The sequence below is a fragment of the Bufo bufo genome, chromosome 9 (assembly GCF_905171765.1).
Source record: "Bufo bufo chromosome 9, aBufBuf1.1, whole genome shotgun sequence".
Classification (NCBI taxonomy): domain Eukaryota; kingdom Metazoa; phylum Chordata; class Amphibia; order Anura; family Bufonidae; genus Bufo; species Bufo bufo.
The window spans coordinates 154587663-154731841 of record NC_053397.1 but is presented as its reverse complement, the minus strand read 5'-3'; the positions used below and the strand labels follow the sequence as shown (position 1 = coordinate 154731841).

Genomic DNA, 144179 nt, shown 5'->3' with positions numbered 1-144179 from the left:
TCAGGGAATGATGGGAGTTGTAGTTTTGCAACAGCTGGAGGGCCACAGGTTGAGCATGCCTGATGTAAACAAAGGGTCAGAAAAGAACCAGGGAAATGAGGAAATAGATTTTTTATTTTATTTTTGCCTGAAACTTGCCTGAAACTTGCTTAGCTTAGTTATATATTGCTGCCCATCAGATTTTCAGTGCTATATATTTTTTCTTTCATAACTCGGACAACCCCTTAAAAAAAAAAAAACGATAAGGGGAGCGAGGGAGCTGCTTACCTTGGCCTTGTAGCTATCTATACACAGAAACTCCCTACATCCTGCCAGCTGGTTCATTACTTTTTCCACATATGCACAAGATGGAGGACATGTTTATACAAAATGTATTCTCATCCCTCACAGGGTTTGTGATCTGTCTGCACCGCCAAAAAATTGAATATGTTGTATTTTTTGCAGAGGCACGGAGAGAAACCCTACAGAAGCGCTCTATGGTGCTTCCATTGGGTTCCGGGTCTCCATTCCGCACTGCTCCTTCCGGATTGCAGACCCATTCAAGTGATATCCATGATACTTTGTGCACACTGCTGGTGCCAGTATATTGCGGACCTGCTGTCTGAGGGCCACAATACGGGAATGGCTGTGTGCATGAGGCCTTAAAAGGAGTAAAACTGAGATATGTCAGAAAAGTGTCTGCAGTATCTCAAAGTTAGTATTCGTCAGCAGCGCATCCCGAACTCAGAAGAAACATAACTCTCTCTTGTATGTCAAATTATGATAAGGGGAGCGAGGGAGCTGCTTACCTTGGCCTTGTAGCTATCTATACACAGAAACTCCCTACATCCTGCCAGCTGGTTCATAACTTTTTTCACATATGCACAAGATGGAGGACATGTTTATACAAAATGGATTCTTGTTCCTCACAATTCCCCCATTTTGAGATATCTTGGAACTGACATCTTAACTCAGAGGTACTTCAGGTGGGATAGGTCCAACTGCCAGCCGGAGGCCAGATTCCCTCTCATGTATTAGTCAAATCTGTTTTTATTGTTATATAAAAGTTCAGCATACACATAATCAATGTAGGTCAAATACAGTCATCATAAATCAAATGACAGATTACAAATATTCACATTACCATATTCTAGATCATTTTAAGCTTCCAGGTTATCAACCCCACAATACAGGTAGGTGAACCAATGTAATCATGCAGACCATACTTGCTATTCACTAGGTGAAAACCTAAGTGCTTGTAGAACACGAAAATAAGGAAATAAAAGACAACGTAAAAAACACATAATAACAATAATAAACCTGTCCTCTGTGACTTTCCCGATTTCACTGTTGTTCGTCACCTATCTGGTTAAAGAAGGTATACAATGTACTAAGCTAACATAGTATATCTTGTCAAGCACATATTTGCTGATCCCTCAGGATATCCATCCTTTTAATTGCGTCTCTAATATGTTCCAGCTCACTCCCTCTCATGTATTAATGCAGTTCCCAAGACCTCTCAATAATCTTGGTAGTTTCTCCTTTTGGTACAGAATCTGTGCACATAAACATAAGCTTAATCACAGCATATACTACTATTATAATCAACACTACTTGCATTATTGTTTGTCTCCCCAGGGAGACTCCAACCACCCTGCTATAGGGAGAGGGACTGCGGTGGAGTTATTCTTTTAATCATCAGGCCCTGGTCTTCTTTGTGAGACAAACTGCCAACAAGACATATGAATAAGTTCTTTACAAGTCAAAGGGATTGCCAGATAAGGCATAGCTCTTGAACTCACAGGACTGTGAGTACAGATCCAACAGTCTTTAATTTTACTGTCAGTGCCATTGAGTCCTCTAAACAGCACCTGGTGGTGTTAGATAAGTACATTGTCCCAATTAACCTTTAGTTCTTGTTACTGTGCCGTTGTTCCCAGAATTAGGGCGGCCATCAGCAGGAGGATCTTCATCCTTGGGCATCAGAAATTTTTTGCAGTGAGAAAAGTACACTGCTCAAAAAAATAAAGGGAACACAAAAATAACACATCCTAGATCTGAATTAATTAAATATTCTTCTGAAATACTTTGTTCTTTACATAGTTGAATGTGCTGACAACAAAATCACACAACAATTAAAAAATGGAAATCAAATTTTTCAACCCATGGAGGTCTGGATTTGGAGTCACCCTCAAAATTAAAGTGGAAAAACACACTACAGGCTGATCCAACTTTGATGTAATGTCCTTAAAACAAGTCAAAATGAGGCTCAGTAGTGTGTGTGGCCTCCACGTGCCTGTATGACCTCCCTACAACGCCTGTGCATGCTCCTGATGAGGTGGCGGACGGTCTCCTGAGGGATCTCTTCCCAGACCTGGACTAAAGCATCTGCCAACTCCTGGACAGTCTGTGGTGCAACGTGACGTTGGTGGATAGAGCGAGACATGATGTCCCAGATGTGCTCAATTGGATTCAGGTCTGGGGAACGGGCGGGCCAGTCCATAGCATCAATGCCTTCGTCTTGCAGGAACTGCTGACACACTCCAGCCACATGAGGTCTAGCATTGTCCTGCATTAGGAGGAACCCAGGGCCAACCGCACCAGCATATGGTCTCACAAGGGGTCTAAGGATCTCATCTCAGTACCTAATGGCAGTCAGGCTACCTCTGGCGAGCACATGGAGGGCTGTGCGGCCCTCCAAAGAAATGCCACCCCACATCATTACTGACCCAATGCCAAACCGGTCATGCTGGAGGATGTTGCAGGCAGAAGAATGTTCTCCACGGCGTCTCAAGACTGTCACGTCTGTCACATGTGCTCAGTGTGAACCTGCTTTCATCTGTGAAGAGCACAGGGCGCCAGTGGCGAATTTGCCAATCTTGGTGTTCTCTGGAAAATGCCAAACGTCCTGCACGGTGTTGGGCTGTAAGCACAGCCCCCACCTGTGGATGTCCGGCCCTCATATCACCCTCATGGAGTCTGTTTCTGACCGTTTGAGCAGACACATGCACATTTGTGGCCTGCTGGAGGTCATTTTGCAGGGCTCTAGCAGTGCTCCTCCTGTTGCTCCTTGCACAAAGGCGGAGGTAGCGGTCCTGCTGCTGGGTTGTTGCCCTCCTACGGCCTCCTCCACGTCTCCTGATGTACTGGCCTGTCTCCTGGTAGCGCCTCCATGCTCTGGACACTACGCTGACAGACACAGCAAACCTTCTTGCCACAGCTCGCATTGATGTGCCATCCTGGATAAGCTGCACTACCTGAGCCACTTGTGTGGGTTGTAGACTCCATCTCATGCTACCACTAGAGTGAAAGCACCGCCAGCATTCAAAAGTGACCAAAACATCAGCCAGGAAGCATAGGAACTGAGAAGTGATCTGTGGTCACCACCTGCAGAACCACTCCTTTATTGGGGGTGTCTTGCTAATTGCCTATAATTTCCACCTGTTGTCTATCCCATTTGCACAACAGCATGTGAAATTGACTGTCACTGAGTGTTGCTTTCTTAGTGGACAGTTTGATTTCACAGAAGTGTGATTGACTTAGAGTTACATTGTGTTGTTTAAGTGTTACCTTTATTTTTTTGAGCAGTGTATATCCAGTTAGGCTTTCCTTCAACCTTTACTGCTGTATGAGTAGTCAACAGGACTTGGAAAGGACCGTCAAATCTGGGATCTAGACCTTTCCCAACATGTATTTTTATCACCACCCAGTCTCCTGGTTGCAGACTGTGTGTTCCTTCTACTGAATCTGGAAGGGAAGCAAACACTTGTTTATGGGTGTGCTCAAGCCTCTATGTGAGGGCCCGCATGTAGCATGTTAGGCTATCATAGTTCATTTGCAACTGCTGTGGAAAATACAATCGTAATCTGGGGGCACTTCAAAACAAAATCTCAAATGGGGATAATCCTGTCTTTCTGTTTGGAGTGGTCCTGACTGAGTATAAGGCAAACACTCTGGCCAAGTCCGCTGAGTTTCCTGCATGGCTTTCTGGATTTTTAATTTGAGCGTGCCATTTAAGCGCTTGACGCAGCCACAGCTTTGGGGATGGTATGTGGTATGGAAAGCCTGCATCACTTCCCTCATTACTTCTCCTGTGTAGTGGGAACCCCTGTCTGATTCAATAACTTCAGGGAGGGACACCATACTTGCACACCAGTTCACTGATCAGCTTCTTTGCTGTGTTCTTTGCATTTGCCTTTGCTACTGGGAAGGCTTCCGGCCACCCTGAAAAGAGATCAACACACACAAGAACAAATTCATATACTCCTACTAGGGATCGACTGATTATCAGTGTTACCGATATTATCGGCCAATATTCATGATTTTCCAAGTTATCGGTATCAGCATCTAACCTTGCCGATAATGCGTCCATCGCACTATCACAGGACATGTGTGTGCTGCTGTCAGCGCGCTCATGTTCCCTCAGCAGCACAGGGGAGAAGGAGTCAGAGCGCTGCCAATAAGGAGAGACGGGAGGAGGAGGGGTGGGCGCACTGTGTCACCAATGATAATTAACGTCTAATACAAATACAGGAAGCTGCGATCAGCGGCAGTTAACCCCTCAGGTGCCAACTGCTGATTGCAGCTCCCTGTCAGAGGCAGGGTGTCGGCTATGTGATTCTGCGCGGACACACCCACCTCCTGTATTAAATGTTAATCATTGGTGGCGCAGTGTGCCCTCCCCAGTATATAAAACATTGGTGGCACAGTGCGCCCAACCCCCGACCCCCCAGTGTTAAAAACATTGGTGGCGCAGTGCGCCCTCCCACCCAACTCGAGTATTAAAATCAATGGTGGCGCAGTGTGCTCCCAACCCCCCCTCCTTTTCATTGTTGGCAGTGGCAGCTTCTGATCGGAGCCCCAGCAGTGTAATTCTGGGGCTCCGATCGGTTACCATGGCAGCCAAGACGCTACTGAAGCCCTGGCTGCCATGGTAATTTCCCTGCTGCTGTGTTTACTATGCACAGGGCAGCAGGGAGAGTGTGAAGTCCTATTCACCTTAATAGAGCTCTATTAGGGTGAATAGGACAAGGGATTAAAATATCCCAGGTTCTAGCCCCTAAGGGGGGAAATAGTTATTAAATAAAAAGGAAAAAAAAAAAAAAAGGAAAAACCCCCTCACCAAAATATTAAGTATAAATCACCCCCTTTCCCAATTTTACATATAAAATATATAAACAATAAATAAATAAACATATCACATATTGCCACGTCCAAAAAGTCCAAACTATTAAAATATTTTTTTTTAAATCTCCTATGTGGTGAACGCCATAACAGACATTTTTAATTTTTTATTTTTAATGAAAATGCACAGAATATCGGTATAAGTTATCGGCTATCGACCTGAAAGTTCACAGGTTATCGGTATCGGCTCTAAAAAATCAATATCGGTCGATCTCTAACTCCTACCTTAGGCAGTTGTATATAGTCTATCATCTGCAGTCTCTGGAATGGGTAAAGTTGCCTGGGGGTGTGCTTGCTTGGAGTCTTCTCCACTTGACCGGGATTGTTCAATGCACAGACCATACATCCTTGTACAAACCGAGAGACTACTGTAGAAAATCCTGGAGCAATCTACCCTGCATTAACCACACTTACCATGGCACCTTTTGATAGGTGAGTGGGCCCATGGACCTCCTGAGCCATATCTGAGTATAGAGGGCGTGGTAGACAAATTTTGTCCTTGTTTCTCCAAATTCCATGTTCATCAGGTGTGGCCTCTTGTTTTGCCCAAAGTTCTTTTTCCTCAAGAGGGGCTTGTTCGAGCACTCTTTGAAATATACTTACAGAAATGTCCTCGGGTCTCAAGGCTCTCACCGGAGTGGCTTCAGTATTTAGTGGCTGGAGTGCAGCTTGTTTGGCTGACTTGTCTGCTCGATCATTGCCTTTTGCTTCCACCGTGGTACATCTTGCATGAACCTTTACCTTAATAATAGCAACCTCCTCTGGTAATAACAGAGCGTTTATAAGTTCAAGTACAGAGTCTTTATTTTTAATTGGCTGGCCTGCTGATGTTAGAAAGTCTCTAGCCCGCCATATGGGTCCATAGTCATGTACAATGTTTTTATTCATAGAGACAATACCAAAAGCATACCTTTAGTCAGTGTAGATGTTCACCTTCTTCACCTTGGCCAATTTACATGTCTCAGTGAGTGCCTTTAGCTCCGCCTCTTGTGCTGACATCTGAGGTGGGAGTGGTTCAACTATCCCTACCTCATGCTTTGTGACCACTGCATATCCAGTGTGGAACTGGCCGTCCTCTCCCATGAACCTGTTTCCATCTACAAAATACTCAAAATCAGGGTTATCAAGGGGGGTTTTCATTTACATGATTAAGTCCTGATGTTTCTTGTTGCATTAATTGTACACAGTCATGGGGGTCATGTTCCATAATGTCATTTAGGAGGCTGCCTGTACCTTCTTTTTTTTTTTGTAAATTCTCTTTTTATTAGGTGTATTTTATTTTAACACCGTACAAGAAGGGGACACCCTGGGATGCAGCCCAAGAGAGGTACCCCATAAAACATAAAAGGCACGTAAGTATTAACGTAGGGAACAATATGAAGTAAACAAGTAGGAAATAACAGTGAGGCGCCAATGACGACCAAGTTGCTAAGTGGTCGATTCCAGCATAGGCCGGGATACATCGTAGAGTTCGATCCAACTAGGCGCGGTCCAGTAAACAAGAACCAACAAACGGTTAGTGGGGTGGGGGAGGAAGGACCAGGGTAGATAGGGTGGGGAAGTGAGGGAGAGAGGGGGAAAGAAACAGGTCCAAGAAAGAAAGCAGTCTAGAAAGAGCGGAAAAGAGAAAGGAAGGCCGAGTTAGTTGACAGAAAACCATCAGCGTCATGCGGCAAAAGTGAGTTTATACTCCTGGGTATCTTGAAATGCCATCCAGCTTTTCCACGTTTTAAGGAACTTATTCTCAGTGTTTTTTAGTGAAGCAGTTAGATCCTCCATCCTCATAATCTCCTGAATTTTACCCAACCACAGAGACATCAAAGGTATTGTCGTTTGTCTCCAAAGGCATGGGATACAAGCCTGGGCTGCGTTAACCAGATGTCGTATCACAGATTTCTTTTAAGTCGCAATGGACAGGTCGCACTGGTGGAGCAGGAAAAACACTGGTGACTTCGGGAGGTCAACCGTGGTGAACTTAGTTGTGACCTGCCATACTCTATCCCAAAATTGCGTCAGTGCCTGGCATTCCCAAAAGACGTGTAATAAAGTTCCTCTAGCTTCGCCACAGCGAGATACCGTAGGGAATATGGCATTCAGTCTGGTGGGTACTCGGTACCATCTGGAAAGTATTTTAAAACCTGCTTCCTGTATAAGTCTTATGTGCACACATGTAGATCCTGTCCTTCTGCTCAGTCGTGAACGTCACTCCCAGGTCCTGTTCTCATTGTGTCATGTATTTCGGGGGAGGGAGACCTGAAGGTGAGTTCAGTAAACTGTACATGCTGGAGAGAGTGTGTCGGAGAATACCCCTCTGGTCACAGAGTTTCTCAAAGTCAGTTTTGTCTCTAGTATATAAGGTCGCCTGGGGGAGCGTAGAGAAGAAGTGACGTTGTTGGGACTGCCAGTCAGTCAAGACTGGCGTGTCAGTAGTCGAGTGTGGAATAGTCCAGGAGTCTGTCACAATAAAATGGTGTGCCCGGAAAGTGTTGTTAGATAATAAAGTCCTAAAGTTGCCCTGGTCGAGCCCTGGTGCAAATTGAGGGTTTCCTAAGATCGGATACATCGGTGAGGGGGAGGGAGAAATGTCCGCGTTATCCACAGTGGAGGTAAAGGAACGAAGGGTGGGACCAATGGTTGGATGGAGTCGTGCTTGCAGAGGGACATTGATACCCAACCATGGAGTCGCTGGCAACGGAGTGGGGATGAAGGATTGTTTCATTTGGACCCACTGTTTATGCGATTGGTGCCGACACCAGTCAACAATGCGCATTAGAAGCCCTATGATAGGCAACAAAATTAGGTAGTCCTAGACCTCCACTGTGTTAAGGGCGGAACAGGAGGGAATGGGCAATCCTAGGGGTTTTCCCAGCCCATATGAAATGTGTGAGCATTTTTAACAGGGTGTGAAAGAAAAGCCTGGGGATGTGTATAGGGACCGCTTAAAAGAAATAGAGTATCCTGGGTAGAATGTTCATTTTAAAGATCGAGATTCTCCCGAACCAGGAGAACGTACCTGCGTGCCATTTGTCTAGATCAGTGCGTATTTGACGGAGTAGGGGGGGTAGTTTTCTGGGTAAAGATCAGCTAGTGTGGGAGTTAGGCGAACGCCCAGATATTTCAGAGATGTCCGTGCCCATCTAAAGGGGAAACCGACCGATAGGTCGCCAACTGTGGTAGCGGGGAGTGTTACATTGAGAGCTTCACACTTCTGGAGGTTGATTTTATAATTCGGCAAGTGAGCATAGGTTTTCAGTACTTATAATAAGTTCGGAATCGAAATTCTGGGGTTTGAGAGAAAGAAGAGCAGGTCGTCCGTGTAGGCGGCAACTTTGTGGTGGGATCCCCTGATGCGTACGCCCAAAATATCAGAATTCGCTCTAATATGTCCCAGTAATGGTTCCAGGCATAGAATGAATATCAGAGGGGAAAGGGGACACCCCTGCCTGGTTCCATTGGTAATGGGAAAGCTGGTAGAGAACTGGCCGTTCACCTTAACCTAGGCAGAGGGACTGGAGTATAAGTTGTGTATTCGTGCCATCATGGTCTCTCCTAGGCCTATATATTTCAAGGTTTCGAACATAAAACGCCAGTTCACCCTGTCAAATGCTTGCCTGTACCTTCTATGCACCCTTCCCCCATTTCTGAATCTGTGATTAGTAACAAAGTAGCAGGATTCAGAGTAGTACATCTTTTGAAAGAAATGTTAGCAGGCATGAGGAGTGCACATTGGAGTTTGAGTTGCCTGGCCATAGAAATATGCTTAGGTTGAACCTGTGTTAATATGTCATGGGGTCTTTGTACAATCACCTGGGTAGTCTAACACAATTTCAGAGGCTTTTTCTATCATTGCCTGCACTGCCGTTACCGCCCTGACACAGGAGGGGGCACCTCTGGCGACAGTATCTAATCTGGCCGCTGTTTTTGAGTCCGCACAGCCGTGCTATGACCCTGCATTTCTGAAAAGAACAGGTTAAATTCCTTGTCATATTTTGGAATACCCAAGGCTGGGTCCGAGGTTATGCACAGCTTCAATGTATGGAAATTATTCACTGCCTCTTCTGTGAGGTGAAATGGGTCAGATGACAGACAATCATACAGAGGCTGCATTTACATGGAGGCATGGCTAATCCAAGGGCAACACTATGACACCAGCCCCAAAAACACCCTTAGGCTTTGTGCTCCTTTGGGCACTTGTATCCTTTCAACAGCCTCCTTTCTTTCTGGGGTTAGGTGGTGAGCTCCATGGGAGAGACAGTGTCCTAGAAATACAACCTTGTTTTTACAAAACTGCAGCTTCTGTTTTGAGGCTTTACACCCGTTCTGATGTAGGAAAATTAAAAGAGATATAGTTGCCACACAGCATTGTCTTCAGCACACAGAAGAAAATCATCCACGTATTGTAACAGGACCACTGAGCCGAGCGGTGCCCAGTCTGTAAGGACAGATTGCAGAGCCTGTGTATACATGGTCAGGGAGTTCTGAGCTCCCTGAGGCAGGACAGTCCAAGTATACAGGTTACCCTTAAATGTACAGATACCGACAGGATGCAATGGGACACTAAAGAAAGCATTTGCCACATCTATCACTGTGAAACACGTAGCAGTGGATGGAACTTGTGACAGTAAGGTGTGTGGTTTTGGCACTATAGAAGTTTGTAAAACTGTCACCTTATTAACTTCTCTAAAATTATGAACCATCCTGTAACTGACAGGCTGTCCCTTAACTGGCTTCTTCTTTATTGGGAACAGCAGGGTATTAGCGGTAGATACTGTTTTTCTCAATAAACCGGCCTGGAGAAAAGCATCAATTTGACTGGCCACTGCTATCTCCTGGGCATGACTGAGGGGGTACTGCTTCACTTCAGGGGGCTGACATCCTGGCTTAAGATGCACAGTGACCGGAGACACAGGGAGTCTTCCGATGTCTGTTTTTGATGTTGCCCAAAAATCTTTCGGTACCACCTGAAGAACAGCCTGGTCTACAAGGGTTAATTCTGATGGTTCAGTTTCAGGTAGGGCCAGTGCCGCTATTAAGGGACATAATACTTCCTCCTGGACCCCAAAATCTACACGGGTAGTGCCATCAGGGTAAAAGTATGTATGTGGGCTCCCGGAGCTTGCAAAACATCAGTTCCTAAAAAAGATTCTGGCAGGTTCTCTTTAACTAACAATTGGGTAACAACTGTACTGTCTTTTATCTTTCGTTTAACTGGCTCAGATTCACAGACAAAAACTGTTTCTCCACAGCCGGTACATAACAAGGGGTTAACTGATGAGGCTGCAAGAAACTCTGGTCTACTACTGTTTTGGCTGAATCCCCCCTCCCATGCATCAACCACTTCTTCACATCCATGACCCTTTATCCAACCACAATGTGTTCTCCTGAATCGTTCCCAGACTAGCTTCCTCGGAGCTTCCTCCCTACTAGTACTCCTAGGATTAAGATTCCCATACTTCACTTCATTCATGCCTTCTCCAACACTCTGTCCACATTCTTTAGACCCTCCTTACCTCCTCTTTCCTTCACCAATGTTTTGGCTGTCTTATAACCTTGGGGTATACTAAAATTATTCCCCATTGCTTTTCAACTGTACCAGAACAACTATAGACAGTAACAAAATTCAGAAGTCTGTTTCCCCTCAGTTTCCACAGAGCTTCCCCACTATATTCACCTAGTGTACTCTGTTACTGAGATTTCCCTTTCTATAATGTTCTGCATATTTCCAAACACAGTAAAGAACAAAACAAATGTATACCATGACTCCTAAAGCCAGACCAAAAGCATCCCAATCAAAGTTACTCATGATCAGAAACTAAACCCAACAATCATAGGTATTTTCAACTTTCAAGGTTCTTTATCAATATGGACTCGACTGTAAAAGGACTTTATACGTACGTTCCTTCAACAATCTCTCGAACCAGACAACCGGTCTGGGAGGCACAGATATGATGTAAGTTAAAGTCTCTTACCTTGCAGTGCTGTCTTTTATATTTGTCTGTCCTGGTCTGGATTATCCAAGTTGTCAGGAGATCAATGAAGTGTCCTTTAGTCGAGCCCCTCGTTGAGGCGCCAAGTTTTGTTGGGGCAAAACCCCCACCTCTATTACTGTTGGGGTTCTAATTTAAGTTTTCTTTATGAGCGCTCGGAGAGCTGACAAAGGCACACTACAGATAAGCATAAATAAATCTGGCACACCACCAACGGGATGTAAAGTAAAACTAATGATTTGATTGGTTATTCATAAAAGGCAAGGCTATAGTTAGTATTTGTTAGCAGCGCATCCTGAACTCAGAAGGAACATAACTCTCTCTTGTATTTCAAATTATGATAAGGGGAGCGAGGGAGCTGCTTACCTTGGCCTTGTAGCTATCTATACACAAAAACTCCCTACATCCTGCCAGCTGGTTCATTACTTTTTCCACATATGCACAAGATGGAGGACATGTTTATACAAAATGGATTCTCATCCCTCACAGGGTTCGTGATCTGTCTGCGCCGCAAAAAAATAGAATATGTTGTATCTTTGCGGTGCGGAGGCACGGAGGGAAACCCTACAGAAGCACTCCATTGTGCTTCGACTGGGTTCCGTGTCTCCGTTCCGCATTGCTCCTTCCAGATTGCAGACCCATTCAAGTGATATCCATGATACTTTGTGCACACTGCTGGTGCCAGTATATTGCGGACCTGCTGTCTGCAGGCCGCAATACGGGAACGGCTGTGTGCATGAGGCCTTAAAAGGAGGAAAACTGAGATATGTCAGAACTTATGTAACAGTACCTGTTCATCCTGTTTTTTCTGTTTATTCCTTTAGCTTGATCTCTTCCTGTGAAATAATAAGCCACATAAGATCTAAGGAGCATTGTGATAAGATATTGTTCCAAGATGTCAACAACTCTGCAGCATAGATAGTAGTACCGAGTTTTTTCAAGCAGAGGCCCCTCTGTATCATTTTACAATCGATATAGGTGCACAAAGTTTTAAAGTCCCACCAGGTTCTAAGTTCATGAGTCAGGGTTCTTTGCAATCATTAAAATAGATTTTTGCATTCACCTATCTGTAGATTGGGTGGAGGTGGATCCAAAAATCTGTGCTAGTTTATGTGCGCGCTTACCATCTTCAGACACCAATTCAGACTGTGTGCCCTCCGGCCCATAGTCAGCACTGTTTGGATTGATATTAAAAAAAATATAGAAATCCTAAGCCATAATTCAAATCAAGCCAGCACACTGTGGTATGGGAGTAGCAAGGCCAATAGAAACACATGGAAATAGATAGCTCACCGAGGAGTGTATCACAGGCACAGCTCCTATGTTAGTTTGCAGCAAACAATCCAGTGCTTGGCCACAGCGGGAAAAAAACAGGAACAAAGAAGAAATCCAGACCTTGCTGCTAAAAATGATGACCTGTATGTATCTGTGGCAAACCTAGCCACTTACAGAATGTCTTTCTTGTCTGTACCTCTTCCCCTCCCCCTTTTCCTGTCCCATTGTTTCCCCAGCAGGGTGTTGTCTCAGGGACACTGGGAGACCAGTTTAAACTAGCTGCAGTGTCCCCCCTCAACCTCCCATCAGCCCTTGCTATTGTCTGACCCCACTTCTCCTTGTACCATAGTAATCTATGTATTGTATGTAAATTAGGCTGTTGGAGGTTTGAAACCAGGTGCGCATGACTAGTAAAGTCAGTTGACTCCCAAACTGTGTGTCGTCCAGTCACTGGGGAAATTGTCTCTTGGATATTGACCTGCTTCTTCAGCTACAAGGGGATTTAAGTGAAGATATTGAGAGTATACCGTGAAGCTTCGCAACAATATTGTGGCAAACATCGCCACTTATAGAATGTCTTTCTTGTCTGTACCTCTTTCCTTCCCCCCTTTTCCTGTCCCATTGTTTCCCCAGCAGGGTGTTGTCTCAGGGACACTGGGAGACCAGTTTAAACTAGCTGCAGTGTCCCCCCTCAACCTCCCATCAGCCCTTGCTATTGTCTGACCCCACTTCTCCTTGTACCATAGTAATCTATGTATTGTATGTAGATGAGGCTGTTGGAGGTTTGAAACCAGGTGCGCATGCCTAGTAAAGTCAGTTGACTCCCAAACTGTGTGTCGTCCAGTCACTGGGGAAATTGTCTCTTGGATATTGACCTGCTTCTTCAGCTACAAGGGGATTTAAGTGAAGATATTGAGAGTATACCGTGAAGCTTCGCAACAATATTGTGGCAAACATCGCCACTTATAGAATGTCTTTCTTGTCTGTACCTCTTTCCTTCCCCCCTTTTCCTGTCCCATTGTTTCCCCAGCAGGGTGTTGTCTCAGGGACACTGGGAGACCAGTTTAAACTAGCTGCAGTGTCCCCCCTCAACCTCCCATCAGCCCTTGCTATTGTCTGACCCCACTTCTCCTTGTACCATAGTAATCTATGTATTGTATGTAAATTAGGCTGTTGGAGGTTTGAAACCAGGTGCGCATGCCTAGTAAAGTCAGTTGACTCCCAAACTGTGTGTCGTCCAGTCACTGGGGAAATTGTCTCTTGGATATTGACCTGCTTCTTCAGCTACAAGGGGATTTAAGTGAAGATATTGAGAGTATACCGTGAAGCTTCGCAACAATATTGTGGCAAACATCGCCACTTATAGAATGTCTTTCTTGTCTGTACCTCTTTCCTTCCCCCCTTTTCCTGTCCCATTGTTTCCCCAGCAGGGTGTTGTCTCAGGGACACTGGGAGACCAGTTTAAACTAGCTGCAGTGTCCCCCCTCAACCTCCCATCAGCCCTTGCTATTGTCTGACCCCACTTCTCCTTGTACCATAGTAATCTATGTATTGTATGTAGATGAGGCTGTTGGAGGTTTGAAACCAGGTGCGCATGCCTAGTAAAGTCAGTTGACTCCCAAACTGTGTGTTGTCCAGTCACTGGGGAAATTGTCTCTTGGATATTGACCTGCTTCTTCAGCTACAAGGGAATTTAAGTGAAGATATTGAGGGTATACCGTGAAGCTCCGCAACAATTGGTGGCAGCGGTGGGATACAAGCCTTGCAGCACAGCAAAGCAGCAGTTCGTTGAAACAGCCATTCGGATATCTCGGAGTTCGACAATATGTGCAGTCATTCGAACGAACGGTGAATGGAGACGAATTATGCAACATTGAAACGAACTACGTTAAAGGCATTATTGGAAGCAAGGGGAAGAAAAGCCAGCAACAAAACCAAAGCTACTCTTGTGGCCGAACTCATGGAGGGGGACAGAGCGACCACTGCGACAACTCCACAGGAGACAGAGCCAACGGAATTTACAAGAGAGCTCAATAGCAGGTTAGCTTTTTACCCAAACACCCCCTCCGTGGAGACACTAGAAAGACTGATAGCAGATGTACACGAGTACATTGTAGTGAAGCAAAACGCTATTGTCACGACTGTGACTGATCCAGACAGGTCTGGGAGGAGAAGGTCGCAGCGACTTGCTACTCGCGATAGCTTGTGAGTTTGCTCCGTGGTTCAGGGTATGTCATCTGGGTTTTGCCTTGTGAACCTTTTTGTCCTGACTGGGAGTTTGTAGGCATCCTTCTCAGGTGAGTCCTGTCTGCCACTCCCAGATACTATATTAGTTTCAGTTTCACTTGCAGTCATTGCCAGATATAGTCCTTACTTCCAGTGCTATTCTGACCTTTGAAGGAGATCGTTTGACGGTGTTGCTGTGGAGCTCTTGTCCGGCAAGGACTGTCGTGTTTGGGATCGCCTTCTCTGCTCGTGACTGGATAAGTCAATCTCTGCTGTTGATTTGTTGTTTGTTGCTGTCTTCCCCTGTTGTTCTCCTAGACGTGAGTGATGGTGACTAGTGCTCCCATCGGCCTTTCCCCAGTCTAGTCTTGTTAGGGTGACTGAGGGTTTAGGCATCCTGCTCGCCGCACGGGTTCACACCCCGTCTAGGGTATCAGGGCAGACAGGTGCCAGCTTAGGGTTAGTCAGGGGTGGCTATTCTATTTCCCATCCGTAGATAAGGGTCCCCCTTCCCCTCCGTCTGGTGCGACACGACTGCTGCTGGGATAGCGGTCATGACAGTATATCTGGCCCTTTAAAAAAAAAAAAAAAAAAAAAAGTGACATTTCTTTTTTTTTTTTTTTGCTTGCTGTTTTGCATTGTATTTTTTATGTTCCACTATGGATCCGGTTACGGTTTTGGCGAAACAATTACAGGGGTTATCCCTTGAAGTGGCAGGATTAAAAGCAACAGTGCTGCAACAGTAGCAGCAATCCTTGGTTTCTACCGTTGCTACGGGAAACCAAGGTACTCCTGAGCCAAAAGTGGCTTTACCTGATAGGTTCTCAGGAGGGAGAGACCAATTTGTAACCTTCAGAGAAACTTGCAAATTGTTCTTCAGGTTACGCCCTAGATCCTCCGGCGGTGAGGAACAACGGGTGGGCATTGTAATTTCTCTCCTGCAAGGAGATCCGCAGGCTTGGGCTTTCTCCCTACCATCAGACTCTACGGCCTTACGATCAGTAGAGGAGTTTTTTGAAGCCCTGGGTCTCGTATATGATGACCCGGACAGGGTCTCACTGTCTAAGCTACGTAGACTTCGGCAAGAGAACCGGTCTGCTGAACTATATTGTTCCGAATTCCGTAGGTGGGCTACTGATACGTTATGGAACGACTCGGCCCTTAGGAGTCAGTTCTGCCAGGGGTTGTCTGAAAAATTAAAAGACGCGCTGGCGGTATACGAGGTCCCTGGGTCTTTTGAGGCTGCTATGTCTCTGTCCATAAGAATTGACAGACGACTCAGGGAGAGACTATTAAATTTTACGGAGGCCTCTATAGGGCAGGGATCGGTTTGTTATGATCCAGTCGAACCAATGCAAATAGGGGGCGCCACTAGACGGGTGAATCCTCCTAAGTTCCGCCGTAGGTCAGAGGTTTGTTTTCGTTGTGGGGGGAGGGGTCATTTTGTAAAGGTTTGTCCCTCAGAACCCAAGAGACCACAAACAAAGGAGCCGCCGGAAAACTAGAGTCCCCAGATTGTGCGGAGGATAACAGTCTGGGCGTATTCGTTTCCTCCATACGCATGTCTCAGTTTTTGTTGTCCGCTACCGTTGAGGTGGGCAATAAGACTGAGATCTGTTCAGTCTTTTTGGACAGTGGGGCGGGGGTCAACTTGGTGGATTCACAGTTTGCTCAGGCTCTGGGTTTTACTCCGGAACCGGTACGCAGAACTATTCCTGTTTTTGCCATCGACTTCTCCCCTCTTACTCAGAGAGAGTTAACTCAGATCATCTATAATATCCATCTGCAGGTAGGGGAACCTCCATAAAGAGCATATCTCTTGTTATGTCCTGGACGGTCTTCCGGCTCCTATGATATTGGGGCTTCCCTGGCTGGTGACTCACAATCCAGTGGTGGATTGGCAGGCCGGGGAGATTGTGGAGTGGAGTGAACATTGTAAGGACAACTGTTTGAGTAGTAGGTGCTCTACACTCTCTGTAACATCTTTACCTGCCTTTCTGTCAGATTTTATGGATGTGTTCTCTGAGAAGGCTTGTCAGGGGTTACCACCTCATCGTCCAAATGATTGCCCGATTAATCTATTACCTGGGGCAAAATTACCTAAAACCTGGTTATACAATCTTTCCGGCCCGGAGAGGAAGGCTATGCAAGATTATATTTCGGAGAGTTTGGCTAAAGGACACATCAGACCCTCTTCTTCACCCGTGGCTGCAGGGTTCTTTTTCGTTAAAAAGAAAGTTGGGGGCCTGCGTCCTTGCCTGGATTTCCGGGAATTAAACCGGATAACTATCCGAGATCCCTATCCTCTTCCTCTCATTCCCGACATCTTTAATCAGGTTGCTGGTGCTAAATGGTTCTCCAAAATGGATCTCAGAGGAGCCTATAACCTGGTTCGCATCAAAGAGGGGGATGAGTGGAAAACGGCTTTTAATACTCCGGAAGGGCATTATGAAAATCTGGTCATGCCATTTGGTCTTACTAATGCGCCTGCGGTGTTCCAACATTTTGTCAGACTGAACGTACCAATCAAAACCTAGAGACATATTTGAGATGCTTTGTTTCCGAAAATCAGGAGGAATGGTCATCTTATTTACCGTTAGCCGAGTTTGCCATTAATAATCGTCGTCAAGAATCTACCGATAAGTCACCATTTTTTGGTGCGTATGGTTTCCATCCTCAGTTTTGTACGTTTAGTGAGGGGGGCCGTCTGGGATTCCCGAGGAGGAACGATTTGCGTCTTCACTTTCTTCAGTGTGGCAGAGTGTGCAAGAAAGTTTGAAGAGAATTGGTGGTAGATACAAACGTGTGGCTGATAGGAAGCGCTCTAAAGGTCCGGACCTTGGGGTGAATGACTTGGTGTGGTTGTCTACCAGAAATATCAAGTTGAAGGTTCCCTCGTGGAAATTGGGTCCGAGATTTATTGGTCCTTATAGGGTAATTAAGATTATTAACCCGGTGGCTTTTCGTCTGGAGCTACCTCAGACTCTAAGGATCCATAATGTCTTCCACAGGTCTCTGCTTAAGAGATATGTAGAACCTCCTGAACCATTGCCACTACCGCCTCCACCGGTGGTTGTTGATGGCAGTCTTGAGTTTCAGGTAGAAAAGATTGTTGATTCACGATATGTTCGCCGCTCTCTTCAGTACCTGGTGCACTGGAAAGGTTATGGTTCCGAAGAGAGAATGTGGGTTCCAGCATCAGAGATAAAAGCGGACAGACTCATTCGGGCTTTTCATAGCTCCCATCCGGAGAGGCCTGGTCTTGAGGGTCCGGGTGCCCCTCGTAGAAAGGGGGGTACTGTCACGACTGTGACTGATCCAGACAGGTCTGGAAGGAGAAGGTCGCAGCGACTTGCTACTCGCGATAGCTTGTGAGTTTGCTCCGTGGTTCAGGGTATGTCATCCGGGTTTTGCCTTGTGAACCTTTTTGTCCTGACTGGGAGTTTGTAGGCATCCTTCTCAGGTGAGTCCTGTCTGCCACTCCCAGATACTATATTAGTTTCAGTTTCACTTGCAGTCATTGCCAGATATAGTCCTTACTTCCAGTGCTATTCTGACCTTTGAAGGAGATCGTTTGACGGTGTTGCTGTGGAGCTCTTGTCCGGCGTGGACTGTCGTGTTTGGGATCGCCTTCTCTGCTCGTGACTGGATAAGTCAATCTCTGCTGTTGATTTGTTGTTTTTTGCTGTCTTCCCCTGTTGTTCTCCTAGACGTGAGTGATGGTGACTAGTGCTCCCATCGGCCTTTCCCCAGTCTAGTCTTGTTAGGGTGACTGAGGGCTTAGGCATACTGCTCGCCCGCACGGGTTCACACCCCGTCTAGGGTATCAGGGCAGACAGGTGCCAGCTTAGGGTTAGTCAGGGGTGGCCATTCTATTTCCCATCCGTAGACAAGGGTCCCCCTTCCCCTCCGTCTGGTGCGACACGACTGCTGCTGGGATAGCGGTCGTGACAGCTATTCATCGAGTTGGGGAAGGAGCCCCAGCGCCCACCAGCACTACCCAGGGAAAAGCTAAGATTCCCTACCAAGCTTAGAAAGTGATATTGACGAAAGTGATAGAAGGAGAAAGTGATATTGACGAATACCTACAGGATTTCGAAAGGTTGTGCCAGCTACACGACATCAGCCCAGCCGACCAAGTACCCCTGCTGGCAGGTAGATTGTCAGGCCGCGCCGCAGAGGCATACCGAACCGTCCCAGACGAAGACATCAGGAATTATCACAAAGTCAAACAAGCCATCCTAGCACGGTATGCCATTACCGCTGAGGCATACCGACTCAAATTCCGGGACATCAAGAAACAAACAAAAGACTCACACACTGAATGGGCACACCGACTACAACGAGCCGCCAAGGTGTGGATGGAAACGACACGGGTCACTACTATGGAAGAGATGTTCCAGTTAATAGTAATGGAGCAGTTTTTTAATGGACTAACCACAGAACTGCAAAATTGGGTACGAGATCGCAAACCCCGTACCCTACCAGAGGCAGACAAGCTAGCTGAAGAGTTCCAAGACACCAGGCGAGACCAACGCACACCACACCGGACCACGTATGGATCTACCACCCCTCTGCCAGCAGTGACTACCTTGGCTCACCCACGACCAGCCGTGAGCCACAACCAGTACCCTCCTAGGTACAATACCCGACCACCGATCCGCTGCCACACCTGCAACCAACAGGGGCACATCCAGAGAGACTTCCCACGTAACCGACCTCACCAGAAATGGAACCACCAGGGTCCTCCTCCCCCAAATCGGGCTGCAGTACACTGCTGCCAAAGAGAATCTATGCTCCCAACATCCACAGTCACCTCAATAGAAGAGCCTCTGGGGATCCTACACGAGGTAATCCCCATACAAGCCGCCTCAGACAACCGCCAGGGGCACCGCCAGGTGGTACACATGGAGGGGAAGAGTATACAAGGATTACGTGACTCTGGGGCCACGTTAACCCTTGTCCGAAATCATTTGGTGCCTAAGCACACCCTCACCGGAGACTGTGTAGCTGTACGGGTGGCAGGGGGAGCAATTTACAAAGTTCCCACTGCCAAGGTGCATTTGAATTGGGGGGCAGGGCATGGAAACGTGGAGGTGGGAATTATGCAGGATTTGCCCGCTGATGTTATTTTGGGCAACGACTTGGGGGAGCTCACCTCTGCTTTTGTCCCTCAACCAACTATCCAAGAGGCCTATCCGGTTGTTACCCGGAAGCAAGCACGCACCACGGCTCCATCCGATCACACTGAGGCTCAGGTAAACAATATGCCACACACCCAGTGGCGTAACTATCAGGGAAGCAGGGGAAGCAGCTGCTTCGGGGCCCGAGCTCAGAAGGGGCCCGGGAGCAGTCACTGTACTTCGTCACCCTGGGCCCCTGTCAGAGCAGCTGACTTCTCCTGCACTTGCACCTCTGACCTGACATCAGGGACATCGCTCCGCCTCTCCCCCTCCTCAGTTCTTATGATGGACACTGACCAGCAACAGCCCGATGTGGGCGGAGCTATAATAGCCCCGCCCCCTTTTCTACCCGCGATTCCTGCAGCTTGAACCTTCCATGCCCGGCAAGCTGAACATTAGTTGCATTGCCACAACTGCACCAGTGATGTGAGTGGCAGGGGAACTGGGGTTATATTCAGCTTTCCCAGACTGTGCACATGTGACCTGCAGTACAGTGGGAAAGCTGGGTGAATTATATCATAAAATGATTGTCATCCAGCTTCCCTGCTATCCTGCATGGCACAAGTGCAGAGGCATTAGAGTATGAGGGAGAGGCACAGCAGGAAAGCTGGGTGTCTATATATGTGTATTGTATATGTGTGCGTCCATGTATGTGGAGAGTGTGTGTATGAGTGCGTCCATGTATGTGGAGAGTGCGTGCATGACTGCGTCCATGTATGTGGAGAGTCTGTGTATGACTGCGTCCATGTACGTGCAGAGTGTGTGTATGACTGCGTTCATGTATGTGGAGAGTGCGTGCATGACTGCGTCCATGTATGTGGAGAGTGCGTGTATGACTGCGTCCATGTACGTGGAGAGTGCGTGCATGACTGCGTCCATGTATGTGGAGAGTGCGTGCATGACTGCGTCCATGTATGTGGAGAGTGCGTGCATGACTGCGTCCATGTATGTGGAGAGTGCGTGCATGACTGCGTCCATGTATGTGGAGAGTGCGTGCATGACTGCGTCCATGTATGTGGAGAGTGCGTGCATGACTGCGTCCATGTACGTGGAGAGTGCGTGTATGACTGCGTCCATGTATGTGGAGAGTGCGTGCATGACTGCGTCCATGTATGTGGAGAGTGCGTGCATGACTGCGTCCATGTCCGTGGAGAGTGTGTGTATGACTGCGTCCATGTATGTGGAGAGTGCGTGCATGACTGCGTCCATGTATGTGGAGAGTGTGTGCATGACTGCGTCCATGTATGTGGAGAGTGCGTGTATGACTGCGTCCATGTACGTGGAGAGTGCGTGTATGACTGCGTACATGGCTGCAGTATGAAAGGTACAGAGGCTAAAATACTTGTGGATATGTAGAGGTAAATCAGACGGGTCTATTACAATTGCAGCGCAGGTTTTAAAGGGGTTGAGTTGAATACAAACTCTGTCAGCAACTGTAAATGTTAAAATTCAAAGTCGTGCTAAAAATGACAGTAAATACAGTAAATAAAAAGTCACAAAATAGCCATATAAGAGGGGTTTGCACAGGAGGAGGCGGTTTGTGAAGAAGCGTGTAAGTGTGTGTGGGGGGCCCCGTACAAAAATTTGCTGTGGGGCCCAGTCAGTTCTAGTTACGCCTCTGCACACACCCCTCCTATTCTCCCCTGGGATGCCCCCCTGGAATTTGGCAGTGAGGTGGCCCTAGATCCCTCCCTGCAGGTATATAAAGATAGGATAAACAAGGACCAAGGAGGGTTGGAGGGAGAGAGATATGCTTGGGACAAAGGTCTCATATACCGCTATGCAGAGAAGGTAGTAGCAGGGTCCATACCCGTGCCCACTAAGCAGTTAGTGGTACCCCGAAAGTATAGACAAGAGTTGCTGCGCATCGCGCACGATATACCATTATCAGGACATTTAAGAATCAGCAGAACAAAACATCGGCTGACGCAGAACTTCTTCTGGCCAAGTATCTCAAAGGATATTAGACAATACTGTCAAACGTGCGATACCTGCCAGAGGGTAGGGAAGAGAGGGGATCGCTATAAAGCCAAACTCAGATCTCTGCCCATAATTGAAGAACCCTTCAGTCGAGTAGCTGTAGACATAATAGGACCCCTAGCGAAACCCAGTCCCTCCGGCAAGAAATACATCTTGACCGTAGTGGACTACGCCACTAGATACCCAGAGGCAGTGGCGTTGACCAACGTACATGCAGAGACTATAGCCGATGCCCTTATGTGAATATTCTCCCGTATGGGATTTCCCCGGGAGATTATATCGGATAGGGGCACCCAATTCACTGCAGAGGTCACCCACCAACTCTGGAAAGTGTGTGGGGTGAAACCGAACGTAAACTCCGCCTACCACCCCCAGTCCAACGGGCTCTGTGAACGGTTTAACGGAACACTTAAACAGATGATCCGCACGTTCATAGACACTCAAAAAGACTGGGAACGCTCTTTGCCTATAGGGAAGTACCCCAAGAATCCACGGGATTCTCCCCTTTTGAATTATTGTTCGGGAGGAGAGTGAGGGGTCCCTTAGACCCTATCAGAGAACACTGGGAGGGAGGGGTAACTACGAATGGTACCCCTATAGTCCCATACGTGCTGGAGTTTAGGGAACGCTTGGAGGCTCTGACCCAGACGGTACATACTAACCTCCAAGCGGCCCAACAACGACAGCGCAGATGGTATGATCAGGGGGCCAGGGATCGCAGCTTTCAGGTCGGGCAGAAGGTGTTAATCCTACGGCCAGTCCCTAATGACAAGCTGCAGGCCTCCTGGCAGGGCGCATACAAGGTGGTGGAGCAAATCTGCGATACCACTTATGTGATCGGCCCGTGCGCTGGAGCCGGGGGCAGACGCATGTGAACATGCTGAAGCCCTACTACGAGCGCATAGAAGAGGTGACCGCTATTTGCGCCTCTGCCGCAGAGGACTTTGACAATTTACCTCTCCCAGACGTCCTAGAGAAAGAGGGCCAGAAAGAGGACCTGGAAGAGGTTCAGTTAGGTGAACGGCTGAGTCCCCAGGAAAGGGCGCAGGCTCATAGTCTAATAAGGTAAAAAGGAACCACTTTTTCTAATCTCCCCGGGTACACCCCGTTAGCCACCCACAGAGTAGAAACACCAGGGCAGACCCCTCTCCGCCAACCTCCTTACCGCATACCTGAATCCGTAAAGGATAATATGCGCAAGGAAATTGAAGAAATGCTACAACTAGGAGTCATAGAGCACTCTGAAAGCCCTTGGGCCTCCCCAGTAGTTCTGGTGCCGAAGCGGGATGGGACTACCCGCTTCTAGGTAGACTATCGGAGGCTTAATGATAAGACCGTATCCGATGCCTACCCTATAGACGAGCTCCTGGACAAAATGGCCAGGGGCCAATACCTCACCACAATAGATCTTTGTAAGGGGTATTGGCAGATTCCCCTAGCCGAAGACGCCATCCCTAAGTCGGCGTTTGTCACCCCGTTTGGCCTGTACCAGTTTAAGGTCATGCCATTTGGGATGAAAAACGCTCCGGCTACTATTCAGAGGATGGTGGATCGGGTATTGGATGGGTTCCAGGAGTACGCTTGTGCCTATCTAGATGATATAGCGATCTTCAGCCACTCTTGGACTGAACACCTGACCCACATAGGAGCCGTACTAGACCGTATTAGGGAGGCAGGATTAACTCTGAAACCCAGTAAGTGCCATATAGGGATGGCAGAAGTCCAATACCTAGGACACCGGGCAGGGAGCGGCCAACAAAAACCCGAACCGGCTAAGGTAGAGGCTGTAGCCAAATGGCCAACCCCTCGTACCAAAACTCAAGTACTGGCATTCCTAGGTACCGCAGGATACTACCGTAAATTTGTACCCAACTACAGTACCCTGGCCAAACCCCTCACCGATTTGACCCGCAAGAATCTTCCTAAGATAGTAGTCTGGACCCCAGAGTGTGAGCAGGCATTCCAGCAACTAAAAACAGCTCTTGTGAATTCACCTGTACTTGCCGCCCCTGATCCAACTAAACGCTTTCTCGTCCACACAGACGCTTCTATGTTTGGATTGGGGGCAGTACTGAGCCAAGTCGGAGAAGATGGCGGCGAGCATCCAGTGGCTTACTTAAGCAGAAAACTTTTACCCCGGGAAGTAAGCTACGCCGCCATAGAAAAAGAATGCCTGGCCGTGGTGTGGGCCCTTAAAAAGCTGCAGCCCTATTTGTATGGACAACCCTTTTCCTTACTCACAGATCACAACCCGTTGGTGTGGCTGAACAGGGTGTCAGGAGACAATGCCAGGCTGCTGCGCTAGAGTTTGGCGCTGCAGCCTTTTGACTTTACCATTCACTACCTCCCTGGGAAGCAAAATGGCAACGCCGACGGGTTATCCAGACAAACTGAACTTGAAAAGTGATCTGTGAGCGCTCCTCCGGACATCTCCAAGCCGATCCGTTGGGATCAGACTGTGTATGCCGGCTTGGTTCTGGGGGAGCATTGTGGCAAACATCACCACTTATAGAATGTCTTTCTTGTCTGTACCTCTTCCCCTCCCCCCTTTACCTGTCCCATTGTTTCCCCAGCAGGGTGTTGTCTCAGGGACACTGGGAGACCAGTTTAAACTAGCTGCAGTGTCCCCCCTCAACCTCCCATCAGCCCTTGCTATTGTCTGACCCCGCTTCTCCTTGTACCATAGTAATCTATGTATTGTATGTAAATGAGGCTGTTGGAGGTTTGACACCAGGTGCGCATGCCTAGTAAAGTCAGTTGACTCCCAAACTGTGTGTCGTCCAGTCACTGGGGAAATTGTCTCTTGGATATTGACCTGCTTCTTCAGCTACAAGGGGATTTAAGTGAAGATATTGAGGGTATACCGTGAAGCTCCGCAACAATTGGTGGCAAGTGGCAGGATACAAGCCTTGCAGCACAGCAAAGCAGCAGTTCGTTGAAACAGCCATTCGGATATACCGGAGTTCGAGAATATGTGCAGTCATTCGAACGAACAGTGAATGGAGACGAATTATGCAACATTGAAACGAACTCCGGTATATCCGAATGGCTGTTTCAAAGAACTGCTGCTTTGCAAACAATCCAGTGCTTGGCCACAGCGGGAAAAAAACAGGAACAAAGAAGAAATCCAGACCTTGCTGCTAAAAATGATGACCTGTATGTATCCATTACAAAACTGCACAACAGTGCATTAAAACAGTCCCATAGTACTGTTGACGTGTTTCGCACATTACCCATGCTTAGTGGGAACACTCTGAATTTAAAACCAAGACAGACCAATGGTATAAAGGCATATATATCACATGATTGTAACAAAATTTACCATAATTATAATTAACAAAGCATGATCTTAAAGAAAAATGGAAATCTAATACAAAACACAAATGGCATTTTAATACAGATACAAAAGATCAGTTTTCCAATTCATGCCCCTAGGAAAGCATGTAAGGGCTCTTTTACACTTGCGTTATTGTCTTCCGGCATAGAGTTCCGTCGTCGGGGCTCTATGCCGGAAGAATCCTGATCAGGATTATCCTAATGCATTCTGAATGGAGAGAAATCCGTTCAGGATGCATCAGGATGTCTTCAGTTCCGGAACGGAACGTTTGTTGGCCGGAGAAAATACCGCAGCATGCTGCGCTTTTTGCTCCGGCCAAAAATCCGGAACACTTGCCGCAAGGCCGGACCTGGAATTAATGCCCATTGGAAGGCATTGATCCGGATCCGGCCTTAAGCTAAACGTCGTTTCGGCGCATTGCCGGAGCCGACATTTAGCTTTTTCAGAGTGGTTACCATGGCTGCCGGGACGCTAAAGTCCTGGCAGCCATGGTAAAGTGTAGTGGGGAGCGGGGGAGCAGTATACTTACCGTCCGTGCGGCTCCCCGGGCGCTCCAGAGTGACGTCAGGGCGCCCCAAGCGCATGGATCACGTGATCACATGGACACGTCATCCATGCGCATGGGGCGCTCTGACGTCATTCTGGAGCGCCCTGGGAACCGCACGGACTAAGTATACCGCTCCCCTGCTCCCCGCTCCTACTATGGCAACCAGGACTTTAATAGCGTCCTGGGTGCCATAGTAACACTGAAAGCATTTGGAAGACGGTTCCGTCTTCAAATGCTTTCAGTACACTTGCGTTTTTCCGGATCCGGCGGGCACCTCCGGCAACGGAAGTGCATGCCGGATCCCAACAACACAAGTGTGAAAGAGGCCTAAGTATCCAGAAAGCTTCTCTTTTAAACAAAGCATGTTGCCAGTTGCCTCCACGAGGCAGTTATTAACCCTCTCTATGTATCTGTATTAAATTGCCATTTGTGTTTTGTATTATATTTACATTTTTCTTGGAGATCATATTTGGTTAATTATAATTATGGTATTTTATTACAATCATCTCATATCTGTTTTTTATACTCCCGCTACACAGTATGTCATGACTAAGCACTGGTATTGTGTGAAAGCCTTCTACAGTACTATATGATCATTTTTAAGGCACTATTGTTCTATTTGCTAATGGATAAATAAAAATCATCGTTTGTAGCAGCAAGATCTGGATTTCTTCAAGTGCCATATTGTTTGCTGCAAACTGACCTAAGGCTGGGTTCACACTTGAGCGTTTTACAGCGCGTTCAAACGCGCTGTAAAATGCTCAACACATGAAAACCAATGCTTCCCTATGGCCCTGGTCCTCACTCGAGCGTTTTACAGCGCGTTTGAACGCGCTGAAAAACGCCCTACGCTCAAACAAGTTCTTCAGCTTCTTTGGGGCGTTTTGACGCGCGTTTGTGGCCATAGGACACTGCAGTCAATCACACAAACGCGCGTCAAACGCGCGTTTACTATTTCAAAAAACGCGCATCAAAAACGCGTGTTAAACGCGCATATAAAATGCGCTCAAGTGTGAACCCAGCCTAAGAGCTGTGCCTGCGATACACTCCTCTGTGAGCTATTTTCAGGTGCAGCCCAAAAGAAATTGTAGACCATGGTTGCTGCAGGTAAACACTCTGACTGTATGTTGGGAACCAGGAAAAGGAGTGGTGTCATGCCCCTCCTACCATCGGCATTATAACACTTGCATGATCTGCCTCTATAAAAAGGTACGCCCATGCACTACAGAATAACACTTTAGGGAAACAATAGGGGTGCACCACCAATGAGGCCAGGTGAGGCAATCAACTCAGGCAGCATCAGGTAGGGGCAAGAGGGGGGCAGCAGAAGGGCCATTGGCAATGAGCGCTTTCATTGTGGAAATGCTCATCTCTACATATTCAACTGCATCGCTGTACTCAGGACAGAAATACAGTTGAATGCTGCATCGGGGTATGGGAGCAATGTCCTCCTGGCTCACCTTTTCCTTTTAATAGGCTTTAGTCCTAGTTCCTGTAGTCTATCAGAGGCCGGTGTCATCATTACCACACTGCCTGAGCTGGGTGTTTTAGTTTTCGCCTCAGACAGCAGAAAGGCTAGGTGCACCCCTGGAAACAGATCATACTCAAAGGTTAGGGGCTCATGCACACGAACGTATTTTCTTTCAGCTTCCGTTCAGTTTTCTTTTGCGTATCGTATGCGGAACCATTCACTTCAAAGTTACTCCATGTGCATTCTGTTTCCGTTTGTCCGCATGGCCGTTCCGCAAAAAAGTAGTGCATGTTTTATTATTGTCCGAGGCCCCATTCAAGTCAATGGGTCCGCAAAAAAATAAAAAACTGAACACATCCATATTTCATCTGTATTTTACGGATCCATACTGTAGAAATGCTATGCCCAGCCCATATTGCTCATGTGTTTGGCGATTTATAAGTTACTGTTTCTGTATACCATCCGCAAAAAATGGATCAAATACGGAAACCATACGGATATGTTTTGTGCTATAACAGAACGGAAAAGGACTTAAATCAGAGGGAAAAAAACCTCAGATACTGAACAACGGATCCGTGAAAAACGGACCGCAAAACAACAACGGTCGTGTGCATGAGCTTTAAGAGAAATAAAATAGCTGTAGGCTGACAATTAATTCCTGTGCACTGCCATCTTCAGAGGTAAGCCGCCATACTGCCCTGCTGACAGATTATAGCTTTTCCAGAACCTAGAATGGCAAGTTGGTCTGGCTATAGGAAAGGGATTTATCACAACATAAGGCCTCTTGCACATGAGCGTATGCCCTCTGAGATATACGGTCCGGGAGAGGTCCATATGTCCCAGAGTGGCATTGATCGTGCGCACGGGATCACACAGCATCATAGATTACAATGATGCTGTGCACGTCGGGCCGCCCACGGGACTATTGTCCTGCATTCATATGATCTTACGAGTGCAGGACAATAGCCCCGCGGGCGGCCCAACATGCACAGCATCATTGTAATCTATGATGCAGTGTGCTCCTGTGCACACGATCAATGCTGCTCCGGGACATATGGCCCGCTCACGGACCGTAAATCTGAGGGCATACGGTCGTGGGCAAGAGGCCTAACTAGACAAAATCAGGAAATTCACCACTCTGGGAAAGCTGAGTAACAACCTCTCCGGGAGATGTAATGGACCCCACCCTTGGTACATACATTCTGTATACACTATGGGGGAGATTTATCAATCTGGTGTAAAATAGAACTGGCTTAGTTGCCCATAGCAACCAAATTCCAACTTTCATTTTCCAAAAAAGCTGTCAAAAATGAATTGTGGAATCTGATTGGTTGCTTTGGGCAACTAAGCCAGTTCTACTTTACACCAGTTTGATAAATGAACCAATATATCTATAAATACAATATAATGGCGACCAGGAGTATATACTATATATGTCCTTTGATGTCCAGCATCCCCATGTTGCCCATCGTTCCAAAGCTGCTGAAAGGAAAAAAAAACAGCACAATTATACAGCGAATCGAAATCTCTGATGAAACTAGAGTAACTAAACAGACACATAGGATTATATTTTGTTGGTTGTTTTTTTGCTTTTGGATTCTGGGTTTAGTGGCCCTTTAATAGTCTTTTTTAGGGTATCTTGTAAAGAATCAGTAAGATATGATAGTGAAACATATTATATTTATTAAACATTCAAATTCCATCTTTCCAAGAGAAAAATACATAAGGAATGAGTTCATAACAGACAGATACTAAAATAAATCATATTACCAAGAATGTATAAAACGTAACTACATCATAGAAGATGTAATACATCCACTGTTCTATTGAAGTATATGACACAGAGACATAAATGTATATAAGAGTATATAACCTGCACTCACAAGGAAAAAGGGGATCTTATAACATGTACGCTGGTCTAGTACGGTTTAAAAAAAAAAAAGTTTAAAGACTATGAACACATTTGGGGGTAATTTTTTTTATAGCATTTTACTCAGTTTGGGCTAAAATAATTTTGTCATTTGGTCTACACTAAAAGGTTCAGCTTTTCTTGTACTGTTTTTGTGTGCACTTACAGACTAGCAACCTCTCCATTCACATGGAACTGCTCTGATCATTCCGAGTGTAGCCCTTATCTCTGAACTTCTGACAGCTCATAAACATTCATTACAGTTATAGGGGTTTTCCGAGATTTTATTTTGTGGATGACCTATCCTCACGATAGGTCATCGTTATCTGATCGGTGGGGGTCAAATACCTGAGACCCCTGCCGATCAGCTGTTTGAGAAGGCAGTGGTGCTCCTGGGAGTGCTGCATCCTTCTCTCTCTGTTTTGCCTAGGCCAGTTTATAGTAGATGTGGCCCAGGAGCAAGTGAATGGTGCTGAGCTGCAATACCAAGCACAGCCGCTATACAAAGTATGGCTCTGTGCTTGGTCAGCTGTGAGAAGGCTGCAGGTTCCTTCTCAAAACAGCTGATTATATCGGGAATCCCGGCCAGAATAGGTCATCAGTAAGAAATTCTCAGAAAACCCATTTTAAACCCTTATCAGTTTGATAAGAATATGGATTAAATGAGCGTTTATGAGCCGTCAGGAGTTCAGAGATAAGGGCGCAACATGAGTCATCAGAGCTGCTGGAAAAAAGAAAGCAAGCCAGTCTGCAGATGTACTCAAAGTGAAGGCTACAGAACGAAAACTGTTGGAAATGTCTAATAAAGACCAATTACGATTTTTTTTTTTTAAGACCAAAATGCAATGATACAAAAATACTCCAAAAGTTGTTCATAGCGTTTAAATTCACAATGATATCAACTTGTCTAAATAGTGGGTAAAAGTGTAGCAGCAATTTTCTAAGGCTGCATTCACATGGGTGTTTCTGTAAGATGTGCAAAGTTAGATATTGGGAACGAATGAAATTCCCGTTCACACAGTTTCAGCTGCTGCAGATGGATTTAGTTTTTTTACAGCCCAAGGCCTCATGCACACGGCCGTTCCGTGCATTGGGGGCCGCAATTTGCACGGGCAACATCCATGCGGCGGCTGGGACGGATCGAGACTACACTCCGTAGTGCTTCCGATCCATGCTTCCATTCCGCACCGAATCTCCCTGATTGCGGACCCATTCAAGTGAATGGGTCCACATCCGTGATGCGGGAAGCACATGGCCGGTGCCCGTTTATTGCGGACCCGCTGAGGCCTAATGCACATGGCAAGAAGGCTGTACAATGGCACACACAGTCCCGTATGGAACCATACAATACTCTTCTCCCTTAGAAGCAATGCTTTCCCTGGATGGACTATGCCACAAGTTCTTTCAGATTCATTTAGGATTTAACAGAAAACCTATCATATGAAATCGGAGGCATACAGAGTATAGTAAGGACCCATACACCTTCATGATATACACTTATTATGGCTCAGTTTTGTACAGAGACAGAATATAATAACACCCACACTGCAGCATGCTCTAGATTGGACAGTTTTCCCCAGTGACTGCAATAAAACCGTTAGACGTTATAGACATATAATTGTACTGTAAATAGAACTTTAGATTAGAATTATAAATTGCTTTCTTTTTTTTGCAATCTAAAACACTTTTCGAACGGTTATTTAAGTGCATCACTAAACCTATTCAGCACCATGGAATAAATATCTATATGAGACTGGGTGATAACCTTCTGCCAGACAGCTCCATCTGCTGATGTATACCAACCATGTCCCATAGACTTTAGTGGCAAAAATATGCTAAAAGGATGTTCTTTTGGCACACATTTGGCCAGTATATTTTAGGCCCAGAAAAAAAAAAGAAAAGAAAAAGTCAACTGTGGTTTTTTATACAACTGTGTAAAAAATAAATTAAAATGGTATATACTGGTAATCACACAATTGCATATGTTCAGCAGGACTGTGCCAAACGGCTTCACTGAACCTAAATGTAAAAATATAATAAAGCATATAATTTATCAAGAGATGAATTTCGTTTTTAGTGCCACCATCACAGATCCTGTGACAGATAACGGTCTAATCCAAACTCTTACAGAGTACATGACGAGCGTAGCCATGCAACCAGCATACACTAGATGCTTTAACGTGAAGTGACTTGAAGCATACAATGTAACAGTGGTGGCACATGTTGTCACACAAAAAGGTAATACCATCGGTGGCTTAATGCAATATTTGGCACACTCCTGCATCAAAATATCAATAAAACATTGTTGAACAGAAATGCTTACTAGAGATCTTCTAATTCCACCTTCAACGTCATTCAGCATTTCTGGAAAAGCTGGGCGACAACAAATATGGAGGCCTTTACAGCTTTATCTAGAGAGCGCTAGAGAGTCTAACGCTTGATTTACATGGCCTTATGTCGGGGAACAAACTTTTCTACAAATGCTCGTTCCCAATAATCTGTCTAAAGGCGCCGCAGATCACTCGATGAAGGAGCGAAACACTCATTCATGTGGACACCTAAATTATCGTTTCTGAGCAGCAGCCGCCATCACTCGTCCTCGTACAGTGGAGGGGATCTCTGTATATAAATGCACCGATTCCCCCCACTAACGAGCAGACAATTGCAAGGAAGGAACGCTTCGTCTGCTCGCTGCCCCTTGTAAATGCAGCTTAAGGCCTCTTTCACACGACCGTATGTATTTTGCAGTCCGCTTTTCATTGATCCGCTGTTCCTTTTTTTGTTTCCGTTACGTATTTCCGCAAAAACATCTCCGTATGGTTTCCGTATGCAATCCTTTTTTGCGGATCGCAAACGGAAACATACAATTTGTAATAATTACTGTAATGTACTGTAATATTTGTAAACATTAAACACATGGGCAAAGTGGGCGTGGATCCGCAAAATACAGATGATAAACGGATGTGTTCCATATGCATTAAGTATTTTTTGCGGACCTATTGACTTGAATGGAGCCTGCGTAGTGTCCCCGGCAGGTATCATGGCTCCATTCACACGTCCGCAAATGGTTCCGCAATTTTGCGGAACTGGTGCGGACCCATTCATTCTCTATGGGGACGGAATGGATGCGGACAGCACAGTGTGCTATCCGCATTTGCGGAGCGCGGCCCCGATCTTCAGGTCCGCAGCTCCGCAAAAGATAGAACATGTCCTATTCTTGTCCGCAGCTTGCGGACAAATATAGGCATTTCTATAGGGGTGCCGGGTGGGTGTGTTGCGGAGCCGCAATTTGCGGGTCCGCAACACACCACGGACGTGTGAATGGAGCCTTAATAGAAATCCTCACTGATGAATCACTGACCATCTTATCACGGCTTCCATCACGGACACAGACGTGTGAATAAGGCCTAACCGTGCATTCATCGTATAAAGAACAGATGGCCTGGCTGTAGCACATGGCTGAAACCCTGCTGGCATGTGATGGCCAACAGTGCATGATTGTTTAGTAAAATAATACAGCCACTGGCTACCACATGTGGGCATTGCTTAGGCCACGTGCAGCATCCAGAACATCTGTTCCATACATTTGCGCTTATATATTTGCATAAAGCTGTTTAGAATTACACACTGCGTACATTTTTTTAATCTATTTTGATATAGGAACGATACATCTGCCTTCTTGAACAGATAATGAGGTATCACAAGCAGTGATGGTCAGTTCGCAGTGATCGCCAGCGGGCTGCCATCCTTAGTAAGGTAGACTCACCCATCCGGCGATGCACAGGTAAGCCCTTACCTGTGTCGGGAGCCGGTCTGAAATCAAATGCAGTCACCGGGAGCAGACAGTTCTGAGAACAGCGCGATGAAGGCCCCCGACGGCTGTTCTCGGAACTGCCTGCTCCCGGTGACTGAATTTAATTTCAGACCGGCTCCCGACACAGGCACAGGTAAGGGCTTACCTGTGCATCGCGGGACGGGTAAGTCTACCTTACTAAAGATGGCAGCCCGCATGTGTTCGCTGGCGAACATTGCGAACTGACCATCACTGATCACAAGTATCTGACAGTTCATACATTTAGAAACCCAGAAGTCAATTTATGCTACTTTTCTGACATAACATTGAACATGTCAGAGAAATGGCTGGGGCTTCACAGCAGCACCAGAACATCTGATTAAGGGCTCGTTCACACAAACATATTTAGCGTTCCGTATACGGGCCTTTTCTGCATTCCGCATACGGTCCGTATACGAAACCATTCACTTCAATTGCTCCATTCCATGGCCCCGCAAAAATTCCTGTCCTATTCTTGGCCTCATGCACACAAACTTTTTTTTTCCCGTTTACATTCCGTTTTTTGCGTTCCGTATACGGAACCATTCATTTCAATGGGTCCGCAAAAAAAACAAAAACAAAAACGGAATGTACTCCGTATGCATTCCGTTTCTGTTCCGTTCAAAGACAGAACATGTCCTATTATTGTCTGCATAACTGACAAGGAGAGTACTGTTCTATTAGGGGCCATATGTTCTGTTCAGCCAAAAAATGGAAAAAGACATACGGTCGTGTGCAATAGGCCTAAGGGCTCGTTCACATGAACGTTTTTTGCGGTCCGTATACGCAACCATTCATTTCAATGGTTCCGCAAAAAAATAAAAAATAAACAAACAATGTACTCCGTATGCATTTTGTTTCCGTATTTCCGTTCAAAGATAGAACATGTCCTATTATTGCCCTCAAATAACGTTCCGTGGCTCCATTCAAGTCAATGGGTCCGCCAAAAACAAAAAAACCCACATATGGAATGTACTCCGTATGTCCGTTTTTGCGGAACCATCTATTGAAAATGTTATGCCCAGCTCAATTTTTTCTATGTAATTACTGTATATGCCAACGGAAAGGAAAAACAGAATGGAACCGGAAACACTACTGAAACAAAAAACGGATCCGTTAAAAACAGCCTGCAAAACACTGAAAAAGCCATATGGTCGTGTAAACGAGCCCTAAGGGCTCGTTCACACGACCGTGTGAAGCCTGTGCTGTGGACCGCAAATTGCAGTCTGCACTGCACGGGCACCGACCGTGGCCCAGCCGCATGGGGATCGCGGACCCATTTTCTTGAATGGGTCCGCGATCTGTCCATTCTGAAAAAAGATAGAGCATGTTCTATCTTTTTGCGGTGCGGACGCATGGAACGGAACCCCAGGAAGCACTCTGTAGTGCTTCCGTTCCGCATCTCCAGATTTGCGGACCCATTGAAGTGAATGGGTACACATCTGATGCGGAATGCGCACGGAACGGTGCCCGTGTATTGCGGATCCGCAAATGTGGGCCGCACATGTTCCTATGAACGATCCCTACAATCAAAACTTTCTGACACTTATTCCTGAAAAGAACAAATTCAATGGCAAGTCCGACCCATGGCACTTTTATCAGTAGAGTGTACACTGCATGGGCAGTAGATACTGGTGCAACATGTGGCAGTATTATTAGGAGGTATTAGTAAGGAGATCGTGTAATAAAATGGTTTAAATCCGAAAAATCGGAAGAATGAAAAAAAAAAACACAACTTAAAAATTAACTTGCAGAAAAACAACCTCTGTGTAGATGGAGAAAAACACTGACTGGCAATTTTTTTGCACTGTTTGCATTCTGTCTTCACTGAACAATAAAGGAGCAAAGTATGAATAGTCAATGTTCAAGAGGAGCTTGGAAAACTAGGGACTGCTTGTGTCACAGGTCCAGATCTTCTGTTCACACAAGCTGAACCTGCACAGTCTATGATGTGAGGTTTTGGATTTTGCAAACACATTTCATACTGTCCCTCATAAATGCTTAATTGATAAAATAAGGTCTACAGGATTTAAAACTGGCTGAAGGACAATGTCCAGAGAGTTGTGGTCAATGATTCCTATACAGAATGGTCCCGGATTATAAGTGGTGTACCCCAAGGTTCAGTAATGCGTCCCCTATTTTACTTATTTATTAAATGGGATCATCCAACCCCTATAATGTCCCCAAAATACCCATGCACCTCATACAGGTTATAATTGCCCGGCACCCGCATCGCTCCTGATGCCCGCTGCTGCATCTCTCCTGTGCGCGGATCAAAACATCTTGACGCTAGTGAGGCTCGTCCCCGCCGCGGCCTGCTATTAATGCAGCGGCGCAGGGCATTATCATGATTTATAATGCTATGTGCCTCTGTTTGACCTTACTTCTACAGGATCATAGTGACAGCTTTATGTCACTACGATTCTGCAGCAGTAACGTCAAGCAGAGACACATAGCAGTATCAATCATGATAATGCCCTGCGCTCCTGCAAGACCACAACAGAGGATCACGATCACATACGGAGCGCGATTCCCACAATGGACTCGCTAGTGTAAAACAGCCCTTAGGGTCCTTTAAAGATCAGACCAATTATCAAGAACAAGCATTCATACTGTATGAATGGTCATTCCCAATATTGGTCTGTGTGCTGACACATGTTTAGGCTTTTTGATGCAGTTTTTAAAGCCAAAATAAGATGTGCATCATAACAGGAGAGAAAGCATTAGGGCAAATACTACTTCTCCACTTTTTTCTATCAATTTCTAGGTTCGGCTTCAAAAACTGCATTGGAAAAACCTGAACATGTGTCAGCTCCCTGTGCATCTTTCATGCAGCACCTAAAATAATTGTATGTCCAAAGCACATTGCCCTGTGTAAACGGGATATAGTCGATTGGCGCTAGTTACCGGCATGGCACTGGGCCATAGAGGAGTCTTAGTTATGAGGAAAGATTTAAAAAAAACAAAAAAAAAAAAACGGAAGGTACTCTGTTTGCATTCTGTTTCCGCATCGCAAAAAAATAGAACATGTCCTATTACTGTCCGCATTACGGACAAGGATAGTACTGTTCTATTAGGGGCCAGCTGTTCCGTAAAATACGGAATGCACACGGCCGTCATCCGTATTTTTTGCGGACCGCAAAATACATATGGTCGTGTGCAAGAGGCCTAAGGCTTAGTTTACACTTCAGTTTTTATCAGTGATTTCCATCAGCGATTGTGAGCCAAAACCAGAAGTGCCTATACAGAGATGAAGCATAAGGCCTCATGCACACGACTGTTGTTTTGGTCCGCATCCGAGCCGCAGTTTTAGCGGCTTGGATGCGGACCTATTCACTTCAATGGCGCCGCAAAAGATGCAGACAGCACTCAGTGTGCTGTCTGCATCCCTTGCTCTGTTCGGTGGTCTGCAAAAAAATAAAATAAAATATAACCTGTCCTATTCTTGTCCGTTTTGGATGGCTGCCCGTGTTTTGCGGATCCGCAATTTGCGGACTGCAAAACAGACAACGGTCGTGTGCATAAGGCCTAATGGAAAGATTTGCCCCTGTTCTGTGTTTTTTTTTACCCGCACCCGATTTTGGCTCACAATAACCGAGGGAAATCACTGACCAAATAACTGAAAAAACGAAGTGTAGCAGCACAGCGGAAAAAATAGTAATAAATTACCGTTCCTTAAAGAGGACCTTTCACTTGTAAAAACTATGTGAACTAAGTATGCTGCCATGTAGAGCGGCGCCCGGGGATCTCACTGCACTTACTATTATCCCCGGGCTTCGCTCCGTTCTCCCGTTATGCCCTCCGGTACCTTTGCTCCTTAAGTTATAGTAGGCGGGTCTTCCCTTGTCCTGTGGGCGTCTCCTTCTCCTAGGCTGCAGCGCTGGCCAATCGCAGCGCACAGTTCACAGCCTGGGAGAAAAAAACTCCCAGGCTGTGAGCTGTGCGCTGCGATTGGCCAGCGCTGCAGCCTAGAAGAAGGAGACGCCCAGGAGAACAAGGGAAGACCCGCCTACTATAACTTAAGGAGCAAAGGTACCGGAGCCTATAACGGGAGAACGGAGCGGCGCCCGGGGATAATAGTAAGTCCAGTGAGATCCCCGGGCGCCGCTCTATATGGCAGCATACTTAGTTCACATAGTTTTTACAAGTGAAAGGTCCTCTTTAATGTGGTGGTGCCAGCCGTGTTGGGAGTCAGTCCTGCACTCCCCCAAACATGAATAGACTAGTAAAGAAACTGCAGCACTCTCTTGTCTTCAATATCCAAAGGTTTATTCACCCAAGCAATGTGACGTTTCGACCGGTGTGGTCTTTCTCAAGCAACTAACATTTTGAACAAAATCAAATACATATACCCTCTCAACAAGTCACATGACTCAATTAAGTATGCTAATTATCAATTACAAATTCAAGATAAGCCCCACCTCTTTCTGTGTTCCCGAACAGTGTAAACTATTTATCATCTTATCCAAATCATAATCCTACTTCGTACATAATCTGTTATCACAAATATTAAAATCGTGCTTACTATTGTCTCCGATGAGTTCCTGGAGGACATATCCCAGAAGAGGCCTTCATGTTAAAGTTCATGGTATGGAAGAACACGCTCCATCTGGCGTTCCTCTAGTCTTAGGGCGCATGCGCGCCTTCGTCTGTTCAAGACGGCGTTAGCATCGTCCCATGGCGCCTGCGCAGTGTCCCCGGCAGGTATCATGGAAACCGAACGTACGTCCCCGCGTCCTCACGTGCACATTGCGCATGCGCGCCCGGCACACGTATAGACCGGATGCGACGTCAGGCTCCCTGCTCCCGCACAGCGCTTCTCCAGCGGCGTCATGGAAACGGTGTAAACATTCAAGCTCAATGTCCCTCCCCTTATATTATACCTCTGCAACATCCATATTAATACACTGAGTGCGGTGTTCGTTAGGCCATGGGACGATGCCAACGCCTTATTGAACAGCCGAAGGCCTCTTCTGGGATATGTCCTCCAGGAACTCATCGGAGACAATAGTAAGCACGATTTTAATATTTGTGATAACAGATTATGTACGAAGTAGGATTATGATTTGGATAAGATGATAAATAGTTTACACTGTTGGGGAACACAGAAAGAGGTGGGGCTTATCTTGAATTTGTAATTTATAATTAGCATACTCAATTGAGTCATGTGACTTGTTGAGAGGGTATATGTATTTGATTTTGTTCAAAATGTTAGTTGCTTGAGAAAGACCATACAGGTCGAAAGGTTCGCCCAATATGTTTCTCTTTTATTCAAGAGGAGAAAAAAGAGGTTTCCTTTTGAGGGCAGACTGGTTCATGCCTTATGGTCATTTTTATACCTTACTCCAGATCACTGGGGTAATACATTTCTAATTTACCAACTCTACCTCCCTTCATCAGGTCCTCTCGCAGGACTTGGTTGAACATGATGGACAGAACAGGGGACTTTGAAGGAAGCATGCCTTCTGTTATCTGACGGTTTTACATTTACTTATTTTAGAGATTAGTTTGCTGATGATGCAACCTACAGACGAACATTCAGAATATATTGTAATGTCCTACTGCAGAAGTTGAATTTAAAAGGAACAATTTGGGTCAGAAAGTAGGTAATAAAATTTATATTAAGTTAAAAAGCAGGGTACTGCCCGCACTGGAGAGCAGGGCGGCCTGGTTAGCTTGGTCCATTTTGCCTGTTAAAACTGTTTCCCCCAGAAGGTTGAATTTGAACAGAATCCAGAAGAGGACGGATGGCTTGTCCAAAGGGTCTGGAAGAAAAAAATGAAAAATCAATTTAGATTTTTATAACAGTCAATTCTTTGCTTGTTAGAGTACTTTCACACTTGCGTCGTTTGATTCCGGGAGGCAGTTCCGTTGCCTGAACTGCCTGCCTGATCAGGCAAACTGTATGCAAACGCATGTCTGACTTTTTTCTGACTGATCAGGCATTTTTCAGACGGATCAGGATCCTGATCAGTCTGAAAAATGCCTGATCAGTCAGAAAAATGCATTGCAATACCGGATCCGTTTTTCCGGTGTCATCAGGCAAAACGGATCCGGTATTTATTTTTTTTATCATTTTTAAAGGTCTGCGCATGCGCAGACCGGAAGGACGGATCCGGCACTAATACATTCCTATGGAAAAAAAATTACGGATCCGGCATTCAGGCAAGTCTTCTTTTTTTTTTTTGCCGGAGATAAAACCGTAGCATGCTACGGTTTTCTCTTTTGCCTGATCAGTCAAAATGACTGAACTGAAGACATCCTGAACGGATTATTCTCCATTCAGAATGCATGGGGATATGCCTGATCAGTTCTTTTCTGGTATAGAGCCCCTGTGACGGAACTCTATGCCGGAAAAGAAAAACGCTAATGTGAAAGTACCCTAAGACAATAAAATGGAAAGTTTAAAAAGCTGTGAGGGCCAATCTTAAATCCTCCTTTTAAGGTAAAACATTCATCCTCTTGACCCGAATAGACACTGGTGCAGAGGTGGCACACTAATGAGAATATTATACATTTGATTGTCAGATCATAAGATAAAGGAGACATTAGGAAAAATTCTTCAAACTTTGGCCTCTTTCACACGACCGTCTTTTTGTTTACGGGCTGTTTTTTGCGTTCCGTATATGGAACCATTCATTTCAATGCAATGCAACAGCTCACTGCAAACCAAATAAAGTACAAAATTGCATCATAATTGCAAATGCTATACTAATAAGTTAGAGATGCTTGGCAAATCGTTTTGTACAAAATTATTTGAGCCCGTCTGCCGCACATCAAGGCGATCTCTAGTTAGACGGGTTCCTAACACTAAATTTTACCTGTTATGTGCCATGATGGCTATCATATAATTCAGAAAGTGCAGGTTCCACATGCATGCTGGATCCGCCTGAATTTCTGTCATTTTTGGTGCCAAATGGCCTCCATTATATCCACGGAAAGCAGTTACCAGCATGCATGCCGGGCCCACTCCACACCACCCCTGGCGCCAAAAGGTCACCAAGGACTGCAATGAGAGTCCACACACTATCTCTCTCCTGATGCCAAATGGCTTCAGTGAGTGAGGGGGAGCAGGCCATTCATTTCAATGGTTCCGCAAAAAAAAACAAAAAAAAAAAAACGGAATGTACTCCGTATGCATTCCGTATTTCCGTTCTGTTGAAAGATAGAACATGTCCTATTATTGCCCGCAAATCACGTTCCGTGTCTCCATTCAAGTCAATGGGTCCGCAAAAAAATCGGAACACATATGGAAATGCATCCGTATGTCTTCCGTATCCGTTCCGTTTTTGCGGAACCATCTATTGAAAATTTTATGCCTAGTCCAATTTTTTCTATGTAATTACTGTATATGCCATACGTAAAACGGAACAGGAACACAATGGAAACAAAAAAACAGAACAATGGATCCATGAAAAACAGACCGCAAAACACTGAAAAAGCAATACGGTCGTGTCCTAGGCTCTAATCTGACAAAGGACAACATCTGCATGGAGTTTGTATGTTCTCCCAGTGTTGGCATGGGTTTCCTCCGGGTACTACAGTTTCCTCTAAAGTGCTGCGGAATATAGTAGCGCTATAGAAGTGCATAAAATAAAATCCTCATAAGGTCTCAGATTTCATTGGTTTAAGTCCTTGGAAATATGTGAGCTGGAATATGATGAACTGCTTCTGGCAACTGCTCTACATTGCATTTGTGTTAAGTTTTTATAACCCCCCCCTTGCTTGTGTTCATTTAGGCTACAGTCCCACGCAGCGGTGTCGGTGAGGCACAAACCCTCAAACACAGCCCAGTCACTTTCAGACATAATACAAACTGGTATCTTGTGTGAAGGGTGGCACCAGATCCCGTCAGAGTAAAGCATTGGCTATCTTGTGTACATTACAAAATGAGTCCACGTATTGTATAAAAAGGGGCACGATGTGCTATATGTGGGGACATTTGCAAATGTAGTAAAAGAAGGCCTAGGATATCCTTATGTGTCCCACTCACGTAAATTAATTTCTGCAACCGTATCGTAAAAAATAAGCACAGACTTTAGGAAGATTATTTTTCCACCACATAAATAAGTGTCATGTCCCTTATTTCAGCCAGAAATGGGGATTAAAGGGACGCTGTCACCTGGATTTCACTTACTGAGCTATTAACATCACATCAGTCTCCACAATTTACATAACATATACTAGTATTACAGCCCTTTGTCTTTTCATTTGTCTAGAAAATAGCTTTTAATCATATGTTAATTACCTCGATAAGGAGCCCAAGGGGCTGTCCCTTCGGCCGTTGGAGCCCCACTGCTAATTTATTCACTGCTTATCGCCAACGTAATGTGTTTGTTGTGCCCGAAATCTTGCGCATTTCCAGGTCGAGTGAAGATGGCGCATGCGCACTTCGTTCTGTGAGGCCGATGCCAGGACACTGCGCGGGCGCTGACATGAGTATCCATGGCGCATGCGTGAGATTTCGGGTGCAACAAACACATTACGCCAGTAATGAGCAGTGAATAAATTAGCAGTGGGGCGGTGCTGGGCTCCGAGATAATGGGCGCGGCTGGGCTCCAACGGCCGGAGGGACAGCCCCTTGGGTTCCTTATCGAGGTAATTAACATATGATTAAAAGGTATACAAATGAAAAGAAAAAAAGAGACTGTAATACTAGTATATGCTAATGTAAATCGTGGAGACTGATGTGATGTTAATCGCTCAGTAAGTAAAATCCAGGTGACAATGTCCCTTTAACTTTGTGTGAATCTGCTGCACTCCTGCAGCAAATCAGCGACGGAAATTTGAGGATACAGCTTTGTATTTCTGTTGGATAAATACACATTAAAGGGGTTGTCCCATGAAAAATATTCTACAGTTTTAAACCAGCCCTTGAGTATGAATACTTTTTGACTGAATGTAATTAAAAATGTAGTATACCCACTGAGCTATTCAATAAAATGTATCTGTATAGCGCCACCTGCTGTTTGTTCTCATTTCTCCATCCACCTCACTGAGGTGGTTGCAAGTGGTCACCTGCTTCAACCAGCCATATCTTCTGTTAGAAGCTGTGGCAGTTACAGGGGAAGACCTTGAGTTGCAAGCCTGAAATAAATCTAGCAGAACAATTGGAGCAATAAATGAGATTTGTGGATCCATGTGAGGGACTGATTCTAACTTTGTTATAAAGAGATGTTCACGATCTATATGATGAACATACCCTTACACACAATGGGAAGTTCTGTATGAAGCAACCGATGTGGTGGAAGATGTGAGGTCAGAAGGGACATAGGTCGGGCTTTACAACATTTTCTGCTGCATTGGACAGAACAAATAAGTCCTGAGACAAGCAGCTACGAGAAGATGAAAAGACCTCTAAAGATGACTGCTACAGACTGCTTACACCACGTATAGAGTGCGGTATCCCCGATTTTGAGCATTGTAAAGATATATCTTTATTTGAGAAACGTTTACCTGTTTTATGACGGCTTGTAGACAAATGTATATGCCGTCGTCTGAATATGGGCAAAAGCTCAGGTCAAGAGAAATGTTTTTGTAGCAATTTCGCAAGGAAATTAATAAGGTTACTTTCGCACTCAGAGGTCGCACTACGTTTTTTTCCAGAAGAGTAAAAATACTCCTGACCATTTTTGAGAAGTATTTTTACCCGAGGAGGAGTACGAAAGCTGCAGTAATACAAGTACATAATACGTAGGCCTGCGCTTGCTCACATCTGCGTTTGGAGCCTCTGATGCAGATTCTGTCAAAAGCCTTGTATGCAGCTCTGAAACTGAACGGACTCCTTCATAGTCGGCAGAGTCTGTTCAGCCTCTTCCCGGTCAGGCTGGGCTCACATCACATTTTTGTCATACATTTAATGTACACAAAAAACGTATATATGTTATCAGACACCTCAGACAGATGCCATACTGTTGCAAAGTTCCATTGTAAAAAATGCCTTCATGTTTTTTCTGAACCTTGCAGGATGGAAAAACGTGGTACACTACACTTTCTCATCCTGCTGAGTTCTGAAAAAAAAATGTAAAAAAAATGAAAAATAAAGTATACTTTTTTTTTTTTTTACAATGGAACTCCGTGGCGACGGATGCCACAGTATGGCATCTGTCTGAGGCGTCTGTTAATCTCTACGGTTTTTATGTATGTTGAAAGTATGACAAAAACCCACCTTTACGTGCCAGATCCAGCACTTCTGTTATTTTTGTTGCTCTGCTCATCATAAATAGTGGTGGTGTGAACGTGGCCTAAGAGGTGAGTATTTATGCAGGGGACCATTACTAAATACCATCAGGCAATTATAGCCAAGTGATAAAGTCCAGTCCAATATAGCGGAATTAACCCTGTACTTTATCAGTTGGCTCTAATTGCCTGCCTGCATTCACTACAAGCATCAGTGTGTGATGTATGTGGTGCAGTGTGTGATGATCACACACTGCTGTCACCTTAATGTCCGGGGATGTTTGTCACCTCTGAAGAGTCCTCTTCATCTCCTCCGCCGCCATGTTCCCCGGGGTCCTTGTGCAGCGCACCCTGTTCTCCTAACTGTAGAAACTCCCAGGAGCCGGCCCCTCCTCCTTTCAGCTCCCGCCGGCTTCCCCTGCTGCAGGGCGCTGTATCGCTCTGGCGCCCGCCCAAACCATCCAATAGTAAAGCTCCTTACTGTATGAAGCTTTGCTATTGGTCATTTCAGGCACAGGCAGCATCGCTGCGCTGCCTGTGCCATTCCCTGTGCTGCTGAATGAAGGGGAAAAGTCTAATTGTACGCCTTAGACTTTTTCCAGGGAGTAAAATGGCCAGAACACGGCCCCTGAAGTGAAGGACAGCACACTGTACATTTGCAGGTCCAGTGCAATGCGACTTCTGAAAATAGCGAGCAAGCTTGCTCAGCTGTCTTCACATGTCCTTAGCAGCGAAATGATGATGGCAGCCCATGCGTGGTGTGGGTCTATCGTCTACGTATCTGACATTTGTAGCATATCTTCGTGATAAGCCACAAATGTGGAGAAGGTAAAACCCCTTTAAAAGAGGTTGTCAGCTATTTTTAGGGCACGTCATCCCTGCAGGCAAAACATTGCATTACGGCTGCAACAAGGTGGATAGGAGCAGTGGAGCTGGAATGGAGGGGGTTCAAGACAGTAAGTGTGTAAAGATAAGTTTACTTTATTTTATTCTAATAGCATCCATGCCTTTTTTAAAGAAATAAAACTTACTTTAATTCTAAGAATTCCCTTATTGAAAAGGAATGGAATTGTTCTTTACCCAGAAAAGAAACTGAAATGCGTTTGTCTCTTAATCCATAAGGCTGTAAAATATCACTCTGTACATATCAAGTTCTAAATAGTCATGACCATAGGAAAAGAAATATATACTTACGTAGACAAGACCTCGGATGGCAGCTCTGTAATATATGAAGGAATCTTCTTCCCAGTTAGAAATTGAGCAACTTCATTGCTAAATGTATTACAGTTGTGATCAAATAAATGGTAGGACTCCCCGCTGTGGGGAAGAGAGCATACATCAGCCACTATGAAATCACTGCTTTGTGAAATAAGCATAACAACTTAACTTAAGAAAAAGCGCACATCTTTTGAAAGCGAATACACATTCAGATCATTACGTAGCAGTTTTCTAGTCTGTGAGGGTCCTGGTTTCCAGTAGTTGGTGGGGGCCCAATATCCAGGACCCCTACTCATCAGCTGTTTAAGAAGGCACCCATGTTCGTCTCGCAGCTCACCAAGCACAGCGATGTACATTGGATAGTGGCTGGTATTGCAGCTCCTCCTCCCCATTCATTTGAACGGGACCGAGCTGCGCCTAGGGCATGTGACAGATGAATGTGTTGTCCCTTGCCTGCGGTACTCTGTGAGAAGGCTGCAGCACTCACAGGAGCGCTGGTGCCTTCTCAAACAGATGATCAGTGGGGGTCCTGGGTGTTGAAGCCGTACTGACCAGATATAGATGACCTATACAGAGACAGATTGTTAAAAAAGTGTCGTAAAACGCCTTAAAGGCCTCAATACATAACCATCATGTCCAATCCCCATTTTTTTTTGCAGATCGCGCACGTACTTCATTTCCATGAAAAAGAAATAGGAAAAAAAAAAAAAGGCACATGGACCACAATCATCTACAGGTGAAACTCGAAAAATTTGAATATCGTGCAAAAGTTAATTTATTTTAGTAATGCAAATTAAAAGGAATTGCATTAATGCAACTTAAAATTTGAATTTTGTGAAAAGGCTCAATATTCTAGGCTCAAAGTGTCCCACTCTAGTCAGCTAATTAATCCATACCCCCTGAGCAAAGGGTACCTGAGATTGTGATTTGGGGGGTTCCATAAGCTGTAAGCCATAATCATGTAATGAGCCTATCTCATATGTTAGTTTCACCTTTTAAGTTGGATTACTGAAATAAATGAATTTTGCACAATATTCAAATTCTTCGAGTTTCCCCTGTACATAGCTGTATAAGGGCTCATTTTTTGCAGGGCCATCTGTAGTTTTTATGGATATCATTCTAAAGTGTGTATGACTTTTTATTCAATATGTTTTAAGAGGTGAAGAGAGGGGGGGGGGGACAAAACACTGAATCAGCCATTTTTTTCTCCATTACACTGTTAACCATATTGGATAAATAAGTTTACCGTATTTTTAGTTTTATAAGACGCACTTTTATTCCCCCAAAAATGGGGGAAAATGGCCGTGCGTATTATAAAGCGAATACTAGCGAGCGCTTCCATTATCGAAGCGCTCACTAGTATGCTTTAGGTGCCGGGAGTAGGGAGTGAAGCGCTGCAAGCGCTTGTAATACTCACCGTCCCGGTCTTCATTCCTCCCCTGTCTTCCGGCAGGCGCTGCACTGTCCTGACTGTCCTGCACCCTGCCATGATAACCACTGAGCACCCCACGATTAATCTGTGGGTTAATTGGATGACAGGAAGAGTCCACGCCCTCTGTCTAACTGTTTAGATGTCACAGCCGGAATTAGAGTTATCAGCCACATGGAGCACTCTCCCTTGTGACACACATGTATATCACATGTCTGGAAAGGGTTAAAGGGGTATTCCTATCTTATAAAGTGATGACATATTGCTAGGATATGCCATCACTTTATGACTGGTGGGGCTACACCCTCTGAAATACCTACAAATCTTGGAAAGAAGGGTCTGCAGTGCTGGTGAAGTTTTCACTGTAAAATGTTGCTCCCGTCACCTGTCTACGTAGGGAACTGCAGTTAGTTCCATTCACTCGGATAGGGCCATGCTCCAATTCTAGCACAGAAGGTGCCCGGGGCCCCACTGTGCTGAGAGAAACAGTGAAGGGGATGCAGCACTAAACTATCGCTGTGCCTCCTTCATTCTTAGGATCAGTGAGGGGCATTTTTGCCTTCTTGCATTCCACCAGCCATAACTTTTCTTTCATCATGAATAATTGAAATAAATAATTGGAGACCTCATTGGTCTCTATCTCTGTACAGTGCATGCGCCAAATGCACTCCCACAAGTCTTCAGGGCCTGGTGTGAATATATTTTCACTGCCCTGCCTGTCAGTCAAAGCAGTGGGGCGCAACACAGGATACAGGGAGTGGAGCCTCTGGGTGCAATGGCACCTCCCTCATTGCACCAAGGGGCTAATTCACATATTACAAAACAGCTATTTTCTAAACATTATGGCCACCTATAGAGATGGGATCAACAGCATTTCAGGTGACAAGTGCACATCTCACATCAGCTGGATTAATGCTGATATTTGGTGACAGATTTCCTTTAAAGGAGTTGTCCTATCTGGACATGTGTGTCCCACCTCTGATGCCCACACCCATCTCAAGAACAGGACCATGTTGTGCCCTGCAGTGAATGGAGAGCAGGCTGTGCACATGGCCATCTCCGTTCACTGCTATGGGACTTCCAAAAATAGCCAAGTTGGAGTAGATATGTGTATATAGTAAGTGCATTATCTGCAATCATATCTTTTTCCTTAAGTCATATTTAATGCCCACCTGAAACCAGATTCTCCAAGGGATGACAGGTACTCTAGAAAGATCTCTTCAGTCACTTCAGTCGTACCAAGGTCTATTACATTGTCTGGTTCACCCAGCATTGTACCACCCTAGGGGGGAAAAAATGTAACTGTGAATAAAATTTTGAAGCAATGAGAACGATTTGTAGTTTGATAAGATGACTTAACACTGTATCAGTCTACTACCAAATTGGAAGCCATTTCAACTTTGTTTAACCCCTTCCCGAGGCTCTTAACTACTCCCTGCCTTCCAGGAACCATCATTTTTTATTTTTCTGTTCATATAGCCAAGTTGTACTTTCTAATGGCAACAACTTAATATTCCATATGATGCAGTGAGAAGCTGGAAATAAATCCTCAATGGGGTAGAATTTAGCCCCCCCCCCCCGAATATAGCCATTGTTTTATGGGTTTCTTTTTATAGTGCCACCTATGCAGTATGGTTACAGTGATACCACATTTCTATTTTCTTTTCTTTTTAATACTTAAAAAAACTAAAACAAAAACAAACAGTGATTTTGCCATTTTTTATTTTTTTTCCTGTTACATCATTTACCAAATACTTATATTTTAATAGTTTGGGCATTTTCAGACATAGCAATACTAAGGATCGTTATTTATTTTTACTTGTAAAGCATAAATGGTACCATTAAAGTCTATGGGAAAATCAGTGCATTTCTATTAAATGGGTTGTCTCACTTCAGCAAATGGCATTTATCATGTAGTGGCAGTTCATACCAAGCACTTACTAATGTATTGTGATTATCTATATTGCCTACTTTGCTGGCTTGATTCATTTTTCCATCATATTATACACTTCTCATTTCCAGCACAGCACAGATACAAGATGGCCGTGATGGGAGCTGCCGCGCACGCTCCCATGGTCCCGGCCACGAAAGAGGCTGGTGCTTTTTCCTATTGTGTATAAGCACGACCACCGCTGCTATATTGCAGGATGGTCATAACTAGGGATCGACCGATATTGATTTTTTAGGGCCGATACCGATAATTTGTGAACTTTCAGGCCGATAGCCGATAATTTATACCGATATTCTGGGAATTTTCATTTTTGAGAAAAAAAAAAATTCCTACACAAATCTGCTGAAAATTAATATGTTTATTGTTAATGTGTATTTTTTTTGTTTATTGTTAAGGTGTATTTTTTTTTTATAAATCTTTTTCATTTATACTTAATATTTTTGTGTTTTTTTTTTTTACTAACTTTTAACCCCCTTAGGGACTAGAACCTTTGTCCTATTCACCCTGATAGATCTCTATCAGGGTGAATAGGATCTCACACTGTCCCTGCTGCTCTGTGCATAGTGCACAGAGCAGCATGGAGCTGAACATGGCAGCCAGGGCTTCAATAGCGTCCTGGCTGCCATGGTAACCGATCGGAGCCCCAGGCTTACACAGCTGGGGCTCCGATCGGAGGAGCAGGGGAGAGGGGATCCTGTGGCCACTGCCACCAATGATTAATACTGGGTGGGGGGGGGGGGGCGCACTGCGCCACCAATGATTAATACTGGGGGGCTTGGGGGGGCGCACTGCGCCACCAATGAAGATAAGTCTCTCGATCATTCATATACAGGAGGCGGGAGCTGGCTGCAGAATCACATAGCCGGCTCCCGACCTCTATCAGCGGTAGCTGCGATCCGCGGCACCTGAGGAGTTAACTACCGCGGACCGCAGCTATTGCTCATAGAGGTCGGGAGCCGGCTATGTGATTCTGCAGCCAGCTCCCGCCTCCTGTATATGAATGAATGAGAGGCTTATCTTCATTGGTGGCGCAGCGGCCACAGCCCCTCCCCTCCTCTTATGTTCTATCCCCTCATTGGCGGCAGCGGCAGCAGCACAGGGGGAGGAGACGCTGCTTCCTTCTCCCCTGTGCTGCGGAGGGAACACAGAGAGCGCTGAGAGCAGCGCGTTCTGTGTTCCCCATACGTTATCGGTATATCGGCAAAATTGATGCCGATACCGATAACGTTCAAAATCCTCAATATCGGCCGATAATATCGGCCAAACCGATAATCGGTCGATCCCTAGTCATAACCAGGGAAACGAGCAGTGTATAATGTGATGAATCAAGCCAGCAAAGGAAGCAATATGGATAATAACAATACATTAGTAAGTGCCTTGTATTAAAGAGTTACTAAGCTTTTGGGTAAATTTTTAACAACATGTCCCTAATGTCCTAATAATTTTTCTAATTTTGTATTTTTATTACAGTTTTACCCCTCTAAAGCGCACCATTAGCTGTGAGCTTAAAACTGACATTTCTGTACACCGCTGACTGCTCATCTGTGTACGGAGTAAGGGCCGTAGACACTGTATGAATGGGGCCGCAGCAGCAGTGAGTACGGGCAGGAGCTCATATTGGTGCTCCTGCCTGTGCCCCAGAGGTTTACTAACTTCTGGCATAGCACATGGGTACCCTGAACGCATGTACTATGCCAGGATTAGCTGAGTGGAGAGGGCTCCTGCTTCACTAAGCTGAGAGCTGACATGCAGGACTCTTATCTTAGCGAAGCAGGAGCCCGCTCCACTCAGCTAATCCTGGCATAGTACATGCGTTCAGGGTACCCATGTGCTATGCCAGAACTTAGTAAACCTCCGGGGAGCACTGGCAGGAGCAGCAATACGCACTCCTGCCCGTACTCACTGCTGCTGCGGCCCATTCATGTCCGTACTCTGCTGACAAGTCAGCGGTGTACAGATATGTCCATTTTAAGCACACAGGAAATGATGGTCTATTGTATTAATAATGCTTTATTAATACAAAATCCATTAATAAAGCATTAGAAAAACTATTATTAGGGCATTAGGGACATGTTATAAAAATTTTACCTAACATTTTTGTTATTCTTTAACTTTCTCTACATGATAAATGCCATTTGCGGAAGTGAGACAACCCTTAAAACCTTGTCTGTGACAGGACTTGATAGGAAGTTTACTATGGCAGGCCAAAGAGCCTTGAGAATCCCCCAGACTGCCATAGCAACAAAGCAGCTCCCATGATCTCTCTGCAGGGGGACTGTTCCATCACTGGGAGTAAGTAATTGCTCAGATGCTGTGGTTGCATTTAACCTTGGCATCTGAAGGGTTAAAAGTCCATGATCGGAGTTGTATACTTATGAGCCACTATTTCTCGGCTGATTGAACAAGGAGGATCACACAGCATTCTCTCTTTTGTACAGGTGTTGCTTGTTAACCATGCAGTGTCTGTAACGGCCCCTTTACACGAGCCAATTTTTCAGGCGATTGTGAGGAAGGAGGCATTCCATCTCAGCAATCACCTGCTCGTCAGCGGAGGAGACCGCTCGTTCCTCGGGTAATCGGAGGCACCTTTACACTGCCAGATAATCGCTGATGAGCGTTCCCATGAACACTTGTTAGCGATTATCTGGCGGATTCCTGGCCTGTGTAAAGGGCCCTTTAGACAACTGGCTGAGAGGAATAAGCTAAATAGCATGCATTATGCATGAGAGTTTAGAAAATGTTTCGCTGACATGGCACAGTTACGCTCGGGTTTTATAAAACACCCTAATGTAAAGACAGGACTTGTTTCAGAACAGATCCGTTTTAAAGTGTACCCCCAGTTATAAATGAAAGAAACATATGCTACTACTTACTATTAATTTCCAGTTCACCATTTAATGGGTTATCCAACGTGTAAAACATGCCCCCCAATGCCCGGGCCCCACATATATATTATACTCACCCTGCTCCCCAGAACCCGGGGGTGTTCAGGGGGTGACGCTAGGGAGGCTTGTCCCCATCATGGCCTGCAATTAGATGCCCTTCCTCCTGTATGTTTTGGTCGTTAGCGATTATCTTTAGGACTCTCTATCCAGGCCCTTTACACACCAAACACCCACTTACAATGTCTGTGACTGGAAACAACTGCACTTAGACATTGAATCACTTGTGACAACGGCATCTGAGTGGTCATTTGGTGGGGGCTCCCTCAGATGACCGATCGTCCTTCCCGACAACGAGACTATGGGAGCCATTTGGTTGCTGTAACAACTGAGAACCTTGTGAAGGCTCCCATGGCTATTATAGTAAAATTCCTATTAAGCCCCAGTGATGGTGAACCTTTTAGAGACCTAGTGCCCAAACTGCAACCCAAAATCCACTTATTTATCACAAAGTGCCAACATGGCAATTTAACCAGAATATTACAGTCCAATATAGTATATCTTCCATGTACTTTATCATTTTGCTATAATAGCCTGCCTACATTCAGTGCGCTGCCTGTGCTGTTCATAGTGCGCCCTGTGCTGATGAATGGCAGGAAAAGGCATATTGGTATACCATAGACTTTTTCTAGGATGCGGGTGCCCACAGAGAGGACTCAGAGTGCCGCCTCTGGCACCTGTGCCATAGGTTCGCCACCACAGCCCTATAGCAATTTTTCCATAGACTGGTACAAGCGATCTAATGATTGCATGTTCACTCCACCTAGGGAGATAAAAATAAAGTAAAAAATAAATAAATTTATATTATATATATATATTATATATATATATATATATATATATATATATATATAATAAAAAAATAGAGCAGCACTCCGGTATGGTAAAAGAAGAAAACCGTTTATTCACCCAGTGGTGACGCAACGTTTCGGCTCCAACATGAAGGCTTTCTCAAGCAATGGTCAACCAATATTAACCGGACAGATTAATATCAAAAACATCGGACCCCCAAGGAGTCATAATAATCACCAAAAAAATGAATGAAAATAACTTACATATGTATGAAGATCCAAACAACTTTATTGTAAGTATATATAAACAATACATACATATATAATAAAACAGGCAGCACAAGGCGGGACACACAGATGAGTAGCAGGACCCAAGGAGAGGCCGGGAGATCGATGCACGAAATAACAGGGAAAAAGAATGCTAGCTGAAAGAGCATACCTCAAAACCTCATAGCAGCAACGCCCCAAACAAAGTGCAAAGGAGGCGATTGTAGAGATTGAGGTTGAAATAAAAAGGACAAAAGTATAAACATACCCTGGATGGTGCAGAGATCTCTCGGCCGACTCCTGACCCAACGCCGTTTCACCAGCAGATCTGGCTTCTCAAGCAATGTAACAATGCAAACTGAACATACTTATCGTGTGAGGAAATGACATCATTAAGCATAATTAGCATTAACCCATGCCTGTACAAGTGACATATAAAAAAAATATATACGTGTACATATGTAAGTCTAGTGAACACAGTGCATAATCATAAAATAGAGCCGTGATACAATTGTATATCATAATTCATTATGTGAATAAATACAAAAAATATAATATATATATATATATATATATAGAATAAAGAAAGACACCGCAGCACGTCCGTTTGGTGAAAAAAGTGGGACCCTTTATTCACCTGTGCGACGTTTCGGTCCGCTTACTGGGACCATTCTCAAGCAATACAGCATTGTGGGAACTGTGAGCATTTTATGCAGTCATAGTCAATTAACATGCACAAGTGGCAATCAATAAAATATACAAAATACAAAAGGTATAGTAAATATCAAAAGAATACAAATGTGACAGGCCCGGAAGGTAGTTAAAATCAAAGCCGTGATCGGCATACATGAGGCTTCCAGGTATACGTATTAGTCAATAATACAGTAAAAATACAGAAGTGACAATTAATAGTGAATCAATATCACCTGTGAATATGTGAAGTTGACAGGACCGTACGTGGAGTTGGGCGTGCTCGATGGTGGGAGGATGAACTGTTGCGTGATGCGCCGCATGGAAGTGGCGTCCCGGAACTGCTACTGCGCATGTCCGTGACGTCACTGTAAGTCAAACACATGATCGCCCAGTGAAACGTCACGTGACACGGCAACATAACATAACAATGCCGTAGGTGATGGTAAAAACCAACATCAAAACAAGAAATTCTGTGGCAATACACGGATAGAACACCCAGGGTATGTGGTCGGGCGACATGCCATCTTGCGATGCGCTGTCGTCCGGCATCAACGGGCACAGAAAAAGGGGGAAGGTGAAACAGCGGCAGCCATCACCCTCCCACTATGCTCGTCACAGTTAACCCCTTATCGGGTGGGAATCCTGCACAGTAACTTTCTAAGTATACAAGTAAGGCCTATTGCACACGGACGTTTTTTTCCCCCGTTTACTGGCCGTTTTTTGCGTTCCGTATACGGAACCATTCATTTCAATGGGTCCGCAAAAAAAACGGAATGTACTCCGTATGCATTCCGTTTCCGTATTTCCGTTTTTCCGTTCCGTTTTAACATAGAACATGCCCTATTATTGCCCGCAAATCACAGTCCGTGGCTCCATTCAAGTCAATGGGTCCGCAAAAAAACGGAACACATACGGAAATGCATCCGTATGTCTTCCGTTTCCGTTACGTTTTTTGCTGAACCATCTATTGAAAATGTTATGCCCAGCCCAATTTTATCTATGTAATTACTGTATACTGTATATGCCATACGGAAAAACGGAACAGAAACGGAAACACAACGGAAACAAAAAACGGAATCAACGGATCCGTGAAAAACGGATCGCAAAACACTGAAAAAGCCATACGGTCGTGTGCAATAGGCCTAACAGTAGTGAATATAGCAGTAGTAAACAGTATAATAAGCAGTAATCCAGGGATAAGCCGCACATGTTTAAAGTAAGCATCACGCCTCCCGCTGAGCTAAGCCCATCCAGCAATAGGTCCTGAAAAGTGAAACAATAAAAGAAATATATTATCCAAATATATTCATTAAAAACAAGAAAACAATTTTTTCAACACTTAAGCCTGCTTGAGAATGGTCCCAGTAAGCGGACCGAAACGTCGCACAGGTGAATAAAGGGTCCCACTTTTTTCACCAAACGGATGTGCTGCGGTGTCTTTCTTTATTCTATATTGTACACCTTGGTAAGGTGTTTATCGCCGCTGGCACCCACACCCGACCACCAGGAGTGCTGCCCTGATTTCTTTTCCTATATATATATATATATATATATATATATATATATATATATATATATATATATATATATTGCACATGTGCAATCACCCAGATAACAACTGGTTAAAATAGAGAGCTATTACGACACTTCTATCATGGGGAGTGGCCAGGTTACATGACTATGAGCATGGATACAAGCACATAATCAAGCAACTTACATATTCCCGATGTAACCCCATTGCCAAAGTCAGCGTCTTAGAATCCCGGATGCGCATGCGTCCGATGAGTACGCCATCCGACAGACAAACACGTGTGCGGTCAAGTGCGCATGCGCCAAAGACCCGGACGAATTTGCGTAATCCGAAAGCAAAGTACATGCATGGCTAGGTAAATCACGTCCTGTCAGTGTCATAACAAAGGTGTACGGTTGGACATTGATAAACTGAAAGCCAATTATGAGGATTCTGTTTTCCAGCATCCCAATCTCACAAGGGAGGAGGCTGAGGCCTTGAAACAACTCAGGAACGACGCCACCCTTGTCTTCAAGCCTGCGGACAAGGGTGGTGCCGTTGTAGTTATGGATTCTGGAAAGTATGTATCAGAGGTAATGCGACAATTGAGTGACACTGATGTTTATGGAGTCTTGGATAATGATCCGAAATTTCGGATAGGCGCCGTCATCAGACAATGCTTGACTGATGCATATGCATCTGGGGTTATAGATGATGAGCTCAGGAATTATCTTACTGTAGCTCACGCTATAACTCCAGTACTATATATATTACCCAAGATCCATAAGACACTGGTCGACCCACCTGGGCGACCAATAGTGTCTGGCTCGGACAGCTACTTTTTTAGATAAACTGCTACAGGGTTTTGCTACTGGTGGCACTTCTTACATCCGTGACACTAATGATTTTCTTGTTAGGCTGAATCAGGTACACATCCGACTCCCAAGAGGTGATCCTGGCCTCTTTCCATGTAGTATCTCTGTACACTTCTATTGAACACCATAGAGGGATTGAGGCTGTCCCAACAAAAATGTTGTCTGCCTCTTCATTGTCAGACATGGCTACAGATTTTGTTCTTGGATTACTTTCTATTCTGTTGGAGTACAACTACTTCTTGTTTCAAGACACCTTTTATGTTCAAAAGCGGGGTGTGGACATGGGGTCTAACATGTCCCCCACTTTCGCTAATATATACATGCGTGTGTTTGAGGAGGACATCTATCTAGCCACTTCAGGCATGTACTGAGGTGGTGGCGATACATAGATGACGTCTTCCTCATCTGGACAGGCAATCAGGAACAACTGATTGAGTTTCACAGGTTCCTCAACAGTGTGAATACATCTCTACAATTTACCTTGGTACATTCTACCAGTGAAATGCAATTTTTAGATACTAAGGTATTGTATTCGAATGGCACTTTCTGTACACAACTGTATGTCAAACCAACTGATAAAAACACAACCCTTCTATATAGCAGCTGTCATCCGAAAAGAATGATATGTTCTCTTCTGTACTCACAGATGGTGAGAGTCAAGAGAATAGTTTCTGACGATCTTGAACCCAGAGACACGTTAGATGACATGTTACACAAGTTCAAAAAACGTGGTTATCCCCACAAATTATTGGAAGAACATCGTAATACAGTGATGGGGATGGACAGGCAGAGAATCCTGTCCAACCCATAGACTAACAGTATGGGGTCTAGGATTCCATTTGTATCTACGTACACTGAGGCTAGTGTTAGCATCAGTCATTATTAGACGACACTGGCCCGTCCTTGCTGGCTCCATCAGGGGAGTTCCTGAATTTGATTCTCCACCGTTTTTCTCCTACAGAAAGTCCAAGAGTTTAAGGGACCAATTGGTGCGGGCTGATGTGGGGACAAAAAAAGTCCTCAGACAATCTACATTGACGCGTCCCGGACTTGGATGTTTTCCGTGTCTTGGATGTATCAATTGTAGATATATGTGTAAAGCCTCCTCTTTCGTCCATCCATCCACGGGGGTTGTTTTTCCCATCCGTTTTCACCTAACATGTATTTCTGACCATGTGGTATATGTACTGTCCTGTCCCTGCAATATTCTATATGTTGGGGAAACATCTACAGACTTTAAGTCTAGATTGAACAACCACTGCTTAAGCATCAGGCAAAAAAGATTGGATCTTCCAGTCTCTAAGCACTTTACGGATCTCAAACACAAGGAAAGAGATCAAGTGTTGGATTGTACAGGGTGGGCCATTTATTTGGATACACCTTAATAAAATGGGAATGGTTGGTGATATTAACTTCCTGTTTGTGGCACATTAGTATATGTGAGGGGGGAAACTTTTCAAGATGGGTGGTGACCATGGCGGCCATTTTGAAGTCGGCCATTTTGAATCCAACATTTGTTTTTTCAATAGGAAAAGGGTCATGTGACACATCAAACTTATTGGGAATTTCACAAGAAAAACAATGGTGTGCTTGGTTTTAACGTAACTTTATTCTTTCATGAGTTATTTACAAATTTCTAACCACTTATAAAATGTGTTCAATGTGCTGCCCATTGTGTTGGATTGTCAATGCAACCCTCTTCTCCCACTCTTCACACACTGATAGCAACACCGCAGGAGAAATGCTAGCACAGGCTTCCAGTATCCGTAGTTTCAGGTGCTGTACATCTCGTATCTTCACAGCATAGACAATTGCCTTCAGATGACCCCAAAGATAAAAGTCTAAGGTGGGTCAGATCGGGAGACCTTGGGGGACATTCAACTGGCCCACGACGACCAATCCACTTTCCAGGAAACTGTTCATCTAGGAATGGTCGGACCTGACACCCATAATGTGGTGGTGCACCATCACATTATGGGTGTCAGTGTCAACTATACATCGCCTATAGTGCTAAATATTTTCAGTCTCCTGAGTATGAATGAGTTGAGGAGATCCCTCACTATGTTACAAGGTCAATGGGGTGGATAACATATGGGAAAGCTGTTGTGTTGGCTTTGCCCATGTGATGTCCCCTGTATATGTGTTAACTGTTGGTGCCTGACGGCACTTGCATTTGGGCACAGTAGATCTGAATAGTAACGATTTGTTTGTGGTATGCATGCACATCTCATTGGTCAATGGTCGGCACAGGTCATGACGCGGCTCTTTATGCGTCTGACCTGACTTTACCTTTTCCAAGATGGCGGTTTGTGCAGGAGTACTAGGCACTTGTGGGCATTAATCTATCGCGAGGCTTTGTTATGACACTGACAGGACGTGATTACCTAGCCATGCACGTACTTTGCTTTCGGATGACGCAAATGCGTCCGGGTCTTTGGCGCATGCGCACTTGACCGCACACGTGTTTGTCTGTCGGATGACGTACTCATCGGACGCATGCGCATCCGGGATTCTAAGACGCTGACTTTGGCAATGGAGTTACATCGGGAATATGTAAGTTGCTTGATTATGTGCTTGTATCCATTCCCCATGATAGAAGTGTGGTAATAGCTCTCTATTTTAACCAGTTGTTATCTGGGTGATTGCACATGTGCACTTTATATATATCAGAATTTTGTATTTATTCACATAATGAATTATGATATACAATTGTATCACGGCTCTATTTTATGATTATGCACTGTGTTCACTAGACTTACATATGTACACGTATATATTTTTTTATATGTCACTTGTACAGGCATGGGTTAATGCTAATTATGCTTGATGATGTCATTTCCTCACACTATAAGGGCTCATGCACACGTTCAGTATACTGGCCGTTTTATGAGTTCAGTATGCGGTACATATACTGAACCATTCATTTCAATGGTTCAGCAAAAAATACTGAAGTGTCTCCGTGTGCATTCCGTTTCAGTATTTCCGTACCGTGAAAAGATAGAACATGTCCTATTCTTGTCCGCAAATCACGGTGCTTGGCTCCATTCAAGTCAATGGGTTCGCAAAAAAAACGGAACACATACGGAAATGCATCCGTATCCGTTCCGTTTTTGCTGAACCATCTATTGAAAATGTTATGCCCAGCCCAATTTTTTCTATGTAATTATTGTATACTGTATATGGCATACGGAAAAACGGAACGGAAAAACAACGGAAACAAAAAACGGAACAACGGATCCGTAAAAAACGGACCGCAAAACACTGAAAAAGCCATACTGTTGTGTGCATGAGCCCCAAGTATGTTCAGTTTGCATTGTTACATTGCTTGAGAAAGGCTTCATGTTGGAGCCAAAACGTTGCGTCACTACTGGGTGACTAAACAGTTTTCTTTTTTTACCATACCGGAGTGCTGCTCTATTTTTTTATTTTATTATCCTGGGACGCTTTTCCTATTGGAGCTTGCACCCAATTTTCAAATCAAAAGGTTGGTGCGGCCATTCATTGCATTTATATATATTCACCCGCTCCATTTCTCCATGTAAAAATATCACCCCCACAATCTTTGGTATTATCACATCCTTAAGGGTCTGAACTATTAAAATATAAAAGTATTAATCCCATATGGTGAATACGGTAATGGAAAAAGTCAAAGTGCCCGAATTGTCATATTTTGGTTTCTTCACTTCTCCCCAAAACAAATAAATAAAGAGATCAAAAAGTTAAACACATCCCTATTAGTATCAATAAAAATTACAGATAGGGCCCTTATACAGCATAGATTTTTCAAAGATTTTTTTCAAACATAAAAACATACCAAGAAGTATACAAATTTGGTATTACTGTAATCATACTGACCCACAAAATAAAAAGGTAACATGTCATTTTTAGCGCACAGTGAACATAATAAAAACAAAACCCGTAAAACAATGGCGCAATTTCATTTTTTTTCATTTACATCATCCATAATGTTTCCCAACTTCCTAATACATCATATGGAATATTAAATGGTGTCATTACAAAAGTACAATTTGTCTAGCAAAAAAAAAAAAAGCCCTCATACAGCTATGTTAAAGGGTTTCTGTCACCAGAAATTCTGTTATGTAGCTGACTGACATTAGCGATGGGCTAATGTCAGCAGTACATAACAATGGGCTTTATAACTCCCTGCCTGCCGCCGTTTTCTTAAAATAAACACTTCAAATATGCTAATGAGCCTTTAGGTGCTATGAGGGCGTTGCTTCAGCACCTAGAGGCTTGGTCCACTCACCCTTTGTCACGCCCAGGTCCCATTGATTAACTGGCGAGTTCTCCTCTTCGTCCAGTAAATCCCGCGCCTGTGCCGTCCCGTTTACTATTCGGCGCAGGCGCAGTGAGTGGAGGACGCGCTCCTGCTGCCGGCCTCACTCACTGCGCAGGCGCCGGCCGCTTAGTATTCGGAGCCTGCGCAGTGAGCGAAGCCGGCACAGGCGCAATGAGTGAAGCCGGCAGCAGGAGCGTGTCCTTCACTCACTGCGCCGCATAGTAAAAGGGACAGCGCAGGCGGGATTTACTGGACGAAGAGGAGAACTCGCCAGTTAATCAATGGGACCTGGGCGTGTCAAAGGGTGAGTGGACCGAGCCTCTAGGTGCTGAAGCAACACCCTCATAGCACCTAAAGGCTCATTAGCATATTTTAAATGGCGGCAGGCAGAGACTTATAAAAGTCCATTGTTATTTACTGCTGACATTAGCACATCGCTAATGTCAGTCAGCTACATAACAGAATTTCTAATGACAGAAACCCTTTAACTGAAAAATAAAAATGTTATGGCTCTTGGAAGGTGAAGGGTGGGGTGAAACAAAAAAATAAATAAATAATTGTTTATGATGCTAAGCGGTTAATATCTGCGGCTGCACGGTAATAATTGTTTCTTGGGTTTCCTGTTTGGGCTAATTAGTAAATTCGGCTTCCTTACTGAGATTTGGTTTTGGCTGAGGCTACTTTCACATTAGTGTTTTCATTTCCGCTATTGAGATCAGTCATAAGATCTCAATAGCGGAAGAAAACGCTTCAGTTTTGTCCCCATTCATTGTCAAAGGGGACAAAACTGAACTGAACGAAACAGAATGCACCAAAATGCATTTCGTTCCGTTTGGTTGTGCTCCCATTTTCTGACCACGATGTGGTGCGGAGCAAGACACAATAGAAAACGGATCAGTCCCCCATTGACATTCAATGGTGTTCATGACGGATCCGTCATGGCTATAGAAGACATAATACAACCGGATCCGTTCATGATGGATGCATGCGGTTGTATTACACCACACAACAAAAAAAAAAAAAAAACTTTTCGTCTGCTACTGGGCAAAAAACATTTGTCCTATACTAAATTGAGTGTGCGGATTACAAATCCGAAGTCAGAATTATAGCGCGTCACAAAATTTTCCTATGAATAAGTATGCCTAAAGGAATTAAGCACTTGGAAAGCATTGAATAATTTTGAACAGAACGAGTTTTACTCCAACAATTAACATCAAAGTTTGCGTAGAAAAACTGTGTATGAAAATTTAATGGAATAACAAAATTTCAAAAAGTCTAGTTTTTCAGTTTAAAAGTCTTACTTGAGCAAGGCCCAGTACTGTTAAAAGTAATTCAGGCATCTGCTTTTGCGTTCGTGAACGGTCATATTTTCCTGTTGCAAAAACCAGCAGTAGTCCCCCATCATGTTGGGATTCCAGCGGCCTTGATACCTGTTCTCCATTGTAGAAATATTTTGGAACCGCTCTCCATGTTCGTCACTTTCGTGTCCCAAATTGGGTGGCAAAAAGTCAAGATGGGAATGTAAGAAATGCACTTTCAATGACATTCGGCAGCCAAGTTGTTCATATGCTGTAAGCATGTTGTCTACTAATTCAGCTTAGTTTGCAGCTCGTCTGTTCCCAAAGAAGTTCTGCACAACTAGCACAAATGCATCCCAAGCTGCAAGACGCACTCGCTTTGTCAGATTCTTGCGCTGATCATAAGTAGTCTATTTGCCACATATGTAGCAGAAATTGTTTGGATCATTAACACATTTGTGTTTATTCATCTTAAGTTTCAAAACTGAGATCACTATATCAAAATGTGACCACGGCATTTGCGCAGTCCGGAAGCGGAAGTCGCGCACTTCCGCTCCGGTAACAACGTTCCCCGGCTGAGATCGGGGAACCTGTTACATTGATCTAATAGGCTGAAGCCTCAAGCAGGCTTCGGTGCCTATTAGAAGGCTATACCAATACAGGGCACTAGGTGGCAGCATTGTATTGGTACAGTGCAAATGAAGTGTTCAATGGTGTCTTTATAGACATCAATGAACACAATAGGCAATCTAATGATTGCCAGTTATTATCACCCAAGGTGACTTTGAAAATAAGTTTTTGCAAATAAAAAAAAATAAAAAGTTCAAATCACCTCCCTTTCCTTAAGGCCTCATGCACACGAACGTTTTTTTTTCACGGTCCGCAAAAACAGGGTCCGTAGGTCCGTGATCCGTGACCGTTTTTTCGTCCGTGGGTCTTCCTTGATTTTTGGCGGATCCACGGACATGAAAAAAAAGTCATTTTGGTGTCCGCCTGGCCGTGCGGAGCCAAACGGATCCGTCCTGAATTACAATGCAAGTCAATGGGGACGGATCCGTTTGACGTTGACACAATATGGTGCCATTTCAAACGGATCCGTCCCCATTGACTTTCAATGTAAAGTCCGGAGTCCCTTTTATACCATCAGATCGGAGTTTTCTCCAATCCGATGGTATATTTTAACTTGAAGCGTCCCCATCACCATGGGAACGCCTCTATGTTAGAATATACTGTCGGATATGAGTTAGATCGTGAAACCTCATTTCCGACAGTATATTCTAACACAGAGGCGTTCCCATGGTGATGGGGACGCTTCTAGTTAGAATATACTACAAACTGTGTACATGACTGCCCCCTGCTGCCTAGCAGCATCCGATCTCTTACAGGGGGCCGTGATCAGCACAATTAACCCCTCAGGTGCCGCACCTGAAGGGGTTAATTGTACTATCATATCCCCCTGTAAGAGATCAGGGCTGCCAGGCAGCAGGGGGCAGACCCCCCCCCCCCCCCCCCAGTTTGAATATCATTGGTGGCCAGTGCGGCCCCCCCCCCCCCCCCTTCCTCCATTGTAATAAATCGTTGGTGGCACAGTGCGCGCCCCCCCCTTCCTCCCTCTATTGTAATAATTCGTTGGTGGCACAGTGTGCCCCCCCCCCCCGCCTCCCCCCCCTTCCTCCCTCTATTGTAATAATTCGTTGGTGGCACAGTGTGCGCCCCCCCCCCCCCCCTTCCTCCCTCTATTGTAATAAATCGTTGGTGGCAATCATTGGCCCCCCTCCCTCTATAGCATTTTCAACATTGGTGGCCAGTGTGCGGCCACCCATCTTGCGCCCCCCCCGATCATTGGTGGCAGCGGGTTACTAGCAATAGTACAAGATTCATACTTACCTGGGAGCTGTGATGTTCGTGTCCGGCCGGGAGCTCCTCCTACTGGTAAGTGACGGTTCATTTAGCAATGCGCCGCACAGACCTGTCACTGTCACTTACCAGTAGGTGGAGCTCCCGGCCGGACACGAACATCGCAGCAGCAGGTAAGTATTAATCTTCTACTATTGTACTATTGCTAAGTAACCATGGCAACGAGGACTGTAGTAGCGTCCTGGTTGCCATGGTTACCGATCGGAGCCCCAGCGAATAAACTGGGACTCCGATCGGAACTCCGCTGCCACCAATGATGATGGGGGGGAGGGGGGGGGGAGATGGGAGGCTGCACACTGGCCACCAACGTTGTTAATGCTATAGAGGGGGGGGGGCAATGGGGGGCGCACACTGTGCCACCAACGATTTATTACAATAGAGGGAGGAAGGGGGGGGGGGGGCGCACACTGTGCCACCAACGAATTATTACAATAGAGGGAGGGGGGGGGCCGCACTGGCCACCAATGATATTCAAACTGGGGAGGGGGGGGGGAGGGTCTGCCCACTGCTGCCTGGCAGCCCTGATCTCTTACAGGGGGATATGATAGTACAATTAACCCTTTCAGGTGCCGCACCTGAAGGGGTTAATTGTGCTGATGAAGGCCCCCTGTAAGAGATCGGGTGCTGCCAGGCAGCAGGGGGCAGTCTTGTACACAGTTTGTAGTGTATTCTAACTAGAAGCGTCCCCATCACCATGGGAACGCTTCTGTGTTAGAATATACTGTCGGTTCTGAGTTTTCACGAAGTGAAAACTCAGCTTTGAAAAAGCTTTTATGCAGACGGATCTTCGGATCCGTCTGTATAAAAACTAAACTACGGCCACGGATCACGGACACGGATGCCAATCTTGTGTGCATCCGTGTTCTTTCACGGACCCATTGACTTGAATGGGTCCGTGAACCGTTGGCCGTGAAAAAAATAGGACAGGTCATATTTTTTTCACGGCCAGGAAACACGGATCACGGATGCGGCTGCAAAACGGTGCATTTTCCGATTTTTCCACGGACCCATTGAAAGTCAATGGGTCCGCGAAAAAAAACGGAAAACGGCACAACGGCCACGGGTGCACACAACGGTCGTGTGCATGAGGCCTAAAGGGAATCTGTCACTAGCAATTTACCTTTTTTTTTTTTTTTCCATGAATCCATGTTTAACAGAGTACCTTTTTTCCATCTGTCTGATTCTTTTGATTGTCAGTCTTGTCATTTCTTCAAAAACTCGATTCTTATGATATGTAAATGACGCTGTAAGGAGCCCAGAGGGGCGTTCTTCTTTCTCCACGGTGCCCAGGAACGCCCCTCTGAAGTGCCGTGCCCGGCAAAATTTGAAAACTAATAACGCCTCCAAGTTCATCTAAATCGCCTCCCAGAGGCGCGGCTAAGTGCTCAACACCCCCCCTCCTCAGCGCCGCGCTCTGCGGAAAACACCCCGATCCTCCTCTCGCCGGCATCCCAAATCCCGCGCAGGCGCAGTGCCGGCGATTGCCTGCGCTATGATGAGATGAGTGACGGCACTGCGCCTGCGCGGGATTTGGGATGCCGGCGAGAGGAGGATCGGGGTGTTTGCCGCAGAGCGCGGCGCTGAGGAGGGGGGGTGTTAAGCACTTAGCCGCGCCTCTGGGAGGCGATTTAGAGGAGTTATTAGTTTTCAAATTTTGCCGGGCACGGCACTTCAGAGGGGCGTTCCTGGGCACCGTGGAGAAAGAAGAAAGCCCCTCTGGGCTCCTTACAGCGTCATTTACATATCATAAGAATCGATTTTTTGAAGAAATGACAAGACTGACAATCAAAAGAATAAGACAGATGGAAAAAAGGTACTCTGTTAAACATGGATTCATGAAAAAAATAAAAATTGGTAAATTGCTAGTGACAGATTCACTTTTAAAGGGTTTCTGTCACCCCACAAAACTCTTTTTTTTTTTTTTTTGGATAGTTAGATTCCTTATAGGGCGATATAGGAGAATATAATAGTCTTACTTACTTTCATGCGGCCGATTCTTTATAAAACGAAGTTTTATAATATGTAAATGAGGGCTCTACCAGCAAGTAGGGCGTCTACTTGCTGGTAGCCGCAGCAGCAATCCGCCCCCTTGCCGTGTTGATTGACAGGGCCAGCCGGGATCTCCTCCTCCGGCCGGCCCTGTCAGTAATTCAAAAATCGCGCGCCTCTGGTCATTCGGCGCAGGCGCTCTGAGATGAGGAGGCTCGTCTCCTCAGTGCGCCTGCGCCGATGACATCACCGAAAGAGAAGACGTCATCGGCGCAGGCGCACTGAGGGAGTGCTGAGGAGACAAGCCTCCTCATCTCAGAGCGCCTGCGCCGAATGACCAGAGGCGCGCGATTTTTGAATTACTGACAGGGCCGGCCGGAGGAGGAGATCCCGGCTGGCCCTGTCAATCAACACGGCGAGGGGGCGGATTGCTGCTGCGGCTACCAGCAAGTAGACGCCCTACTTGCTGGTAGAGCCCTCATTTACATATTATAAAACTTTGTTTTATACAGAATCGGCCGCATGAAAGTAAGTAAGACTATTATATTCTCCTATATCGCCCTATAAGGAATCTAACTATCCAAAAAAATAAAAATGAGTTTTGTGGGGTGACAGAAACCCTTTAAAATAAAAAGAATTATACAATAAAAACGTATCACCGTGTGCGAAAATACCCATACTATTAAAATATAACAATATTAATGGCATATGGCTAATGGCATAACGGGAAAAAATATATAAAAACAGCCAATTTGCCAGTTTGTCACTTCAACTACCCAATAATTTTTTAAATAAAAAGTGATCAGAAAGTCACACACACTTCAAATTGGTATCACTTAAAAGAACAGATCGTCCCACAAAAAATAAGCCCCGTACACATAACTACAAAAAAAGTTATAGGGGTCAGAATATTGTTATAAACATTTTTTTCCCCTCAAAAGGTTTAAAAAAAAAAAAAAAAAATCTGTATTAAAACACAGGAAAAATGATACAAGTGTGATATCGTTGTAACCGTACTGACCTGGAGAATGAAGATAACAGGTCAATTTTACCGCATAGTGTACAGTGTAAAAAAATAAACCTTTATCAGAATTGCGTTTTTTCCTAATTCTACCCCATTTGGAATTTTTCCCTGCTTCCTACTACATGGTATGCAACTGTAAATGGTGCCATTAGAAAGTACAACTTTTCCCGCAAAAAATAAGCCCTCATAAGGCTATGTGAATGGAAAAAAAAAAAAGTTAGGACTATGGGAAGGCGGGGAGTGAAAAACTAAAATGCAAAAATGGAAAATCCCAGGGTCATTAAAGGGGTAAAAATCTAGACGTGTCAGCAAATTCAGAGTTCATATTTGGAATCAGCGCGCTCATTTTAGCATAAGGGTACTTTCACACTTGCATTTTTCTTTTCTGGCATGGAGTTCCGTCCTAGGGGCTCTATACGAACTGATCAGTTTTATCCCCATACATTCTGAATGGAGAGAAATCCGTTCAGGATGCATCAGGATGTCTTCAGTTCAGTCTTTTTGACTGATGAGGACAGAGATAAAACCGCAGAATGCTACAATTTTATCTCCGGCCCAAAAAGCTGAACACTTGCCTGAATGCCGGATCCGGCATTTTTTTTCCATAGGAATGTATTAGTGCCGGATTCGGCATTCAAAATACCGGATGGGTCCTTCCGGTCTGCGCATGGATCACACTGCCGCAAGCGTTAAAGAAGCCTAAATCACATATTTTTCTCTCTTGTTGCGCGGTGTTATTGTAACGGAAGCGTTTTTTGCAGATCCACGACGGATCCGCAAAAAAACGCTAATGTGAAAGTAGCCTTACAAATATTGATTACACCTAATTGAGAATTGTATTTTATTTTCTGTTGTGATTTTTGTAATAACAGCAAAACCACATTTATTTTTTTATATGAAAACATGCGTTATGGATATCTGCAATTCTAAAAAGATGTCAGTCAGTTCTTACCGGCACACAGCTAGTGATGCCTCCCCCACCATAGAAAAATTCTTCTTTGAAAACAATAATGGAGGTATGCCTGGAAAACAAACCAAAAACTGATAAGCTTCAAAAGATGTGTCAATTCTGTGTTTTCTAAGTTTTAAACTCTTCAACTATTTGTAATACTTGATTTTTTCCTTGCCATATAAACTTTCTGCATGAGTGTAACAGCATGGCGTCAGGCTGCCCAGTCATGATCTGCCCAGTCATCTTATACAGAGAATTGCTCCCCCTGCTGGACTCTGTGCTTACAGCAGACAGTATGGATCATGACAACCCTGCTTAGGCCATAAAATAGTTTTGAAGATAGGAGTTGTTCCTAATTATTTTTCTACCTTTGTATGAAAAATATCTTACGGAGAACCGGTCACCTCTCTATTTTTGGTACACACTGAAAGGATTTTGTTGTAATAAACTTTGTGATCAAAAGATATTGTAGAGAAGCAGAATGGTCATTTTGACTAATTTCCCGCCATCTAGGCTGTTCTGACCTAGCTGTTAGGAGATGCTGGGAGCAGAGGTTACATGAGGGCACAGCCACACAGTGAACAGGCACCGGACGGCCCAGAAAGACCCCCAGTAGAGAGGATCAATGGATCTGATGACAAGCACAAGCAGCTCCCATAGTTCGTTGTCCACATCCACACATGGGTGGCTCCTTCAGTACACTAGAACTGGAAATGGTCCAGGGAGAAGGACATTTGGGGTCACAGCGCCCATTACAAGTCCCGCCATTGGCAGCCAGCCACCGTCGCCTTTGTTTGCAGTGGTGTCTTGAATGAGAAACCTGGACTGCTACGGACTGGAACTGTATTGTCTTTACTAACAAATCCTGGTTCTGTTAGGGATGCCATGACTGTCGGCGTTGAGTATGAAGGCCTCGTGGTGAGCATTTCAATCCTGCCTTCGCTGTGGAGCGACACACTGCCCCAACTGCTAGTGTGATGATCGTAGGAGCAATGGTATATGACAGTCGGTTGCCCCTAGTAGTGATATGAGGGACACGAAGGCCTCTTTCATAAAGGTGTCGCGTGTGAGGGCCGGCGGGTGCGTTGCGGGAAAATGCGCGATTTTTCCGCGCGAGTGCGAAGCGGTTTAATGCGTTTTGCACACACGTGAGAAAAATAATAAAAATCGGCATGTTTGGTACCCAGACCCGAACTTCTTCACAGAAGTTCAGGTTTGGGAATCGGTGTTGCTAGGATTTTATGCTAAGTAAATTAGGGATGGAGGGGTTAAAAATAAAAATAAATAAAAATAAAATAAAAATAATAATTTTATTTGCCTCATCCTCTTATTCGCGCAGCCCGGCTTCTATTCTTTCTTCTTCAAGGACCTGGGAGAAAAGGACATTTGGTGACGTCACTGTGCTCATCACATGGTCCATCACTGTGGTGATGGACCATGTGATGAGCGCAATGACGTCACCAAAAGGTCCTTTTCCTTCCAGGTCCTCAAAGAAGAAGCAAAAAGAAGACGAGCCGGATGAGGAGAGTTAAATTATTATTATTATTTTTTTTTTAACCCCTCCATCCCAAAATTACTTAGCATTCTGTATTAAGAATGCTATTACTTTCCCTTATAACCATGTTATAAGGGAAAATAATAAAATCTACACAACCTTGAACCCAAACCCGAACTTCTGTGAAGAAGTCTGGGTTCAGGTCTGGGTACCAAACATGCCAATTTTTCTCACGCGCGTGGAAAACGCATTAAAACGCTTTGCACTCGCCGTGAAAATTCGGGCATTTTCCCACAACACCCGTGTGAAAGAGGCCTATGAGTGTGCCAGATCTACAGGACCAGCTGCAAAAACTGTGGGTAAATGTGCCACAGTTTACCATACAAACATGTATCTCATCTTGCTACAAGTGTCACAATGGGGTACTAGAGCCTCCTTTCAATTGTACAGTTTTCCTCAATAAACTTACCCTTTATCTGTAATATTATAATCACTTTCATACACCGTTACATTCACAAATACAAAGTTTCATTGAATTCCAACAACTCCTTCTCGGCATGTTATTTTTTTTTTGTCTATGAGTATTTCATGTCCATGCACTGTCTGTTTTAACAACACGGACTCATACAATTCAATAAGGTTATACACACCTAAATCCATTTTTTTAAAAATTAAGGGGGTCATTTATTATCCAGAAATAGGTGTATTTCTGGAGCAGACTGCGGAGCAAATAACCTTTGTGCCGCACTCCACGATTCTCCCTGCTGACGCCAGGTCTAAAAAAAATGGGCGTGGCGAACGCCAGCAGGCCCATCTCGTTCATAATTTTCCACGTCTGTTTTAGCCTTAAGGCAGCAAGGAAGCTGGCTTACGTGTAGACTGGTGCTGGATGAGCACACGTTATATAAAGGCCGGCGCCTCTTCATTACTTTGGCGGATTCACCGCCAGATATAGGGGTTATTAAGACCGGCGTCTAAAATACCGGTCTTAATAAAGGACCCCCTAAGTGTCTCTTGTGAGATAATCACTGCATGCCCTATTCTCATGCATTTCTGCAGACCCAACTCCCCCCTTAAAGTATAAGGGGGGGTGAAAAAATGGACAGAACATGGATGTCATCTGTGTGCTGTTTTTCACACGTTTGATGCCAAGTGACAATGAAAAAACCTCAGGAAACTATTTTTTCATGCAATCAATGGAAGACAAATGGATGAAAAAGATGGACACATGGAACTCAAAGGGATACTACACAATAAGGCCTCATGCACACGGCCGTTGTGCAGCCGTTCCATGCATTGGGGACCACAATTTGCGGTCTCCAATGCACGGGCAACGTTCGTGCGGCGGCCGGGACGGATCCAGGCCCATTCAACTTGAATGGGTCTGTGATCCGTGCGCGCCGCAAAAAAATAGAACATGTTCTATTTTTTAACAGTGTGGAGGCATGGCCAGGAACACCACAGAAGCACTCCATAGTGCTTCTGTGGAGTTCCGATCCGTGCTTCCGTTCCGCATGTCTGTGATTGCGATTCCATTCAAGTGAATGAGTCCGCATCTGTGTATTGCGGACCCGCCGTATGCGGGCCGCAATACGACCAGGGGCACACAACGGCCGTGTGCATGAGCCCTAAGTGTGTAAAATAGTCATGTGATGATGCCCTAATTAAGTCAGTTTTCTGGTATGACTCCATTAAGAAGACTGCACTCAGCATGAAGCCCCCGGACACTTATTCTAGCACCTATAACATTTTATATGTCAGTGAGTGGACATAACTTTCACTTGACAGGTCATTAGGTTTATCAGACACTGCCACCATTAATGACCTGTGCCCAGCGCCATGTCAGTGAATAGCTACTGCTTGTTGCAGTGTGTTTATATATTCCTGCTTCTGACTGGGAGACATTGTATGACATATATACCATATAAATATTATACCAGGCAGCTTACCCGGGATAAGTAGTCAACCATTTCTAACAGGCTTCGGCAGGGAGCTGAACCTCCATGAGGAGACCAGTTCTGCATGGAGACTTACTGGATGCACTCCAGGGTCTGGAGACCTAGGCCACGTTCGTTGCGACATGATGAGCCGGCACAAATGCCGGTTGTCGGCTGAACCAAGTCTGGCCAAAACCCTGCATTTATGCCAGATAGCAGCCGGATCACCACTGGATACCATTATACTTAATAGGAATCTGACAGTGATCTGTAGAATCCGACAATGCCGGATCCTGCTGGAAACGTTCACTGGAGATGTGAATGTGGCCTTTTTGACAATGAAAGGAATAGGTAAAAGAGATATTTCCCAAGAAAGAGAACCATCTCGCCAGCGCCACCTATTGGAAGGGGCTCCAGATGAGTCACGATCCAACTTTCCAACAAGCCTTGGGAAGGAACATAGCCATGCCAGATATCCATCCATAGACAGCCGTTTCAGGGTGCTTGTCCCTCATCAGTACGGAGTAGGATTCTGGCTGGCCCAGTGCAATGTCTTGGAGGTGGGTTAGGCAGAAAGCTGAATCTCCTTAAAGAGACCAGTCATGTATTGAGACTTATTGGAAGTACTTCATGTCTCCATACAGGACTGGTCTTTTTAAGGAGATTCAGCCTCAGCCGCTTCCAAGACATCGCACTGAGCCAGCCAGAATCCTACTCCGTACTGATGAGGAGCAAGTACCCTGAAACAGCTGTCATGATGGACATTCCCTTGTCAGATCCCTGGCTTATTGGAAAGTCGCATCTTGACTCATAGGGGGCACATCCAGTAGGTGGCGCTGGTGAGAGGGTTCTTAGGAGATACCTCTTAGAATAGCCAACAAGAGTCACACAGGAGTCTACACCTAAAAATTCAGGCATGCCAAGGTGCTAAAAACAAGATAGCCACTTACCAGATACCTTCCAGCTGTTTACCTGTAAGAAGGAAAGAAAGAGATGATGTCAGTAACAGGATGTAACCCAGAGCTCTGGCTCCATTACTGAAGAGCTTTCTAGGATTCTCCCACAGCTGTCTGCCGGTGACACTAGGTGGCAGCAACGAGCAAGGATGACACAAGCAGTCAGGTTACTGCCATGTTCCTCAAGACACTCATTCAGGTGACATTTATACAGGAGCTAAGACATAACATACCGAGCATGACGGGACTGAGCCGGCGGGCGAGGCCCCGAGAGAGGTCATACACGTAGAGCTGCACAAGCTGGGGCCCCTGAGGAGATTCCATGGTGACACTACAATTCCTCACAGTCACCACGGCCTTGAAATACAGTCTGACAGCCCGGCAACGCAAGGCGGGACTACTTTCTACTGGACACGCCCACAGCGGTGAGGCCAGCCAATCAACGTGACCGGCAAGAGAGCCACAACGCGCAAGCTAGCGGAAACAAAACAGTGTGGGTAGGACACGCCTATTTGCAATGTCACGACCAATGAGAACGACGATGTGTCAGGAATGAAACGTGCTGATGCATCCTGCCCCGCCCTCTAGCGCTGTCGCCGGGTAATGACGTTCGCCGCCTGAAGTCACTGAAAGTCGGGCCAGGAAAAGGGAGCGCGAGCCCTTGTGGTTGGCGGGAAGTGGGTCTTACCTCCCGAGGTACATATTGCGCGGTGGTCCGCACCATGAGGCGGATCTTCTGTCTCTAGCTCTGTGCGAGGACAGTCACACATGCAGGGGGCTGATGGGCACCTGAATCTTAATGGAGACTGTAATTGTGACCTTTCCTGCCATCTACTGCACTGTATGCCCAGCTCTCAGAGGCGGCACCAGGCACCCTCAAACGACGGCCCTCCAGCTGTTGTAAAACTACAACTCCCACAATGCCTTGCTGTAGGCTGATACCTGTAGTGGCTGTTCGGGCATGCTGGGAGTTGTAGTTTTGCAACAGCTGGAGGGCCGCAGTTTGAGGATGCCTGGGGTAGACACTGACTCGCTGGGGGAGATTTATCAAAATTGGTGTAAAGTAAAACTGGCTTAGTTGCCCATAGCGACCAATCAGATTCCACCTTTCATTTTCCGAAGGAGCTGTGAAAAATAAAAGGTGGAGTCTGATTAGTTGCTATGGACAACTAAGCCAGTTCTACTTTACACCAGTTTTGATAAATCTTCTGTTACAAACATTTTCCAGTTGTGATATTCCCTTCATTATTATGGTGCCCTCTAGTGTTTAATCTGTATAATAATGTGGACGTTCACTTACTGAGGTGCTCAGTTCCATCCTTCTATAGGACTAGTGATCTAATGGTCACATGATTAAAGGGGTCGACACTTCAGCAAATGGTATTGATCATGTAGACAAAGTTAATACAGGGGCCCCCAAGCCCACCACCCGGCGCCGGCCTGCAACTAACTATATTTTGGTGGCTCCGTGGCGGGCGGCTTACAGCGCTAAGCGGATGGACTAATGGAAAGAGGCTGAGCCAGGCGAGCCACACTGCAGCGGGGCCCGCGGCCGCTCTGAGCCCCTCTCTGCCCCCAGTGGCTGCTGGAGCTTGCTGCCGCACGAGCACGTCTTTGCGTCTGTGACGTTGCCAGCACCGCCCCCAGAGAAGAAGAAGGAGCGAGCGCCAGCCAGCCACTGCCAGGGGATCCCTCCCTCACCGTGGCTGCCGTGGTTCAACTTCTGCCCACACACGGCCAAGGTACAAATAACAAGATCTCACCCGTCCCAGTGGTAGCAGAGATGTGCTATTGTGTTGGTGGGGGTTAGAATGGGAGATGTGCATGTGCTGGAGAAATGTGCCATGGGGGGGCCTTATTGTTTTTTGCCCCAGGGCCCCATTTCACCTAGAACTGGCCCTGTACAAGGCACTTACTAATTTATTTGATTGTCCATTTTGCCTCCTTTGCTGACATTTTTCCTTCACATTACACACTGCTCGTTTCCATTGGTATGACCATCCTGCAATCCGGCAGCGGTGGCCGTGCTTCAATGGGGCTGAGCCGTGCCAGGTGACATAGTCGTGAAGTCACTGGCCTGCAGGAAGCAGCGAGAAGGCCACACTGCTCCAAGTGCTGCTGCCTTCTCAAACAGCTAATCTGGCTGTATACAGGATCATAATCCCTGACGAGCAGAGAGGAGGATGAGGCAACTCTTTAGCTCCGTGCTCTGAAGTAACTTGTCCTGCTGTGTGATTAGGACAGGTTCTGTGTGTACTAATAGGACGGCGGCCATTTTATTTCCTCTGATGATTGCTCCCTAGACAAAACAAGGCATTATAACTAATGAAAGGTATTTGGGAATATATTTATAATTAGGGCTGCAGCTGTCGATTATTTTAATAATCAAGTATTCTATTGATTAATCCAACGAATAATCGAGTACTCTAATAAGAAAAAATCAAATTAAAAGAACATTTTCCTTTATAAAAACTCATCAGTCCCCCCGTGTCGTCAGTCCTAAGCGCCATCATGTCCCCTCCGTGCATCAGCCCCTTCACGCCATGTCCCCCAGTGCCATCAGACCCCCCCCCCCCCCCCCCCCCCCCCCCCCCCCCCCCCCCCCCCCCCCCCCCCCCCCCCCCCCCCCGCAGCGTCTTCTTCCTCCCAACATTCACTGGGACCTGACGTCAGGCAGCGCACACTGACGATGTGTGCACCCCAGGGCGGTGCTGACGGTAGACCACGGAGCGGTGAGTGATAGGGTTTCACTCACGCTCCATGGTCACATGATCAAAACGAATCCTCGATACAGGAAAACTGCATCAAGGATTTTTTTGTGTCTTACATCGAGTAATAGTTGCAGCCCTATTTGTAATAAAGTAATATTAAAGTATTTTCAGTAATTTTATTTTCTTTATTCCTGGAGAGCCCCTTTAATTCATGTTTAATGCATAAAAAAAAAATTATGCAACAGTTTCACTTTTTAAATGACACCAACAAATGTACTTTAACAAACTTACTAATATAGTATCATTCTGAAAGCGGCAATATTGTCTCAATTTCAGAGCTGCTGCTGCAGTCCAGGAAGCTCCACTTCCATGTTTATTCCAATATGGCAGAGAGCTTCCCCCCTTTCGTCCATGATGAATTTGAAGCCGACACCCCGCTGACATGCTGGTCACCCCTTCCATTGTATAGTGGACAGGGCTGGTTACTGCTGCTACCATTGAAGTGAGAGCAGTGCTGCAGTACCCGCTCTGTCCACTACACAACGGGCGGCGCTGTAAAAACAGCTGCTCAGTGGCAGTCAGATAGTAATGGTCTATCCTGAGGGTAGACCAGCACTTGTAAAATCCTGGACAGCCCCTTTACCTTTATTAGGTAGAATTTCTAATGTAAATGGAATAGAACAACAGTCTAGGTTACAAAGTATTTTCATATGTCCGGGGACAGAAAGCTACGTACATGTACAACAGTGAAGCATGTGATGTCTGCCTGAGTCTGACAGGTTAACAAAAACTTTGCAGATTTTTCTGCATCTGAAACTGTTCTGTTCATCCGATTTCTTGCATTTCTACAATCGCCATTCATATGAATGAGGCAGTTGCAGAAATTTCTGCAACAGATCTGCCGCATGTGAATTCACCATAATTGGGCGATAAATGAGGGATTGTGATCCCTTGTACAGCTCACTTATAGACTGCATACTCCATTTTGCACTTAAGTATTTTCAAAGTTTACATTACTGTATGTTTAGGTTATTAGATACGCATTTCTTGCAGATATCTGAAACAATGGCTGACTGGGGAGCATACTATGTTAAAGACCAGGGTGATGAGGATGAAGAACAGGAAGATGGAGAAGCAGAACCTGGTGGTAAGGGTCCTTAAAGAAGGACATTCTTGAGTCATCAGTTTTTTAGATTGGGGGGATCTGACACCCGACGTTCCCACCAATCAGCTGTTCCCTACAGCCTTCGGTGCCAGAATGAACGCTTTAAACATTGAACTCTGCTGGTGTACTCCAGCTCAGCTGCCACGGACTTGTATGGGAGCTGGGATGCAGTAACCCCTCACAGCCACTACGCTTTGAATGGACCTGTGCTTCCATTCAAAGTGTTAGCGCTGCAGGGTACAGATCACACCTGCCATCCCACAAGGATGGGTCATCAGTATCATTAACCTGGAAAACCCCGCAAAGTTCTGGGCTTCTTTTATGTGGATAATACTTCCCTGCACTTCATCCTCCTGTCTGCTTCTCACCGTCATGAAGTTTAGATTTCACCTAGCTTTCTCTTCAATCATATGATGCCTCCACACAACATCACATGGGCATCTAGAGCTTGTACCATCTCTACCTATAGAAAGGACAGGGGAATTCTGCTCCACGCTATATTCAATACTAATGGCTCAAATTTAATAATGTGAGTGCACCAAGACCTTGTCCTAAAATGTTAAATTTGGCAAATCTGTCTCTGTGTAAAACCTTAATTTTTTTTGTTTCTTCTATGCTGGAGTAGAGTTTCGCCAAGGAGGCAGGGACAGTCTAGTCTTCCTCGTTGATGCCTCTAAAGCAATGTTTAAGAGCATGACTGATGATGATTTAACGCCGTTTGACATCGCTCTACAGGTAATTTATTCTAATGGATTTATACCTTGAGATCTCTTACTTGAATTCTTCCAATTGCTATTACTTCCACATTTTTCAGTGCATTATATGGAGCAAATACACGTGGGTGTATAAAATCTGCACATTTTCTAAATTGGAGTATGCATTTCATCCGGTTTTTTAGATTTGTAGGAAAACACGGGAGGTCATAGCCTTAACAAGGACAGATTCCGGCATGAGTACCATTGTCGGGGCGATTGTCCTATTCTTCAAAAAGGGCAGAATCAGTTGGTATGATTATTTCTTCTTTCCATTTCATCCACCATGATGGCCTACAATGAGATTGACCCTTGACCTCTGTAGGGGCAGGAACACATGAAGAGAGTTTAAATTCCCCCCACCCTTCCACCTCCTCAGTGCTTTCCTACAGGGGCCAACATGTGGAGAGAACCCTACTGTCAGGAGGGTTGTGACATCGTACTCTATCGTTTTTTTTTTCAGGAATCTCCTGCTGTCCTACCGCGGCAGGGGCTAAGGCTGGACAGCATGGAGCAACAAGGACCCTCGTCCCGGCTTATGCTGGGGCCTGCGGTCCTCCCTTACCTCTAGACCTCCTTCCTCACATCGGGAAGCAGTCTGGGGTGCCGCCTTCACATAGAGGTTCGAGCGCTGTGTTCGGCGTCCTCCTTGCAAACACGTGACCGGCCAGGGTAGTAGGTGCGGCGCATGGAGCGCGAACATTAGGAGGCGGGCCGCGCCGACGCACGCACCTATACAATGGTTGGTGCGACGCAGGCACATGCCGACAGCCCGGGGCTCAGCTTGATGATGTCAGACGCCGGGGCTGTTCAAAAGATCGCGGTTCCAGCCAGCATTTTCCTGCAGCACCACGATGTCAGAGACACCTACTCCCCGCCAGGAAGGTCCTGATCCCTCTGCCGCCAGTACTGTGAGTCCCCTCCGGGGGGGGGCGGTTGTATTACTAAGACAGCACTTATATTTTAATTGCTAACTGCGGGATATCTGGTTGTTCCCTCACTTCCAGGGCACTAAAGAGTCTAAAGCAAAAGTGATATTACTAAAGTGTAATGCGTGCTCAAAAAGGCTACCCGAGAATTATAAGAAAAGGCTGTGCAAGTCTTGCACGGCCGAGATCTGGAAGGAAGAACAACCAGATGTTCTTACAGAAATGAAATAGTTTATTCTGGACGAACTTAAGTCTTGTTTGGCTACTATGTCAACTCCCGGAAGTACTCCTAATCCTCCCAAGAAACGCAAGCTCTCCGTTATATCCTCCGAGGATGCGGAAGAAGCCTCCGTCTCATCCAGACAGATATATAATGAGGACCCCCTATCAGAGGGGGAGATCGTGGATGAAGATAACAAATATTTCTTCTCTTCAGATGAAATTGAGGAACTGCTTAGGGCTGTCAGGTTTACAATAGGGATTGAGGACACCCCTAAACCCCGTACTGTCCAGGACGAGATGTTTGGAGGTCTTAGATCAAAGACTTCCATTTAGGGCTGAAACGAATACTCGATTAAATCGAGTAATTCGACACAAAAAAATCCTCGATGCAAATTTTTTGCATCGAGGATTCGTTTGTGTCACGTGACCACGGAGCAGGAGTGAAGCGCTTGCTATTACTCCCGCTCCCTGGTCTCCCGCCGGCCCGCACTGCGCTCAGAGAATGCTCCTGGAGCCCCCTCCTCCCTCATACACTGTTCTCTTTTCCTCTTGTTCTCGGTGACTTCATCACTTTCCACCGAATTAGTAGCTCCACCACCTTCCTCTCACTTTAGTTTTCCCTACTTAGACTTATATTAGGATAAGTCTCTTCCCCTTCCATGCCGGTAAAGTAACCTCACGTGACTTGTACTACACTACAGTAGTGAAAGGACTGCCCGTATCCAAAATGTCCGTATTCCTTCTGAAAGGTCACACCGTCCATAGCCCTTCCCTATTGGTAGAAGAATGGTCACGTGGCCTGTATTGCGTCCTGCGCTGGCAGATCATGGTTGTTATGGCAGCGAGCACTCTGGGATCATGGCGGCGGCGTTATAGATAGAGCAGGCCGTTGGACTTGTGTAAGTAATCCTCCTGCATGTATGGTTCTGTGGTCGTCTGAGCCCTTCTGTGTCTTGTTACCTCCATTACACCTACTCCTTTAGTTACCACTAACATTCCTATAGAGCAGAGGCAGCAGTCTGAGTGTAGAACTACAAGTGGCAGCATGCCCCGTCTGTATTAGAACATGTCAGCTTGCTGGGACATGTAGTACTATGCACCCTGCAAGCTATAGATTTGCTGCCCAGCTACCTGGAATTTCTCCCTTGGATCAATGCACAAAGCTGAAGGCATTGGGGTGGGGGGAGAGCTGATGGCACTGGGTGCGGAGAGCTGATGGCACTGGGGTGGGGGAAAGCTGATGGCACTGGGGTGGGGGAAAGCTGATGGCACTGGGGTGGGAGCGGAGCTGATGGCACTGGGGGAACGGAGCTGATGTCACTGGGGGAACGGAGCTGATGTCACTGGGGGAACGGAGCTGATGTCACTGGGGGAACGGAGCCGATGGCAGCACTGGGGGAACGGAGCCGATGGCAGCACTGGGGGAACGGAGCCGATGGCAGCACTGGGGGAATGGAGCCGATGGCAGCACTGGGGGAATGGAGCCGATGGCAGCACTGGGGGAATGGAGCCGATGGCACTGGGGGAAACTGATGCACTTGGGCTGATCGCACAGTGGGGAACGAAGGGTGTTGGGGACTGATGGCAGGGGGTCTGATGAGTTTTTATAAAGGAAAACAGTCTATTAATAAAAAAATTCTTATTCGATTACTTAATTAATCGTAAAAAATAATCGATAGAATACTCGATTACTAAAATAATTGTTTACTGCAGCCCTACTTCCATTGTTTTCCCAATAAACGAAAACATACGGGAAATGATTATGGAGGAGTGGTCTGATCCAGAGAAGAGGCTAGGGGTCCCCAAGGAGTTCAGAAACAGACTTTGCTTTGACCAGATGGAATGCAAGATATTTAATGAGACCCCTAAGGTTGACATACAGGTGGCCAAGGGGGTAAAAAGAACGGCTTTAACTTTTGAGGACTCCTCCCAGCTTGGCGATCCGATGGATCGAAAAGCGGACGGGCTTCTAAAAAGGTCCTCGGAGTCTGCGATGTTTGGAATTAAAACAAATATAGCAGCAACATCCGTGGCCAGGGCTACGTACATCTGGCTAGGAGAACTTGATGAACATCTAAAAAATAAAACTTCTAGAGAAGAGATTCGTGATTCTATCCTGCTTCTCCGATCTGCCACAGCATTCCTAGCAGATGCCTCCGCGGAATCGATCAGTTTCTCCGCAAAAGAAGCAGCTTTTTCCAATGCCGCCCGCCGAGCGCTATGGATGAAAGCATGGTCAGGGGACAAAGCCTCCAAAGCCAAACTCTGCTCTATCCCATTCTCGGGAGAATTTGTATTTGGGCCCTCTCTAGACAAAATTCTAGAAAGAGCTGCTGATAAGAAAAAGGGTTTTCCTGAGGATAAAGAAACTAAAAGAAAGCCCTTTCGTCAGTTTCAACCCCAACAGAGATCATACAGGGGTAAAGGAAAATCCGGAAGATGGAGCTACCCTAAAGGAGGAAGGGGGAGAGGCTTCATCCTCAATCCCCAAAACAGACAAACCAAACAACAATGACGCCAGAAGGGGGCAGACTGATGAGTTTTCTATCTTCATAGGAACAGATCACCTCAAATCCCTGGGCACTAAGTATAATCTCCCAGGGTTAGGCCTCATGCACACGACCGTATTTTTTTGCGGTCCGCAAAAACGGGTTCCGTTTTTCCGTGATCCGTGACCGTTTTTTCGTCCGTGGGTCTTCCTTGATTTTTGGAGGATCCACGGACATGAAAAAAAAGTCGTTTTGGTGTCCGCCTGGCCGTGCGGAGCCAAACTGATCCGTCCTGAATTACAATGCAAGTCAATGGGGACGGATCCGTTTGACGTTGACACAATATGGTGCAATTTCAAACGGATCCGTCCCCCATTGACTTTCAATGTAAAGTCAGTAGTTAATATACCATAGGATCGGAGTTTTCTCCAATCCGATGGTATATTTTAACTTGAAGCGTCCCCATCACCATGGGAACGCCTCTATGTTAGAATATACTGTCGGATATGAGTTAGATCGTGTAACTCAAATCCGACAGTATATTCTAACACAGAGGCGTTCCCATGGTGATGGGGACGCTTCAGGTTAGAATATACTAAAAGAACTGTGTACATGACTGCCCCCTGCTGCCAGGCAGCAGGGGGCAGACCCCCCCCCCCCTGTTTTTAACTCATTGGTGGCCAGTGCGGCCGGCCCCCCTCCCCCCCATGTAGTTAACTCATTGGTGGCCAGTGGGCCCCCCCTCTGTAGTTAACTCTTTGTTGTCCAGTGCTGCTGGCCCCCCCTCCCTCCCCTGTAGTTAACTCGTTGGTGGCCAGTGGGCCCTGCCCCCTCCCTCCCCCTCCTAATTAAAATCTCCCCCCCTATCATTGGTGGCAGCGGAGAGTACCGATCAGAGTCCCAGTTTAATCGCTGGGGCTCCGATCGGTAACCATGGCAACCAGGACGCTACTGCATTCCTGGTTGCCATGGTTACTTAGCAATTTGTAGAAGCATTATACTTACCTGCGAGCTGCGATGTCTGTGTCCGGCCGGGAGCTCCTCCTACTGGAAAGTGACAGGTCTGTGCGGCGCATTGCTTAATGACCTGTCACTTACCAGTAGGAGGAGCTCCCGGCCGGACACAGACATCGCAGGTAAGTATAATGCTTCTACAAATTGCTAAGTAACCATGGCAACCGGGACTGCAGTAGCGTCCTGGTTGCCATGGTTACCGATCGGAGCCCCAGCGATTAAACTGGGACTCCGGTACTCTCCGCTGCCACCAATGATAGGGGGGGAGATTTTAATTAGGAAGGGGGAGGGAGGGGAGAGGGCCCACTGGCCACCAACGAATTAACTACAGGGGAGGGAGGGGGGCAGCAGGGGGCAGTCATGTACACAGTTCTTTTAGTATATTCTAACCTGAAGCGTCCCCATCACCATGGGAACGCCTCTGTGTTAGAATATACTGTCGGATCTGAGTCTTCACGAAGTGAAAACTCAGCTCTGAAAAAGCTCTTATGCAGACGGATCTTCGGATCCGTCTGTATGAAAGTAACCTACGGCCACGGTTCACGGACACGGATGCCAATCTTGTATGCATCCGTGTTCTTTCACGGACCCATTGACTTGAATGGGTCTGTGAACCGTTGTCCGTCAAAAAAATAGGACAGGTCCTATTTTTTTGACGGACAGGATACACGGATCACGGTCTCGGCTGCAAAACGGTGCATTTTCAGATTTTTCCACGGACCCATTGAAAGTCAATGGGTCCGCGAAAAAAAACGGAAACGGCACAACGGCCACGGATGCACACAATGGTCGTGTGCATGAGGCCTTACAAGATAGAATTCACATCAGTCCCCCCAAGAAGATTCCGTATCTCTGCCCAGAACAGGGCAGAATTACCAAAGATATGGCAGGGTGTCCGAGATCTTCTAAGTCTAGGTGTAATTCAAAGAGTCCCAGTACTAGAAGAGAGAAAAGGATTCTACTCCAACCTCTTTCTGGTAAAGAAACCAGACTAGTCCTTTCGGACTATAATAAATCTAAAGCCATTAAACAGGTCCATTCTGTACAGGAAATTCAAGATGGAAACTATCTCATCCACAATTCCTCTCATCCAAAAAGGGGCATTTACGGTATGTCGTCAATCGACCTCAAAGATGCCTATTATCATATCCCTATTCACCATCTCTCTCAAAAATACCTACGATTCGCACTAAAAGGTGCAGACGTTTCGATCCACCACTTTCAGTATGTCGCTCTTCCATTTGGCATCTCCTCTGCACCCAGAATTTTTACAAAACTCATGGTAGAGATGGTGGCTTATCTTCGCCGGGAGGGCTTAACGATCATCCCATACCTCGACGACCTCCTGATTCTCGGCAGAACAGAAGAAGAAAACCTATTGGCAACTCGCAGCATATTGCCACTGGGAGTTGTAGTTTTACAACATCTGGAGAGCCGCAGTTTGCCCATCTCTAATATAGGTGACTTCCTAAGGGTATAGAGGAGTTGGGGCAAAATCACCATCTTAACCAGGGAGACTCTATCAGCTCTAGATAAGGAAAGTCGGAGCCATATCCCAATTTTTGACCTCAATTTAGTCAATAATTGAGGTTAATTGTGGTCTGTCGGCCCCCTTGTGGTCTGATATTGATGACCTGTCCTGAGGATAGGTCATCAATCTAAAAAATGAGGACAATCCCTTTTATTATTAAAGTAGAAGAGAAATGAATGTGTCTGTCAATTCTGTCCCCAGTTCTCCTATTTGAACTACATTTGGGCTTATACTAGTTATCACCAATAATGATTAATTTCAGCCACCATTTCCTGTTAGTCTCCCTTTTTATGTGACACGAAAGACTGTGCTAGACACTGGTCACAAGACAGTTCTGTGAAAAATCTGATGTTTTTGACTTTTTTCTGGTATGGTGTCAGATGCAGTCATAGGTAATACACGCAAATTTGTTTGTGCCGAACAACAGACTTGCCCCGGTCAGTAGAAACGCAGATCACAAATCAAGGCAGGAGCCTGGGTTGTAAGTACGTTGTGGCGAAACCAACCTCGCCACGGGGTGCTGGAGAAGCCTGGTTGCCAGCCTCTTGCCCCAGGATTATGGGCCCTCTCATCAGCCCATGCTAAACTTAAAGATTTGACTCTGTTTGTGGCATCTGAGCGCTGTTTGGATATATTGAGCGCTCAGATCCAAGCCATCTGGGGATATGTTAAATGTCTATATTTACTGTAATGGTTGGGACATTGTATATTTGAATAGTGATGTCTGTCCTATTGTCGCCACGTGTGTATTGGCGATTTCCCTTTGTCCTGAGAGATAATTGAATTACTCCTCGGTTGTCTCCAGGACAGAAGACATTGTGTATTCTCCTGCCTGTGATAATTACATCAACCCATTGTGTAAGGTAATTGTATCACAGGCAGAGGGGAGGATTTTTGTATGGGAGTATTTAAACTGTAAAGCTGTAAAGGATTGGCTGCTAGGTCATGTCCTCAGTTCCCAACCAGGTCCACGGGGGTGGTAACCTTGTTGGAAAATGTGTATACGTCAATGCTTGTGTGTTCAATAAAGAGTTCCTGTTTTACATTCAACATAGACCCTCGTCTCATGTGTATGGGGATTGCTATACGCTGTATACTCCCCTGGCTATATAACTCCTAGCTCTTGTAAGAGCTGTTCCTGCTCTCTGGATTTAGGAGAGGTTCACCCACTGGAGCCTTGTCGTAGGTCCAGGGTGGGTAGGAGACGGTGAGACCTCAACCAAGCTTCGGCGGTTCGTGGGGTCTGTGGCGGTTATGGTGTCAAGTGGAGTGCTTAGAGTCCTCGGGAAGCGCTAGGAGCATCCATCGACGGAGGCACCCGGTCGGGGTGCCAGGAGATCCGTTACATACGTCTTTTTATATTATGGTGTCATCATCCAGAATTGCAGCTTTCAAGACCAAATTTGAAAGACAAGTCATTTAGAAAACCAAAATCTCTAGTGTATGGCTAGCTTAAATGATTTATGCTACCTTATACAGTGATGGCTTACTGCTAGGATATGCCATGATCACTTGGGGGATCCGAGGGAATGGAAAGGATGCAGTGCTGGTTTAGATCTGCATCCCTCTCATTGGAGCAGGGAACTGCAGCTGGTACCATGTACTTGGAGGGTGTCACACCTCAATTCCCTATGCAGCGGGTTACCAAAGCACTGCGGTACTAAATCAGTACTGTGTCTTCTTCAGTCTCAGAATCTGTGCAGCATACAGGATATGAGCACATTGCACAGAAATGTGTTCTTGCAGCCTCTGTGTCCTAGTGTGTCAGTTTCGCACACTGCCCAGTATGGACATCTTTGTGTGAATACATCCCTAAGGACACGTGTTTGCATAGGGTGTAGAAATGCATTCCCTACCTTATTCATTTATAAAAAGAGTAGATTTGCTGTCCGTGACATAAAGGTTAGTTTGGTTGGTAACTTACTTCTCTGCTATCTTCGTACTCCGTTATCAAGAGCAGGTTACTGGACCGTTTTTGAATAGTTCAGCCCAGTTTTTAACATGTAAATAGTAGAAATAAAAGGTTTCATTTGGGCATTAAATACTGCTAATAATTTTGAGTCTTCATCCATTTTGGTAAAGATACAATAGGCACAATGGTCATGTATGGACTCTTGTACCTTTTATATTTATTAGGTTCTGCTTGCCTCAGAAATAAATTTTGATGTATATATGTGTCTGTGTGTGTGTGTGTGTGTGTGTATATATATATATATAATATGATTTTTTGTTGAAAATGTTACACTTTGACTTAGAGTAGGCATCTTCATACTATTTTAGGTACTAGGCTTCTGCTTTGAGTAAATTAATGGGTGTAGGTGTATTGTATGGTTTTATTTTATCATTCAGGTTTGTCAACAGTGTGAATATTGTGCTAGTAGAGAAAGTGTTAAAGGGGTATTTCAGCTGCAGCAAGTGATGGCATATCCGTAGGGTACGTGGTTACTTGCTGATCGGCGGTGGTCTGAAGGGGATGAGGCACCCCGCAACTGTGAGTAGCAGGTCCTGCACTTCCATATCCTGAATGACCATGGTGTGTGTATAGATATAATAATTCAGAAGGACCCACAGTTAGCCACAACCTTCACTGTAGCAATCAGTTGCGGTACCAGTGATATGTTGTCACTTGCTATGACTCGAATACCCCTTTACCCCCTTAAAGGGGCTCTTTACCTTTTTCTTACTGATGATCTATCCTACATCTAGCAGTAGCGCCATGGCCTTTTCACAGCTTCCCGCATGCCAGTAACATTACGACAATGTCACGTGGCCTAGGTGCAGCTCAGCCCCATTGACGTAAATGGGGTTAACGGTGACGTCTCTGGTCTTCAGGGAGAATGCCATGGCGCTACTCAAACAGCTGATCGGCAGGGGCCCTGGGTGTCGGACCCCCACCAATTAGATGTTGATGACCTATCCAAAGGATACATCATCAGTAAGAAAAAGGTAAAGAACCCCTTCAATTACAGCTACAACTAGATGGCATATTCTTCCATTTCATTGCTGTTTTGTGTTATGATTTTTAATTTTTTTTTTATCTTAGTGTATTCGCAGTGTCTACACCAGCAAGATCATCAGCAGTGACCGTGACCTCCTATCTGTGGTGTTCTTCGGTACTAGGGAAAGCAAAAACTCTGATAATTTCAAACACATTTATACTCTTCATGATTTGGATACACCAGGTAAAAGTTTTGTTTGAAGAAGTAATAGGTTTTAACAGCACGACCTTCATTCTTTTTCATCCCCATTGCATTCTTTCCATCATTCCCCTTTTATATTGTAAAATAATATGATTGCTAGTAGCTTGATTCTGGCCTGTTTGTGCTGTATTATTCATTTTATTGAGTTACTCTCTAGTGTAATACTTTACAGTGTAAGTGGAGAACAGTATGGTATATTTGAAAGTGAAAACATTCACATTAAGCACTTAGTTAAAATAACTGGTGCCCTCCTGTCCCTGACCTTTTTAGAGTGGTTCTTCCAATACCCAGTCACTTTTCATTTCTGTAAAATGGCCACCAGTGTCCCAAACTACCCTATGCACACTGTGCTCTTGGATGGACCAGCGGAGGGCAGGGGCATGGAGTGTCTGAGCAGCTGGTGGGCAGTTTACAGAAATAAAGAAGGGACTGGGAATTGGAGGAACTGTTCTGGAAAGTGCCTTATAAATATAGTTGGAGCCTTAAGTGCATTTTAACCACTTAATAGTGTAACTAATTTTAGCTTTGGGCGTGGCCTGACCGGGCACGTAAGCAGACGCATGGTGTGGAGCTCCTGGCTAAGTCTCCTGTATATTCTCAGTTTACCTGCTGTTTTAATGGACAACTTCCAACTAGCCTGTGTGGAACTGATCCCCCAGCACCTGTCAGCGGCAACATGACGCACCAAAATACCAGAGAAAAAGGAGAGGAATGCGCCTTGCTACACCGGCCAAACAACGTGGCGCCACACAAGCTGCGCAGATGTCGGAAGTGGCTGCACGGCTAGAAAAGTTTGCCCGCTCCTTGATACTATCAGCAAGCGTCTCAGATCTGGAGGTGGATAAGGCACCTGAACTTACAGACGCCACTGGGAATGACTGCCCTTGCCCCATACCACTCACAGAGACAGAGGTTGGTACAGTACTGGACATGGTAGCTGTCCTGAGATAGAACCCACCATCAAGAATGTCTTATGCGGTGTGGCACAGTGCAACATGGCGCTTACCTCGTTGAATACACATATGGGGGTCTCAAAGGGGACATTCTACTTATCAGACAAGACATGAGGCAAATGAAAGAGCGGATTGGTGAGATAGAGATCAGACTAAGTGCAGTGGAAGATCAGGTACCCCCTGTAAAAAGAGACCTGCAGCGTGTTCTATATAAAGTCTCCCTGCTTATATCTAAATCTGATGATCTTGAGAATAGACCGAGACGTAATAATGTCCGAATAATTTGTGTGCCTGAACATGCAAAAGGAGCCGATGCTGTTACTTTTATGGAGAAATGGCTTGCTGATAAAATAGGAAGAGAGAGACTATCTCCCCTAGTTTCTATTGAGCAGGCTTACAGTGTACCATTTCGCCCTCCACCACCAGGGGCGCTGCTGAGACCTCTCCTGATTAAAGGGATTCTGTCACAAGTTTTAGGAAGATGACGATATATAATGACAAATAAAATAACATAAAATAGCAATATCTAAAACTGATCACGGTCCCTCCTTTGTAATGAGCTGTGGAGCTCTCGCAGCTCACAATTTAATATGGTGATTGCAATACTTTATAACCTTGGTTCTGATTTCCTGTGTAATGTCATCCAGATTTTAAATGAAGATGCAGACTTATGCGGCTTTTGGTTATGTCCAGTATGGTTGTGCGCTTATGTTTAGTGCGTCTGATAATTATCAGTAGATAGCTTGGTATAGTAGATGGAAGTTCACTTACTCACATATGCGCCACTCGGACATCTCATATATGTCGCTGTTGTATAAAATAAAATGCGCTTCTTACCGGATCCTTGTAGCTCTATCCGCAAGGCGATAACTGTTTGTATATACGCTACACACCGGCGGCCCCACAGATGTTGTTTCACTGGTGGCGGCACTTCGCGCCTGCGCAGTGTGAGTTTCCGGACGCTGACAGGTCCATGAGTTGTTCCTCGCTGTTATCGAAACTCCGCGCACGCGTGCTTGGATTTTGCAGTCGCTAAGTTCTATCTTCTTTCTGTACTTTGTAACACTCTGGATTTTGATGGTATGAACATATAACACAGGGTCTTTAAAGGATGCAGTCACTCTTATCACCAGACGCGTTTCAAAACCGCAAGGGTTTCTTCCTCAGTGGCAAAAGAATTATGTTAACAAGGGGGACATACCGCTCTTTAAATAGAGCCTTAGCTTGAATTAAGACCTGGACCTGAATGTCATTAATACTGTTATTCATGAAGATCAATCTGGCTTTATGCCTGGGAAATCCACCTCCTTAAATCTCAGACGTCTGTTTCTTAACCTTCATTTGGGGGGTGAAGGAGATGGGTGCAGTGCCGTATTCTCACCGATGCGGCAAAGGCTTTTGATAGCGTCGAGTGGGAAGTACCTATGGTGCCCCAAAATAGGGTTTGGCCCAATTTTCCTTAAGTGGGTGAAATTGCTTTATAATGAGCCAAGAGCTAGAATCCGGGTCAATGGGGGCGTGTCCCCGGCGCTGGCCTTAGAGATGGGGACAAGGCAAGGCTGTCCTCTGTCCCCTCTTCTTTTTGCCATTGCCATAGAGCCCCTGGCGTGTCTACTCAGAACTACACCACTAATAGATGGCTTTAAAAGGGGAGGCATGGAGGAACGTATCTCGTTATACACAGACGATATGCTGCTATATGTAGGAGATTTGGCCTCATCAATAGACCCTATCATATCTTTGATTTCTGAATTTGGCAAGAAAACTGGATTGCTTATTAATTGGAGCAAGTCGGTGATACTGCTGTTGTCCCCGGCTCCACAGAGTCTCTGTCTTCGGCTACTTTCACACTCGCGTTTCGGGCGGATCCATCATGAATCTGCAAAAACGGATCCTTTACAATAATACAACCACATGCATCCGTCATGAACTGATCCGTTTGTATTATCTGTAACATAGCCAAGACTGATCCGTCATGAACTCCATTGAAAGTCAATGGGAGACGGATCCGTTTTCTGTTGTGCCAGATTGTGTTAGAGAAAACGGATCCGTCCTGGCACACAATGTGGGAGGAGGAGCTTTCTTTTTCTATTTGCATAGTGTCTCCTCCTAGTAATGACCTAGGCTATACCCATGGTCTGTGTCCCCCAATGGAAAAGACGAGAAAAAGATTTTACAGGTGAGTTTCACAAAAAAATCTCCTTTTTTCAAACCAGCACTGAAAACTTTTGTAATTGCATGTAATTAAAATTTAGTATAGCCATGAGCTGTTCAATAAAATATCAGTATAATGCCACCTGCTGTTTTTTCTTTTCATTTTTTCTTGTCCTCCTCACTGAGCTGGTCGAGCGTGCTCAGTTTAAATCTTCAGACAGAATTATATAGATACCATGGCACTCCAATAATTGTGTTGTTTATTAGAAATTTATTTTATCCATCCAAGTAAATACATGGACAATGGCCAACGTTTCTGTCCAACCTGGACCTTGTTCACACAGCCTTGGAACAACACTGGAGAGTGTCGCGCTCGTCCACAGGAAGCCAGGAGCCCGGACCTCGCCCTGAACCTTAGGCGCAGAACAAATCCAAAATGAAGAGAAAGACGGTCCAGCTTCACTGAAAAAACTTGAGGCTTTATTTAATCCCGTGCAGATAAAAAACAACATACAGCAATGCAAGAAATCAACCGGTTTCGGATCACTAAAGATACGGATCCTTAGTCATGATGTCATCATGACTAAGGATCCGTATCTTTAGTGATCCGAAACCGGGCGATTTCTTGCATTACTGTATGTTGGTTTTTATCTGCACGGGATTAAATAAAGCCTCAAGTTTTTTCAGTGAAGCTGGACCGTCTTTCTCTTCATTTTGGATTTTTTCACACAGCCGTGACGTCCTGGTGCGGATTTAATGGAGGATGGCGTGCTACCCAGATTTTTTACCACTGAGCACCACCTTATCTTCTTCGAGCGCCAACCAGCTTCTTATCCAGTTTAAATCTTCAGCTGCCAACAGCCATATGTTCTGTAAAAAGCTGTGGCAGTTACAGGGAGAAAGGACATATCCCGTGAGCTGCCATGCTAAAGATAATCCAGCAGAGCAATAAGAGCAGTGAATGGGGAGAGCTCTGGATCCATGTGAGGTACAGCGCTGGTTCTAGCTTTGTTAGAAGGTATTGTCATGTACTATATGATGTCTGATTTTCATTTTTGACATCAATTATGGCATAACCCTTTTAATATCTGATTGGTGGGGATCCTAAACCTGGCACCCCCACAAAACCGCTGTTTGAAGAGGCCGCTGCATTTGCTGCCTCTTCCCACGTCAGTGATGTCACATTCATCAGTCACATGGCTTAGACACAGCTCAGTGCCACTTAAATGACTGTGCCTGAGCTGCAGTACCGAGCTCAGCCACTATCCAATGGACAGCACTGTGCTTGGGGATATTTGTGTATATGGGGAGCAGACACCATGATTCAGACGCTAGTAAACATCTGGGTTGTGGTGTCAATAAATGGCCTAATTGGGCACAGAGGGGTGACGAGGAAATTTTCATCTTTGCATACTTGCCTTCTGATTGATGGGGGCTAGAATGTGCCTCCAATGTCTGATAGGTGCAGGCCCCACCTCTGTGGGCTCTGTTCTAAGTAGGGGTGTGGGTCCCAAAGTCCTGGAAGGTGCACTGCACATGCTCGGCCACCCGCAATTTATTTCTATGAGAGCGCGCACAGCTATTTCAGTTAGCCCCATAGAAGTGAATGGAGCTGTGGCCGCGCTTGCGCAATGCGCCTCCCATTCATTTCAATGGGACTTCCGAAAATAGCAGAGCATGTTGCTCGGCTAGTTTCGGCACTCCGATAGGAATGAATGGAGGATGGCAGTGCATGCACAGTGCACCCTCTGGGAATTTGCAGGCTCTGTTCTAAGTTCTCTGGGACCCACACCTATCAGACATTGGGGGCATATGCCCCCAATGTCAGAGATGGGAGTAAGCCTGTGAGGCAGCATGTTACAGGGCTGAAAAAGCTCAGCAGATTGATATATTATCTTGTGGAAATAAATTCTGTAAAACTTGTCATTCTATACATTAAAGTTTCAGCTTTTTCTGAGTTCATTTATACACAGAGGCTGTCTAATCAGTAACTGACAACTATCTCATCATACATACATACATACATACATACACAGAGAATGCTATCAATCACTGATATCTAAACGGGCTGTCCTGAGCTCAGAAAGAGCAGAGATTTATTTAATCAGTTTTATTGAATCATTTATCACAAAACTGAATATCAATCTGTTAAGCCCCTTCTGCTGTATGACATGCTGCCTGCAGATTGTGCTGCATTTTGTGGCGACGTTCTTTTTTAACGTCGTCATATCCGAGTAATATATTGTTTTGTTGTGGCTTAGCGACTACAGGGGAAATGTAGCATTTTGGGGTGGTCATCTGAATGTATGGCCTCCCAGTAACATACAGATGAGTTGGGTCAACTGTGCCTCATAATTGGGAACCCTAAGCATGGGAACCGCTGTCTTGATGTCCGTGTGTTAATATGAGATTGTGTCTTTGCTTGTAAGATTACAAACCTTGTCTGCCATTGTATGTATAGGTGCCAAGCGGGTTTTGGACTTGGATAAATACAGAGAAGAGAAAGGACGGTTGTACTTTTCTGAAACTATTGGGCATTCATTGGCCTTCTCTCTGGGCGATGCCCTCTGGCACTGTGGAAATCTCTTCAGCAACGTTAAGATGAAGCTGAGTCACAAGCGTATAATGTTGTTCACTAATGAAGATAACCCACATTCCAGTGAGTCTGCCAAAACCACCCAGGCAGTAACCAAGGCAAAGGACCTACGTGAAGTGGGTAAGGAAGAGCTCGAACCTTTATTTTTGCATGGTTTAGTAACTTTGGATAAGTGTTTCTTTTCTGCCAACAGCCTGTATATGAGGAGTAAAATAGCCGCTTTAAGATGCCATTATTTGACTGATAACATTCAGTGCTAGATACAGGTAGCTGTTTCCAATACATCAGATCAGTTAGTTTATTCAAGATTGATTCTCAGATGCTTTAAAGGGGTTATCCAACCCCTATAATGACCCCCCCCCCCCCCCAATTCCCAGGCACCTCATATGGATTATACTTATCCCACTCCCCGACACCCGGGTCGCACCTGATCCACGCATGGCCACCTCCGCATCACCCACGATGCTAGAGAGGCTTGTTCCCCTTGCGGCTTGCTATTGGCTGCTCCCCCCCATCGCTGGATGGCCGTACGGGGATTAGGAGCGACTCGAGGAGTGGGGTAAGTATAATCTATATGAGGTCATTTATGGTTAACCCCTTTAAGGCTTTTTCAGATGGAATAATATAGCTTCATACAAGAAATGTGTGTTTTGTTCCAAGTATACAGGATAGCGTTTTGTTCTGACAGCACCAGATCCCGGGCTTTGTGCACAACACATATTCCATTAGACCAGGCATCCTCAAACTGCGGCCCTCCAGCGGTTGCAAAACTACAACTCCCAGCATGCCCAAACAGCCTACAGGAGGGCATTGTGGGAGTTGTAGTTTTATAATAACTGGAGGGCAGCAGTTTGAGGATGCCTGCCTTAGACATTGAATGTAAGCTGCAGTCACTTTATTTGTGACTTAATAGATAAGAGAGAGAAAGCAGCCAAATGCACAGGTTTATGTGGTTGAAATCCATGGAGGTGACCAGCTTGTTAAGTCAGCTTAACATATGTTTTGGGTGTATTTTCAGGGATTTTCTTGGATCTCATGCATCTTGAAAAAGAAGATGGTTTTGACGTCTCTCTATTCTATCGTGATATTGTGAATACTGATGATGACGAAGACCTTGGTGTGCAATCTAAAGCTTCCAGAAAGCTAGATGATCTCATGAGAAAAGTTCGGGCCAAGGAGAACAAAAAGAAATCTTTGTGCAGGTAGAGGACCACATCCTTCATGAGTTAACCTGGCCTTACATGTTACAGTAATTTGATAATTAGTCTTCTTTTCAATAATTTAATCCTAGAACTTTGAAGCAGGCAGCTCCAAGCCATAAAAAGGGTCTCCAGGTTAATGATATTAATGACCTGTCCTCAGGTTAGGTCATCTCTTGTACAATCGGAGCGTGGTCTGGCACTCCCACCGATCAGCTGTTCCTTGCAGACTTTAGCGCCAGAACTAGCACTTTGTACAGAGCCGGAAGCACAGCTCTATTTAAAGTGTAGTGGCCATGTCCGGTTACTACAGCTCGGCTCCTATTCAAGTGAATGGGAGTGCTGCAATAACCTGTCACGGCCACTACACTTAGAACGAAGCTGATGTGAACTCTGGCTTATCCTCCAAAAAACAAGGCCCTATACAGATACAAAATTTAAAAAAAATTCTTCTCTTCAAGTACAAAATTGGCCTGCGTTTCAAAGTGTTAAAGGGGCTTTCTGACACTTTTTAACTGATGACCTATCCTCCAGAACCCTTGCCGATCAGCTGTTTAGGAAGGCACAGATGCTCTTGTAAGCGCAGCAGCCTTCTCACAGCTTACCCTAAGCTCGTGATGTCACATTCCTCAGTCACGCTCCCTAGGTGCAGCTCAGTCCCTTTCAAATGAATGGAGTTGAACTATGATACCACGCACAGCCACTATACATTGTATGACGCTGTGCTTGGTAAGCTGCCAGAAGGCCATGGCCAGGGGCGGATTAAGTGCATCATAGGCCTGGGGCTGTCTACTCTGGCTCCCTCCCTCCATTTTCCCCTTACATTTCCCCGCCTTCCCCTTCCATGTGCCACCTAATATTTTTTTTTCTGTATGACATCACATTCATCAGTCATGTGACCTAAGTGCTCCTCAGCCCATCCAAGTGAATAGGGTCGAGCTGCAATACTAATCACAGCTGCCATTAAATGGACTACTGTGCTTGGTAATTAGCAAGGAGGACGTGACGCTCACTGAAGTAGAGCCCTGCCAATCTCATATTGATGACCTATCCTGAGGATAGGCGATCAACATGTAATTATTGGAGAAACTTATCTGTAATGTCACATAGGACTGCAGGTACCATCAACTACATTATCTGTACTCAGAGGATTACCACTGTGTTATTTGTGGTGTTACATAGCACTGCAGGTACTATGTACTACATTATAAGTACTCAGAGAGCTATCACTGTGTTATCTGTGCTGTAACCTAGAACCTCAGAGTCTCCGAGTACAGATATTGTAGTAGATGTTACCTGTAGTTCTATGTTACACCACAGATAACACAGTGAAAGTGACCACCAATACATCTTTTTACGGCGGCACGGTCTAAGCATTGCACGGGCCTCCCATGCAGAGGAGAGGGGCACGGCTGTAACATAACAGCTGCGCTCCTGCTCTAACAGCCTGGATGGCAGGAGCGCCAATCTGGGCTGTTAACCCCTTACATGCTGCGGTCAATAGCACGTGTGGCATGTAAGCAGTTACAGAGGGAGCGGACTCCCTCTGTCTCCCAACTCTGGTGTCAGTGCAGGCAGGCCAGGGTCTAGTGAAGGCCTGAGGCTGGCCTTCAGAGTTTCCCAGCATGCTGTTTCTCTCTGGCGCAGCCTGCTGATAAATGTCAGTATAGCACTGACAATAAAAATACACTGCACTACAGGGATCAAAAGATCACCTACTTTATAGTCGCCTTGTGGGACTATTAGGCAGAGTTCACACGGGCGAGATTTCCGCGCGGGTGCAATGCGTGAGGTGAACGCATTGCACCCGCACTGAATCCGGACCCATTCATTTCTATGGGGCTGTGCACATGAGCGGTGATTTTCACGCATCACTTATGCGTTGCGTGAAAATCGCAGCATGCTCTATATTGTGCGTTTATCACGCAACGCAGGCCCCATAGAAGTGAATGGGGCTGAGTGAAAATCGCAAGCATCAGCAAGCAAGTGCGGATGCGGTGCGATTTTCACGCATGGTTGCTAAGATGACGGTCTATTCACTGTTTTATCATGGTTATAAGGGAAAATAATAGCATTCTTTAATACAGAATGCTTAGTAGAAGGCCAATTGAGGGTTAAAAAATAAAAAATAATTAACTCGCCTTCTCCTCTTGATCGTGTAGCTGCCGGTCTCTTCTTACTACTTCAATCATGAGCTGCCGGCTAAAGGACCTGTGGTGACGTCACATCACATGGTCCAATCATATGGTCCTTTAGCCGGCAGCTCATGATTAAAGAAGTAAGGAGATCGGCAACTACACGATCAAGAGGAGAAGGCGAGTAAATTTATTTTTATTTTTTAACCCTCAATTGACCTTCTACTAAGCATTCTGTATTAAAGAATGCTATTATTTTCCCTTATAACCATGTTATAAGGGAAAATAAGTACATCTAGACAACACCGAACCCAAACCTGAACTTCAGTGAAGAAGTTCGGGTCTTGGTACCACAGTCAGTTTTTTTTTTTATCACGCGCGTGCAAAACGCATTGCACCCGCGCGATAAAAACTGAACAACGGAACGCAATCGCAGTCAAAACTGACTGCAATTGGGTACCTACTCGCGCGGGTTTGCCGCAATACACCCGGGACGCATCCTGAACAAATCCGTTACGCCCGTGTGAACCCAGCCTTAAATGGTTAAAAAAAAAAACTTCTAAGTTAAAAAAAACATCTTTTTTCCATTGGAAATAACAAAACAAAACATTTTTTCAATGGAAAAAATTGCAAAAATAAAATCTCCACATATTTGATATTGTTGTTTCCATAACGATCCACACTAGGCAGTTTTCTTGTAATGTATCCTGTACAGTTACCTCTGTAAAGCCTGCACACAGCTCTGTAGAATGAATGGAAAAAAAAAAAGGTTATGCGTCTTGGGATGCAGCAATGTAAAAATATTTTTCCCCTCCCCACGACAGCACCTTAGAGAGATGGCTCCGCCCCAGGACAGGAAACCTGCAGCATAAAAAGGTGGAGCCGCTCTCCCACCTCAGTGAGGTTTCCTGTCCTGGTACGGGAGCCTGCAGTTGTCGTCCTGACCTGGAAGTCCCGGTAGATGCCGGAGGGTTGGAGGCGGCTTGTTTACCTGTCCGATCATCCCCACAGGCGTCGGGGGCAGGATACCGGTGAGAAGATCCCGGGTCACAAGGGCAGAAGGTGCTGGTCCCTCAGACGAGGAGGACCGCACCAACGGATCTAGGGTGGCCAGAAGGCCCCAGTATTGCTGCAAACCAGCCAGGACGCCACCGGATGTAGACGCTGGTGGGTGGCGTCTGGACAGGAAGTGCCATGCGTTCCACGGCCATGCGCTTCCGGTCAGGTGACCGGAAGTTCGGCTGCCCGGCAGTTTTAAAACCAACTACATACAGGTATGAGGGTGCTGGAGTTATTGGACGCCGTTGTCTGTTTTCGGTGTGCCTGAAGTGGACCAAGTTCCTGGGCTATCTTGGCGTGGAGAGGTTTGCAGTAACTATGTATCTCTCAGGTGAGAGGAATTCTTGGTGGCAGTAGATAACCTGGGCAGAACAGATCTGTCGGGCTGCCACCTGGTCTTCTCCGTCCACTTTCTATAAACACTATAGGCTTCAACTTGACTCTATTTCTGACCTTCTCTTTGGTACAAAAGTCTTGAGTACTGTTTCCCACCCTGAGGCTGATCTCTGAAATCTCTCTCTAAGGTGCTGTCGTGGGGGAGGGGAAAAATGATGATTACACTTACCGGTAATCGGATTTTCCTGACCCCACGACAGCACCTCTTTATTCCCTCCCTGTTGGTGTAAGTCTGTGTGTTCACGGGTGTTGCAAAAAAAAAAAAAAAAAAAAAGAAGAATGTTAAACTGAACTAACGTAAGGGGGAGTCCCTCTCATGCTCTGGAAACTCACTGAGGTGGGAGAGCGGCTCCACCTTTTTATGCTGCAGGTTTCCTGTCCTGGGGCGGAGCCATCTCTCTAAGGTGCTGTCGTGGGGTCAGGAAAATCCGATTACCGGTAAGTGTAATCATCATTTTCTTCTTTAAAAAAAATTGTGCAAAAGTAGTACAACAAAAAAGAACTATGGGGGTCATTTACGAACAGATATATTTGACTATATCTGTTGCGGATTGCAGTGCAAAGGTTATTTGCGCCAAAATATGAGAGTTTTTCCCCTTTTCTGCCAGGTCTAAAAAGTGGGTGTGATGTGGGCGGGGAAAAGGGTGGAGCGGCAGGCCCGTCTCATTTATAATTTTCTATGTCTGTTTAGGAGTAGAAAATGGTCTAAATGTACGCCAGCAAGGGAGCTGGCGTAGATTTAGACAAGTGTAAAGTACGTCTAAGTTTTATATAGAGGCCGGCGCAGTATGGCCATAAATGTCCCCCTATATGTATTTGGCATCACTGTAATTGTACTGACTCAGAAAATAACATTTTTGTGTTATTTATGTCAAAAAATGAACGCTGCTAAGTTTGTAGTGTAAAAACTCAGTAGTAGTATTGCTGTTTTTTCCCATCTGCCTCCCATAAACGGTTAATAAAAGTTAATTAATAAGTTATGTGTACCCCAAGATGGCACCATTAAAAACTTCAGCTTGTCCCACAAAAAACAAGCCCTCATGCAGCTAACATAGATGAGAAAAAAAAAAGAAAAAAAGTTAGTTATTGAAATGTGACACTGAAAAAAATCTTCTGGTCATTAACCCTTTCATGACCAAGGGTCATTGATGCCCCAATGTCCAGGTCAAAATTTTCAAATCTGACATGCGTCACTTTATGTGGTAATAGCTTTGGAACACTTTTACTTATCCATGCCATTCTGAGATTGTTTTCTCGTAACACATTGTACTTCATGACAGTCATATATTTGAGTCAATATATTTCACCTTTATTTATGAAAAAATCCCAAATTTACCAAAAATTTGGAAAAATTCACAATTTTCCAAATTTCAATTTCTCTGCTTCTAAAACAGAAAGTCATACCTAATAAAATATTTATTACTTAACATTCCCCATATGTCTACTTTATGTTGGCATCATTTTGGAAATGTCATTTTATTATTTTAGGACGTTAGAAGGCTTAGAAGTTTAGAAGCAATTCTTAAAATTTTTAAGAAAATTTCCAAAACCCACCTTTTAAGGACCAGTTCAGGTCTGAAGTCACTTTATGGGGCTTACATAGTGGAAACCCCCATAAATGACCCCATTGTAGAAACTACACCCCTCCAAATTACTCAAAACTGATTTTAAAAACTTTGTTAACCCTTTAGGCGTTCCACAAGAATTAAAGGAAAATGGAGATGAAATTTCAAAATTTCACATTTTTGGCAGATTTTCCATTTTTATAATTTTTTTTTCTTTAACACATTGAGAGTTAACAGCCAAACAAAACTCATAATTTATTACCCTGATTCCGCGGTTTACAGAAACACCCCACATGTGGTCGTAAACTGCTGTACGGGCACACGGCAGGGCGCAGAAGGAAAGGAATGCCATACGGTTTTTGGAAGGCAGATTTTGCTGGATTGGTTTTCTGAACGCCATATGTTTTTTATTTTTGTGCCGATCGTCTTGTGCAGGGGCTCGTTTTTTGCAGAAAGTGTTGAGGTTTTTATTGGTACCATTTTTGGGTACATAGGATTTTTTGATCATTCATTATTACACTTTATGGGGCAAGGTGACCCAAAAATTGGCTGTTTTGGAACAGTTTTCATTTATTTATTTTTACAGTGTTCATCTGAAAAGTTAGGTCATGTGATAGTTTTATAGAGAAGATCGTTACGGACGTGGCAATACCTAATATGTATATTTTTTCTTATTTATTTAAGTTTTACACAATAATAGCATTTTTGAAACCCAAAAAATGATGTTTTAGTGTCTCTATAGTCTGAGAGCCATAGCTTTTTTTATTTTTTGGGCGATTGTCTTAAATAGGTTATCATTTTTTGCGGGACGAGGTGACTGTTTGATTGGTACTATTTTGGGGGTCATAAGCCTTTTTGATCGCTTGCTGTTGCACTTTTTGTGATGTAAGGTGACAAAAATATCTTTTTTGGCACTGTTTTTTTTATTTTATTTTTATGGTGTTTATCTGACGGGGTCTATCATGTGATATATTTATAGAGATGGTCGTTACGGACGCGGCGACACCTAATATGTGTATTTTATTTTTTCATTTTTTTTATAGGAAAAGGCAATTTCTTTTTTCTAATTTACATTTTTATTTATTTATTTTTACTTTTATTATTTTCACTATTTTTTTTATCAGTTCCCTCTTGGATCTTGAAGATCCAGTGGGGCTGATAGTTGTACTATACTTTGCAATGCTCTTGCATTCCAAAGTATAGTACTTCCAGATTGCCTGTAGGTGGCAGCACTGGACGCCTTTGCCATGGCAACCATCGGGTGCTGCAATCACAGCGCTGCAGCCCCGATGGTGGAGAGAGGGAGCTCCCTCCCTCTGTTAACCCCATGGATGCCGCAACCGCAGCATCTATAGGGGTTACAGGAGAGTGTCAGCATAGAGCTGACACTCTCTGCTGATGGCGGCGGCTCAGTAATTGAGCCGCCGCCATCGCACACAGCAGGGGAATCGGGGGGGGGGGGGCAGCGCTGGAAAGGGGGGGGGGGGGGTCGGGAGGCTGCCCACAATATCGAGGATATCGAGGGAGGCTGGGGCAGGAGGGGCGGCTTGAAAATTAATGCAGGGGGCGGGGAGGGAGCGGACCGCATGCCATCCGAGCAGGAGAGGGGCACAGATGGGGGGGCACAGATCGGCATTAAGGGCTTGGAGGGGCACAGATCGGGGGGCATGAGTTACACTATCTGCTTTCAGGCTTTGATCTGCAGAGCGCAGATCAGAGCCTGAAACCGGCACTTTAACACTGCCGCGATCCGATTGGTTAGTCTGCACAGACTAACCAATCGGATCGATTGCCGGCAAGGGGCCACTCTGATTGGCCCCTTGCCGGCATTACTAGACTGTATGCTGTCCGTGACAGCAGCAGGGCAGGGGCAGAAGCTTAAATCCAAGCGCTTTGCAGCGCTTGGATTAAAGAGCTGCCAGAACGTTCATATACGTGGTAGCTGCACGGGGCATGTGCAGCTATCACGTATATATACAGATTGCAGACGTGAAGGGGTTAAGGCCCAAAACAGTCTGGTCACTAAGTGGTTAAACAACCTTTTTATGTTCACGTCATGTTTACAGCCTCCGTTTAATATATACACCGTGACATATGCGATCATCACAGAAAGTGATTTACAGCTTCCCAGATCTATTCCTGACTGTTATATGTAAGGACTTTCTTCATCTGTCTTTCTGTTATATGCCTATTTTTCTTAAATCTTAAATTTTTTCTTATTTTGCTATGTTAATTTGGGGCTTGTAACCAATTACAGGGCTCTAGACTAAAAAAAAAATATCAAGGAACCATTGGCTCCTAACCTGAAAAATTTTGGAGCCAAATTTACATTTTTAGTCGCCAAATTTAAAATACATATAATTACGGTATAATTAAAAAAGAACAAAAAAAAATAGCACGTCTTACCTAGGGCTGTCAGGATAACAAAATTTTTACTCTATTTCGATACCATAAAAAAGTATTGCGATACTAGATACCACGTGCAAAAAAATAAAACGCAAAAAAAGCGGCGTGCATTCCACATTTTATGGAACGCCTGGAACATAATAGAACAGTCCGATCCTAATTTTTGTCGGGACAAGGTGACTAAAAAATGGCAAATTGAAAGTTTTTTTCTTTTTTTTTTCTTTTTATTTCATAACTATTTACCCCCTTAGGGGCTAGAACCTGGGATCTTTCATCCCTTGTCCTATTCACCCTGATAGAGCTCTCTCAGGGTGAAAAGGACTTTGCACTCTCCCTGCTGCTCTGCGCTTAGTGCACACAGCAGCAGGGAGGTGACCATGGCAGCCAGGGCTTCAGTAGCGTCCTGCCTGCCATGGTAACTGATTGGAGCCCCAGGCTTACACTGCTGGGGCTCCGATCGGAACTGCCACTGCCACCAATGAGGAGGGGACCCTGTGGCCACTGCCACCAATGATTATAATAGTTATAATACGGGGAGGGGGGGGGGGCGCACTGCGCCACCGATGATTCTACTTTATATTACCGGGGGGGGGGGGGGGGGTGCACTGTGCCACCAATGAATAGAGTTTATGCTTAATACAAACGTGCGGGTGCCGGCCATATCCCATACCTGGCACCCAGCCTCTATGTCTGCGCGCTGCGATCCGCCGCTATTACCTGTCAGGTGCCGCACCTGAGTGGTTAATAGCGGCGGATCACAGCGCGCAGTCATATGGGCTGGGTATGAGATATGGCCGGTCTGGGTATGGGATATGGCCGGTCATAAAATGTGATCTGATCTTCATGTAAGTCACAACAATAGACAATCACAGTCTGCTTAAACTAATAAAACACAAAGAATTAAATGTTACCATGTTTTTATTGAACACACCATGTAAACATTCACAGTGCAGGTGGAAAAAGTATGTGAACCCTTGGATTTAATAACTGGTTGAACCTCCTTTGGCAGCAATAACTTCACCAAACGTTTCCTGTAGTTGCAGATCAGACGTGCACAACGGTCAGGAGTAATTCTTGACCATTCCTCTTTACAGAACTGTTTCAGTTCAGCAATATTCTTGGGATGTCTGGTGTGAAACGCTTTCTTGAGGTCATGCCCCAGCATCTCAATCGGGTTGAGGTCAGGACTCTGACTGGGCCACTCCAGAAGGTGTATTTTCTTCTGTTTAAGCCATTCTGTTGTTGATTTACTTCTATGCTTTGGGTCGTTGTCCTGTTGCAACACCCATCCTCTGTTGAGCTTCAGCTGGTGGACAGATGGCCTTAAGTTCTCCTGCAAAATGTCTTGAGAAACTTGGGAATTCATTTTTCCTTCGATGATAGCAATCCGTCCAGGCCCTGACGCAGCAAAGCAGCCCCAAACCATGATGCCCCCACCACCATACTTCACAGTTGGGATGAGGTTTTGATGTTGGTGTGCTGTGCCTCTTTTTCTCCACACATAGTGTTGTGTGTTTCTTCCAAACAACTCAACTTTGGTTTCATCTGTCCACAGAATATTTTGCCAGTACTGCTGTGGAACATCCAGGTGCTCTTGTGCAAACTGTAAACGTGCAGCAATGTTTTTTTGGACAGCAGTGGCTTCCTCTGTGGTATCCTCCCATGAAATCCATTCTTGTTTAGTGTTTTACATATCGTAGATTCGCTAACAGGGATGTTAGCATATGCCAGAGACTTTTGTAAGTCTTTAGCTGACACTCTAGGATTCTTCTTCACCTCATTGAGCAGTCTGCGCTGTGCTCTTGCAGTCATCTTTACAGGATGGCCACTCCTAGGGAGAGTAGCAGCAGTGCTGAACTTTCTCCATTTATAGACAGTTTGTCTTACCATGGACTGATGAACAGCAAGGCTTTTGGAGATACTTTTATAACCCTTTCCAGCTTTATGCAAGTCAACAATTCTTAATCGTAGGTCTTCTGAGAGCTCTTTTGTGCGAGGCATCATTCACATCAGGCAATGCTTCTTGTGAAAAGCAAACCCAGAACTGGTTTGTGTTTTTTATAGGGCAGGGCAGCTGTAACCAACACCTCCAATCTCATCTCATTGATTGGACTCCAGTTGGCTGACACCTCACTCCAATTAGCTCTTTGAGATGTCATTCGTCTAGGGGTTCACATACTTTTTCTACCTGCACTGTGAATGTTTACATGGTGCGTTCAATAAAAACATGGTAACATTTAATTCTTTGTGTGTTATTAGTTTAAGCAGACTGTGATTGTCTATTGTTGTGACTTAGATGAAGATCAGATCACATTTTATGACCAATTTGTGCAGAAATCCATATCATTCCAAAGGGTTCACATACTTTTTCTTGCAACTGTATTTATATATCTACACACTTGTTTTTTTTGTTTTTTTTGTGTTGTGCGAAATAATGAAGTTTACTAAGCTATTTCATACTGTTTTGGTATACTGGCGATCATGGATTTTAATGCTTTCTTTTTTCGTTTTCTCAATGCAGAATCCCTCTGAAGCTGGGTGACGACCTCCACCTTACAGTGGGAGTGTATAACTTAATCCAGAAAGCTAACAAACCACCTCCTGTAAAGTTGTACCGTGAGAGCAACGAGCCTGTAAAAACGAAGACAAGAACATTCAACAAGGACACAGGAAGTCTCCTACTTCCCAGTGACACAAAGAAAGCTCAGGTACCGTGGATGATACCAACAGTTCAGTGAACTCTAAATTGTCACTTGATAAAATTCCAGAATACAAGCAGAATCTATATTTTGATGAGACATATATTACACTAACTGCAATACAAAGGTGCTAGTACATGTTTGCGGCTGAGCCTTAGTAACCCTAGCTGCATTACCTCTAGTTTCCAGGCTGCACAAGTACTTTCATGTAACCCTAACAGAAAATTATCAGAAGTAGGGCTAATGTAGTGTGATGGTGTCATTTTGATTTACTGTGATTGGAAAAGGTTAAAGGGAGCCTGCCACCTCCAAAATATTTTTCAAAATAAGCATACTGCCATGTAGGATAAGTATAACTATACCTTCCTTGTGAAAATCCCGTCCTGTAATTCCGAGAAATGGTTTTTGGTGCACCGTGGACGGGTCCCTCCGTTTGGTGCACCTTTGCTCAGCAAGTAACATTGGCCAGTGTCTTCCCTTCTTGTTTGATTTAGTTTCCCTGTGACACAGGGAAAGCCAGTTACACCGAATTGAGCGGCCTGCCCACGGTTCCCCGAAAAGAGTATCAGGGCTCTGACCCTATATAGTGGTATGCTCAATTTGAAACTGATTTTGAAGGTGATACTCTTTTAAATAAAAAAATAAAAAACTGCTGGCGTCAGCTCTGCTCTGCTTTGCTTTTGCGACATGCGGAGTACGCATCCTGTATACATTGGATCCTGATGCAGATGGAAAGTACAGATGGCTCTGAGAAGCACCACTGCGTCTTCCATGCTTTGCATGAAGGTTTAGGTACCCTTTAAAGATAATTAAGAGATTGTCAGAATTGTTTTTGCATTGGGAGCTGATCTGTGTGTCTGATGCTTACATTACCCATCAGTTTACTCTTTAATCTCTCTTTTGTCAGACTTACGGTAATCGTCAGATTGTCCTGGAGAAGGAGGAGACTGAACAAGTGAAGAAGTTTGATGATCCTAGCCTTGTGCTGATTGGGTTTAAACCAATCAGTTTGCTGAAGAAGCACTATTTCATCCGGCCTGCACAGTTTATTTATCCAGAGGAGTCTCTTGTTAGTGGTAAGTCCAGTTGTGGACATGGAGAAATAGAACTCTATATTCTTACTTATCACATGGCAGCATTGCTTGCTGCCATTAGCAAACTGGTGTGATGCTATGTGCCTGCGACATCCACTGTAGACTAGCCTTTAATGCTTTATGCATTGATCTTTGCCTGTCATTCTGTCAGGTTGCCTACATGGAAACAGATGTTGCCATGTAGCCTTATCCACTATCTCTATATCAAGGCTGTATCTGTTTCCTGATTAGCACTAAAAGACAGCACATAAAGGTGCGATCTGAAAGTATCCTAAAAGAAATTTCACATCTGCGTTGTGCTGTCCAGTGTTGAGACCCGGCACAGGCTCTGAAAACAGCAGCACAACACTTCAGTTTTGTCTCAATTCATTGTTAATGGGGACAAAACTGAACAAACCAGAATGGAGTGCACAAGAATGCATTCTGTTCCAGTTTGTTGCGTTCTCATGCCAGACACAAAACCGCTGCAAGCAGCGTTTTTGTATGCAGCATGGGAAACTGAAGAAGCCGGATCCAGCACCAAAAATCATGTTAGTCAACGGTGCTGGATATGTTTTTTTCTGACATGTAAAAAAAACGATCTGGCGCCCATTGTCTTGCAATGGTTTTACTCCCGGATCTACAGGGTGGGCCATTTATATGGATACACCTTAATAAAATGGGAATGGTTGGTGATATTAACTTCCTGTTTGTGGCACATTAGTATATGTGAGGGGGGAAACTTTTCAAGATGGGTGGTGACCATGGCGGCCATTTTGAAGTCGGCCATTTTGAATCCAACTTTTGTTTTTTCAATAGGAAGAGGGTCATGTGACACATCAAACTTATTGGGAATTTCACACGAAAAACAATGGTGTGCTTGGTTTTAACGTAACTTTATTCTTTCATGAGTTATTTACAAGTTTCTCAAAAGCCATTGACAAGCCATTGACATGTCGCCGAGGTTAACACGTGAGGAGTGGATAGAAATTGTATTGATGTCTGGTGAACGCAGTAACCGGGTCATTGCAGCAGATTTCAATGCAAGACACCCTACGAGACCACCCATCTCCCATGCTACAGTTAGCAAATTGCTTGCTAAGTTTCGTGAAACTGGTTCAGTGTTGGATTTGCCAAAATGTGGACGCATGAAATCTGTCTCTAATGAAGAAACATCAGTGGCTGTCCTAGCTTCATTCAGCAAGAGCCCACAGCGTAACACTCGCCGCATGTCACTGGAGAGTGGCATTAGTCGAACATCCCTTCGGCAGATATTAGCTACTCACAAATGGCACCCTTACAAACTCCAGCTACTGCAGCATCTCAACGAGGATGACCCAGATCGGCGCACTGAATTTGCAGAATGGGCAAAAAAAATTGGAACAGGACCCTCAGTTTACGCAGAAGATTTTGTTCAGTGATGAGGCAAACTTTTATGTGAATGGTGAAGTTAACAAACAAAACCACCGCTATTGGTCTGACACTAACCCACATTGGATAGATCCCTCCAAGACTGTTGGAACAAAAAAATTGATGGTATGGTGTGGTATATGGGATACAAAGATAGTGGGGCCATTCTTCATCAATGGAAACCTCAAGGCCACTGGATATGCGAAATTGCTACATGATGATGTGTTTCCCTCTTTATGCACTGAAGCTGGCACGTTCCCTGAGTTTTTCCAGCAAGATGGTGCACCACCACATTATGGGTGTCAGGTCCAAGCATTCCTAGATGAACAGTTTCCTGGAAAGTGGATTGGTCGTCGTGGGCCAGTTGAATGGCCCCCAAGGTCTCCCGATCTGACCCCCTTAGACTTTTATCTTTGGGGTCATCTGAAGGCAATTGTCTATGCTGTGAAGATACGAGATGTGCAGCACCTGAAACTACGGATACTGGAAGCCTGTGCTAGCATTTCTCCTGCGGTGTTGCTATCAGTGTGTGAAGAGTGGGAGAAGAGGGTTGCATTGGCAATCCAACACAATGGGCAGCACATTGAACACATTTTATAAGTGGTCAGAAACTTGTAAATAACTCATGAAAGAATAAAGTTACGTTAAAACCAAGCACACCATTGTTTTTCTTGTGAAATTCCCAATAAGTTTGATGTGTCACATGACCCTCTTCCTATTGAAAAAACAAAACAAAAACAAAATGGCCGACTTCAAAATGGCCGCCATGGTCACCACCCATCTTGAAAAGTTTCCCCCCTCACATATACTAATGTGCCACAAACAGGAAGTTAATATCACCAACCATTCCCATTTTATTAAGGTGTATCCATATAAATGGCCCACCCTGTAGTTTCTTTATTTTCGATATAATACAACTGGATCTGTTCAGAGCGCATGCAGCTGGTTGTATTATAATAACGGAAGCGATTTGCTGTAACTTTGAGACCCCCTGCCAGATCTCAAAACCTGACAGCAAAAGCGCAGATGTGAAAGTAACCTTAGGCTACTTTCACACTGGCGTTTCTATTTTCTGGTATTGAGGTCAGTCATAGGGTCTCAATAACTGAAAAAAACGCTTCCGTTTTGTCCCTATTCATTGTCAATGGGGACAAAACGTAACCGAACGGAATGCCACAAAACCGCAAGCTGCGGTTTTCTTTCCGTCGTGGGATGCTGAGCAAAACGGATCCGTCATGACCCACAATGCAACTCAATAGGGACGGATCCGTTTAACGCTGACACAATCGAAAACGGATCTGTCCCCCATTGACTTTCAATGGAGTTCATGACGGATCCATCTTGGCTATGTTAAAGATAATACAACTGGGATCCAGTTGTATTATCAGAACGGATGCAGAGGTTTGTATTATCAGTAACGAAAGAATTTTTGCTGAACCCTGCCGGATCCAGCAAAAACGCTAGAGTGAAAGTAGCCTTACTTAGTTTATCTTGATACGGCAGTGATGTGATGTTAGGCAGCCATTGGAATACCCCATTAAAGACCTGGTAACCTTATGTTAACTTCTGTGGAGGAACCATCAGAAACATTAAAATGTAAAGCTGGCCATACACTTAAAGGGGTGGTCTCAGCAATTAACATTTATGATGTAGAGGAAGTTAATACAAGCCACTAACTAATGTATTGTCATTGTCCATATTGCTCCCTTTGCTGGTTAGATTCATTTTTCCATCACATCATACACTTCTCGTTTCCATGGTTTCGACCACCCTGCAATTCGGCAGCGGTGGCCGTGCTCGCACTCTATAGGAAAAAGCACCAGACTATGTGAGCTCCCACAGTCGTGGCCACCAGAGAGGTTGGTGCTTTTTCCTATAGCATGCAAGCATGGCCACTGCTGATGGATTACAGAGTGGTTGTAACCATGGAAACGAGCAGTATATAATGTGATGGAAGAATGAATCCAGCAAAGTAAGGCTACTTTCACACTAGCGTTCGGGGCTCCGCTTGTGAGTTCCGTTTGAAGGGTCTCACAAGCGGCCCCGAACGGATCCGTCCAGCCCTAATGCATTCTGAATAGATGTGGATCCGCTCAGAATGCATCAGTCTGGCTCCGTTTGTCCTCCGCTCCGCTCAGCAGGCGGACACCTGAACGCAGCTTGCAGCGTTCAGGTGTCCGCCTGGCCGCGCGGAGGCAAACGGATCCGTCCAGACTTACAATGTAAGTCAATGGGGACGGATCCGTTTGAAGTTGACACAGTATGGCTCAATTTTCAAACGGATCCGTCTCCCATTGACTTTCAATGTAAAGTCAAAACGGATCCGTTTGCATTATCATGAACAAAAAAAAAAAAAATTTTTATTTTTATTTTTTTTGTTCATGGTAATGCAAACGGATCCGTTCTGAACGGATCTAAGCGTTTGCATTATAGGTGCGGATCCGTCTGGGCACATACCAGACGGATCCGACCTAAACGCAGGTGTGAAAGCAGCCTAAGCAATATGGATAATAACAATACATTAGAAAATGGCTTGTATTCACTTTCTCTACATGATAAATGCCATTTGCTGAATTGAGACAGCCCCTTTAAGATAGCTGTTGTACAATGGCCCGTTCATTGATAATTCTTACACCTTACTTCACCATATCCATGCATGTTCAGCTCCTTTTTTTTGCCATGTATTTATTTCAATTGACTTGAATTTCAAATGTGTACCTTTTAAAATTGATTATAGTTGTGTACTAGCTAAAATGTTCTCTCTCTTTAGGTAGCAGCACACTATTTCAGGCTCTGCTCATCAAGTGCCTGGAACGACAAGTGATGGCCATTTGTAGGTATACCCCCCGCAGAAATACACCGCCTCGTTTTGTTGCGTTGGTCCCACAGGAGGAAAAACTGGATAATGAAAATGTGCAGATTAAACCTCCAGGTGAGCGCAGTTCAAAAATCCACCTTTTGAAATGGTGTATTCTAAATATTTTTTTCTTTATATTAAAGGAACAATAAGTCTAGAAATAAAAGTAGACATGTTATACACTTGCCCCTAAGGTTCGTCAGCCTGCAGCATGTTCCTAAAACAGTCTTCCAGAGAACACTGGGGTTTATTTCCTTTTGAACTCTTCCATTTTCAGTTGTTAAATGGCTAACAAGATGGGCCTTAGCCATTTGTGCTCTGTTGCAGACAAAGCAGTGGCCTAAAGCTGGCCACACACACAAGATAATTATTGGCCGCATTGTGACCGCTTAGTCGTGCGTTGGATTGCTGGACGTGTTATCTGGCATGGCTGTGCAGGTGTTACATGCACTAGACACCTACATTTCTCTCTCACATACAGTACGTAGAGTAATTATTCTACCCCACACACTGTATTGGACATGACCCCACAGTATTTACATGCTTCAGGAAACCACTTTATTCTCTTACATAGACAGAGTACTTGTGCTATTCGCAGGATGCTGTATATGACTTGGGTGTGCTGTTATTGTATGCACCTGTCAGCCTCACCCTCTACTTCCATAAGTAGTATAATTGTGCCATGGCTGGTTCTGGTACTTGCATGTCTATGTACATGCCGCAGGCACAAGCTGACTGTATTCTTAGTAGCATCCTGTTGCTGTAAGTGGTGTAACTAACCCTATCTCCTCTTCTATGGTGGAGAGATTGTGCTATTGTAAAATATCCTCCCTTGCTAGACTGCTTTCTTGACCTTTAGGCCTCATGCACACGGAGGTTTTTTTTTTTGCGGTCCGCAAAACGGATTTCCGTTGTTCCGTGATCCGTGACCGTTTTTTCGTCCGTGGGTCTTCCTTGATTTTTGGAGGATCCACGGACATGGAAAAAAAAAGTCGTTTTGGTGTTCGCCTGGCCGTGCGGAGCCAAACTGATCCGTCCTGACTTACAATGCAAGTCAATGGGGACGGATCCGTTTGACGTTGACACAATATGGTGCAATTGCAAACGGATCCGTCCCCATTGACTTTCAATGTAAAGTCAGGAGTCCCTATTATACTATCGGATCGGAGTTTTTCTCCAATCCGATGGTATATTTTAACTTGAAGCATCCCCATCACCATGGGAACGCCTCTATGTTAGAATATACCATCGGATTTGAGTTAGATCGTGAAACTCAGATCCGACAGTATATTCTAACACAGAGGCGTTCCCATGGTGATGGGGACGCTTCAGGTTAGAATATACTAAAAGAACTGTGTACATGACTGCCCCCTGCTGCCTGGCAGGTGCTGCCCCCCCCTCCCCCTCCCCTGTATTTAACTCATTGGTGGCCAGCGCGCCCCCCCCCCCCTCCCTCCCCTGTATTTAACTCATTGGTGGCCAGTTCGGCCGGCCCCCCCCTCCCTCCCTCCCTCGTATTCAACTCATTGGTGGCCAGTGCGGCCGCGCTCCCTCCCTCCCTTGTATTTAACACATTGGTGGCCAGTGTGGCCGCCCCCCCCTCCCTTCCTCCCTTGTATTTAACACATTGGTGGCCAGTGCGGCAGCCCCCCCCCTCCCTCCCTTGTATTTAACACATTGGTGGCCCTTCCTCCCTAATTAAAATGACGGACCGCCCATCATTGGTGGCAGCGGAGAGTTCCGATCGGAGTCCCAGTTTAATCGCTGGGACTCCGATCGGTTACCATGGCAACCAGGACGCTACTGCAGTCCTGGCTGCCATGGCTACTTAGCAATTTTAGAAGCATTATACTTACCTGCGTTGTCTGTGACCGGCCGGGCGCTCCTCCTACTGGTAAGTGAAAGGTCTGTGCTATAAGCAATACGCCGCACAGACCTTTCACTTACCAGTAGGAGGAGCGCCCGGCCGATCACAGACATCGCAGGTAAGTATAATGCTTCTAAAATTGCTAAGTAACCATGGCAGCCAGGACTGCAGTAGCGTCTTGGCTGCCATGGTAACCGATCGGAGCCCCAGTGATTAAACTGGGACTCCGATCGGAACTCTCCACTGCCACCAATGATGGGGGGTCGGTCATTTTAATTAGGGGGGGGAGGGAGGAAGGGGGGGGCCGGCCGCACTGGCCACCAATGTGTTAAATACAAGGGAGGGAGGGGGGAAGGCGGCCGCACTGGCCACCAATGTGTTAAATACAGGGGGGCAGTCATGTACACAGTTCTTTTAGTATATTCTAACCTGAAGCGTTCCCATCACCATGGGAACGCCTCTGTGTTAGAATATACTGTCGGATCTGAGTTTTCACGAAGTGAAAAATCAGATCTAAAAAGCTTTTATGCAGACGGATCAGCGGATCCGTCTGTGTGAAAATAGCCTACGGACAAGGATGACGGACACGGATGGCAATCTTGTGTGCATCCGTGTTTTTTCACGGACCCATTGACTTGAATGGGTCCGTGAACCGTTGTCCGTCAAAAAAATAGGACAGGTCATATTTTTTTGACGGACAGGAAACACGGATCACGGATGCGGCTGCAAAACGGTGCATTTTCCGATTTTTCCACGGACACATTGAAAGTCAATGGGTCCGCAAAACAAAACGGAACAACGGCCGCGGATGCACACAACGGTCGTGTGCATGAGGCTTTACTTTATGTTGGCACTTAACGGTTAGGCACAACCCTTTCTTGGGTTGACTCTGGGACAGTACTTGCTCTCACTGTGGTTGGTTCTGACAAATTCATACTACACGCCAAGCTTTAAAGATGCCACCCAGGCACCCAACAATCTCGTTTGAGTCTCTGGGACTGTTTGGGCACATTCTGGGTCTCTGGCTGTGTCTGTTTTGGGTCCCCCATTCCAGAGTGTCTTTGGCTGTCTAACTGATCAATTTTATCCAAGCAGGGTGCCCACAACTCACAGACCCTCTTGGCTACATTCGTGTCAAAAGATGCCCGGTCTGTCAAAAGATGCCCGGTCTGGCTCTTCTTACCTCCAAGGTCCCCTTTCATTAACTTCACTCAGTGGGGTTCTGAGGTGTTTCCCATTTCTTGCTATTGATGAGAGACTCCTTGCTCAAGTATCTGGATTCAGGTGCTGTTCTGTAAGATGGCCTTATGTCGCATTCCGGTAGTTGCTCCTCCTTAGGTTGCCTAGACATTGTCTTCTCTTCAATTGAAAGTACCCACATGAGTTTTTATTCACTTTCTTCACTTCTATCCCTGGGGTCTGAGACTTGACAGGTTATCCCTGAGGCCTTTAGTGGCAAGGATTTGCTTTTGCCTCAGAATTAACAGTGATGTCCTGTTCCAGGTCTTTGGGGGTCACAAGGGAGGGGGGAGCTTATCAAGTTTCTGGGTACTCCAGGCTTTTGGTCACCACTTAGGCTCAAGCCTTTCATCCTCCATCTCTGGTTTTATAGGATTCTCCATTCCATGAATCCTCCTGTTCTACCCTATGGGATTGCCTTCACATTGTCTTGATGGGTATTCCTTATAGGGTCTTCACTAAGCCCTTCCTCCAGAAAGGTTGGTCAATCCTGCTGGGTTATATTACCACTATTGTCTAATTTATAGATCTTTTATTTTGTAGATGCCCTTTTTCAAGGTGTCCAGTTCGATCCAGGCTGACAAGCTCATCCTCTGCTCCCCAGCATTATCCATGACTCCATTTGCATGCAGCCTGTCAATAGTGACAAATTTGCAAACTGTTTCTTCAGGATTCTGGTCCCATTCAGAGCCCCATCTCCCTTGAATCTCTAGTAGTCACTTGGTCTTCTGTGAGTATGGTTCAACCATGTTCATCTTCTCCTTCCATTACATCTTTCTCTTCTGCTTCTTGCCCTGAGATTTTCAGGCTGTTTTTGCAAGGCCGCCACCTGGGCTTCAGGTCACACGTTTTCAAAGTTTTATCACATCCATTCCCTGCCCTCTGCTGATGCCATTCTGGGTCGCAAGTTTCTGCAAGCGGCTGTTCGTTAGGTGCTCCACATGGCTGTTTCTTCCCTCCCTCGGGGTCTGCTTTGGGACATCCGATGGTGCTGTGTTCCCCAATGCCATGTACGAGAAAAATGGATTTTTGTACTTACCGTAAAATTCTTTTCTCGTTGGATGCATTGGGGGACACAGATCCCACCCTAGTTTCATTCTTAGTTCAGGTTTACTGGTTTTCCCGGGATTCTTTGTTGACGGTCCTCTCTCTGATTTAGTACATGCTGGCTTCTCTCGTTGTTCTGGTTTTAGGTACTACTACTGCTTTAGTACCAACTGGTTAGTCTAGTGCCTGTGCAGAATGTATAGCCCACCTGCGTGGAGCCAACACTTTTTCTTTCTAGTGTCAGCCTTCTAGTGGCAGCTGGGCATATACCATGGTGCTATGTTCCCCAATGCATCCAACGAGAAAAGGATTTTACGGTAAGTACAAAAATCCATTTTTTTTCCTCTAATGTAGCTGGAGTCCTTAAACTTTAGAGGACATAAAATAATTTGTAGTAATTTTTTTGGGGGGGTGAGGATTAAAAACAGGAAGTTCAACATTGTTTTTGTGATTTATTTTTACAGCATTGACTGTGTGATATAAGTAACATGATAACTTTATTCTCTGCGGCGCTACAATTAAGATAATGACATATTTATATGTTCTACTTCTTGCACAACAGAAAAAAAAATGAATCATTTATTTTTGCAGCGTCACATTCCAAGACCCATGACATTTTTATTATTCCGGTTTACACCTTATTCTCTTGAATTTTCATCTTCGAAGTTGTTCCTTTTAGAGATACGCCTGCTCGCAGTAATATTTGTTTCCAGATCTGAAGGGGTGTTATTGTTTATGATAAATACCAGCACTGTAACTTTAATATTCCTGATTGTCTTTTGAATTTAGGTTTCAATCTAATTTTCATCCCATTTGCTGATGATATTCGTAAAATTGACTACCCAGAGATGGTTCCAGCTAATGAGGAACAGGTGGATAAGATGAAAGAAATTGTCCATAAGCTGAGATTTAAATACAGGTATGACTTGGATGAATTATAGTATAAGAATATTATGTTTTTAAAGTGTAACTGCCATTTACATTTTTTTTTAGAGGCAGTGATAATGACCATTTCTGTAATATATTTTAGTTACTGAAATTATACATTTTCATAAGAAAAATATCTCTGAAGTGGCACAGAAGATGGGAAGCTCAAAATGGGACACTTCATATAATAATGGCGATGTACATGTTCAGTTATGGAAATGTACAATTTCAGTAACTTAAAGTATGTTACAAAAAATGTCCCATTAAATAGATATCCTGTCCTCTCCACCCAGGATTACCTTCCTTGTATATCCACAGTTGACCATGGTAATGGCCGCTGCTGCGCTCCAGCAGTGGTGCCCGTACTTGCGCAATTTAATCTAGTAATTTCACACTGAGGCTCCATTCACACGTCTGTATAATGGGTCCGCATCCATTCCGCAAATTGCGGAACAGGTGCGGACCCATTTATTCTCTATGGGGACGGAATGGATGCGGAGAGCACACTATGTGCTCTCCGCATCCGCATTTCCGGAGCGCCCCTCCGATCTTCCGGTCCGCGGCTCTGGAAAAAAAATAGAACATGTCCTATTCGTGTCCGCAATTGCGGACAAGAATAGGCAGTTCTATGGGGGTGCCGGCCGGGTGTATTGCGGATCCGCAATGCACTACGGACGTCTGAATGGATCCTGAGGGTGAGAGTCCTCCAGCCTCACTGCCATAAATAACTCCATTCAGAATAAGCAGCCCCTACGTTGTGTTAACACCTTCCTTAAGTGAGATCAAAATCATATGGTAGTGCAGACTTTACATAGTGTGATATACCTGTAACTGCTCTAACACTGCTGACTCATGTACATGAACAGAAGCAAGCAGTGTACATACTGGGGGGGGTGGATGTCTGAAAACACTAAATGCTGCATGTATAACTGTATGATAGCATCAGGAGCACGCACAGATCCTGGAAGATATTCATGCCAGTCATGTGACTCATTAGCATGGTTCTGTCTAGTGCTCAGCGAAGCGCGCTTCGTATGTTTCATCCGAAGTCGCTTAGTTCAAAACTTTGGAATAATACTCCGGAACCAAAGCAGAGTTTGGTTTAAAGTTTTAAACTGGTTTTCCACTTTAAAAATCAACTACCGCCTTTCCCCGCCAAACCCTTAGTGCCCATATCACGGTGATCCCTAAGCCAGGAAAGAACCCATCACTATGCGCCAACTACCGCCCGATATCCCTACTTAATGTGGATCTGAAAGTATATGCGAAGTTGCTGGCCCTGAGGTTGCACCCGTATATCCCCAGCTGTGTTCATAGGGAACAAGTCGGATTCGTCCCCGGCAGGGAGGCGCGAGATAATACCCTGAAGTCGATTGGTATTATTTTCAAGGCGAGACAATCTAAAACACAGCTGTGTCTTCTCTCAGTCGATGCCGAGAAGGCATTTGACAGGGTGAATTGGCAGTTTCTTTCTAGAACATTAGAGCACATAGGATTGGGATCTAAGATGATAGGTAGGATTATGGCGCTTTATGCCTCCCCCTCGGCCCAAGTACGGGTCAACGGAATGCTCTCTAGCCCCTTCGAGATACGGAATGGGACACGTCAGGGCTGCCCTCTTTCCCCCTTTCTGTACATTCTGTGTATGGAATCCCTGGCTAATGCCCTACGATCCAACCAGTCCATCAAAGGCATACAAGTCGGACGTACGGAACACAAGCGGTCTCTGTTTGCGGATGACCTCCTCCTGTACTTGTCTTCCCTGAGAGTGGGTCTACCCTCGGTCCTCCGAGAATTTGAAACATTCGGTCGCCTTAATAACTTCAAGGTAAACGTGCAAAAATCCGAAATCCTGAATGTTACTCTGCCACAGCGGGAGGTCGTCCACATCAGAGATACCTTTTCGTTTCGGTGGGCTACCCTCTCCATCAAACACCTAGGGATTGGCCTACCGGCCAATCCAGCACACCTATACAAACTCAATTAGAAGCCTATCATTAGCTCTATTACAACCAGTCTGCAGAAGTGGTCTCCTCTCCATATCTCGTGGTTTGGGAGGATTAACGCTCTTAAGATGGATATCCTTCTTAAGCTATTATACCTGTTTCAGACTGTCCCATGCGTCCTCCCACAAATGTTTTTTGGTCAGATCCGCAGGCTAGCCTCACAATTTATATGGGCTGGGTCTAGAGCCAGGCTTAGTTACGCTATCTTATCTCGCCCCAAATCCTTGGGAGGAGCAGGCTTGCCCAATTTTAGTTCTTACTATAGAGCGGCGATAGCAAACTGTGTCCTAGATCTTTTCCATAACCGGGAAAGGAAATTGTGGGTAGAGATGGTTCACGAACTAGATCCTTCCCTAGCGACCGGTATTTTTTGGTTGCCACAAACACGCCAGAGACAATTACTCGATCCCAAACATCCATCCCTCCTTCATATGCTCGCTAAATCCTGGGGTAAGTTCGCGTCCAAACTCAAATTGGTCACGGCCTATGGCCCTTTAATGGTCCTTAACGATTGTCCTAATCTGCCGGTGGCTATCGGGCGCCTACCGTCCTTCCATGCCACATCTTCAACCCTGATCAGGCTGCGAGACCTTCTCTGTGACTCTGGTGTTCGCACTGTGGATGACCTATCACACATACTGCCAAGATCCCCAGGGCAATGGTTTCTCTAATTCCAGCTCCGCAACTTCCTCCGGTCTCTGGCCCCTGGATCGCAGTTGTCGGCTCACTTGACTGACTTTGAGAAGCTCTGCCTAGCAGACTCTTGTCCGGGGCATGCTATCTCTCTTGTATACGGCTTGTTGGGCACTGGGGACATTGGGGATGGGCCACTCAAGACTCAAATCGCAAGCACTAAGTTTGCGCCTGATTGGGAGAAGGAATGGAACTTCACTAACTGATGATCAATGGAACAGAGCACTCCTGTTCATGCATAAGTCCATTGTGTCTTGTCGACTACAGGAACTTAACTATAAGATACTTATGAGATGGTATAGAACCCCAGTGAAGGTTCACAGATTTTATCCATCGGTCCCTGATACGTGCTGGCGATGTAACTCAGCAGTGGGCACCATGCTTCATATATGGTGGGAGTGCCCAGGAGTTTCTTCTTTATGGTCAGACGTTTTTGCCCTATACAATGCTTTATACCATTCTAATGTTACACCCTCACCATTGATTGCCCTACTATCCATCTATCCGGGACGCCCCCAACAGATAAAAAGAGGGGCGCTTAGAATCTTTGTACAGGCCATGAGGCAAATTATCCCCCGTAGATGGAGATCCACGGACAGCTTGCAGAGAATAACTTGGATCTCAGCCCTGGACACCCTAGTTCGTATGGAGGAACTCTGGTCAGAATCTCATAATCGGGTACAGATTTTCTCACGCTCTTGGGAGCCATGGTTCCAATTTCTGAACTCAACCCGTTTTGTAAAATGGTTAGCTACTGGTAGTATTGAGACCCCTAGCTCCTGAGCTGTGATACTTTGGTTACTTGGTAGTATGGAACATCTTCAGCTTCCTCATCTACTGTTCTCTGGCGTGTGTCCCCCCTGCCCCTCTGACTTTGTGAGTCTGTTATCCCCGGTTTCATACAGCTGGTAAATTGAATAGCATTATACTACTCACACACTATGCATGTTTCTTTGGAATGTATTTGCTTCTCCTATTTCTTGATTGATACGGACATGCTCGTCATTCTGCTCTTTTTTCTAAAAAAAAATTGATTGAACGGGGGCGTGGCCTGACCGACATGTGAGCGGACGCACTGCTCAGAGCTCCCGGCCGACTATCCTGACAACCTCCATCCACCTGCTGTAATCAGCGATAATCTGTTCCATTTTCAGCGGGGACCGACTCTCCTAAGTCCCGACACCTAACTGTGGCGATATGACGCGCCAGAAAGCCAAAGACAAGGAGGGGAAGGAGTGCGGAGCAGCCACGCTGGTGAAACAAAATGGCGCCGCACAGGCGCGGTGAAGATCTCTGAAGTTGCCGCGCGGCTAGAAAAGTTTGCCCGCTCATCCTCTACGGCGGGGAACGCAGCAGAGCCGACACTGGTGTCAGACAGCAGCCCTCTAGCAGCTACCATCTCTGCTGCGTCCATTTCCTCTCACAAGGCTCCAGATACAGAGTACACTGAGGTCAGTGGGGCACACAGTGTAGGGGCCGGCCCAGGGACTGAGCCTACTATTAAAGATGTATTTTCAGCTGTTACACAATGCAGCCTGGCTCTTAACACCTTAAATACCCATATGGGGGGCCTCAAGGAGGACGTCCTGCTTATTAGGCAGAACTTGCGCCAAGTGAAAGACCGCCTGGGGGAGATGGAGACCCGCATTGGTGCTGTTGAAGATCAAATGCCGCCAGTCAAAAGGGACCTACAGCGGGTTATACATAATTTCACACTACTCATCTCTAAATCCGATGATCTAGAAAACCGTCTGCGGCGCAATAATGTTCGCATAGTCGGAGTGCCTGAACGAGCGGAAGGTGCAGAGGCTGTGACGTTTTTTGAGAAGTGGATTCGGGATAAGCTTGGAAGTGATAAATTGTCTCCCCTGTTTGCTATTGAGCGGGCCCATCGTGTACCGTCTCGTCCACTGCCTCCTGGGGCGCCGCCGAGGCCTATCCTGCTAAAAATTCTACACTATCGAGATAGAGATGCAATTCTCAGGGGCGCAAGAGACTGTGCTGATCTTACTATTAATGGGAGACGCATTTCCATGTTCCCTGACTTCTCTGCGGAAGTTCAGAAAAAAAGGGCGCGATTCTTAGATGTCAAGAAAAGACTCAGGAACTTGGGCCTTTCTTACTCAATGTTCTATCCCGCCAGGCTACGTATAGTTGCTCATGACAAGATCAACATGTTCGACTCTCCAGATGAGGTGTGTCAGTGGCTGGATGCCCACGAAAGCAATCTTAGTGGCAACACTTGAAGATCTGTCGTATCCTTCTATGATGTAGATGGACGTTATTTGCAAGAGGGTTCCATATGGGACTCTGTAACGTTTATTTGCTTTGTTTCCTAATGGGACCTTGCTCTGATTCTAGACGGGTATAAGGGTCCAGATAGCTCATGTCTGACTTCCCGAGTTCCCCATGTTGAGTTCATGGATTGGGGCCTTGGGCAGTCTGACTTTACAGCAGGGTGGTGGAAGCACTGTGTTTATATGGCCGGGGTTTGGGCTATATAGTTTGGTTCGGACTAATTAGTGACTGTTTATGATAACTGTTACTGTACTTCCGGTTCAGGATTTTTGTCTTTTTGATCCCCTGACTCCCTTACTTAGGAGGGAGATGTCTTATTTGTATTAGTTTTTTTGTGTGGGTGGGGGAAGGGAGGGATGGGACAGGTTTTAAGTTACTCAAGAGACGGCAATATATTTTGTGGTGGATGGATGGTGGCGGGCACTTAGCATATCAATTCTGGCTTGTGGATGGGTACTCTTAAGATCCTTGCCTGGAATGTGCGGGGCATGGGGCAAACATCAAAAAGGCATGCGGTTTTCCATGCTCTGCGAACTTATCAACCGGCCATTCTCTGTCTATCCGAGACGCATATTACGGAAGACCGGACCTATTTGTTGCATAGAGCATGGATGGCGCATGAATTTCACTCTTACGTACTCCACTCATGCCCGTGGAGTTAGTGTTCTGGTACATAGGTCGCTTCCATTTGAGGTTAGAGAAAAAAGTATAGATGGCAATGGGAGGTTTGTGTGCTTAGACTGCTCTATCTTTCAGTTTAGGCTGCTTTTGGTAGCAGTTTATATTCCCCCGCCATATTCTAGTGAGGTTCTGAAAAGAATCTTAGTATTTATTGCTAAATTTCCGGGTGTGCCGGTGCTTGTGGTGGGGGACTTCAATATGTACATGGATAAGTCTCTGGATAAATTTTCTCCGGGTGCCCCTGTATTGGGTCCCTCACAGTCGGTTCTGGCAGGGCTGCTGTCAGAGGTTGATATTTGTGATCTGTGGAGGGCCACGCACAAGGACGATAGGCAATATTCTTGTTATTCTTCCTCTTATAATTCCTTATCTAGAATTGACCTGGTGCTGGGCTCTCCTTCCTTGTTGGGTACTGTTGAGGAGGTCTCCTGTCTGCCCCGGAGTGTGTCTGATCATTCACCTACATTGACACAGTTGAAATTGGGAGATGTGAGGCCTGGTGTTAGACCGGTTTGGAGGCTAAACCCATTTTGGCTTCAGCTGGTTGATACGGGCACTATTATTCCTGATGCACTAAGGGAATTCTTTACTACTAACGAAGGAACATCTTCTGTCCAGATTGTATGGGATATGATGAAAGCTTTTATCAGGGGCATATATATTAAAATTATTAGTGCCCATAAAAAACTAAAAGTCGAAACTTCTCGATTGATCTGGCAAGTAGGGTTATGGATACTGAATCTAAATTTATAGCCGACCCCTCACAGATTAATGAAAACAACTGGAGGGAGGCTTTTTAGCCTCTGCTGGAAGGACCACCTTGTAGAGCAGGCTAAAAATAAACGCCTTTTCATGACCCAGAGGTATTTTATGGAGGGTGAGAGCGCTGGTCACTTATTGGCCACAATAATTAAAACTCAGTTGGGACCATCCTGCGTTACTTCTATTAGAGATGCCCATGGGAATTTGAAAATGGGAGATGGAGATATACTCGAGGTTTTCTTTGGTCATTTTAGGGAGGTGTATAGATCCAAGCTCCAGGTTGGCTGTGTAGACAGGGAAAATTATTTGGCAGGTTACTGCATGCCCTCTCTATCAGAGGAGCACAGGGAAATGTTGGATGGAGAACTTCAGCTAGAGGAGTTAGAGATGGCGCTTAAGTCCTTTTCTAATGACAGGGCTCCTGGGGGAGATGGCTTGCCGGCTGAATTCTTTATGAAGCATCAAGAACTTCTCCTTCCACGTTTACATAGTGTCTTTGTTGACTCCTATCGGGTGGGCGTTCTGCCTAGTTCGATGAGGGAAGCGATTGTGGTAGTGATTCCTAAACCCGGCAAGGATCCCTCCCAGGTAGACTCTTATCGGCCTTATCTCTTTATTGACGACTGATGTGAAGATCTTGCCAAGGGTGCTAGCTAATAGATTGATACGAGTTATCCACACGGTTATTCATGATGACCAATCGGGTTTTATGCTTGGAAGGTCTACGTCCCTCAATCTTAGGCGCTTGTTTTTGAACTTGCAAATGGGTGGAGATGAGGGTGGGGGGTGTAGTGCTGTGGTCGCACTCGATGCTGCCAAAGCTTTTGACAGTGTCGAGTGGGACTACCTCTGGGCAGTCTTGTCTAGGATTGGTTGTGGATCTGGATTTATTAGATGGGTGCGTCTGCTGTATAACCAACCCAGGGCTAGGATTAGGGTGAATGGTGGGATTTATCCGGCTATCGCATTGGACAGGGGAACCAGGCAGGGATGCCCACTGTCGTCTCTTCTATTCGCCATAGCAATAGAACCATTGGCCTGCATTCTTCGCAACACGCCAGTATTCAGAGGCATTAGAAGAGGTGCAGTGGAAGAGCGTATATCGCTTTATGCAGATGACATGCTTTTATATGTAGGAGATTTAGCGTCGTCTATTGATCCCATTATCTCGCTCATCTGAGAATTTGGCAGACATTCTGGATTGTCAATTATCAATTGGGATAAGTCTGTCATACTCCCCATGCCCGGTTGCCGGAGAATTTATGTTTAGCTCATACTAAATTGCAGGTAGTATCCTCCTTTAAATACCTGGGAGTTATGGTGGTGTCACGACCATGGTCATGCAGTTGCCCGCGGTCTGGTATTGTTCTCAACCAGGTGAGGGGGTGGCTAGTATGTTGCCTCACGTGTGGTTGCCGCTGGCAACATAAGGTTCTTGGCAGTGGAGCAGCCGGAGCTGGTGGCTAGGCGGCTCGCTGTCTATGCATGCGCTTGCCTCTGGCAATTTGTTGTTTTATGTGTGCACTTTGTTTGTTTGGTGTGCACGGGATTTAGTTGTATGTTCACTTCCCCTTTAAGTGATTACCTTACCTAGTCTGGTGTTGGAAGGGTTAACTCCCTTCCCAGTGTGCGTCTGTGTGGGTGTGGCTACTTGGGCTATTTAGCCTCTGCTGGAAGCCTGTAGCTGAGGGGTACTCCAGGCATGTTATGCTGGAGTCATCCTCCTGGTATCCTTATACCATCTTCCAGTGAGGGCCACCCTTGTGGTCATAAAAGACATGTCGTGATGTTATTTTTATATTTGTGTGGTGTCTATATCCTGTTTGCAGCTATGGATCTGGTTTCCTGTGTGTGCTGTGTCCTTTTTATGTTTGGTGTGGACATCGGCATTTGAGCACGGGTTCCAGGCAGTGTGTCTGTGGCAGGTAGGTGTGCAAGTGGTTTCACTCACCTGCCATATCCATAGGCTGTATATGTACTCCCTTACTTGCAGCTTGGCCAGTTAGACACTTGTTCGTCCGTGTCTAGGAGGAACAGGTCGTCTTACCCTGCTCCTAAGTCCAGGGATTTCCTTAGGGCTAGTAGGGACCCTAGGTTCCGGAGTATGAGCCCTCCTACCATCTGGGTTGGCTCATACGGTTAGGAGTCAGGGTCAGTATTAGGGACGCAATAGGAGGTGACCTGCTCCCTGATCCGGTGGTCCTGGCCTAGCAGATTCCATTATCCTTTAACATCGCACGGATGAGGGTTTCCCCTACTCTCATCCGTGACAGGTGGCTGTTGACCAGAAAAAATACATACCAAACAATGTTCTACCCCTGCTTGCCAGATTCAAAGATAAGGCCACATTGTGGCATAAGCTACCACTATCCTCGATTGGCAGGGGAAATTTACTTAAAATGATTTGGATGCCTCAGCTTTTGTATTTGCTCCAAAACTCTCCTGTATGGATCCCTATGCATTTTTTCTATAAAATACAAAGTATGTTCCGCTCCTTTCTGTGGAAAAATAAGAGCAGTCGTATTCGATATGAAACACTACAAAGGGCAAAGGATGCGGGGGGCCTGGCTCTACCTAATCCCTTTATGTATTTCCTCTCAGCGCAGTTGCAGCATTTCAAAGGATGGAGCAAGGGGGGCGGTGGAGGAGCAGCAGGAAGATTACTCACCTGGGTAGCAAATGGGTGGTGTCCTTTAGAAGCTTTGGAGGGGGAGGTTCATCCTGGGTTTAGAGGAACCCCCATCATGGGTCTTATGAGAAAAGTGTGGTCTAAAGTCAAAGACATTCTGGGTGTCTCGGGGTTGTTGGATATCTCTCCCGTCTGGAACAACCCTCAGCTGGGTGAATTATCTTGCCTGAGGGGTTTTGCCCAGTGGAGACTATGTGGGATTTGGAATATTGGCCAACTATTATATGGAGGGGTTCTGAAACAATTCCAGCAGTTGAGTGCTGAGTTTGGCCTGCCCTCAACGCATTTTTACAAATACTTACAACTGAGACATGCCATGGAGGTACAATCCAGGCTCTCCCCCTTAAAGTCTGTGTCCAATCAAATGTTAAATGATGTAGTAGCTTCTGGATCTGTCAGGGGAGCTATTTCTAGGTACTATAGTGTGCTGCATGGGGAATTAAAAAAAAAAATATCCGCTGCAGGTTAAAACTAAATGGGAACGGGATGTGGGAGAGATCTCTGATGACAAATGGGAGGAAACAGTTGCCCTTACACCAGTAATTTCGCTAAGTGAAGCTGCTAGACTGTCGCAGCTTTATATGCTGCACAGAGTCTATAAGACACCGGTATTTCTATTCCAAGTGGGATATAGAGATGACTCCTGCTGTCCGAATTGTGGAGAGTCTGACGCAAACTTGTTTCATATGCTATGGCAGTGCTCTAGTGTGAAAACTTATTGGTGTAATATTATGCAACTGATTAACAAGGTATATAGCGGAACGTTAAAAAAGGAAGATTCGGCGGAGCTAAGGACGGCATGTGAGCAGACGCGAGGCTGCTGAGCTCCTCTCCATTATCGGCAAATACATCCTGTAAACGGGCGAATATAGCTCACAAACAACCCCTAATCTACCTCTGGGCCGTTACTGACCTGTCCGGTGCGCAGCAGGGCCGAAAAATCGCGGCCATGAAGATAAAAAAGGACGCCAAAAGCGGGGACAGAGATATTCAAGATGGCGGAGCGGCAACCCCAGGCCGACAGAGCCGCTTGGGGGAGGTGCAGAGAGATACAGCGGTGAGGCTGGAGAAATATGCCAGGACGCCGATGACACAGAGCACCAGGGGTATGAATAAAAGGCAGACACAAATGTCAGAAGAATCGCTGGCAGATGATGTGGCTGAAAAAGAAGCAGCTGCAGGGGCGCACAGTACTAAATCCAACAGGTACAATGCCCTGCAGTCAGAAGATGATGACATCGACACAGGGGAGCAGGACTCTGACTCTGATGAACCCACCCTGAAAGATGTTATGCATGCTATAATCAAAGTGCGGCAAATCACTGAATGCTCTCACTGTGCAAGTGGGTGCTATAAAGGAGGATGTCACTATAGTCCGCCATGACATGAAAAAGTTGACAGAGCGCACCTCAGCTTTGGAGGAAAGAATGGGAGCAGTTGAGGATGCCATACCACCCATGAAGCGTGATGCTACAGAATATATGCGACGTCTAGACATTATTGCGGCTAAAAGAGATGACCTAGAGAACCGGTCACGCCGTAACAATATAAGGTTAGTGGGAGTGCCTGAAAAAACCGAAGGGGCTAACCCTACAGACTTTTTTGAAACCTGGCTAAAATAAAAATTTGGGGAGGCGGCGCTGACACCACTATTTGCGGTCGAAAGGGCTCATAGAGTTCCAACTCGCCCGTTGCCTCCGGGCGCACCCCCGAGACCAGTCTTGATGAAAATATTACACTACAAGGACCGGGACATTCTACTGAGAAAAGCCAGAGATGTGGCTGATCTTACCATTAACGGGCAGAAGGTGGCGCTTTTTTCAGATTTCTCTCAGGAAGTGCAAAAAAGAAGAGCTAAATTCCTGGACATTAAACGTCGCCTTAGGGCGTTGAATGTATCCTATTCCATGATCTACCCAGCCAAGCTAAGAATTGTCGCACTGGGAAATACAACATTTCATGAGGATCCGAAGGAGGCGCTGAGATGGCTGGATCGACATGAACGGCAATTGGCGGAAAACAACAGATGAAATTATCCGAGATGATAAAGAACATGCTCCCGTGTGGGCATACTTTTTGCTCATCATCTGGCAGAATGAGTATATATGGGCGTGATTGGAGGGTATGAATGCTGTAATGGTTGCATAACAGTTGTTATAAGGTTGAAATATGCATCAGAGTATTTAGCAGGTTTCAGTAGCCCGTTAATATCACTATATATGAAAATGCAGAGGGAGCAAGTAGACCTATAAGGTAAAGGAGGGATTTATACTACATAAACAATTTAAGTGTTGATAAGTTTTTAGGGTTAGCCAACCCAGTTACTAAAGGTAAATTGCTGAACAGTGCTAGGCCTCAGCAGCGGGTGCTGTTTTATCCCACGGGCCAATCAAACGGTGTTGTAGTGGGGACTCGTGGAGGAGGTTGAAGCACTAACCTTGTCTTTTTGGAGACAAAACTGTTAAAGGGGAAGTTACCAGTTGTTTGTTCAGATACTGCGGCCATGATAGTTCAGACTAACTATGTTAGAGTTTTGTTTGTATACCATACACCAGAGAAATGTCTTGATATGTCTTATATTTATATAGGGTTCTACCCGATGAATATGTGTGCAACGTGTAGAGATGGCAGGAACAATTAAATTTGTTAGTTGGAATGTCAGAGGGGTAAAAGATAACAACAAGAGAAAGGCAATATTGGATAGCATGAGGCAATGCCACCCTGTGATCTGTTGCTTACAGGAAACACATTTGTCTAAAGAACAGACATCGCTGCTCAGTCCTCGTTGGGCGGGGCATTGTTTCCATGCTACCTATTACACATATGCAAGGGGTGTGAGCGTTCTCATACACAGGAATATACCATTCAAATGCCTATCCCAAAAAATAGATACTGAAGGGAGATTTATTTGTTTATATTGTACTGTATTTAATACAAGATGTGTTATAATAGGAATATATATACCGCCGCCGTATTCCCCTACTGTGCTCAGAACTGCTCTGGGTTTTGTGACGGATCTACCAGAGGTCCCGGTTTTAATGTTAGGAGATTTCAATACGGTAATACATACTGATATGGATAGAATGAGTGGGGGTCCACAATCTGCGGGGGGTGGTGTCACTCAGTTTGGCAAATTAATTCAGGAGGTCTCCCTGTTGGATTATTGGAGGATGAAACATCCACAAACAAAACAATATTCATGCTATTCTACAACATATGGTTCCTTGTCAAGGATAGATATGATATTGGGTAATGAGAGCATGGGACAATATGTCCAAAAGGTAGAATATCTCCTACGAAGGATCTCAGATCATTCCCCAGTAATGGCAGCGGCTGACTTTCTTTCTTCCCAACATAAAGGCATTAGGGTATGGAAATTCAATCCGTACTGGCTGCATATACTTCCAGATATTGGTGGAATAGGGGAGAAATTGAAGGAATTTTTCACACTTAATAATCCATCAGCCCCCAAAATGATAGTATGGGATACAATGAAAGCTTTCTTAAGGGGGTTATTAATAGCTGACATAAATAAAAAGAAAAATGAATCCAGGTTTAATGTACGTAGTCTAATGGCTGAGGTGGAAACAACAGAAGCAGAGTACATTGTTTCACCGGACGTAACAATGGAAAAGAGATGGCGGGAGGCACAACAAAAACTGAACGACAATCTACTACAAACTGCACAAAATAAAAGGTTCTTTTCAAAACAATCCCATTATGAAGAAGGAGAGAAGGCAGGTAGGATGTTAGCATTAATCTCTAAAGCCCAACAACAAACAGCATACATAGCGGCCCTTAGGGATAGGGAGGGGAACATACACATATCACCAGAGTATATACTGAAAATCATGCACACATTTTATTCTTCTTTATATGAGATTAAGATGCGTGCATCGGATGAGGATTTGCAGGGCTTCCTACACCCGTTACATTTAAATGTCCTCTCTGAGGATCAGAGGAATATGCTTGAGGGGCCTATAACATTAAAAGAAATGGAGTTAGCCCTCAGTGATCTGGCCAATAATAAAGCCCCCGGCAAGGATGGGTTACCGGTGGAGATATACAAGTCTTATGCTTCAACACTTTTGCCTCAGTTGTTGGGAGGTGTGTGAAGAAGCTAAGGGTTTGGGTAGTTTACCGCTGTCTATGAATGAGGCCATAATTGTGGTGTTACCAAAACCAGGTAAAGACGTTCTAGAAGCTGACTCTTATAGACCTATATCTTTGCTTCCAGTGGATGTGAAGATATTGGCAAAAGTGCTGGCGAATCGCTTAAATACAGTAATTACGTCTCTCATACATACCGACCAAGCTGGCTTTATGCCAAATATGTCCACAGCGGTGAATATTAGGCGTCTGTTTTTAAATATTCAGGCAGGCCATGTTCACACCTCGAATGCGGCGGTCGCATCTCTTGATGCGGCCAAAGCATTTGACAGTGTGGAATGGCGGTATTTGTGGTCTGTACTCCAGAAGATGGGCTTTGGCCCAGAGTTCATAAAATGGATACAGTTATTATATGCTAGTCCTAGAGCGTCCGTAAGAGTAAATGGTAATTTATCAGACCCATTCAATATTTATAGGGGGACTAGGCAGGGGTGCCCTTTGTCACCGCTATTGTTTGCGGTGGCGATAGAGCCGCTAGCTGAAGCCCTTAGAAGTGCAGGTCTAGTAAAAGGTTTTCAGTATGGGAATCTTATAGAAAAAGTCGCATTATATGCAGACGACTTGTTATTATTTTTGGAAGATTGGGAAACATCCCTTTCGGAAGCTATTAAGATTATAAATGACTTTGGCCAACTATCTGGATTGACCATAAATTGGTCAAAATCTACTGTAATGCCTTTATCCAAAACAGTGAATCCGTCTTTGCTAGTGTCATCGTATCTCAAAGTTGTTACATCCTTTACGTACTTGGGGGTGAAAATATCTACTGATACTCGAGAATATAGTGATCTGAATCTAGTACCCCTACTTGAAAAGTTCAGGAGTAAAATGCAAGCATGGACTAAGTTACCCCTTACGTTGATTGGCAGAGCCAACCTTATTAAAATGATTCTTATGCCCCAACTGTTATACCTCGTCCATAATGCTCCAATATGGATTCCAATCCTTTTTTTTTCACAAGGTTAATACAATCTTTAGGGATCTTATATGGAAACGAGGTGTTCCTCGCATAAAATTAAGTACATTACAGAGGCCTAAAACGCATGGGGGACTAGCTATACCAGACCCTTGGGTGTATTATGTCGCAGCCCAACTGCAGCATATCAGGGGTTGGGGAGACAGTGAAAACCTAAACAAGACGGGAAAAATAGCAAACATTTTTTCCCTATAAGGTGTTTCACTATCAGCCTTGGAGGAGGGTACTTTTTATGATAGAGGTGCGCAATACCAGATATTGAGAGTGATACACAAAATATGGTGGAAAGCCAGGTCTATGGCTAAAATATCGGGATATACAAAATATACACCAATATGGCCGAACTATATGTATAAAGAAGTAGGTAAAGTGTCAGAAACAAAGGGGTGGGAGAGGTATGGTCTTAATAGAAGGGTTCAGTTATTCTCTAATAACAATCTAAAAGAATTTGCACAACTAAAACAAGAATTTAATATACCGCATAACTCTTTTTATCTTTATCTTCAGCTCAGACATGCTATACGATCGCAAATAAAACATGAAAATATTGTTCAGGCACTAAAGCATAGTATTATAGACCTCACCACAACGCAGGGGAGCACAAATGGGGTAATATCTCTTCATTACATGACCCTGATGGAAGTGCAGTATAAAAATAGGCCGTTAGGATTATATGGGAAATGGAAGTCTGACATTGGAGATCTAACTGAGGACTTATGGGATGAAGTAATGAAGAATTTTCAAATCATAGCAGTGAGTGAAGCACAACGGGTATCACAATTGTACTTGATGCACAGGGTATACAGAACCCCGGTTTTGTTGAAAAAGATGGGATATAGAGCAGATGACTGTTGTCCGAGGTGTACTTGATAAATGTTGTGTTCCAAACTAACATAGAGGTTGCACCACTAGTGTGTGTTTTAGGATGTGTTAAAGTTCAGTCAGGGATGGCAAAAAAGAAAACGGCCATTATGCGTGTTTTATATCAAGCCAGGAAAAGTATTGCACAACATTGGATAGATCCAGAAGCACCTACATTGAAAGAGCTAATAGACAGGGTTCACATCTTGGTAAAGTTGGAAAGGTATGTCTATCAGAAGAGAGGAGCGGTCAAAAAATTTGAAATAGTATGGTTCTCGTGGTTGAGATATTACAACATTAATTAATAGTATATTGGGTGGAAAATGTCCAAAATATTGTATGCTGGATTATTTTATTTCTTGCCTGCTGGAAAGAATGGTGACCATTTATATGTTGGATGGATGAAAGATGAATATGTGAGCTGTTGAGGACAGGGGATATGGCGGTCACGGAAGATATATGGGAGAGAGTATGTTGATGGTGTATGGTGTTACAAAGACTATCACGGAAATGACTCTGGACTTTACTTGGTCGCAGGACTGAAGAAGGGGTGGGTGGGTGTAAGGGGTTGTTACTGTAATAATATTTTGTTCTTATGAAACTCAAATAAAAATTATCTGATTTAAAAAAACAAGGTATATAGCACGTCTTTTTCCACAAATCCTAGAATGTGTCTGCTTGGTATTTTTGATGCAGATGGCTTGCAGCAGCCGATTGTCACTGGCATCCAAAGGATGCTGTACCAAGCCCCGTAAAACGCTAGCGGCAAAATGTTCTCCAGGCTATGTGGTGTTTGTTGCCGTCTATATCTAGCTATGGATATAGTTTCTTGGTTCTACATGTGGAATATGTCTTGGTTGGCTGTCCCGTGTGGGGGGTTGGGGAAATTGGGTTGTGGAGTTGCTATTGAATTCAGATTTCATTACATGTTCTGTAATGTATGTATGCCTCTCTGTTTATTGCTGTGGGGAGTGCTTGATAAATCCACTACCTGTACTTAATATCTTTAAAAGAAAATGTTTATTATTATTATTTTTCAATTAAAAAAAAAAATCTGATTAAAAAAAAATTTGATTGAACTAGAAAAATCAACTACCGAAGTTATTCAACGAAGTCACACGCGACTTTGTGAATAACTGACTTCGGAGCCAATACGTTCTAATACTGTACGGAGACGAATGAAGCATCTGAAGCTCGCTTCGCTTAACACTACACCACAAGCTGGTGGCACTGCGGGGACAGCTAGTGCCACTGGGGGGGGGGGGGGAGTCTGATGGCACTGGGGGGAAAGCCTGATGGCACTGAGGGGGCAGCTGATGGCATGGGGGAGCAGCTGATTGCACGGGGGGGCTGATGAGTTTTTATAAAGAAAAACATTCTTTTAATTAGTTTTTTGTTAGAGTACTCGATTAATTGTTGGATTAATCGATAGAATACTCGATTACAAAAATAGTCGATAGCTACAGCCCTAGTGTGCGCTTATGTGCAACTATGTCCTGACTGTGTCAGGAAAGCGGTGCGGGCCGGCGGGGGACCATGAGGTGTTGAGCGCTTCACTCACGCTCCGTGGTCACATGACACAAATAAATCCTTGATGCAAAAAATTTGCATTGAGGATTTTTTTGGTCGAGTTACTCGATTCAATCGAGTAATCGTTTCAGCCCTACGTGACAATGTTACATGTTCGCCTATGGGAAATTATGGAAGTCAGAAAGAAAGGTAAAGGTTAGTAAATTGACCAAATATGATTAAAATAACGTAACCCCCAAAAAACACTTGAAGAAAACATGAATTTCTAGGCAAAATAAAGGCCAAAAAAGGGGAGATTTATTATTTCCCCACACAATCTTGCAAGTGATTTGTCTATGCCCTTGCCACTTTTCCGAAAAGTGGAACAAATCTATGGCAGCTCTCAGCTCTAAATTTCATTCTGGTTTATGGACTGCGTGTGCCTCGTCCTAAATTAGGTGCGTCCCCAAGCAGGATATCATAGACCTAAAATGTGTTTTAATGTTGGCATTTATGTTCCTTTTGTAAACAGACCTGGAAATGTGACCAATGTTTTAATGTGCTCCATAATTAACCAGAACTGTTCTTAACTCTCTAGGAGTGAGTCATTTGAGAACCCTGTACTACAACAGCACTTTCGTAACTTGGAAGCCCTTGCTCTTGATTTGATGGAGCCGGAACCAATTGAAGATCTCACATGTAAGATTTCCTGAGCTCCCCCCTAATTTCTTCTTAACAGAGTAACAACATGTATAGAAGATTGAACAAGTAAAAATGCAGCACTCCAGATTTAGGTGAAGAAGTGAGAACATGTCCTCTAAGAGTAGTGCGAGCATAAGTTTTTATTGATACCTTTTTGGGGTTGATATGACTTTTTGAAAAATTTCTATGCAGTTTTTTTCAGGTCAAATGTGACCACAGCATCTGGATGCCCTAAAACCCAGCAGCGCATGCTTCTGGGTGTGCTCCGGCTCCCCCTGGTGGGGATTGGGGGAACCGGAGCATGTATGCGACAGCCCCTGTGTGACAGCATATTAGTTTCTATGGAGCCCCTGCGTAGTAAAAATTCTCATTGACTCCAATGCTAATGCATTGGAGTCTATGAGACAAGCAATCTGATGATTAAAAAATATATAAAAATTCAAATTGTCTCCTTTTCCCCAAAATGTAAAAAAAAATATGTAAACAATAAAAAAATGACACTTCATGAGCGTGCGAATACTATAAAAATATATTTTTTTAAATCGCAAAACGGGAAAAAAAGTAAAAAATAAAAAGTGATCAAAAAGTCGTACACAACCCTAAATGGTATCATTGAAAAGTATAGACCACCCCGCAAAAATGAGCCCTCTCACAGCTGTGTAAATATAACTACAAAAAAGGTAGAGGGGTCAGAATATGACAATGAAAAGAAAATCTTTCACACAGCCTTGTAGACGTAATGGGGGTCAGAATATGGCAACGCAAAGTTTTTATTGTTTTTCAGCATTAAAACACTTGAAAAACTATATAAATGTGGTATTGCTGACCCGGAGAATGAAGGGAACTGGTCAGTATTACCACATAGTGAATGATGTAAAAACTAAACTCAAAACTTTGGCATAATTGCGTTTCTTTCCCAATTCCACTCCATTTGGAATCTTTTTTTCCCCAGCTTTTCACGACATTGTATGCAATATTAAATGGTGACATTTGTCCTTCAAAAAACAAGCCCTCATATGGCTATGTGAACGAAAAATAAAAAAGTTATGGCTCCGGGAAGGAAGGAAGGGAGTATAAAACGAAAAAATAAAAGCCAAACAAACTGAAAATCGCCATGTCCTCAAAGGGTTAAAATGAGACATACCTGGCAGAATTGTCAGTATGGATTTGGCACCACAAATCTGTGGCATCTTGTGGTAGAATACATGTACCCTACACAGAAACATGAGTGCTGGGGATTTCTAACTGCAGCATGCTCATTATGTTGTATGAACCTGTGGATTTCACCCTTCACAATGCTTGGGGTGAAATCCACACCGAAGTTCACATTTCAGCAAAATCTGCAGTAAAGTTTATCTGCTGGGTCTGGACTCGACCTAAGGATTTCTGAGTAACCTGTACATTGGCTGCTTTGCACCATTCTACCCACAAATGTGATTTTGTGTGCTGCAATATTTGTTTAGTTGATTATACAAAACCATTACTGGCGCTTGCTTTCTAGAAACTATATTTATATGAATATCTTTGATTTCATCAGGGGCATTTATCAAGGCATTTAAACCCACATTGTAGCGTAAATAAGTACCAAATTATGGTATATGTGCACCATAATTTGTGACTTTTTAAGCTTCTCAGCACTTTTCTGAATTGTCTAGAAAAGGGGCGATGCTCATTGGAAGGGGCTTCGCACCGCACACCGCATTTACTATAACTTTTGCCAGAAAGTGGCTAAAGTTACAGCTGAAGTATATGCCAGCCGATAGCTGGCTTAGTCTTCAGCATCTGGTGCACGGCAGGGCAGAGATGTACTTAATTTATTAAGAGGCATCTGCTTCTAAATAAATGAGGTGCATCTCATGCCAGTGCAGGAATATCAAGACTAGCGGATGGGTACGTAAGTCTTGATAAATGTCTCTCATTGTGTTGTTTTTAACAAAACAAACATTCTTATGTGTGAAGGTTACTTCTTTTATATAACTTAGACTTTTGGAGGGGTCCTGAGTGGGGACCTCTTTCATGCTTGTAAATATTCGTTCAGAGCTCTGATCTTGTCCTGCTTACTTAGTAAACATATAGAAGCTTCCTTTATATACGGACAGGTCTGTTATGTGACTTCACATACACAGCTGAGCAACAGTGAATGTGAAGTGGACAAGTCCTCGCTTAGCCTTCAGACTTTTTACTCATTCAGAAGAACACCAATTTTACATGCTCTGTTCTCAGGTTAGGGTTACACTGGTGTCGTGGCCAGGATCACGGAGTAGCATTGATGCCATAGAAATGAATCGCAAGAAATCCAGCCATGTTGGATCGCCGCTACTCAGCAATCCTGGCCGTGACAGCCGTCGCCGTTTAGCCCTAGCCGTAATCACGCCAAGAGTGGCCTCTGTGTTGCATTTTGCACATGGAAGCTCGAATGTTCCCATGATGAAATCTTGGTAACTGTGTGAAGCAGGGACATGGCCTTTTATGTTTTGTGCACTTTTATGTCATTCTTTTTTAAGATGACTTCAAATGAACAGTGGTGAATTGGCGGTTGTATTTATAATATGACATTGATGACAACTTTACTTGTTTTTTCCATTCTAGTACCAAAAACAGATATGATGGATAATCGATTAGGCTCTCTGACTGAAGAATTTAAAGAACTAGTTTATCCTCCTGGGTATAACCCAGAAAGCAAAGCCGTGAAACGGAAGCAAGGTAAGATAATCCACACACATGGTTTAATGGTTAATTGATATCGCATTTCGGGTTAACACAGAAAAATAATCAGATAGCGCTTAACTGCCTGAAAGAACGTTAAAGGTAAACCAAAGAATGTTTGATGCTACAAACAGGATTTAAACCACATAGGCTGCATGCCTCGTACTAACGTGAAACAGGCTCTCATAATGGAGGCAGATCCATCGGGATAGAGCAAATAATTCTGTTCCACCTACAAACACAAAGCTCCACACTAATCCACCCCAAATGTGGACGACTGGAAACCAGGATTGCTGCTTAAATGTCACAGTGATAAACACAGTCCCTGTCACTATAGGAATGCTCCTGACTATCGTGCTCTATGTATTTCTGTGTCTGTGCATGCTCATATGAGTGCTGGAGGCTTTGCTAGCCAGTGTTACTTACCACTGATGCATGTCTGCAATCCCTCTCACTCCTGATGATGTGCCCTCACACAGGCACAGAAACGCGTAGAGCAAGGTAGGCGGGTGTTTGCAGCTGTGACATTTGTGCAGTGATCCAGATTGCCATTCTTCCACATTGTGTTCACCAGTTCTCCTGCAGTGGGTGAATTAGTGTGGAGCTTGGGGTTTGGAGGTGGAACAGGGCTATTCACACTATCCCGATGGGTTCACCTCCGTTATAAGTCTCTGCTTGAGAGCCTGTTTCACATTAGTACAGGGCATATAGCCCATGTGTTTTAAATCTTGTTTGATATAATAAATATTCTTTATCCTTTTAACATTCTTTCTGGCAGATAATTGATTGCCATTAATATTTATTTTAACAATGGACAGAAATCGATTTAAGGACTATTCCAACCAAGGCAAGTGATTGTATATAGATAGGATATGGCATTACTTATTCAGGGCTCATCCACACGACCGTTGGATGTTTTGCAGTCCGCAAAACACGGATACTGTGTGCATTCCACATTTCACGGATTGGCCGGCCCCTAATAGAACAGTCCTATCCTTGCCCATAATGTGGACAATAATAGGACATGCAGCATGACCGCCTGTACAAAATCAGGCCGGTCATCGATCACTTTGGGGCCAAATTTTTGGAGGCCTATGTACCTGGAAGGGAGGTTGCGGTTGATGAGTCTCTTATTGCTTTCAAGGGGAGACTCATTTTCCGCCAGTATGTTCCCTCTAAGCGGGCGAGGTATGGCGTGAAGCTGTACAAACTTTGTGAGAGTACCTCTGGGTACACATACAAGTTTTGTGTGTACGAGGGGCGAGATTCCCGTATTGAACCCCCAGAATGTCCCCCCACTCTGGGTGTTAGCGGGAAACTTGTGTGGGACCTTATGCACCCACTGCTAGATAGGGGTTACCACCTGTACGTGGATAACTTTTATACTAGTATCCCCTTTCCGTGCGGAAAAATCAGAGCGGCCTCCCTCCCCACCCCCACCAGGTACCTATCCCCAGGGGTGAGACCCGTGGCGTTACCAGTGGAAACCTGTTGCTGGTCAGATATAAGGACAAGAGGGATGTCCTTGTACTGTCCACAATTCACGGTAACAGCATCACCCCTGTACCTGTGCGACGTACCGCGGCAACGGTCCTCAAGCCCGATTGTATCGTCGACTACAATCGGTATATGGGAGGAGTTGATATCTCTGATCAAGTCCTCAAGCCATATAATGCCATGCGCAAAACTTGGGCATGGTACAAAAAAGTTGCGGTCTACTTGGTACAGGTTGCCTTGTACAACTCTTTTGTGCTGTCCCGGAGCGCTGGCAACACAGGGAAATTCCTTCAGTTCTATGAGGCAGTCCTCAAGGACCTGATCTTTTCTGACCGGGAAAGAGCAGGCCGGAGTACCTCGGGAACTGGAGGCGCCCGGATTGTCCCTGGCCAACACTTTCCAGGTGTGGTCCTCCATACTGGAAAGAAGGGACGGACCCAAAAAAGGTGCAGAGTGTGGGGATACGGAAGGACACCACCACTCAGTGTGACACGTGCCCCGATCATCCGGGCCTCTGCATTTTTGGTTGCTTCAGGGAGTACCACACTTCCATGGAGTACTAAATGTATATTCCCCTTCCCCAATTTAGCCACTGACAATTGGAAAAAAAAAACTATGGTTCTCAGACTTGAGAGACTAAAACAAAAACAATTTTTTTTTTTCCAAAAATATTATTTTGTAAAACTAAAATAAAAAAGTAAACATATTAGGTATCGCCGCGTCCATAAGAATCTGTTCTATAAAAATACCCCATGACCTAACCCCTCAGATGAACACGGTAAAAAAATAAAAACAGTGCAAAAAAAAGTATTTTTTTGTCACCTTACATCACAAATAATGTAATAGCAAGCGATCAAAAAGTCATATGCCCCCCAACATAGTGCCAATAAAACCGTCCTCTCACCCCGCCAAAAATGAGCCCCTACCTAAGATAATCGGCAAAAAAAAAAAACTGACTCTTACTATGGAGATACCAAAATGTTTTTTTTTTGTTTATAAAAGGATAATATAGTGTAAAACCTAAATAAATTATTAAAAAAAGTTGACATATTAGGTATCGCCGCATCCGTAGGAATCTGCTCTATAAAAATACCCCATGACCTAACCCCTCAGATGAACACGGTCAAAAAAATAAAATAGAAACTGTGCCAAAACAGCCATTTTTTGGCAAATTTTCCATTTTAAACCGTTTTTTCCAGTAACAAAGCAAGGTTTAACAGCCAAACAAAAGTTAATATTTATTACCCTGATTCTGCAGTTTACAGAAACACCCCATATGTGGTCGTAAACTGTTGTATGACCAAATGGCAGGGCGCAGAAGGAAAAGGAATGCCGTATGGTTTCTGGAAGGCAGATTTTGATGGCCTCTTTCTTTTTGGGCACCATGTCCCATTTGAAGAACCCCTGATGCACCCCTAGAGTAGAAACTCCATAAAAGTGACCCCATCTAAGAAACTACACCCCTCAAGGTATTCAAAACTGATTTTACAAACTTTATTAACCCTTTAGGTCAGGGATGGCCAACCTGTGGCTCTCCAGCTGTTGTAAAACTACAATTCCCACCATGCCCTGCTGTAGGCTGAAAGCTAAAGGCAGTCTGGGAATGCTGGGAGTTGTAGTTTTGCAACAGCTGGAGAGCCGCAGGTTGGCCATCCCTGCTTTAGGTGTTCCTCAACAGTTTATGGCAAATGGAGATGAAATTTCCAAATTTCTATTTTCTCGCCCATTCCATTGGGGGACACAGACCATGGGTATAGCTTAGGCCATTACTAGGAGGAGACACTATGCAAATAATGGTCGCATGGTGCGTCCCTGGTCTCAGTGGAGCGAGCGCCGGGGTCGAATGGCCATCCCCGGCTACCTCCCTTTCCCCCCAGAAGATAAGTGGAACCGGGCTCGACCTGCAGCTCCGGTGGCCTACCAGATCCAGGGTCACCTAGTCCTGCCACTTCTTGTGCCAGATGACTGAAGAGGTGACCCCCTGCTGGTCCGGTACAGAGGGTGAAGACTGCAGGACTCGGATAAGTACACGGCTCTCCTGCAGCTCCCCCTTCCCCCGTGCTCACACTGTGACACGGTTCTTTAGGGCTTACCTGTGGATCTGGGAGGGCTGGCTGGTTGAGAGGGAGGAGGGATTCCTTCTTGTCCCCTGCATTCTGGCGGTGGGCGCCATTTTCGGAGCCGGGGTCTGCCTTTTTTCATCGTTCCCGCGCGCGCAATTTTTTTTACCACGATTTTTCCGCGCGATCGGTGACGTGACGTGACTTTGCTCAGCGCCTCTCCACGCTCCTCACAGGTCACGGTAGGACAGGCAGTGTTCTGCAAAACGGTAGGGGACCCTGACTCCGGGATTGCCACCATCATGCCTAAACCTGGGGCCTCCCAAAAATCTAAAGCGACGCCTCAGGTCCCACTGGGATCCTGTAAGGTCTGCTGCTTGCCACTGTCGGTTACAGGCTCCTGTGACTCTTGCCTTGCCTCGGGATGGGATCATCCACCTCCTCCTCCACCAAACCAGCCCAGTCCCTCCTCCGCCCCTTCGGAGCCCTCCTGGGCCTCTGCCATAGCTAGGGCGGCCGTTGACTTGGCCCAAGTCTCGCGCGCGGCCATGGCCTTTATGGAACGCATGGCGGCCACTGATCCACCGCCTGCGGTGCCTGTGGTTAGCACCGCTCCACCTCCCGATGCCCCCCACAGAGGACGCTCGACCGTTAAGAGGCAGCGTACGCAGCAGCATCCCTCCTCGGATGACTCTGCTTCCCCCCCTCGCCTGGAGTCATGTTCAGCCTCTCCCTCTCGCAGGGATTACAGATCTGAAGGGGAAAGGTCCGGCTCGGACGAGGACACGGAGCCGGAACCCTAACCTAAGCTCTCCACCATGGTGGCAGACTTGGTCACGGCGGTACGTGACACCTTTGACATCCATGGGGAACCTCCTTCTACTAGTAGCCAGGAATTCCCCCTCTTCCACTCCAGAAAACCGGAGACAGTCACATTCCCCATTCATGGCGAGTTCGCCAAGGTCCTTTTTAAGGCTTGGGAACGCCCTAATCACAGTTTTTCTGCTACAAGGCACATGGATACTCTTTATCTTTTCCCGGCAGATAACGTGCAGCAGTGGTCTTCTCCTCCTAAGGTCGACCCGCCGGTGGCCAGATTGGCTAAGAATACGGCAATACCAGTCCTGGATGGGTCCTCCCTACAGGACTCCGTTGACAGGAGTTTGGACTCTCTTTCCAAAGCCATCTTCTCTCTGGCGGGCACAGGTCTGCGGCCCGCGTTCGCCTCGGCCTGGGTAGCCAGGGCGCTTTCGGTGTGGTTGCAGCGCCATCATCAGGACCTCGCGGAGCAGGATGCCTCTGCGGACACCCTGAACTTCATCCTCCAGATGTCCCAGGCGACAACATTCCTCTGTGAGGCCTCATTGGATGTCAGCACTCTCTTTGCGCGGATTTCGGCCCTCTCGGTCACGCAGCTCAGGGAGGTCTGGGACGCCGACGCTTCCTCCAAGCGCTCCCTCACTAACCTCCCCTTTGCGGGCTCCAGGCTCTTCGGGGCTAAGCTGGATGAGATTATCTCTGACGCTACGGGGGGCAAGAGTACACACCTGCCCCAATCTAGATCCAAGCGTGCCTTCAGAGCTCGCCCCTCTGGCTCTAGAAACCAGTCCTTTCGGCGCTTTTCCTCCTCCAGGTCTGCGACAACCCCCTCCTCTGGCGGCTCTCAGGACTCCGGCAAGAAGCCTTCCTTTAAGCCTCAACCTTCCTGGCACCCGCGGGCACAGTTCCAGGGGAGTCCTGCCCGCCCCGCGGTTCCCAAGCAGTCCTCCGCCTGAAGGGGCTGCTCTTCTTTCAGCATGTCTGGAGAGCTCACATTCAAGACGCCTGGGCCCTGGAAATTGTAACTTCCGGTTACAAGATAGAATTCGTTTCCAGACCTCCGGAACGTTTCTTTCCGTCTCGTGTTCCGGGAGATCCGGCCCGAGCCTCGGCCCTTTTACAAGCGGTTTCTTCCCTTCTGGTCAGAGGAGTAGTTGTCCCAGTTCCTCTGGAGGAACAGGGGGCAGGTTTCTACTCAAATCTCTTTGTAGTGCCAAAGGAGGAGGGATCAGTGTGTCCGGTCCTAGACCTGAAGCCGTTAAACAAGGCTGTGGTTCCTGTTTAACCGTTGGACGTTTTCCCTCTGGAGGTGCCGGTATTCCCACCCCATGGACTGCTCTAGGACGTCCCATGGTCTGTGTCCCCCAATGGAATGGGCGAGAAAAGGAGATTTTTTGTGAAACTCACCTGTAAAATCTTTTTCTCGTCTTTTCCATTGGGGGACACAGCTCCCACCCATTCTTGTCTGTTACAGGAGGGGTGTTGGTTCAATTCTAGTGGGACCTTATGGTTAACGGCCCGATGGCGGTGTTCCTTGGTTCTGCTTTTCTTTAATATTTGGTTTCTGATCTCCTCCTACTGCTTTTGCACGCACTGAGGTCCTCCTGTTGGAGCATGGGGGTATAGCCAGTGGAGGAGGAGCTGTTTTTTATTATTTGCATAGTGTCTCCTCCTAGTAATGGCCTAAGCTATACCCATGGTCTGTGTCCCCCAATGGAAAAGACGAGAAAAAGATTTTACAGGTGAGTTTCACAAAAAAAATCTCCTTTTTGGTAACCTTGCCTCACAAAAATGTAATATAGATAAACCAAAAATCATATGTACCCTAAAAATAGTCCCAACAAAACTGCCACCTTATCCCGTAGTTTCCAAAATTGGGTAACTTTTATGGAGTTTCTACTCTTAGGGTGCATCAGGGGGGCTTCAAATGGGACATGGTGTAAATAAACCAGTCCAGCAAAATCTGCCTTTCAAAAATCACATGGCGCACCTTTCCCTCTACGCCCTACCGTGTGCCCGTACAGTAGTTTACAGACACATATGGGGTGTTTCTGCAAACTACAGAATCGGGGCAATAAATATTGAGTTTTGTTTGGCTGTTAACCCTTGCTTTGTTACTGGAAAAAATGGATTAAAATGGAAGATTAGCCAAAAAATTTAAATTCTTAAATTTAATCTCCATTTGCCAATAACTCTTGTCGTTAACCCTTTAGGTGTTCCACATTTGTAATATCAGTTTTGAATCCCTTGAGGGGTGTAGTTTCTAGAATGGGGTCTTTTTTTGGGTGGTTTCTATTATGTAAGCCTCACAAAGTGACTTCAGACCTGAACTGGTCCTTAAAAAGTGGGTTTTTGAAAATTTCTTAAAAATTTCAAGATTTGCTTCTAAACTTCTAAGCCTTGTAACATCCCCAAAAAATAAAATGTCATTCCCAAAATGATCCAGACATGAAGTAGACATATGGGAATGTAAAATAATAACTATTTTTGGAGGTATTACTATGTATTATAGAAGTAGAAAAATTGAAACTTAAAAATTTGCAAATTTTTTGTAAATTTGGTAGTTTGTTTATAAATAAAAATGAATATTTATTTTAACTCCATTTTACCAGTGTCATGAAGTACAATATGTGACGAAAAAACTATCTCAGAATGGCCTGGATGAGTCAAAGCGTTTTAATGTTATCACTGGTCAGATTTGAAAAAAAATGGCCTGGTCCTTAAGGTGAAAATTAGCCTGGTCGTTAAGGGGTTAAATTACTTGCATTTACATATCTTTTTTTATGTTGGCTAACAATTTTTCTGGTATATGTTTATCTTTTTGTAGGTGATGGTAATAGCCAAGCTGGAAAGAAGGCCAAGACAGAAACATCCATTTCTGAAGCAGAGCTTAGAGCCTACGTGAAGAATGGAACACTGGGAAAACTAACTGTGCCGGTGTTGAAGGAGTCATGTCGTAATTATGGGTTGAAGGGAGGGAAAAAGCAGGAACTTGTAGATGCACTTGTAGATTACTTTAATAAAAACTGAACCTTTATTCCTCTTGATGGAAAATGTCAAATTTTTCTTATGAAATTATTGTTTATGTTCTTGATCTACAAATTGACCACAGAAGGAGCTCCATGTAACATGTTCCCGACCTAGGATGAGAATGCCTGTCCTAACTGGCCGATACTTTACGCCTTAGGACTAGCTTTCTTAATGCCCCAGAAGCACTGCTGCCATCAGCAGCCTGGGCCTGGCTGTTACTGACAGCCGAGCCCCTGCCATATCCGCTAGCATCAGTGAAAACACTGTAAAAAAATAATATATATATAAATTGGTATCTCGGTATTCGTACTGACCAGCAGAATAAATATATAATTTTTTTCCGCACGTTCACCGCAATAACAAAATCATAAAAAGCTGTGACAGAATCACTATCTTTTGTTTATCCTGCTTCCCAAAAAGCTAAATAAAAAGTGATCAAATAGAACCAATGATGATAACAACTCATCCCAAAAAAATAAAAGCTCTCACACACGAAACTAAAAGAAGGTATGGTGCGCAGAAAATGGCTGTACTAGTATCCCGGAGATTGTTTAATAGCAACACGGTGCCGGTAAACAAATCCATCAGAATCTGCACTGCAAAAGCCAATTGGCGTTCTTTCTCTTCTGAACCCTGCAGTGTACATCCACATTTATGGCATTTCAGTACCCAGTAGAACCTGTATAACATTTTAAAGGGCACAGTGTTTGACAGATGGTACACGCTAGGCACTGAAATGTGATATCTGTGGAGGACTTGCAATTTTCACTTTGTACTATGTGTGGAATAAAAATTCTCACTCATTGAGGGTTGTAGTTTCCAAAATGGGGTCACTTCTCGGGGGTATAATTTATTATTTCACCCCAGAGCCTCTACAGTTCTCAGCACAAGATGCGTAAATTATCACAATGAACCTCAAATGCGCTATGGTATGTCCAGGCAGAAGATTAGGGCCACATGTAAGGTGTAAAGCCAGAAACACAGCATAATAATAAGAGGGTGTGCATTTTACACTGGCACACACTGGGCACAACATATTGGCACTGAAATGACATTTCTGTGTGAAAATTGCAATTTAATTTGCACCATCTGCTGTGAATTAATTTTTGCAGAACATTTGTGGTGTCAAAATGTTCACTACACCCCTTGGTACATACTGGGAGGGGTGCGGTTTCCAAAATGGGGTTACTTCTTGGGGATTTCTTTTTTTATTTTACCTCTGGAGTTATCAGCCAATGCGGTATAAATCACCAATCAAGGTCACAAATGCACTTGGCGCTCTTTCTCTTCTGAGCCCTCACATGTTCGCATACAGCAATTTATGACCACATATGGGGTGTTGCTACATTCATGAAGAACTGGGTAACAAATTGTGGGGTCCTTTTTCTCCTGTAACCCTTTACAAATGAAAAATCTGAGCCTAAAGCAAAATTTTCTTGTCAAATAATTTTTATATTTTACTTTCACCGCCAAGTGTTTTTGAAATCTATGAAACGCCTAGTAGGTCAAAGTGCTCACTATACCCCTTGAAAAATTCATTGGGGATGTAGTTTCCAAAAGGAGTCACTTTTTGGTGGTTTCCTATGTAGAGGTCCCTCAGATTCTATACAAATGTGACACAGTGCCTGGAAACACTGCCCTCCAAAGGCATATTGCGCTTTTCCTGCGGTGTGCCCATACAGCAGTTTATGACCACATATGGTATGCTCCAGTATTCTGTAGAAATTGTGGGTTCTTTTTTCTCCTAATACCTGGGGAAAAATGAAAGTTTTCTTTTTGACAGCCTAGTGTTTCTAAATTCTGTTGAACGTCTGTGGGGTCAAAGCTGTCAGTACACCCTTCAATAAATTCCTTGAGGGGTGTAGTTTTCAAGATGGGGGTCACTTTTTGTGGGTTTTCACTGTACTGTGGTACCTCAGGGTCTCTTCGAAGGTGACATGACACCTGAAAACCATTCCAGTAAAATCTCCCCTCCTAAAACCATATGGTGTTCTATCCCTTCCGTGTGCCCAAACAGCAGTTTACGACCACACATGGGGTGTTGCCGTGTTCAGCCGAAAATGCTTAACAAAATTTGGGATGATTTTTATCCTGTTACCGGTTGTGAAAATGAAAAATGGGGAGGCTTACGCAACATTTTAGTGGAGGAAATTAAACTTTTAATTTTTACAGTCATGTCTCTTTAAATTCTATTAAACACATGTGGGGTCAAAGTAGTCAGTACACCCTTAAGTAAAATTCCTTGAAGGGTGTAGTTTCCAAAATGGGGTCACTTTTTAGGGGTTTCCACTGTAGGGGTACCTATTTGAGGGACTATCAGAGTGACTCAGGGTCCTAGGCTTCATGGTTATGAGCTGTCCTCCCATCAAGGTCCGCTCATATGGTAAGGAGTTAGGGCGAGGATTAGGGACGCTATAGGAGGTGACCTGCTCCCCTTATCCCAGTATCCTGGCCTAACTGCTTCCCTGTTTTCTCACGTTATACGGTGGGGAGTTTTCCCCACTCCTCACCGTGACAACGACATGGACTGACCTTGCCGGTTAAGGGCCTGTTGGCATTTTTTTATTGTTCTTTTACAGGTTGCTTCTTTTTGCCCTTGCCTGCAGGTCATGCTTAGTAAGGACTCCCCCACTGTGGTCATTCTCTCCATATTGCGCTCAACAGCGCCACCTACCTTTTTTCCTTTCTTTCTTTTTCTCCCTTTTCAGGTTGTTTGGGAGCCCTTTGCTAATGGTTCTCATGACCTGTGCTGCTACATTACTACCCATGTAGATTACAAATGACTCTACTACCCATGTGGATTACAAATGACTATGTGCCTTGTAGATTACAAATAACTTTATTACCATTATTTCCCTTGGATTACAAGAACTTATATTGCACTTAAAGAGGACCTTTCACTAGTTTAAAAACTAACTATATCAGTGGGCAGAGCTATGAGCTGTGCGCTACGATTGGCCAGCGCTGCAGCAAGGGACAACCCTAATACAAAAACTCCGCCCAGTACAACAGAGGGAGCTACAGACACCGGAGCCTATACCGGGCGAACGTAGCGGCGCCCAGACATACTAGTAAGTGCAGGGGGACCCCTGGGCGCCGCTCTGCCCACTGATATAGTTTGTTTTTAAACTAGTGAAAGGTCCTCTTTAAAGTGACAGTGTAATTGTCTTCAAGAATAGAAGAAAGAGACTCTAATGTGATTATTTGCACTATTCAGTTATTGCACTATTTGCATTATTAAACGTTTTACCTTTTCAGTAACGTTCAAGAACTGTGCCTAATGTATGCATTCTTTTACAGGTGCCACAATATGTTTATTATGCACTTATGGTACAACTTATGCATTTATATTATTAGCCATGTGATCAGCACCCAGGTACCTCTTCAAATGTGACATGGTGCCCGAAAACCATTTCAGCTAAATCTGCCCTCCAAAACCCATATGGCGCTCCGTCTCTTCTGATCCCTGCCGTGTGCCCATGCATCAGTTTACTACCACAAATAGGGTGTTCCTGTGTTCAGGAGAAAATGCTTAACAAAATTTGGGGTGATTTTTCTCCTGTTACCTCTTGTGAAAAAATTTGAAAAATGGGGGACTTGTGCAACATTTTAGTGGAGGAAATAAAAAAAATTATTTTTACAGTGTTTCAAAATTCTGTTAAGCACCTATGGGGTCAAAGTCATCAGTACACCCTTCAATAAATTCCTTGAGGGATATGGTTTCCAACATTGGGTCACTTTTTGTGGGTTTCGACTCTTTGGGCAGCTCAGGATCTCTTCAAAGGTGACATGGCGACTGAAAACCATTCCAGCAAAATCTGCCCTCCAAAAACCATATGGCGCTTCTTTCCTTCTGAGCCCTGCTGTGTGACCAAACAGCGATTTACGACCACATATGGGGTGGTTCTGTAAACAGCAGAATCAGGGTAATAAATATTGAGTTTTGTTTGGCTGTTATCCATTGCTGCCTTATAGGAAAAGTGAGTTTACACTTACTGGTAATCTGTTCTCTTTGAGCCTATGACAGCACCCATGGAGAGACCGCCTCCTACTCCTCAGGACAGGAAACAGGAACCAGAAACTGCTTTAAAAGAGGGACCACCCTCTCCACCTCCAGTCCTTTTCCAAGAACTAAGACACATAAGACATAATTTTTTTTTAGATCATAATCCTCTCTTTTTTTGGGGGGGGGGGGGGGGGGGGGGAGGGAATTAGCCGGGTGCTGTCATAGAGAAGACAGATTACCGGTAAGTGTAATCTCACTTTTCACCCTCGCCTATGACAGCATCCATGGAGATTTAAACAAGATTTATTTAGGGTGGGACAACAGCCTGACACACCTTACGGACAAAACTTAGGCCTTCATTAGAAGGTAGCTGAAGTCTATAGTGCGTGAAAAAAGTATGCAGGGAACTCCAGGTGGCAGCCCTACAAATATGCTCTATAGAAGCGGAGGCCCTCTGCCCAGGAAGTAGAGACTGATCTAGTAGAG

The 144179-nt window shown here is 45.1% G+C and overlaps 2 protein-coding genes and 1 long non-coding RNA gene across 4 annotated transcripts; 2 read left to right on the top strand and 1 right to left on the bottom strand.

Moving 5' to 3' along the window:
- Window positions 1–34340: 34340 nt before the first annotated feature.
- LOC120978756 lies at window positions 34341–56312 on the top strand. The gene is made up of 3 exons (XR_005774183.1): window positions 34341–35728; window positions 46070–46080; window positions 56301–56312. It is a non-coding gene; the product is annotated as an uncharacterized LOC120978756 (long non-coding RNA).
- On the bottom strand, window positions 38451–71101 carry DESI1 (desumoylating isopeptidase 1). The gene is made up of 6 exons (XM_040407083.1): window positions 70867–71101; window positions 70628–70649; window positions 66246–66315; window positions 46909–47018; window positions 44284–44406; window positions 38451–38675 (listed from the first exon to the last, which is right to left on the bottom strand). The coding sequence occupies exons 1-6, from the start codon at window positions 70955–70957 to the stop codon at window positions 38582–38584; spliced, it is 510 nt and encodes a 169-aa protein (XP_040263017.1). The 5' UTR covers window positions 70958–71101; the 3' UTR covers window positions 38451–38581.
- A 97-nt stretch (window positions 71102–71198) lies between these two features.
- On the top strand, window positions 71199–139694 carry XRCC6 (X-ray repair cross complementing 6). 2 transcript variants are annotated; one of them, XM_040407081.1, is made up of 13 exons: window positions 71199–71329; window positions 74398–74491; window positions 75135–75244; window positions 84490–84628; window positions 90215–90469; window positions 91368–91551; window positions 101631–101817; window positions 102716–102884; window positions 107062–107223; window positions 112091–112220; window positions 129472–129572; window positions 132165–132278; window positions 139485–139694. In XM_040407081.1, the coding sequence occupies exons 2-13, from the start codon at window positions 74410–74412 to the stop codon at window positions 139685–139687; spliced, it is 1836 nt and encodes a 611-aa protein (XP_040263015.1). In that variant the 5' UTR covers window positions 71199–71329; window positions 74398–74409; the 3' UTR covers window positions 139688–139694. The 2 variants fall into 2 exon arrangements, with proteins under 2 accessions (XP_040263015.1, XP_040263016.1); XM_040407082.1 differs by having other exon boundaries at window positions 71238–71329; window positions 74381–74491; window positions 139485–139687.
- The last annotated feature ends 4485 nt before the right edge of the window (window positions 139695–144179 follow it).

Coding starts and splice junctions, on each gene's coding strand:
- XRCC6 (XM_040407081.1), top strand. CDS start 74,410: ATGGCTGACTGGGGAGCATACTATGTTAAAGACCAGGGTGATGAGGAT. Junction 75,245..84,489: donor CGTTTGACATCGCTCTACAG/GTAATTTATTCT, acceptor TTTTTATCTTAG/TGTATTCGCAGTGTCTACAC. Junction 84,629..90,214: donor TCATGATTTGGATACACCAG/GTAAAAGTTTTG, acceptor TTGTATGTATAG/GTGCCAAGCGGGTTTTGGAC.
- DESI1 (XM_040407083.1), bottom strand. CDS start 70,957: ATGGAATCTCCTCAGGGGCCCCAGCTTGTGCAGCTCTACGTGTATGAC. Junction 47,019..66,245: donor GCATCACTAGCTGTGTGCCG/GTAAGAACTGAC, acceptor TTTCCCCCCTAG/GGTGGTACAATGCTGGGTGA. Junction 38,676..44,283: donor CCATCCGAGGTCTTGTCTAC/GTAAGTATATAT, acceptor TTTTTCTTCCAG/ACCCTTTGGACAAGCCATCC.